This window comes from Leptodactylus fuscus, chromosome 9 (genome assembly GCF_031893055.1).
Source record: "Leptodactylus fuscus isolate aLepFus1 chromosome 9, aLepFus1.hap2, whole genome shotgun sequence".
Lineage (NCBI taxonomy): Eukaryota > Metazoa > Chordata > Amphibia > Anura > Leptodactylidae > Leptodactylus > Leptodactylus fuscus.
In genome coordinates, this window is record NC_134273.1 from 4,245,437 (window position 1) to 4,389,615 (window position 144,179).

Genomic DNA, 144,179 nt, shown 5'->3' on the forward strand with positions numbered 1-144,179 from the left:
TCATGGGGATCATGGGGGTCATGGGGATCATGGGGGTCATGGGAATCATGGTGGTCATGGGGATCATGGTGGTCATGGGGGTCATGGGGCTATAGGGGTTATGGTGGTCATGGGGATCATGGGGCTATAGGGGTTATAGTGTCACTATATAGTTTCAGTTCATGCATTAGGAGCAGTTATCTCCATCCACAAATAGGTGTAAAACTACAACTCCCAGCATCCCTTAATAGTCATTTGTAGATTTTATCCGACTGTCACAATACTTTAGGAGACAATCCAAACATTTTCCATATTTCTGGTCATTCCTGGTACTAGAGACAATGGTCTGAGTGTCTCCTATATGAGGAACCCTATCCATTGCAAAAACCGAGCTTGGTCCTATGTTGAGGTGTGGTAGGGGGTTCGAGCAGTTTTGATTCCTGCTCTGTGACCCTCCTTCTTCTTTCTTTTTTTTTTTTTTGGGGGGGGGCATATTGAGGTATAGAGGCAGCAACATGTAACTAGACATTAATCGCGAAGAATGACACCCAGAATCCAGACTGACCCACTGTTTCATCTACAAGGTCTATGGTCACAAGAAGTTCTGCTCCTATTCAAGTGAATGGTAGAGGAGTTGTATCACTGCTACAGTGTACAGAGACAGAAGATATATAGAGTGTACAGAGACAGAAGATATATAGAGTGTACAGAGACAGAAGATATATAGAGTGTACAGAGACAGAAGATATATACAGTGTACAGAGACAGAAGATATATACAGTGTACAGAGACAGAAGATATATACAGTGTACAGAGACAGAAGATATATAGAGTGTACAGAGACAGAAGATATATAGAGTGTACAGAGACAGAAGATATATAGAGTGTACAGAGACAGAAGATATATAGAGTGTACAGAGACAGAAGATATATAGAGTGTACAGAGACAGAAGATATATACAGTGTACAGAGACAGAAGATATATTCTGTGTACAGAGACAGAAGATATATACAGTGTACAGAGACAGAAGATATATTCAGTGTACAGAGACAGAAGATATATACAGTGAACAGAGACAGAAGATATATACAGTGTACAGAGATAGAAGATATATACAGTGTACAGAGACAGAAGTTATATACAGTGTACAGAGACAGAAGTTATATAGAGTGTACAGAGACAGAAGATATATACAGTGTACAGAGACAGAAGATATATACAGTGTACAGAGACAGAAGTTATATACAGTATACAGAGACAGAAGATATATACAGTGTACAGAGACAGAAGTTATATACAGTTTACAGAGACAGAAGATATATACAGTGTACAGAGACAGAAGTTAAATACAGTGTACAGAGACAGAAGTTATATACAGTATACAGAGACAGAAGATATATACAGTGTACAGAGACAGAAGATATATACAGTGTACAGAGACAGAAGATATATACAGTGTACAGAGACAGAAGATATATACAGTGTACAGAGACAGAAGTTATATACAGTTTACAGAGACAGAAGATATATACAGTGTACAGAGACAGAAGTTAAATACAGTGTACAGAGACAGAAGATATATACAGTGTACAGAGACAGAAGATATATACAGTGTGCAGAGACAGAAGTTATATACAGTGTACAGAGACAGAAGATATATACAGTGTACAGAGACAGAAGTTATATACAGTGTACAGAGACAGAAGTTATATACAGTGTACAGAGACAGAAGATATATACAGTGTGCAGAGACAGAAGTTATATACAGTGTACAGAGACAGAAGATATATACAGTGTACAGAGACAGCAGTTATATACAGTGTACAGAGACAGAAGATATATACAGTGTATGGAGCTGTGCAGTGTAGCAGAGGCACCAGGGAACTGAAACTCTTCTCTCATTCCATGGAATAGGAGCTAGATACTTCCGGCCGTATACCTGCTACAAACAGCTGATCTGCGCAGGATTCAGGTATTGGACCCGAGTGATCTGATACTTATCACATGTCCTGTTGATAGGTCATCAGTATCCACCACCTACTGGTCTCCTTGAATATACAACTGATAGAAATTTTTTTATTATATTCTAGGCCCCTCATGTTCTAGGCCCCTCATGTTCTAGGCCCCTTATGTTCTAGGCCATTATATTCTAGGCCCCTCATATTCTAGGACTCTCATGTTCTCAGCCCTTCATATTCTAGGCCATTATATTCTAGGCTTCTTGTGTTCTAGGCCCCTCATATTCTAGACCCCCTTATGTTCTAGGCCCCTTATATTCTAGGCTCCTTGTATTCTAGGCCCATTATAGTCTAGGTCCCTTATATTCTAGGCCCATCATTTTCTAGATCCCTTATGTACTAGCCCCCTCATATTCTAGGCCCCCTTATGTTCTAGGCTACCTTATATTCTAGGCCCCTCATATTCTAGGCCCCTTATGTTCTAGACTCATTGGGTTCTAGGTCCCTCATATTCTAGGCCCCTCATATTCCAGGCCCCTTATATTCTAGGCCCCTTATGTTCTAGACTCCTTGGGTTCTAGGTCCCTCATATTCTAGGCCCCTCATATTCTAGGCCCCTTATGTTCTAGACTCCTTGGGTTCTAGGCCCCTCATATTCTAGGCCCCCTCATATTCTAGGCCCCTCATATTCTAGGCCCCTCATATTGTAGGCCCCTCATATTCTAGGCCCCTTATGTTATAGACTCCTTGGGTTCTAGGCCCCTCATATTCTAGGCCCCTTATGTTCTAGACTCCTTGGGTTCTAGGCCCCTCATATTCTAGGCCCCTTATGTTCTAGACTCCTTGGGTTCTAGGTCCCTCATATTCTAGGCCCCTTATGTTATAGGCCCATTATTTTATTGCCTATTATTAACCTAATAGATTTGCAGTTGTTTTAATGGAATTAACTTGTCTCCCCGGGAGGGGGATGGAGTCAGTACCGCTGCTCATTTCGCTGCCGCTGCCATCACGACCGTCATCTCTCTCTCAACTCCTTCACTAAATATGTAATTGTATTTGCATTGTGCGATCTCATCAGCGCTGATACTAATGAACTTCAGCAGAGAACAAGGAGTGAGATGGAGACTGACAACAAGCCCAAGAGAAAATGTGCAAAGTGGTCGGACCCGGGGCTACAGTTAAGTATTGGGCACCAAAAGGGGCAATCCACCCAATGGTGATCTACTGCCTGAGTATTGAGGCCAGGAACATAATCTTATTGGTGGAGCAACCTTCAGCCCTCTAGTTGTTGTGGAACTACAACTCCCAGCATGCACCCTTGATCTAAAATTTCTTGTAACTCCCATAGAAGTGAATGGAGCATGCTGGGAGTTGTAGTTTCTCATCAGTTGGAGACTCCTGTACTGGTAGATCCTAGGGGACTGGTGGGCTCTACAGATCTTCCATCATGTGTATCATGATAGAGAAGTACCCTGAGTTTTCCCTCAGCAGAAACATATGGGTCCATTTATCTATCTACTTTGTCCACCACTGGCTCCTCCAGGGAATCTGGTAAATCTGATCCGCCCCCAGTGCACTTGCATCATTATTTGCATATCCAGCGAAGACTGGGTGGAAGACTAAGTGCGGTATTGGAACATTGGAGACATAATTAGCAATTAGTAATTTATGTAACACCCACAGAAAACCTCTAAGTTTCATGGATACTAAATATTGGGATAACTACTAGTGTCACAAAAATCCTTATGGGACACTGTAGATTTCTCTGGAATGAATCCATGAATGAATGGCAGTGATAACATACCATGCTGGCTAAAAGGCGCTGTATGGACATGCTGTGATGAGTATCAGCTAGAGCAGGGGATCAGCTAGAGCAGGGGATCAGCTAGAGCAGCGTATCAGCTAGAACAGGTGATCAGCTAGAGCAGGGGATCAGCTAGAGCAGGGGATCAGCTAGAGCAGGGGATCAGCTAGAGCAGGGGATCAGCTAGAGCAGGGGATCAGTTAGAGCAGGTGATCAGCTAGAGCAGGTGATCAACTAGAGCAGGGGATCAGCTAGAGCAGGTGATCAGCTAGAGCAGGGTATCAGCTAGAGCAGGGGATCAGCTAGAGCAGGTGATCAGCTAGAGCAGGTGTTCAGCTAGAGCAGGTGATCAGTTAGAGCAGGGGATCAGCTAGAACAGGTGATCAGCTAGAGCAGGGGATCAGCTAAAGCAGGGGCTCAGCTAGAGAAGGTGATCAGCTAGAGCAGGGGATCAGCTAGAACAGTGGATCAGCAAGAGCAGGGGATCAGGTAAAGCAGGGGCTCAGCTAGAGAAGGTGATCAGCTAGAGCAGGGGATCAGCTAGAGCAGGGGATCAGCTAGAGCAGGTGATCAGCTAGAGCAGGGGATCAGGTAAAGCAGGGGCTCAGCTAGAGAAGGTGATCAGCTAGAGCAGGGGATCAGCTAGAGCAGGGGATCAGCTAGAGCAGGGGATCAGCTAGAGCAGGGGATCAGCTAGAGCAGGTGATCAGCTAGAGCAGGGGATCAGGTAGAGCAAGGTATCAGCTAGAACAGGCAATCAGCTAGAGCAAGTGATCAGCAAGAGCAGGGGATCAGCTAGAACAGGGGGTCAGCTACAACAGGTGATCAGCTAGAGCAGGGGATCAGCTAGAGCAGGTGATCAGCTACAGCAGGGGATCAGCTAGAGCAAGGGATATAGCTAGAGCAGGGGATCAGCTAGAGCAAGGTATCAGCTAGAACAGGCGATCAGCTAGCGCAGGGGATCAGCTACAACAGGTGATCAGCTAGAGCAGGTGATTGTTCCCAGAATGGGTTGGAGGATTGGTCACATTATTCATGTGTGGAGCCAGATTACTTGTGGTTGGGACAAATATGTGGCTTTTGTCTCAGGTGTACTAAGACTCTTACAGCGCCCCATAAAATAATCTCATAAACTGGATTTGCCCCTTTTTAGGGCTAAGGCCCCTTTAAATCCCCTTGTATATAAGCACCATCCTAGAGATCCTCAGCACTTGTTTTCTTCCTGTTCTTCAAGCTCTTTCATGTTGGAGGCAAGAAGCTGCACCTGGAGAGTGGAGGGAAGGGGCGCGTCAGCCACGATGATCCTCACTTATACATATATTTACATGAGAGAGAAGGAGCCATCAGGAGCTGCCGCAGGGACGGGGAGGAAATGGAGAGAGTGGGAATCAGTATGCAGAGTGTGGCGGGGCCGGCTCGCAGTCACTCACAATAGCTGCTTTTATGCTCAAAATCCTCCTCATCTCTTGTCACAAGTGCAGTGCGTCATGGAAAACCTTCGCTATCAGCAGCCGCCATTCTAGACGATGCCGGCTCCGACATAAATGGAGAGATTATTGTCAGGACTTGTCATCGCTGCTCTTAAAAATGTGATGACAAGACGCATGTATGAGTGATCCGGCAGACGCAGCAGTGTCCCAGAGCGAACCGTACATATGGCGTTATTACTGAGCAGGAGTGTTACAGAGATGAGCAGACGACTTCACCAAATCCTCTGGTCCAGAGAGTAACACGAGGGACTGAACCCTCAAACTTAAAGCAATTCAACCCAGAAAAAAAACAAAAATGAGCAAGTAACCAAGAGCCCCCAAAGTGCTGCATGAAATGGGGTCAGGAGCACCAACAAAACTTCCATATAGTCCCAAGTTAATATCACCATATAATATCAGGATAATACCATCATATAGTACCAAGTTAATACCACCATATAGTACCAGAATTCTACTATCATATAATGCCAAGATAATACCACCATATAGTGCCAGAATACTACTATGATATAATGCCAAGATAATACCACCATATAGTGCCAGAATACTACTATCATATAGTGCCAGAATACTACTATCATATAGTGCCAGAATACTACTATCATATAGTGCCAAGATAATACCACCATATAGTGCCAGAATAATTCCATCCTATAGTGACAAGATAATACCATTATATAGTGCAAGAATAATAACCCCATATAGTGCCAGAATACTACTATCATAATAGTACAAGAGTAATAACATCATATAGTGCCAGAATACTATTATCATATAGTGCCTAAATAATACCATCATAGAGTGTCAGAATACTAACCCCATATAGTGCCAGAATACTACTATCATATAGTGCCAAGTATAATGCCAAGATAATACCACCATATCGTACCAAGATAATACCACCATATCGTACCAAGATAATACCACCATATAGTGCCAGAATACTACTATCATTATAGTACCAGAATAATACCATCATATACTGCCTAAATAATACCACCATATACTGCCTAAATAATACCACCATATACTGCCTAAATAATACCATCATATAATACCAGAATAATACCACCATATAATACCAGAATAATACCACCATATAATACAGAAAGGGCCACAGCAGACTCTACCTGCTCAGGAGGCTGAGGGCCTTCGGAGTCCAGGGGACACTTCTTAGGGCCTTCTTCAACTCTGTGGTTGCCTCAGCCATCTTTTTCGGTGTGGCCTGCTGGGGAAGCAGTATATCAACCAGGGACAGAAATAGACTTGACAGGCTGATCAGGAGGGCCAGCTCTGTCCTGGGGAGCCCCTTGGACCCAGTACAGGTGGTGGGTGACAGAAGGATACTGTCTGTGGTGACCTCCATGCGGGAGAACAAATCCCACCCCATGTATGGGACCCTGATGGGACTTGGCAGCACTGTAAGTGACCGTCTGCTTCACCCCAAGTGTGAGAAGGAGCTATCGCAGGTCCTTCCTTCCAACCGCGACCAGGCTGTATAATCTACATCAGACCAAGCTCTCCGCACAGAGAACTAATGATTATGAGGATGACCATGAGGTCTTCCTCTTTCTCTTCTGTTTTTCCTTAGCTGCCATGGACTCCTAGTATATCTTCTCTTCTCAGCTTATCTGTGTCTACGTCTGTAACATATTACTCTGTATTATCCTGTATCTGTATTACTATGCTGCTGTAACACGCTGAAATTTCCCCAAGGTGGGACTATTAAAGGATTATCTTATCTTATCTTATCTTATACCAGAATAATACCACCATATAATACCAGAATAATACCATCATATAATACTAGAATAATACCACCATATAGACCATTTTTTGTACGGTGTGCCAATTTAAATTAAATCATCAAAGTTGAGGTCTTCAGAGTGACGGGCAATAATTGTATTCATATTCATATAGCACAAACAGATGCGCTACCATCACACGTGTTTACTGATATTTCCCAGGATGCTCCTGTACTTTCCTATTACAAGCAATGAAAGTCCATCATGCACAGCCCCCATTTAGTGGTAAATGTACGGTACGTGTCCAGGAGCACCACGTGGCAGCACCTTAGGATGGATACACATTATATATCTGGAAGGGCTATAGCTGCATCCAGTCCTCGCCCACTGGGACTTTCACTTCAATATAAAGCGATGTTCACATGGTGCATTGTTATTGGAAAACTGCCTGTATGACACTGTCAGGGCTCCTAGGACTATATATCTATAATACATAGTGTATGACACTGTCAGGACTCCTAGGACTATATATATATCTATAATACATAGTGTATGACACTGTCAGGACTCCTAGGACTATATATATCTATAATACATAGTGTATGACACTGTCAGGGCTCCTAGGACTATATATATGTATAATACATAGTGTATGACACTGTCGGGGCTCCTAGGACTATAGATGTATGATCTGTATGTAGTGATCACCCCCTAGTGGTGACTGTATAATCTGTATGTAGTGAGCTCCCCCTAGTGGTGACTGTATAATCTGTATGTAGTGAGCTCCTCCTAGTGGTGACTGTATAATCTGTATGCAGTGAGCTCCCCCTAGTGGTGACTGTATAACCTGTATGTAGTGAGCTCCCCCTAGTGGTGACTGTATAATCTGTGTGTAGTGAGCTCCTCCTGGTGGTGACTGTATAATCTGTATGTAGTGAGCTCCTCCTAGTGGTGACTGTATAATCTGTATGTAGTGAGCTCCCCCTAGTGGTGACTGTATAATCTGTATGTAGTGAGCTCTCCCTAGTGGTGACTGTATAATCTGTATGCAGTGAGCTTCTCCTAGTGGTGACTGTATAATCTGTATGTAGTGAGCTCCCCCTAGTGGTGACTGTATAATCTGTATGTAGTGAGCTCCTCCTAGTGGTGACTGTATAATCTGTATGTAGTGAGCTCCCCCTAGTGGTGACTGTATAATCTGTATGTAATGAGCTCCTCCTAGTGGTGACTGTATAATCTGTATGTAGTGAGCTCTCCCTAGTGATGACTGTATAATCTGTATGTAGTGAGCTCCTCGTAGTGGTGACTGTATAATCTGTATGCAGTGAGCTCCCCCTAGTGGTGACTGTATAATCTGTATGTAGTGAGCTCCCCCTAGTGGTGACTGTATAATCTGTATGTAGTGAGCTCCCCCTAGTGGTGACTGTATAATCTGTATGTAGTGAGCTCCTCCTAGTGGTGACTGTATAATCTGTATGCAGTGAGCTCCCCCTAGTGTTGACTGTATAATCTGTATGTAGTGAGCTCCCCCTAGTGGTGACTGTATAATCTGTATGTAGTGAGCTCCTCCTAGTGGTGACTGTATAATCTGTATGCAGTGAGCTCCCCCTAGTGGTGACTGTATAATCTGTATGTAGTGAGCTCCTCCTAGTGGTGACTGTATAATCTGTATGTAGTGAGCTCCCCCTAGTGGTGACTGTATAATCTGTATGTAGTGAGCTCCTCCTAGTGGTGACTGTATAATCTGTATGTAGTGAGCTCCCTCTAGTGGTGACTGTATAATCTGTATGTAGTGAGCTCCCTCTAGTGGTGACTGTATAATCTGTATGTAGTGAGCTCCTCCTAGTGGTGACTGTATAATCTGTATGCAGTGAGCTCCCCCTAGTGGTGACTGTATAATCTGTATGTAGTGAGCTCTCCCTAGTGGTGACTGTATAATCTGTATGTAGTGAGCTCCTCCTAGTGGTGACTGTATAATCTGTATGTAGTGAGCTCCTTTTAGTGGTGACTGTATAATCTGTATGTAGTGAGCTCCCTCTAGTGGTGACTGTATAATCTGTATGTAGTGAGCTCCTCCTAGTGGTGACTGTATAATCTGTATGTAGTGAGCTCTCCCTAGTGGTGACTGTATAATCTGTATGTAGTGAGCTCCTCCTAGTGGTGACTGTATAATCTGTATGTAGTGAGCTCCCTCTAGTGGTGACTGTATAATCTGTATGTAGTGAGCTCCCCCTAGTGGTGACTGTATAATCTGTATGTAGTGAGCTCCCTCTAGTGGTGACTGTATAATCTGTATGTAGTGAGCTCCTCCTAGTGGTGACTGTATAATCTGTATGCAGTGAGCTCCCCCTAGTGGTGACTGTATAATCTGTATGTAGTGAGCTCCTCCTAGTGGTGACTGTATAATCTGTATGTAGTGAGCTCCCCCTAGTGGTGACTGTATAATCTGTATGTAGTGAGCTCCCCCTAGTGGTGACTGTATAATCTGTATGTAGTGAGCTCCTCCTAGTGGTGACTGTATAATCTGTATGTAGTGAGCTCCCTCTAGTGGTGACTGTATAATCTGTATGTAGTGAGCTCCTCCTAGTGGTGACTGTATAATCTGTATGTAGTGAGCTCCCCCTAGTGGTGACTGTATAATCTGTATGTAGTGAGCTCCTCCTAGTGGTGACTGTATAATCTGTATGTAGTGAGCTCCTTTTAGTGGTGACTGTATAATCTGTATGTAGTGAGCTCCTTTTAGTGGTGACTGTATAATCTGTATGTAGTGAGCTCCCTCTAGTGGTGACTGTATAATCTGTATGTAGTGAGCTCCCCCTAGTGGTGACTGTATAATCTGTATGTAGTGAGCTCCCCCTAGTGGTGACTGTATAATCTGTATGTAGTGAGCTCCTCCTAGTGGTGACTGTATAATCTGTATGTAGTGAGCTCCCTCTAGTGGTGACTGTATAATCTGTATGTAGTGAGCTCCTTTTAGTGGTGACTGTATAATCTGTATGTAGTGAGCTCCTTTTAGTGGTGACTGTATAATCTGTATGTAGTGAGCTCCCTCTAGTGGTGACTGTATAATCTGTATGTAGTGAGCTCCTTTTAGTGGTGACTGTATAATCTGTATGTAGTGAGCTCCTCCTAGTGGTGACTGTATAATCTGTATGTAGTGAGCTCCTCCTAGTGGTGACTGTATAATCTGTATGTAGTGAGCTCCCCCTAGTGGTGACTGTATAATCTGTATGTAATGAGCTCCTCCTAGTGGTGACTGTATAATCTGTATGCAGTGAGCTCCCTCTAGTGGTGACTGTATAATCTGTATGTAGTGAGCTCCTTTTAGTGGTGACTGTATAATCTGTATGTAGTGAGCTGCTCCTAGTGGTGACTGTATAATCTGTATGTAGTGAGCTCCCTCTAGTGGTGGCTGTATAATCTGTATGTAGTGAGCTCCCCCTAGTGGTGACTGTATAATCTGTATGTAGTGAGCTCCTCCTAGTGGTGACTGTATATTCTGTATGTAGTGAGCTCCCTCTAGTGGTGACTGTATAATCTGTATGTAGTGAGCTCCCTCTAGTGGTGACTGTATAATCTGTATGTAGTGAGCTCCCTCTAGTGGTGACTGTATAATCTGTATGTAGTGAGCTCCTTTTAGTGGTGACTGTATAATCTGTATGTAGTGAGCTCCCTCTAGTGGTAGCTGTGGGTAACACAAATGTATAATTTCACTTGATGTTATTAAGAGGCAGTGGGGGACTTTACTACCGGGCCCTTCTTGCCATGGGCTCCAGACCATTGAAATCAGCCATTATAAGGTCTTGTGAAGCTGAGACACAACTCTTTTTGGAGTAGTAAATGAAAACGTCATACACAAGTGGTCACCCAGCTTTCCCAGAGACAGATATAAGTAGGAGATGGCGGATCAGACGAGGACACCTCAAGGATTTATCGTTACTGGGATTTCATGGGTTAAATATCCGGGACTGGAGAACAGGTGGCTGCACGCGGAGTCAGTGTCTGTGTACACGCGGCCGGCCGCTGTGATTTATGCGGCTATTACAGCTTTGTTTCTGCTGGAATATTAATTGCATGTTAATTATTATTGTGTTACAGACGACGCAGTTTATGAGAAATAATTTCATTTAATATAATAATAAACGATTAGGAGGAGAATCTGCCATAGAGCGCCCCCAATATCCGGGGTGTACAGGGCAGGATATTCATGTCATTGTGTGTGTCATCCTCAGCATCACTCGGCTCTCTGCTCACTGAATGGAAGAGATGGAAAACTCATCCTGCTCATACAGCTGATGTTACAATGTATCAGCTCAGGCAATCCTCTATGAGTTACCTCTTAGGACAGCAATCACTCGGATTAGGGATCTTTCCCATACATAGAGGAATGTCCACCCATGTGGCTGTGTCTGGTACTGCAGCTTGTGCCACTGACTTGGTCCATTTGTATGTTCCTCTGTGATCACTGTGGGTGCACAGATTAGGGATTGTATTAAGAATGGTCCCTGCTCACCACTAGGTGGAGCTCATCATACATGGCTGCAGACAGATAGTATTGAGCTCAATGGAAGCTGTACAAATCTGATTGCAGTGGGCTCCCCCTATTGGCGGCTGCAGGTAACAGAATTTTATCCTTGCACTCATTAATGTAGTTAGTTTTACCTACACTGACACATTGTAACAACCCATCATTTGTGTGAAGACCACTTTATTAACAAAAACATCTCCATTCATTGACAGCAAGTAGAAATCCTTAAAGGGGCGGGAAAGTGACCTGTAAAGTAGCTTAGAAAGTTGCAGGACAATAAAACAGGAATTGTTCTCTTCATTAATCTCTGGATTTTGGCAGGATCTTCCTACAATCGAACCTCACGGGGCCCATCCGGCCCTCTGCTGAATTCTGTGCAGCTCCCTTAGACTTGAATGCTTGCAGAGGACATTTAGCACCCCCTACAGGTGATATGGTGACACCAGGTGCGGCGTTGCTGGGTGCAGATCCCATCACTATTGTCATTTATACAAGTAATAGCCAATTCCCAGAAGATTTCCTAAAATGTGCAAGAAACTGAAGCAGCGACGAGTGTGGGCAGGACGTGGATGACATGGCGGACACCGGTGAATGACAAGGATTGTGCGGAGGATACATTACACATCACAACTCAGTAATGTGGGGAGGGGGTCACACTGGAGGGGATAGCATGGCAGAGCTGATTTTGTGGCAGGAGAAGGTGGAGGTATGCTGCCATCTGTTGGTGAGATGGAGAATGACACGGCCTGCAGAGCTCCGACCAACCAAGGACAAACAAACTATTTATCTTGGTCGTGACAGTGAGATGTGAACCCAGAGCCTGCAGTCTATTAGATCCTGCACCGTGACCCCAAAACTAACCGCAAGCTCAAATCTTATGTCACCCCCCACACAGGGGCAACCCAAAAATGTCCCCTGGATTTACAGCGTGTTCAGCAGTCAGAAGACTAGACATCTAAAGGTCTGCATTATCTTCTACAACTGCAAGTTATCTATACAGACCCCAGTCCAAACTGTATGTCCATGTGTACCCCAGACCAAACTCTACGTCCGTGCAGACCCCAGTCCAAACTGCATGTCCATACAGACCCCAGACCGAACACCACATGCATACAGACCACAGACCAAATTCCACGTCCATACAGACACCAGACCAAACTGTACGTCCGTGCAGACTCCAGACCAAACTCCATGCATGTCCATACAGACTCTAGACCAAACACCACATCCATACAGACCCCAGACCAAACTCCTCATCCATACAGACCCCAGACCAAACTGTACACTATATATCCCAGCACGGCCTAGAATGTGTATCCTGACCCCGGGGCTGGGCCACATGATGCTCCATCCATCTCCAGCTTCTGCTGTGCTCCTTTCACAGAGGACACCCAGGTTCTATTGTGGCACCAATAAGGGATTGCACTACCAGTCCCTATTTGGGAGGGGTGCAGAGCTCATGGCACCAAAAAGTAGAAATATGAAGGGAATATGGAGCAGGCGGCCCAAGAGGCTGGACAGGGATCTTCAGGTAGTTATAGAAATGGAGTAACTCTGTATAGTTTTACATTGCCTATTATTAGTTATACTGTTTTCTACTCTATTCACCTCTAAAGCTTCGGAATTCTGTGATTTCCATTGCATTTGACATAGAGACACGGCATATCTCATACATGGTTAGTGCTCATCCCTGCGCAGACTGTAATATTCTTGTTCTTCCCGGTGCCTATGCCTGTAGACATCTCCCCACGCCTTGTCTCCTTGTGGCTCCTCCGGATTAGCAGTGACCTGTGACTGCTAATAGTTAATTTCTCTCGCTCTCGTTTGCAGATCTATTGAGCAGGTCTTTTGGATGTACAATATAATTACACGGCACACAGCGCGGCCAGCGCCAGCCATACATCAGGGACGGTGGCATTTGTCTCTCCACAGGTTGCAATTGATCTTGTGCCAAAGTGGCATAATGTGTCTCTTAGTCTGTTCACCGGCGGAATGCGAAATGTCACCGCGTAGACGTGGCCGAGACAAGGGCTCATCTCTAAAGCACAAGAGACCACTTCTCCTCTCAGGCAACATGCCCCTCTTACCATTATCACAGGGGTCAGGGCGCGCTGGGACTTGTAGTTCTACAATGGCCGATGGCATTCGCTTATTTGTTTCTGATCAGTCATTTCACAGCTTAGATCTCTTGGGTTGGTTTCATTCTGTATCTCAGCATCTTATTTCCTCCAGTCGCATCCGAAATTCATCTGGTAGACCTTAGCAGCTTAGCTCTTCTTTTGCCAGCAAAGCTATAGTGCACCTATAGGGAGTGCAGAGATAGTCATCACTACTGGGCCCTGGAGCCGCAGGGGCCCAATGGCCTATTTACAACATAACCAGTATTATAGATAGCACATGGCAAGTTGGGGCCCAATTACAGATTTTGCATTGGGGCCCAGCAGCTACAAGATCTTACAATCTATTGCTTGCAGGTAATAGCAGAACCGCAGAATTCTGAATTTAGCTTTGGAAAAACACCAAATAATTCAGAAACTGGTGCAGGAATCGTAAAGGGAAAGATGTCATGTAGCTGACATCTGAATAATGTTTAGGAAGAGGACGCCCCTTTATGTATACGCACACCTTCTAAGGCCGGGGTTGGACTCTTCAGTTGCAGCCCTTTTGCTTTGGCAGGATTGAATGGACACGAGGGCAGTACCAATGGGCTTTATACATCTCCTCCATCTTGGATCTGACCCCAGGATTGGCTGGAACATAATGCAAGTGCAACCTAAGGGCGACTTCATAATATGGGCCTGTGCATGCACTAACCCTCTGATTTCTGCCACCAATTTGCATGAGATTTGGGGCCAAAGCCCCACGTAGGGAAGTGCAGCTAAAAACAATGCAGAGACAAAACCAGCCAAGACACTTGAGTTTTGCATTTCCGCCCCATACGGAGCAATGCAGCAGTTTCCTCGATAAAAGTAACATGCAGAGTTATTTACTGCAATGAAGGGGGAGATGAAATAAAGTCTTTTTGCTGGGACTGAAGAATGCAGCTTTTGCTTTCCCCTGGATTTTGCACAGCCTTACTGGGTCTAATCCGCGTGCGGTCATCTGCTGTGGTGTCCGCGCCAAGAACTGACATATCCAGCCACATTATATCCATTTGATGCCGATTTCACGTGAACCGGAATATACGCTGAGATTCAAGAGTAGAAACCACAATATGAACCATTAACCATTTGGTTCTGTAATTTCGGGCCATTACACCTGTGGTGGGGCCGAGACGCCTACCTGTCTATTTTATTGCATTTATTATACAGATATTCCTTGGTATCCTTTCTCAGGAATTGGAGACCTGACAAGAGGATGCCAAATGATATATCTCATATAGTTAGAGCTGGCCATGTGTCAGTCTTCACTGCAGTTCTAGTATTCTATTTATCAATCAGGTTGTACAGAGCTATAGGTGCTGCTTGCAGTTATGGGCAGGTGCAGGATTGCACAGCATTCGGTGTACACTGAGGGTTATGTTTGCCGGATAACCTCTCCAGTATTTTTTGGATGTGCTCTTCGCTCCTCACTTGACTCAGTTTGGCCGCGGTTTCTGAGCTCCTCGGCGCCCCCTCCTTCACTTCAGGTACTTTGCACAGTCAATATCCTTATGGAGAATGATTTCCTCAGCAGTCACTGGGAGACAGCAGAACGTGTTTCATCTTGGCGCCATGTCCGAGGGCAGAGATAATCTATTCCTTCAGCTCCTTCCCGTATTACCATCAGCTTTGTAAAGGGGTCACGGGACCTCCTCACGTGCGGAATGACCCCACCACCTGCCGGAGCAGCCGCGCTGCAGCTGAGGACTTGATCATGTCATATTTATGTATAGCAGAGACAGAAAGAGGCGAGAAATAAACGAATTGGGATAAGGGATGGAAAGCGGAGCCCGTCCTCTACCTCCCATCACCATAGAAACACTGCAACCTGCCGAGATGCTGGCGCTGATAGATGTCACCGCGCACCTTCCTCCAAACGCGCCGGCCTCTCAGGCACTTCATCTTGGAGAACACTCAGCCCCCCACCCATGGGAGCCCCCTACTCCAAAGCTCGGCAGGAGATGTCTCCCCATTTCTATTCTGGGCACGGCCGTCCTGCTCATTCATACTGCTCCGGATTTCATTCATGGTGGAAAATCTGAAACACATCTCATTGCAATAATAAGTGATGGAAGCCATGTTGTGCACAGTACACGAGGACAGTGGTCCTGTAACGTGAGGTGTTGGAGCAGCATTTGGCCCCTCTAGCTGTAGGGTGGTGGCAACAGGAGAATGGCAAAATGTTGTACAACCTCTGTGTGCACCAAGCGGAAGGAACCATAGACTTTGCAGGTCAAAAGTCACAACCAGGTCCTAGTGCTGGAGGATAGAAGTCAGCAGTATAATAAATGCACTTGGTGCAGGGGGCGTAGAGTTTGTAGGAGCCGAAAGATTCACCTCTGATCATATCGGTTATGGCCCAATAATTTGAAGGTAAAATAACCGAATTAAATTCATTTCAAAGCGGCATCTAGTTACTGCCTGATAGGTGGCGTCTATCCGCTGTGACCCCCACTGAGCACAAGAACAGGGGTCCCGTATGTCACATCAGAACGAACGATGGATCACGTATGCACACGCTCCATTAGTGTCTATTGAACGGCTGGAAATAGCGCTGTGTTTGGCTTCTCTACAGTGTATGGTAATCACAGCAATGATATGATGGCTACAACAGGGGTATCATTGTTATGGCAGGGGTATCATGGATACAGCAGGGACATGCACTGAGGTTACAGCAGTGGTATAATGACTATAGCAGGCATATGGAAGCTACAGCAATGGTACAGGAGCTATAGTAGTGGTGCAGTGGTTACAGCAGGGGTATGGTGGCTACGGCAGTGGTTACAGCAGTGGTACAGGAGCTATAGCAGTGGTACAGGAGTTACAGCAGTGGTACAGAAGGTATAGCAGTGGTGCAGGAGGTATAGCAGTGGTGCAAGAGCTATAGCAGTGGTGCAGGAGGTATAGCAGTGGTGCAAGAGCTATAGCAGTGGTGCAGGAGCTATAGCAGTGGTTACAGCAGGGGTATGGTGGCTACGGCAGTGGTTACAGCAGTGGTACAGGAGCTATAGCAGTGGTGCAGTGGTTACAGCAGGGGTATGGTGGCTACGGCAGTGGTTACAGCAGTGGTACAGGAGCTATAGCAGCGGTGCAGGAGGTATAGCAGTGGTGCAGTGGTTACAGCAGGGGTATGGTGGCTACGGCAGGTGTTACAGCAGTGGTACAGAAGGTATAGCAGTGGTACAGAAGGTATAGCAGTGGTGCAGGAGGTATAGCAGTGGTGCAGTGTTTACAGCAGGGGTATGGTGGCTACGGCAGGTGTTACAGCAGTGGTACAGGAGCTATAGCAGTGGTACAGGAGTTACAGCAGTGGTACAGAAGGTATAGCAGTGGTGCAGGAGGTATAGCAGTGGTGCAGGAGCTATAGCAGTGGTTACAGCAGGGGTATGGTGGCTACGGCAGTTGTTACAGCAGTGGTACAGGAGCTATAGCAGTGGTGCAGTGGTTACAGCAGGGGTATGGTGGCTACGGCAGTGGTTACAGCAGTGGTACAGGAGCTGTAGCAGTGGTGCAGTGGTTACAACAGGGGTATGGTGGCTACGGCGGTGGTTACAGCAGGGGTGCAGGAGGTATAGCAGTGGTGCAAGAGTTACAGCAGTGGTACAGGAGGTATAGCAGTGGTACAGGAGGTATAGCAGGGGTACAGGAGGTATAGCAGGGGTACAGGAGGTATAGCAGTGGTGCAGTGGTTACAGCAGGGGTATGGTGGCTATGGCAGTGCTTAGGGGTCTGCTTTATCCTGACATGACAATTCTGTCTAAAACTATTACATTAGTCAAGGTTTTCGGGACCAGGCTTACAATGGTTCCTCTATCAATGCAAGTTCAGCACCAGTGACTACAGGTTATATGTGGAAGATGAGTGCAGTCTACAAGGATCTGTAGGGAGCAATTTGGGATCTTCTCTACTCCTTCCCGCTGTATAAACAGAAGTCACTTATTAAGAAGACAGATAAAGATTTTCTTTCCTGAGATCAGAGTCCTGTAAAGCTTTCATTTAGTCGCTGATATTTGCTTTTCCTGTCTCATATACGGAGCACAATTTGCCGTTGCAATAGAAGCCATAAAAGGCATTTACATGAGAACACAGGTAGCTCTAAGAGCGGCGTCGAGTCAATCTCAGGCTCAGTCGCTTTGATCTACCTGCGCTCGTGAAGGATCATTTCTCATATTCTGCCATTTGTGGCACTCCAAGACCACAGTTTGATACTGCAGAAAGCAATTCCGACTGTCAACGTCTACTGTGCAGAGCGAGAGCTGATATTACTGCCTGCTCCCAAGTAGTAAAAAATTACTTATGCCATGTAAGAAAATCTATTCACTCGGCATAATTTATTAAACTCGAGCAAGTTCTCAAAATCTGCAGAAACTTCAATGTGCTCCACAAATCATCTGAGAAGTCGTCTAGTCTGACAGCTGAGATTAGTTAATTGGTCGCACCTTCTGACGTTACCAGGGTTGCCCTAAAGATGCCTTCTATGTCAGATAAGTGGAGCTTTACCAGCTGAGACCAAGCCAATGCTGAACACATCCAGTCCAATTTCTGGAAAGTATCTGTCAAGTCTCAAGTTTGCAAATACTCTGTTTAAAGGGATCCTATCACTTAGATACAATTTTATTCTAACTACCACGTCGGAATAGCCTTAAGAAAGGCTATTCGTCTCCTACCTTTCGTCGTCTTCTCCGGGCAACTGTTCACCTACAATCCCGGTTCTTGTCGGTATGCAAATTAGCTCTCTCGCAGCACTGGGGACGGGCCCAGCGCTCAGATAGCACTGGGGGCGTCCCCAATGCTGCGAGAAAACTCCCTCCAGCGCCACCTCCATCATCTTCAGCCTCTTCTGCCGGCGGTGGCTTGTAACTTCTAGGCCTTGGGCAGAGGTGGCCATTTTCTCGTGGCCTGTGGGCACGCGCAGTCTGCTCTGCCCAAGGACTAGAAGTTACAAGCCACCACCCGAAGAAGAGACTGAAGATGACGCTGCTGAACAAGATGGAGGTGGCGCTGGAGTGAGTTCTCTTGCAGCATTGGGGAAGCCCCCAGTGCTGTCTGAGTGCTGGGGTCCGCCCCCAGTGCTGCGAGAGAGCTAATTTGCATACCGACAAGAACCAGGATTGTAGGTGAACGGCGGTCCGGAGAAGACGACGAAAGGTAGGAGACGAATAGCCTTTCTTAAGGCTATTCCGACGTGGTAGCTAGAAAAAATTGTGTCGGAGTGATAAGATCCGTTTAAAAATATTATTGTAGTCCAAAATTTCAAAAACATTTCTTGCATTCAACTTAAGTTCACCCGCAGCAGGTGTCAATGGTGGCTTGTTCCATCTCTCCAGTGACCTCCACCATGAGCTTCACAGCCGCAGAAGTCCATCATGTGAAGAACATGCCTGAGAAATGATGAGGACCAATGCCATATATCTGAGACAACAATGGCGGCTTGTTCCATCTCTCCAGTGTCCTCCGCCATAGGCTGCCCAAGCTTTAATCATTTTCTCTTCAAATACATTGAATTACGAGGTGTCTTTGGGGAACTCCGGAGGATTTTGCGGTTTCTTGTCTCAATCATACAATAATTTACAGCTCTTATCGGAAAACCTGCAGGAAATCCTATCTCACCACCCAGCTATTTTTAGCAAGAATCTTCGAATGCCGAATCAATAAAATTGTTGTGTTGTGGAGTTGTGGATTACCCTCTCTGCAGCGAGAACACAGAATGGGGCCGGTGCGGAGCGCACAATGATATGCATAAACAAGCTACACTCCATTTGTCCTCATTAAACATCCTCTTTGATGTATAATCGTCTGTTTTTATCAGGCTTGATTGTCAGGGAGCGGAATTCCACTTGTCCCCCGAGAGGACCAAGGAAAGGCTGAGTTACATCAGATTCTCAGGAGAAGGATGGAGCAATGTATGAATAATAAAAGCCGAAATACAGGAAGCCTCTGACTAATGAGGACAGCTGCACAACTGTTTTATAAGTTTGGAGAAGAAAGATGGAAACATTGATGTCTACTATGTATCTTCATAAACTCTATGGCCCGGTGAGTGGCCTACAAGCACGTGGTCAAGCTGCCTTCATCTACTTCTAGAAAACCTCCTATGTTGTGTACGGGTCTCCAGTCTTCTCAATTTTGCAGCGTTGATTCTCTTTGTTCATCTTGTTGTCGGTCTTGCTAATCCTTTTCACTCGTGTCTTTACTAACATTCCTTATTCGGTCTTACATGTGGTCACTCAGCGTTCAAGTGTAAGGTTCAGATGATCTGGTCGGGTTGGCCTGTCCTCCATGAAGGTACGCTGCACATGAGCACTTGATGACTCCATGGTTTTCTGCACATGAACACTTCACCGTTGTAGCCTTGGTCGTGTGACACACATGGAGGATGAAGCAGTCACATGCACAAGTATGTCACATCATTGCTGCAGGACACATCACCAGCCCGTGTGAGATCTACTGCAGAGCACTGCTGGAGCAGCAAAGGAATAAACGTGTCATTGTGTTCTTTGTAAGAATTTCCTGCTCCTAGAATTTTCCTGTAAGTCCTTTACGAGTCCATTCTGATATCTGACAAACCTCTCCCTACATCGATGTCATTATGGCGCCGTGATCACTGCGTAAAGTGATTAATGCCATGATCAAAACAACCTCAATCCTGGTCATTGAGACTTCTAAGAGGGAAAGGACTCTAGGCCCCCATGCCATAGGATTGTGGGATGTCAATGGTTGCTGTGACTGCCATCTTTCTAACAATCGCACCCAGGCCCGCCATCTTAGTAGACCCTGCTAGCAACTGGATCTAATAGGATGACAATTTTCCATGACTGTCTCTGAAAATTTGGTACAGTTTGGTTTGTGACATCCCCTCTGTAAGATCTGAAGTCCTCTAGGGATACATTGGGGGTGAGGGGTTAGAGGCCCACGTATCGAGTGCCTGCTGGGACACATGGGCTGCAGGCTACATAGTCAGTAATGGCCCATACTGATGTGGTTCCAGGACACTTTGCCTAATTCTGTGACTCCTACGTCCTTGAGATATCCGCATAATATTATCCTTTGATACGGAGTTCAGACGATTTCTCCATAAACATTCTCAAGCGTCGACATCCTCACTATATGAAAACTTATCTCAAGTTAATCTTCAAGTATTTCCAAATAGGACGCTTGTCTTCCCGTGTCCTGGAGGGTTTTCCACACTCCCTTGCTAACCATAAGGAGAGTCAGGACTTGTTAGCTCTGCTGCCAGTGCAGACAAACATTAGGTGACTTAGGTGTGAACATAAGACATTAATAAAAGCTGCTCAAGATAGAGGAGCAGATGTCAGATGTTGCATGGCACGGTGGGGAATGGTGTGTACCCAGTGACTAGATCAGAGACGACAATGTCAACTGAGGGCACAGCACACGTGAGAAACTTGTGAATATAAAATGTATATTGTTGAAGGAAGGAGCCGAGGAATTACTGCAAAGTATCAGAACTCACTCAGAACTCAAGACGCATCGGGAGGAAGTGTCAGAGATTGTCAAAGGATCAAACACAGTCATTGTCTGATAAACACTTTACTACATGAACGTTACAACCTGCAGATTACAGATAATGAACGGAAAACGAGAAGGAAAACTTTATTAGAGACCGGAAGTCATTACAGGGAAAATACAACAAGATCAGAGGAAACAACCTCAATATGTGACTACAGCCCAGTATACCTCACATCACATAACACCCCAAGAATCCGGGAGCTAGGGGCCACACGGTGGCTCAGTGGTTAGCACTGCAGCCTTGCAGCTCTGGAGTCCTGGTGTTCAAATCCCGCCAAGGGCAAAAAACCATCTGCAAAGAATTTGTATGTTCTCCCCGTGTTTGCATGGATTTCCATCCTATATTTCAAAAAAAGAAATACTGATAGGGAAAAATGTACATTGTGAGCTCTATGTGGGGCTCACAATCTACATTAAAAAAAAAAAAAAAAAAGAATCCGGGAGCTGAGATATAGGAGCTGTCTAGAGGGCCCTCACCCCACAAAATGCAGAGGTAATACTGAGACTAACTATACTCTCCAGCTATATCCTGTATTATACCCAAGAGCTGCGCTCACTATTCTGCTGGTGCAGTCACTGTGTACATACATTACATTACTTATCCTGTATTATACTCCAGAGCTGCGCTCACTATTCTGCTGGTACAGTCACTGTGTACATACATTACATTACTTATCCTGTATTATACTCCAGAGCTGCGCTCACTATTCTGCTGGTACAGTCACTGTGTACATGCATTACATTACTTATCCTGTATTATACTCCAGAGCTGCACTCACTATTCTGCTGGTACAGTCACGGTGTACATACATTACTTATCCTGTATTATACTCCAGAGCTGCGCTCACTATTCTGCTGGTGCAGTCACTGTGTACATACATTACATTACTTATCCTGTATTATACTCCAGAGCTGCGCTCACTATTCTGCTGGTGCAGTCACTGTGTACATACATTACATTACTTATCCTATATTATACTCCAGAGCTGCACTCACTATTCTGCTGGTACAGTCACGGTGTACATACATTACTTATCCTGTATTATACTCCAGAGCTGCGCTCACTATTCTGCTGGTGCAGTCACTGTGTACATACATTACATTACTTATCCTGTATTATACTCCAGAGCTGCGCTCACTATTCTGCTGGTGCAGTCACTGTGTACATACATTACATTACTTATCCTGTATTATACTCCAGAGCTGCACTCACTATTCTGCTGGTGCAGTCACTGTGTACATACATTACATTACTTATCCTGTATTATACTCCAGAGCTGCGCTCACTATTCTGCTGGTACAGTCACTGTGTACATACATTACATTACTTATCCTGTATTATACTCCAGAGCTGCACTCACTATTCTGCTGGTACAGTCACGGTGTACATACATTACTTATCCTGTATTATACTCCAGAGCTGCGCTCACTATTCTGCTGGTACAGTCACTGTGTACATACATTACATTACTTATCCTGTTTTATACTCCAGAGCTGCGCTCACTATTCTGCTGGTACAGTCACTGTGTACATACATTACATTACTTATCCTGTATTATACTCCAGAGCTGCGCTCACTATTCTGCTGGTACAGTCACGGTGTACATACATTACTTATCCTGTATTATACTCCAGAGCTGCGCTCACTATTCTGCTGGTGCAGTCACTGTGTACATACATTACATTACTTATCCTGTATTATACTCCAGAGCTGCGCTCACTATTCTGCTGGTGCAGTCACTGTGTACATACATTACATTACTTATCCTGTATTATACTCCAGAGCTGCGCTCACTATTCTACTCGTGCAGTCACTGTGTACATACATTACATTACTTATCCTGTATTATACTCCAGAGCTGCGCTCACTATTCTGCTGGTGCTGTCACTGTGTACATACATTACATTACTTATCCTGTATTATACTCCAGACCTGCGCTCACTATTCTGCTGGAACAGTCACTGTGTACATACATTACATTACTTATCCTGTATTATACTCCAGAGCTGCGCTCACTATTCTGCTGGTGCAGTCACTGTGTACATACATTACATTACTTATCCTGTATTATACTCCAGAGCTGCACTCACTATTCTGCTGGTACAGTCACTGTGTACATACATTACATTACTTATCCTGTATTATACTCCAGAGTTGCGCTCACTATTCTGCTGGTACAGTCACTGTGTACATACATTACATTACTTATCCTATATTATACTCCAGAGCTGCGCTCACTATTCTGCTGGTACAGTCACTGTGTACATACATTACATTACTTATCCTGTATTATACTCCAGAGCTGCGCTCACTATTCTGCTGGTACAGTCACTGTGTACATACATTACTTATCCTGTATTATACTCCAGAGCTGCGCTCACTATTCTGCTGGTACAGTCACTGTGTACATACATTACATTACTTATCTTGTATTATACTCCAGAGCTGCGCTCACTATTCTGCTGGTACAGTCACTGTGTACATACATTACTTATCTTGTATTATACTCCAGAGCTGCGCTCACTATTCTGCTGGTGCAGTCACTGTGTACATACATTACATTACTTATCCTGTATTATACTCCAGAGCTGCGCTCACTATTCTGCTGGTGCAGTCACTGTGTACATACATTACATTACTTATCCTGTATTATACTCCAGAGCTGCGCTCACTATTCTGCTGGTACAGTCACTGTGTACATACATTACATTACTTATCCTGTATTATACTCCAGAGCTGCGCTCACTATTCTGCTGGTACAGTCACTGTGTACATACATTACATTACTTATCCTGTATTATACTCCAGAGTTGCGCTCACTATTCTGCTGGTACAGTCACTGTGTACATACATTACATTACTTATCCTGTATTATACTCCAGAGCTGCGCTCACTATTCTGCTGGTGCAGTCACTGTGTACATACATTACATTACTTATCCTATATTATACTCCAGAGCTGCGCTCACTATTCTGCTGGTACAGTCACTGTGTACATACATTACATTACTTATCCTGTATTATACTCCAGAGCTGCGCTCACTATTCTGCTGGTACAGTCACTGTGTACATACATTACATTACTTATCCTGTATTATACTCCAGAGCTGCGCTCACTATTCTGCTGGTGCAGTCACTGTGTACATACATTACTTATCCTGTATTATACTCCAGAGCTGCGCTCACTATTCTGCTGGTACAGTCACTGTGTACATACATTACATTACTTATCTTGTATTATACTCCAGAGCTGCGCTCACTATTCTGCTGGTGCAGTCACTGTGTACATACATTACATTACTTATCCTGTATTATACTCCAGAGCTGCGCTCACTATTCTGCTGGTAGAGTCACTGTGTACATACATTACATTTCTTATCCTGTATTATACTCCAGAGCTGCGCTCACTATTCTGCTGGTACAGTCACTGTGTACATACATTACATTACTTATCCTGTATTATACTCCAGAGCTGCGCTCACTATTCTGCTGGTGCAGTCACTGTGTACATACATTACTTATCCTGTATTATACTCCAGAGCTGCGCTCACTATTCTGCTGGTACAGTCACTGTGTACATACATTACATTACTTATCTTGTATTATACTCCAGAGCTGCGCTCACTATTCTGCTGGTGCAGTCACTGTGTACATACATTACATTACTTATCCTGTATTATACTCCAGAGCTGCGCTCACTATTCTGCTGGTACAGTCACTGTGTACATACATTACATTACTTATCCTGCATTATACTCCAGAGCTGCGCTCACTATTCTGCTGGTACAGCCACTGTGTACATACATTACATTACTTATCCTGTATTATACTCCAGAGCTGCGCTCACTATTCTGCTGGTACAGTCACTGTGTACATACATTACATTTCTTATCCTGTATTATACTCCAGAGCTGCGCTCACTATTCTGCTGGTACAGTCACTGTGTACATACATTACATTACTTATCCTGTATTATACTCCAGAGCTGCGCTCACTATTCTGCTGGTACAGTCACTGTGTACATACATTACATTACTTATCCTGTATTATACTCCAGAGCTGCGCTCACTATTCTGCTGGTACAGTCACTGTGTACATACATTACATTACTTATCCTGTATTATACTCCAGAGCTGCGCTCACTATTCTGCTGGTGCAGTCACTGTGTACATACATTACATTACTTATCCTGTATTATACACCAGAGCTGCGCTCACTATTCTGCTGGTACAGTCACTGTGTACATACATTACATTACTTATCCTGTATTATACTCCAGAGCTGCTCTCACTATTCTGCTGGTACAGTCACTGTGTACATACATTACTTATCCTGTATTATACTCCAGAGCTGCGCTCACTATTCTGCTGGTGCAGTCACTGTGTACATACATTACATTACTTATCCTGTATTATACTCCAGAGCTGCGCTCACTATTCTGCTGGTACAGTCACTGTGTACATACATTACTTATCCTGTATTATACTCCAGAGCTGCGCTCACTATTCTGCTGGTACAATCACTGTGTACATACATTACATTACTTATCCTGTATTATACCCCAGAGCTGCGCTCACTATTCTGCTGGTGCAGTCACTGTGTACATACATTACATTACTTATCCTGTATTATACTCCAGAGCTGCGCTCACTATTCTGCTGGTACAGTCACTGTGTACATACATTACATTACTTATCCTGTATTATACTCCAGAGCTGCGCTCACTATTCTGCTGGTACAGTCACTGTGTACATACATTACATTACTTATCCTGTATTATACTCCAGAGCTGCGCTCACTATTCTGCTGGTACAGTCACTGTGTACATACATTACATTACTTATCCTGTATTATACTCCAGAGCTGCGCTCACTATTCTGCTGGTACAGTCACTGTGTACATACATTACATTACTTATCCTGTATTATACTCCAGAGCTGCGCTCACTATTCTGCTGGTACAGTCACTGTGTACATACATTACATTACTTATCCTGTATTATACTCCAGAGCTGTGCTCACTATTCTGCTGGTGCAGTCACTGTGTAAATACATTATATTACTTATCCTGTATTATACTCCAGAGCTGCGCTCACTATTCTGCTGGTACAGTCACTGTGTACATACATTACTTATCCTGTATTATACTCCAGAGCTGCGCTCACTATTCTGCTGGTACAGTCACTGTGTACATACATTACATTACTTATCCTGTATTATACTCCAGAGCTGCGCTCACTATTCTGCTGGTGCAGTCACTGTGTACATACATTACTTATCCTGTATTATACTCCAGAGCTGCGCTCACTATTCTGCTGGTACAGTCACTGTGTACATACATTACATTACTTATCCTGTATTATACTCCAGAGCTGCGCTCACTATTCTGCTGGTGCAGTCACTGTGTACATACATTACATTACTTATCCTGTATTATACTCCAGAGCTGCGCTCACTATTCTGCTGGTACAGTCACTGTGTACATACATTACATTACTTATCCTGTATTATACTCCAGAGCTGCGCTCACTATTCTGCTGGTACAGTCACTGTGTACATACATTACTTATCCTGTATTATACTCCAGAGCTGCGCTCACTATTCTGCTGGTACAGTCACTGTGTACATACATTACATTACTTATCCTGTATTATACTCCAGAGCTGCGCTCACTATTCTGCTGGTGCAGTCACTGTGTACATACATTACATTACTTATCCTGTATTATACTCCAGAGCTGCGCTCACTATTCTGCTGGTACAGTCACTGTGTACATACATTACTTATCCTGTATTATACTCCAGAGCTGCGCTCACTATTCTGCTGGTACAATCACTGTGTACATACATTACATTACTTATCCTGTATTATACCCCAGAGCTGCGCTCACTATTCTGCTGGTGCAGTCACTGTGTACATACATTACATTACTTATCCTGTATTATACTCCAGAGCTGCGCTCACTATTCTGCTGGTACAGTCACTGTGTACATACATTACATTACTTATCCTGTATTATACTCCAGAGCTGCGCTCACTATTCTGCTGGTACAGTCACTGTGTACATACATTACATTACTTATCCTGTATTATACTCCAGAGCTGCACTCACTATTCTGCTGGTACAGTCACTGTGTACATACATTACATTACTTATCCTGTATTAGGGTGCATTCACACTACGTAACGCCGGGCGTGTATGAGAGCCGTACACGCCGGCGTTACAGCAGACTGCCGAACACTTCCCATTCACTTCAATGGGAGCGCTCGTAAACGCCGCTGTTACGAGCGCTCCCATTGAAGTGAATGGGAGGTGTTCGGCAGTCTGCCGTAATGCCGGCGTGTACGGCTCTCATACACGCCCGGCGTTACGTAGTCTGAATGCACCCTTATACTCCAGAGCTGCGCTCACTATTCTGCTGGTACAGTCACTGTGTACATACATTACATTACTTATCCTGTATTATACTCCAGAGCTGCGCTCACTATTCTGCTGGTACAGTCACTGTGTACATACATTACATTACTTATCCTGTATTATACTCCAGAGCTGCGCTCACTATTCTGCTGGTACAGTCACTGTGTACATACATTACATTACTTATCCTGTATTATACTCTAGAGCTGCGCTCACTATTCTGCTGGTACAGTCACTGTGTACATACATTACTTATCCTGTATTATACTCCAGAGCTGCGCTCACTATTCTGCTGGTGCAGTCACTGTGTACATACATTACATTACTTATCCTGTATTATACTCCAGAGCTGCGCTCACTATTCTGCTGGTACAGTCACTGTGTACATACATTACTTATCCTGTATTATACTCCAGAGCTGCGCTCACTATTCTGCTGGTAGAGTCACTGTGTACATACATTACATTTCTTATCCTGTATTATACTCCAGAGCTGCGCTCACTATTCTGCTGGTACAGTCACTGTGTACATACATTACATTACTTATCCTGTATTATACTCCAGAGCTGCGCTCACTATTCTGCTGGTGCAGTCACTGTGTACATACATTACTTATCCTGTATTATACTCCAGAGCTGCGCTCACTATTCTGCTGGTACAGTCACTGTGTACATACATTACATTACTTATCTTGTATTATACTCCAGAGCTGCGCTCACTATTCTGCTGGTGCAGTCACTGTGTACATACATTACATTACTTATCCTGTATTATACTCCAGAGCTGCGCTCACTATTCTGCTGGTACATTCACTGTGTACATACATTACATTACTTATCCTGCATTATACTCCAGAGCTGCGCTCACTATTCTGCTGGTACAGCCACTGTGTACATACATTACATTACTTATCCTGTATTATACTCCAGAGCTGCGCTCACTATTCTGCTGGTACAGTCACTGTGTACATACATTACATTTCTTATCCTGTATTATACTCCAGAGCTGCGCTCACTATTCTGCTGGTACAGTCACTGTGTACATACATTACATTACTTATCCTGTATTATACTCCAGAGCTGCGCTCACTATTCTGCTGGTACAGTCACTGTGTACATACATTACATTACTTATCCTGTATTATACTCCAGAGCTGCGCTCACTATTCTGCTGGTACAGTCACTGTGTACATACATTACATTACTTATCCTGTATTATACTCCAGAGCTGCGCTCACTATTCTGCTGGTGCAGTCACTGTGTACATACATTACATTACTTATCCTGTATTATACTCCAGAGCTGCGCTCACTATTCTGCTGGTACAGTCACTGTGTACATACATTACATTACTTATCCTGTATTATACTCCAGAGCTGCTCTCACTATTCTGCTGGTACAGTCACTGTGTACATACATTACTTATCCTGTATTATACTCCAGAGCTGCGCTCACTATTCTGCTGGTGCAGTCACTGTGTACATACATTACATTACTTATCCTGTATTATACTCCAGAGCTGCGCTCACTATTCTGCTGGTACAGTCACTGTGTACATACATTACTTATCCTGTATTATACTCCAGAGCTGCGCTCACTATTCTGCTGGTACAATCACTGTGTACATACATTACATTACTTATCCTGTATTATACCCCAGAGCTGCGCTCACTATTCTGCTGGTGCAGTCACTGTGTACATACATTACATTACTTATCCTGTATTATACTCCAGAGCTGCGCTCACTATTCTGCTGGTACAGTCACTGTGTACATACATTACATTACTTATCCTGTAATATACTCCAGAGCTGCGCTCACTATTCTGCTGGTACAGTCACTGTGTACATACATTACATTACTTATCCTGTATTATACTCCAGAGCTGCGCTCACTATTCTGCTGGTACAGTCACTGTGTACATACATTACATTACTTATCCTGTATTATACTCCAGAGCTGCGCTCACTATTCTGCTGGTACAGTCACTGTGTACATACATTACATTACTTATCCTGTATTATACTCCAGAGCTGCGCTCACTATTCTGCTGGTACAGTCACTGTGTACATACATCACATTACTTATCCTGTATTATACTCCAGAGCTGCGCTCACTATTCTGCTGGTGCAGTCACTGTGTACATACATTACATTACTTATCCTGTATTATACTCCAGAGCTGCGCTCACTATTCTGCTGGTACAGTCACTGTGTACATACATTACATTACTTATCCTGTATTATACTCCAGAGCTGTGCTCACTATTCTGCTGGTGCAGTCACTGTGTAAATACATTATATTACTTATCCTGTATTATACTCCAGAGCTGCGCTCACTATTCTGCTGGTACAGTCACTGTGTACATACATTACTTATCCTGTATTATACTCCAGAGCTGCGCTCACTATTCTGCTGGTACAGTCACTGTGTACATACATTACATTACTTATCCTGTATTATACTCCAGAGCTGCGCTCACTATTCTGCTGGTGCAGTCACTGTGTACATACATTACTTATCCTGTATTATACTCCAGAGCTGCGCTCACTATTCTGCTGGTACAGTCACTGTGTACATACATTACATTACTTATCCTGTATTATACTCCAGAGCTGCGCTCACTATTCTGCTGGTGCAGTCACTGTGTACATACATTACATTACTTATCCTGTATTATACTCCAGAGCTGCGCTCACTATTCTGCTGGTACAGTCACTGTGTACATACATTACATTACTTATCCTGTATTATACTCCAGAGCTGCGCTCACTATTCTGCTGGTACAGTCACTGTGTACATACATTACTTATCCTGTATTATACTCCAGAGCTGCGCTCACTATTCTGCTGGTACAGTCACTGTGTACATACATTACATTACTTATCCTGTATTATACTCCAGAGCTGCGCTCACTATTCTGCTGGTGCAGTCACTGTGTACATACATTACATTACTTATCCTGTATTATACTCCAGAGCTGCGCTCACTATTCTGCTGGTACAGTCACTGTGTACATACATTACTTATCCTGTATTATACTCCAGAGCTGCGCTCACTATTCTGCTGGTACAATCACTGTGTACATACATTACATTACTTATCCTGTATTATACCCCAGAGCTGCGCTCACTATTCTGCTGGTGCAGTCACTGTGTACATACATTACATTACTTATCCTGTATTATACTCCAGAGCTGCGCTCACTATTCTGCTGGTACAGTCACTGTGTACATACATTACATTACTTATCCTGTATTATACTCCAGAGCTGCGCTCACTATTCTGCTGGTACAGTCACTGTGTACATACATTACATTACTTATCCTGTATTATACTCCAGAGCTGCGCTCACTATTCTGCTGGTACAGTCACTGTGTACATACATTACATTACTTATCCTGTATTATACTCTAGAGCTGCGCTCACTATTCTGCTGGTACAGTCACTGTGTACATACATTACTTATCCTGTATTATACTCCAGAGCTGCGCTCACTATTCTGCTGGTGCAGTCACTGTGTACATACATTACATTACTTATCCTGTATTATACTCCAGAGCTGCGCTCACTATTCTGCTGGTACAGTCACTGTGTACATACATTACTTATCCTGTATTATACTCCAGAGCTGCGCTCACTATTCTGCTGGTACAATCACTGTGTACATACATTACATTACTTATCCTGTATTATACCCCAGAGCTGCGCTCACTATTCTGCTGGTGCAGTCACTGTGTACATACATTACATTACTTATCCTGTATTATACTCCAGAGCTGCGCTCACTATTCTGCTGGTACAGTCACTGTGTACATACATTACATTACTTATCCTGTATTATACTCCAGAGCTGCGCTCACTATTCTGCTGGTGCAGTCACTGTGTACATACATTACATTACTTATCCTGTATTATACTCCAGAGCTGCGCTCACTATTCTGCTGGTACAGTCACTGTGTACATACATTACATTACTTATCCTGTATTATACTCCAGAGCTGCGCTCACTATTCTGCTGGTACAGTCACTGTGTACATACATTACTTATCCTGTATTATACTCCAGAGCTGCGCTCACTATTCTGCTGGTACAGTCACTGTGTACATACATTACATTACTTATCCTGTATTATACTCCAGAGCTGCGCTCACTATTCTGCTGGTGCAGTCACTGTGTACATACATTACATTACTTATCCTGTATTATACTCCAGAGCTGCGCTCACTATTCTGCTGGTACAGTCACTGTTTACATACATTACTTATCCTGTATTATACTCCAGAGCTGCGCTCACTATTCTGCTGGTACAATCACTGTGTACATACATTACATTACTTATCCTGTATTATACCCCAGAGCTGCGCTCACTATTCTGCTGGTGCAGTCACTGTGTACATACATTACATTACTTATCCTGTATTATACTCCAGAGCTGCGCTCACTATTCTGCTGGTACAGTCACTGTGTACATACATTACATTACTTATCCTGTATTATACTCCAGAGCTGCGCTCACTATTCTGCTGGTACAGTCACTGTGTACATACATTACATTACTTATCCTGTATTATACTCCAGAGCTGCACTCACTATTCTGCTGGTACAGTCACTGTGTACATACATTACATTACTTATCCTGTATTATACTCCAGAGCTGCGCTCACTATTCTGCTGGTACAGTCACTGTGTACATACATTACATTACTTATCCTGTATTATACTCCAGAGCTGCGCTCACTATTCTGCTGGTACAGTCACTGTGTACATACATTACATTACTTATCCTGTATTATACTCCAGAGCTGCGCTCACTATTCTGCTGGTGCAGTCACTGTGTACATACATTACATTACTTATCCTGTATTATACTCCAGAGCTGCGCTCACTATTCTGCTGGTACAGTCACTGTGTACATACATTACTTATCCTGTATTATACTCCAGAGCTGCGCTCACTATTCTGCTGGTGCAGTCACTGTGTACATACATTACATTACTTATCCTGTATTATACTCCAGAGCTGCGCTCACTATTCTGCTGGTACAGTCACTGTGTACATACATTACTTATCCTGTATTATACTCCAGAGCTGCGCTCACTATTCTGCTGGTACAATCACTGTGTACATACATTACATTACTTATCCTGTATTATACCCCAGAGCTGCGCTCACTATTCTGCTGGTGCAGTCACTGTGTACATACATTACATTACTTATCCTGTATTATACTCCAGAGCTGCGCTCACTATTCTGCTGGTACAGTCACTGTGTACATACATTACATTACTTATCCTGTATTATACTCCAGAGCTGCGCTCACTATTCTGCTGGTACAGTCACTGTGTACATACATTACATTACTTATCCTGTATTATACTCCAGAGCTGCGCTCACTATTCTGCTGGTGCAGTCACTGTGTACATACATTACATTACTTATCCTGTATTATACCCCAGAGCTGCGCTCACTATTCTGCTGGTACAGTCACTGTGTACATACATTACATTACTTATCCTGTATTATACTCCAGAGCTGCGCTCACTATTCTGCTGGTGCAGTCACTGTGTATATACATTACATTACTTATCCTGTATTATACTCCAGAGCTGCGCTCACTATTCTGCTGGTGCAGTCACTGTGTACATACATTACATTACTTATCCTGTATTATACCCCAGAGCTGCGCTCACTATTCTGCTGGTACAGTCACTGTGTACATACATTACATTACTTATCCTGTATTATACTCCAGAGCTGCGCTCACTATTCTGCTGGTACAGTCACTGTGTACATACATTACATTACTTATCCTGTATTATACTCCAGAGCTGCGCTCACTATTCTGCTGGTACAGTCACTGTGTACATACATTACATTACTTATCCTGTATTATACCCCAGAGCTGCGCTCACTATTCTGCTGGTACAGTCACTGTGTACATACATTACATTACTTATCCTGTATTATACTCCAGAGCTGCGCTCACTATTCTGCTGGTACAGTCACTGTGTACATACATTACATTACTTATCCTGTATTATACTCCAGAGCTGCGCTCACTATTCTGCTGGTACAGTCACTGTGTACATACATTACATTACTTATCCTGTATTATACTCCAGAGCTGCGCTCACTATTCTGCTGGTACAGTCACTGTGTACATACATTACATTACTTATCCTGTATTATACCCCAGAGCTGCGCTCACTATTCTGCTGGTACAGTCACTGTGTACATACATTACATTACTTATCCTGTATTATACTCCAGAGCTGCGCTCACTATTCTGCTGGTACAGTCACTGTGTACATACATTACATTACTTATCCTGTATTATACTCCAGAGCTGCGCTCACTATTCTGCTGGCTGATTACAGTATTAGGACAGTACTGATGGCTCCTCCTGTACTGGTGGTGTCTGTGTCTCGGGGGGTTGGAGCTGCTTCTCTCCGTTTCCTCCGGATCACTGATCCGTATCAGGACTTTGCCCCTCTCCTGCCTCCACATTACAGGCCGCGGCCTGGCTCCTCCCGCACATCCCCGGTCTTTCCTGAGCGCCGCTGGCCGCCCGCCCCGCTCCCTTCCCCGTAGAGCCGCCGCTCCTCCTCCATGCCGCCGCCGCCCTTACGCTTCGCAGCCAATGTCTCCTGGCTATTCCAGGACATCCCCGACTTCCCCGGCAGGATCGGAGCCGCGGCCCGGGCCGGCTTCCGTGCGGTGGAGGTGGCCTGGCCTTATGCCTCGGACCTCGGGGAGATGAAGGCCGCTCTGAGGGAGAATAACACGGAGCTGGTGCTGCTGAACTCTCCTCCAGGTGACCAGCATGGCGTGTGCTGAGGATACAGGACTGGGCGCCATTGTGATCCAGCAAACAGAGATCTTAATATTGGCGAGGGATTGAAACGCAGGAATGTGGCGCCATTCATCTCACGTAGGGATAAACGCAAAATGGCCGCAGGGAAAAAAGTGATAAGTGACTATTATACGGTATATTCCCTGTAGGGTCATGTGACACCGCGCCGGCGCCCGGGCGTTCTGTGCTTAGAATTATTCATCAATTAATGTAAAAGGAAAATAAATATTAATATTTCTGTACAGGAAACGCGTCAGCCGGGGAACTCGGAGTCAGCGCCGTCCCCGGGAGACAAGATGGATTCCGCTCAGGTCTAGAGCAGGCAGTTACATGGGCTCGTGAACTGGGCTGTACAAGGTAAGAAGGATTGTTATATTATAATGTATTATACTCCAGAGCTGCAATCACTGTGCTGCTAATCTCAGAAGACAGCGGGAAAAAGAGAGCGCAGCTCTGGAGTATAATACAGGATAAGTAATGTATGTACACAGTGACTGCACCAGCAGAATAGTGAGCGCAGCTCTGGAGTATAATACAGGATAAGTAATGTAATGTATGTACACAGTGACTGCACCAGCAGAATAGTGAGCGCAGCTCTGGAGTATAATACAGGATAAGTAATGTAATGTATGTACACAGTGACTGCACCAGCAGAATAGTGAGCGCAGCTCTGGAGTATAATACAGGATAAGTAATGTAATGTATGTACACAGTGACTGCACCAGCAGAATAGTGAGCGCAGCTCTGGAGTATAATACAGGATAAGTAATGTATGTACACAGTGACTGTACCAGCAGAATAGTGAGCGCAGCTCTGGAGTATAATACAGGATAAGTAATGTATGTACACAGTGACTGTACCAGCAGAATAGTGAGCACAGCTCTGGAGTATAATACAGGATAAGTAATGTAATGTATGTACACAGTGACTGTACCAGCAGATTAGTGAGCGCAGCTCTGGAGTATAATACAGGATAAGTAATGTAATGTATGTACACAGTGACTGCACCAGCAGAATAGTGAGCGCAGCTCTGTAGTATAATACAGGATAAGTAATGTAATGTATGTACACAGTGACTGTACCAGCAGAATAGTGAGCGCAGCTCTGGAGTATAATACAGGATAAGTAATGTAATGTATGTACACAGTGACTGCACCAGCAGAATAGTGAGCGCAGCTCTGGGGTATAGTACAGGATAAGTAATGTAATGTATGTACACAGTGACTGCACCAGCAGAATAGTGAGCGCAGCTCTGGAGTATAATACAGGATAAGTAATGTATGTACACAGTGACTGCACCAGCAGAATAGTGAGCACAGCTCTGGAGTATAATACAGGATAAGTAATGTAATGTATGTACACAGTGACTGTACCAGCAGATTAGTGAGCGCAGCTCTGGAGTATAATACAGGATAAGTAATGTAATGTATGTACACAGTGACTGTACCAGCAGAATAGTGAGCGCAGCTCTGGAGTATAATACAGGATAAGTAATGTATGTACACAGTGACTGCACCAGCAGAATAGTGAGCACAGCTCTGGAGTATAATACAGGATAAGTAATGTAATGTATGTACACAGTGACTGTACCAGCAGATTAGTGAGCGCAGCTCTGGAGTATAATACAGGATAAGTAATGTAATGTATGTACACAGTGACTGCACCAGCAGAATAGTGAGCACAGCTCTGGAGTATAATACAGGATAAGTAATGTAATGTATGTACACAGTGACTGCACCAGCAGAATAGTGAGCGCAGCTCTGGAGTATAATACAGGATAAGTCATGTAATGTATGTACACAGTGACTGTACCAGCAGAATAGTGAGCGCAGCTCTGGAGTATAATACAGAATAAGTAATGTAATGTATGTACACAGTGACTGTACCAGCAGAATAGTGAGCGCAGCTCTGGAGTATAATACAGAATAAGTAATGTAATGTATGTACACAGTGACTGCACCAGCAGAATAGTGAGCGCAGCTCTGCAGTATAATACAGGCTAAGTAATGTAATGTATGTACACAGTGACTGCACCAGCAGAATAGTGAGCACAGCTCTGGAGTATAATACAGGATAAGTAATGTAATGTATGTACACAGTGACTGTACCAGCAGAATAGTGAGCGCAGCTCTGGAGTATAATAAGATATTTCATGTAATTCCATGCACTGATATTGTGTTGCTCCCATACTTGATATGTTACGCTCGCTCTGGGGTTCATCTCTTACAGGATACACATCATGGCGGGTCGGGTACCATCTGGCATTGAAAGGGCATCCATTGAAAAAAAAATGGAGGAGACGTTCGTAGAAAACCTGAGATATGCGTCTGATATATTAAATGAAGTGAGTGTGCGTTTTCCTCACTTGCATGTCTTAGGAGATTATTGCACTGCGGAGTGTGTGCACAAGTAAGGAGCTCCCCTCCTCCGCCCCGCCATACTTGTTGCGGTATATTATACATTTCACGTATGTTATATCTCACGTCCCAATCCTAAGGATGTAACCTTCATGTCTCGCTCTCAGGCCGGGATCGTTGGCCTTATTGAACCTATAAACTGCCGCATTTCGGAGCCTCGTTACTTTCTGAACACCCCGCTGCAGGGTAAGTGCGACGCCACAGGGGCAGGGTGTTCTGGTGCACAGGCCTTCAGGTTGGTTGTCTTCTTCTTCTTCTAGGAGCCTCCATTTTACAGAAAGTGGGGAGAGACAATGTGAAGATGCAGATGGTAAGTACAGGGAGCGACGCGCTCTTCATCTTCATCCTCTTCTTCCTTCCATCATGAAGGATTCCCAGGCTCTGAGTTACAATATGTAAAGCAGAATGTAGGGAAATTCCATGACCGCCTGTTATGTTATCAATAGATTGGATACTTTGTAGTCAGTGACTGATCAGCCTCCAGTGTAGGGATGAATTAACCCTTCGCCTCCTATATTGCAGGATCTTTATCATTGGCAGATAATGGACGGAAATCTAACAGAGAATATTAAGACGTATTTTCCATTGATTGGTAAGAAACGGGTTCTTGTTTTAAGGGGGATTTGGAGACCGACCTTGGGGTGAGCGCTCCACTGTCTGCGCTCCTGCCAGGTGTATCGCGGTAACTCGCAGGCAGCAGTGTGACGGTATTCGTCCTCATAACTGTATGTCTGGACTTAAGTCGCCATTTACTGCCGTACTATGACCGCCACCCTCATGTAAACCGGGATGACGCTTCTCTGTGCACAGGTCACGTTCAGGTGGCACAGGTCCCTCATCGCAACGAGCCGGACAGTCCTGGAGAACTAAACTACCAGTATCTCTTTGACCTCCTTCAAGGACTTGGATACCAGGGATACATCGGTTGCGAATATAAACCGCGGGGTGAGTGTCACAAAACCGCCGCTCCGGGCTCTACAGGTGCCGCATCCCTAAAGGGGTTATGTCACAAAAATTCATAGGACAGAGCAGGGGTAGGGAACCTTTGGCTCTCCAGCTGTTGCAAAACTACAACTCCCAGCATGCATACTGGCTCTGCTGTTCTGGGAACTCCCATGGAAGTGAATGGAGCATGCTGGGAGTTGTAGTTTCACAGCAGCTGGAGAGCCGAAGGTTCCCTACCCCTGGGATAGAGGATAACTATCTGATTGTGGGGGCCTGACTGCCGAGACTCCCACCGATCTGGAGAATTGGGGGTCCTCTCCCCTGCTCCTGACTCAGCCTGGCCTCTACCAGTGTGGGTGTCACTAATGGCGGTCGGTGCTCCCATGTTCAGCCTGAAGGGTGTAAGGTCCTCGCCGTGACATATCCCTTTTACACGGCCAGCTGTCTCGTATACTATCCTAGTACTTGGATGAGGGACTGAGCTGCAGCCTGAGTGTATGATAGACTGAAGTCACTGATTTCTGCTGCAGTGTAAAGTATGGAGGAGGGGCAAGATGAGCGCTAGGGTATAGAAAGTTATGGCTGCACCTCCCATATTGGCAGCGTCTTATCTTTTCTCCAGGAGACACGGTGTCTGGTCTCAGGTGGATGGAGACTTACAGAAGGAGATGTGAAGAAGACCAAGACACAGCCAAGTAAAGATGGAGAATATGTCAGGAAACCAGCCGTAGTGTTATCTATTCTTGGGAAAGCTGATTCCTGTGTGGCCTGTATAACTAATGATGCAGCCAGTCTGATGTCTGGGAAAGCTGGGTGCTGGTCTGTAGGAGCCGAGGTGTATAGAGAAGGTTCTTTATTCATAGAATTCTGATACATTTACATGTCATTTACATAAAATCTTACATTTCTGTAATTATCACAATCGGCGACTTCCATTTTAGGCTTAAAAATAAAGAAATCTGTCAGATTGTTAACGCGACTCAGTCTCTTCCCTCTCGCAGCGGCGGCGGCAGCGATCAGCGGAGGTTTATAGCAGTAGATTCCCCTCCCCCACCTCCAGCACAGCAGGAGAATGAAGCCGAGCTCCTGGGGTCCATGTCATGGGTGTGGCTCCTCCCCTCACCTTCATATAGGGAGACCTAGTCCGTTATAGTAACGCGTGGCGGCGCTGTCAGAGTAGTCCGCTCCATAGATTGAAGCACGCGGTGTTAATCACTGACTCCAGGTGGTGGTAGGTGGACACCAGCTGCGGCGGCGGACTCTCGCTGTTCTGCGGCTGCTCTGGAAACGGCTCTCGGAACACGACCTTTAAACTCTGAGAACGAAGAACAATAAGACAGAAAAATGTGAGACAGACCAGAGCGTAACGTTATGGCAGCAGATATGGCCACGCCCCCTGCGCCAAAAAGTGAGCAGTGTTACAAAATCTACAAATATTACTATTTATATGGTGTTTTGTCTGTGTTTGTACCTAAATAAGGGTATGTTCACACGGAGGAAAAGGTTGCGGAAACATTTTCTGCCGTGTGAGCATCCCGTGCCGCTCACCGATGCAGCACTGGCATTCTGTCATGGCATCTCGCTCCTGTGTAGGCCCGAATGAATGGGCCTACACTGGAGCGTGTCTCGAGCCGTGAACGCCGCGGCTGATTCAGCCATGGCAGCTTGTGAATCTATATATGAGGGTGAACCAGACTGGGAACCTCCCTGCTTTACACTGCAGGCTGTACCCAGCACCAGCTGTACATGACAAGGTTATAGAAAGGGTGAGAGTACTGGTTTAAGCAGCTCTTGATTTGCGGGGCCCAGCGCCATGTGGTAGTAGTTGCCTGTTTCTTAGCACATCTGATTTTTGGGAAAGCTGGGTGACCAGTAATACAGCCAGGTAGTTTGGAGAGAGAACGGCACACAGCTGTCCAAGTCTTCTGTGTGGTGGTCGGTCAAGAGGTGTCGGGGGCTGTGGGGAATGCCGTGTGGTTAAGCAGATGTGGAGTCTGGGAAAGCTGGGTGACTAGCATTGGGACACTTTTTACAGCTCCTGTGCGGTCTGTTAGATTTTTCATGGGTCCAGAGTCAGGGGGATAAATTGATATATCGGGGGCCAAGCACGCTGGAGGTGGGGGGGCCAAGCGCGCTGGAGGTGGGGGGTCAAGCACGCTGGAGGTGGGGGCCAATGAGGGCCAAGCACGCTGGAGGTGGGGGGGCCAAGCACGCTGGAGGTGGGAGGGCCAAGCACGCTGGAGGTGGGGGCCAAGCACGCTGGAGGTGGGGGGGCCAAGCGCGCTGGAGGTGGGGGATCAAGCACGCTGGAGGTGGGAGGGCCAAGCACGCTGGAGGTGGGGGCCAATGAGGGCCAAGCACGCTGGAGGTGGGGGCCAATGAGGGCCAAGCAAGCTGGAGGTGGGGGCCAATGACGGCCAAGCAAGCTGGAGGTGGGGGTCAAGCACGGTACGTTTTATCCAGTATAGATAATCCGCTATTGAGCTGAACCATCTCAAGCACCAATCACTGCCCAGATATTCTGTTACAATGTGTCAGTGCAGATAGGATGTATCAGAGGATAGTCTAGACTGGATACAATTGTAACAAAGCCGCAGCAAGCAGAGATACGGCAGTGAATACTACTTACAATTGGTCAATAAGTGAGAGCCCCCAGACAAACATAAGGGGTCAGCAACCTGCGGCACTCCATATGTTTGCACACTATAACTCCCAGCATGCCTACTTTCTCTGCTTCCCTTAGACGTGAGTAGGGCATGCTGGGAGTTGTAGTGTCGCTGAAGGTTGCTGAGCCCTGGTGATACAGGTCCGGTTTCCCCCTTCCTTCCCAATATGGTCTCCAGTATAGATCCTATAGGTGACACCACTGTATAATGAACTTCCAGCCACTTTCTAGGATTACTCATGTCTGATGTCTCTGCTTGCTGTGAATCATGAGAGACCTCTGAGCTCATCGTCTGCACAGCTGAGGGTCTGTTACAGTTGCACCCAGTCCATGATACACTCACCGTTTTACCAGAATGGGAATCTAAGAAAACCAGCACAAAGCAATCGGTGAACTTCTGGTTCAGGACGACCTGCAAGAGAATATTAAATATCGGCGTCAGCGCAGTGTACGGTATATAGTATATAGCACATTGTCTCGCTACCTGCTTCCTGCACCACCAGGGGGCGACCTGTAAGAAGCTACTATACACAGATCGCCCCTAGCGGAGGAAACAGGTGGCAGGGATTTGTGCGGGTACATGGGCGCTCACCAGGTATTGGGTGCCGCTGTCCGTGCTGTAGAAATGGCGGCAGCTCTGGGGGAAGCGGCTTAGGAGAACCTTGATAAGACTCTGATACCACTGGACGTTCATGGAGAGGAGGAAATCCTGCGGAAAACGGGAGGAGTCATCACAGTGACACCGATACAGCTCTGCTGTGCCGTATAGTAGAAGGGTCAGTTATACACAGTGACACTGATACAGCTCTGCTGTGCCGCATAGTAGAAGGGTCAGTCATACACAGTGACACCGATACAGCTCTGCTGTGCCGTATAGTAGAAGGGTCAGTCATACACAGTGACACCGATACAGCTCTGCTGTGCCGCATAGTAGAAGGGTCAGTCATACACAGTGACACCGATACAGCTCTGCTGTGCCGCATAGTAGAAGGGTCAGTTATACACAGTGACACCGATACAGCTCTGCTGTGCCGCATAGTAGAAGGGTCAGTTATACACAGTGACACCGATACAGCTCTGCTGTGCCGCATAGTAGAAGGGTCAGTCATACACAGTGACACTGATACAGCTCTGCTGTGCCGCATAGTAGAAGGGTCAGTTATACACAGTGACACTGATACAGCTCTGCTGTGCCGCATAGTAGAAGGGTCAGTTATACACAGTGACACCGATACAGCTCTGCTGTGCCGTATAGTAGAAGGGTCAGTTATACACAGTGACACCGATACAGCTCTGCTGTGCCGCATAGTAGAAGGGTCAGTTATACACAGTGACACCGATACAGCTCTGCTGTGCCGCATAGTAGAAGGGTCAGTTATACACAGTGACACTGATACAGCTCTGCTGTGCCGCATAGTAGAAGGGTCAGTCATACACAGTGACACTGATACAGCTCTGCTGTGCCGCATAGTAGAAGGGTCAGTTATACACAGTGACACTGATACAGCTCTGCTGTGCCGCATAGTAGAAGGGTCAGTTATACACAGTGACACCGATACAGCTCTGCTGTGCCGTATAGTAGAAGGGTCAGTTATACACAGTGACACCGATACAGCTCTGCTGTGCCGCATAGTAGAAGGGTCAGTTATACACAGTGACACCGATACAGCTCTGCTGTGCCGCATAGTAGAAGGGTCAGTCATACACAGTGACACCGATACAGCTCTGCTGTGCCGCATAGTAGAAGGGTCAGTTATACACAGTGACACTGATACAGCTCTGCTGTGCCGCATAGTAGAAGGGTCAGTCATACACAGTGACACTGATACAGCTCTGCTGTGCCGCATAGTAGAAGGGTCAGTTATACACAGTGACACCGATACAGCTCTGCTGTGCCGTATAGTAGAAGGGTCAGTTATACACAGTGACACCGATACAGCTCTGCTGTGCCGCATAGTAGAAGGGTCAGTCATACACAGTGACACTGATACAGCTCTGCTGTGCCGCATAGTAGAAGGGTCAGTCATACACAGTGACACTGATACAGCTCTGCTGTGCCGCATAGTAGAAGGGTCAGTTATACACAGTGACACTGATACAGCTCTGCTGTGCCGTATAGTAGAAGGGTCAGTCATACACAGTGACACTGATACAGCTCTGCTGTGCCGCATAGTCCTGCTATATTGTCCATACACCTTGAGACATGAGGTAAAAGCAGAACTGTCAGTGCAGTTTTGGATGTGAGTATAGGATATGTTGTAATGGCAGAATTATGCACGCAGCTCTGGAGTATACGGTATAATGTAATAGAAGAACTGTCCCTAAGGCTCTGGATGTGACTAGAGGATAACATGGGCTCTGGATGTGACTAGAGGATAACATGGGCTCTGGATGTGACTAGAGGATAACACGAGCTCTGGATGTGACTAGAGGATAACACGGGCTCTGGATGTGACTAGAGGATAACATGGGCTCTGGATGTGACTAGAGGATAACATGGGCTCTGTATGTGACTAGAGGATAACATGAGCTCTGTATGTGACTAGAGGATAACACGGGCTCTGGATGTGACTAGAGGATAACATGGGCTCTGTATGTGACTAGAGGATAACATGAGCTCTGTATGTGACTAGAGGATATCATGAGCTCTGGGTGTGACTAGAGGATAACGTGAGCTCTGGATGTGACTAGAGGATAACATGAGCTCTGGATGTGACTAGAGGATAACATGAGCTCTGGATGTGACTAGAGGATAACATGAGCTCTGGATGTGACTAGAGGATAACATGAGCTCTGGATGTGACTAGAGGATAACATGGGCTCTGTATGTGACTAGAGGATAACATGGGCTCTGTATGTGACTAGAGGATAACATGAGCTCTGGATGTGACTAGAGGATAACGTGAGCTCTGGATGTGACTAGAGGATAACATGAGCTCTGGATGTGACTAGAGGATAACATGAGCTCTGGATGTGACTAGAGGATAACATGAGCTCTGGATGTGACTAGAGGATAACATGGGCTCTGTATGTGACTAGAGGATAACATGAGCTCTGGATGTGAGTGGAGTAGAAATCCTGATATAACCATCTTACCAGCTGGGGGTCGATCTCGGCCACGCTCTTCCCATGGACGGCATCCAGCAGTTCCTTCAATTCACTGGAGCTGAGTTTGCCGAGCCGCAGCTTGTCGGAGGAGAGCGGCTCCAGCAGGTACAAGCGCTTCCATAGGTTGTCCCTGCGGCAGTGGCACTTGGCGAGTTGCACCATTTCTACCAGCTGCCTCTTGGCGGCGCTCACCTCCGTACCCAGCAGCGGGAACAAGTGTGGATTATAGAGATTTCCAGAGCTGGCCCTCCTCCTGGGGTCTCCCTCCCGGCCCTCCTCCTGGCTCTCATTTTCCAGTCTCTGGCACTTTGCGAGTTCAGGGGCCCCGTCTGGGTCCTGGGCATCTCTCTGGAGCCTCGGAGGCTTCTTGAAGCGTCGCATGTCAGCAGTGAGACGTGGGAACAATTCGCGCTGACTCGTCATGATGACGTAAAACCTCAGCCTGAGGAGGAGAAGGGGTTAATGAGGATCATTCAGAAAGTCAAGAACTTACCACAATATCAATTCTTATTCCCATTAATTCTAACAATTCACACGGCGGAGATCCCCTGAGGCTGCACTACTGAGACAAGTCAGATGCAGTGCTACCATAGGGACCTCCTATATGTGATATATGATTGGCTCTATGGATACCCTTCCTCCATTGAGCTGAAATGGCTGACAACAGAGAGCAGTAGATTACATTAACATGCCCACCCCCCCGTTTAAAGTGAACACTGCGACCGTTTCACACAAAACCAAGCACAGCGCCATACACTGTGTAGTGGCTCTGCTTAGTATTGCATCTCAGCCACATTCACTTGAATGGGACTGAGCTACAAACAAGCCATGTGGTACCTCAGGACGTGTCTCTGCTGCTCGGTTTGCTCCTCGAATGGTGCAGCACTGTGGCAGACCAGTAGTGAGACATCAAAGTCATCGTGGTGTTGGGTGCCCTCCGAGTCCTTGTACAATCCGGAGCTGCCAGGTAGAGGAGGTGTCAGTAGTGAGTACATAATACAGAGGTGTCCCCACCCAGGAACCTGCATACATCAATACCAGGACCGCTGCCAAACCTCCTCAGCCCTCCTTACCTGTTCCAGATGGACACCAGGCCGTACTCGTTCTGCTCAGTGGCGCTGCTGCTGCTGCTCTTCTTGCCGTTGCTGCCGTGGACAGACGGGCGGACCATCCTTAGAGGCTTCATGTGGTAGGTGCTGGCGTGGTCCGCGATGTAGTTGTAGAGCTGGTGGGCGGCGATGATCTCCGTGGGCACAGACAGCAGGCCCTGGTACACGTGGTTGCGGCCATACTTGGGGATGTCGGGGTGCTGAGAGATGAAGAGTTGCAGGAAACTTGCCAGATCGTAGCCCTGACGCAAGGACATGCTGGAGCCCAGGAGATACTGGTGGACGACTCGCAGGTGGAAGTCGTAGCTGAAGGAGTGGACGTGCATCAGGTCCCGCACCTTGTCACACTCCTCTGTGAAGAGCATGGAGAGCTGCGGAGACAGAGGACACCTCGTGATAAGGAGCGGCCATGGACCCTGTGCTCTGAAAGTGACCCAATATTCATGGCCCTCGAGAGAAGCAGCACTGCCAGCACAACTACAACTCCCAGCATGCATACTTACTCGGCTAGCCTTGGAACGCCTATAGAAGTGAATGAAGCCTGATGGGAGTTGTAGTTTCCCACCAGTGCTGACCTGCTGAGGATTGCTGACCCCGACTTACATTGCATTATTTACCTTGTGCTGATCTTACGTTACATCCCTTGTAATACTCCATTCACATCCAAAGCTGCCGTCATCTAATGTGTCCACGCTGCCCCCTGTAATGTTTACAGACCACGCCTTGCTATAGTGTAAGCGACACAGTATTAGCACGAGAGGTCTCCCATAATATACATTAATATCATGTGCCTGTCCGGGACGCAGCTCTGGATGTAACTGGAGTAGAAGATACAATGTAACTCAGATACATACAAGATAGATAGAGCCTTTAATCCCAGCAGGGTCACATAAAATCATCAGGAGGGCTCAGCCCATTACCCATGTCTTATGTGTAGAGTCTTCCGTGAGGCACGAGGTCTCAGATGCCTCGCCTGCCTTCTTATGAATATTGGTTCACCTTGAAGACAATGTATAAATGACCAAATCCCACCCGATTCCCTGATCTGTGCAGCCGTATTGCACCATCACCAATCTACCACAGCGCCCCCTCCTGGTTGTGCGTGGTGCCAGGCCTGAGAACACACACCCTCGCTGGGTCTCCGGCGCCACCGTCTGTGCCGCTTCCCTCCTTCAAGCCGCCAAGATGGCAAATCCACCATCAGTCAAAACAACCAAAATCTGCCCGACACCAGCACCGAAACTATACCCACAGCCCAGCACCGAGGAGGTGGCACCCATCCAGATGAGCTCCAAGGAGGTGGCACCCATCCAGATGAGCTCCGAGGAGGTGGGCAGTGCTACATCAAGGGTTAATGTGACACAAGACAGGACCAGAGACTGGCAGAGAGATGAAAGCGTGACAGACGGAAGACGTGGCACATACACAGCGCAGCGGGGACGTACCGCAGACTCAGAGACACTTTCAGCGTTAGTCCTGCACTGGGATCGGATGGAGAGCGCGCCCTGACAAGAGAGGACGGGAGACATGTACACGAGACAAACACGCTGCAACTACACCAGGACAACACAAGGACGACCACAACACCGGGCGCTTCAAGGAATCGGCCACCTTCTCCATCATTATATGCAAATTCCTCAATTACTTTGTGTTTTATTCCTGCTTGCTGCCCGAAAATGGAAAACACTCCTAATGCTAATCCTATCATAGCTGAGGGTTTGTTACCATGTATCCAGTCTACTCCATTCTCAGCAGCACAAACTTCTCTCCTGTCCTAAAAAGTTGTTACAATAGAACAGTGCGGGTAAAAGGTATCAGTCTGGAGTCCTGGTTGTTTATTTCACATTATCCAGATACAATTGTAGCAAAGAGTCAGCTGTGATGGCGAAAAAGTGCAAAGTCTCCAATCATTGACAGAAAGCGCAAGGCTGCAAGATAACGAGGCTGAAATATTCATTATATAATAACAAAGCAAAAAACTACACTCAGCAAATGAAGATGAGAACTCTGCCCCCACCGTCCCCCTCCAGACCCCTAAACCAAACCCTATCAGTACCTGTATAAGCAGAATAGTGAGCGCAGCTCTGGAGTATAATACAGGATAAGTAATGTAATGTATGTACACAGTGACTGTACCAGCAGAATAGTGAGCGCAGCTCTGGAGTATAATACAGGATAAGTAATGTAATGTAATGTATGTACACAGTGACTGTACCAGCAGAATAGTGAGCGCAGCTCTGGAGTATAATACAGGATAAGTAATGTAATGTATGTACACAGTGACTGCACCAGCAGAATAGTGAGCGCAGCTCTGGAGTATAATACAGGATAAGTAATGTAATGTATGTACACAGTGACTGTACCAGCAGAATAGTGAGCGCAGCTCTGGAGTATAATACAGGATAAGTAATGTAATGTATGTACACAGTGACTGTACCAGCAGAATAGTGAGCGCAGCTCTGGAGTATAATACAGGATAAGTAATGTAATGTATGTACACAGTCACTGTACCAGCAGAATAGTGAGCGCAGCTCTGGTGTATAATACAGGATAAGTAATGTAATGTATGTACACAGTGACTGTACCAGCAGAATAGTGAGCGCAGCTCTGGAGTATAATACAGGATAAGTAATGTAATGTATGTACACAGTGACTGTACCAGCAGAATAGTGAGCGCAGCTCTGGAGTATAATACAGGATAAGTAATGTAATGTATGTACACAGTGACTGCACCAGCAGAATAGTGAGCGCAGCTCTGGAGTATAATACAGGATAAGTAATGTAATGTATGTACACAGTGACTGCACCAGCAGAATAGTGAGCGCAGCTCTGGAGTATAATACAGGATAAGTAATGTAATGTATGTACACAGTGACTGCACCAGCAGAATAGTGAGCGCAGCTCTGGGGTATAATACAGGATAAGTAATGTAATGTATGTACACAGTGACTGCACCAGCAGAATAGTGAGCGCAGCTCTGGAGTATAATACAGGATCGGTAATGTATGTACTCAGTGATGTAACATAAATCTGATGATCAGTTCCGGACACTGCGAGTAATTTTCGCACTTACTGTCATGTCCTGCACTTCTCATTGTTATATCACATCCCTGGTGTAGATTTCTTTCCATTCAGCAATAATGAACAAGCCCAATTACCCGTGATCACAACATCTGTGTAGATGGAGGAGAAGCCCCTGAGATCACCGATTCCTCTCTACACACCTACAGTATATAAATCTGCGCCACTTTACTCATTACCAGCAAGATAAATATTCTCAATAGAGAGGAACGTTTCGCCGCCTCCTCATGAGAACTGCAGCTTCATTTTATGGGATTTTACCTGTCTATCCCTTTCTTGTTACCTGTTTTTTTCCTATATGATGATGTCATGGCATTGGGTTATGTCACATGATCAAGTCACAGCAGATGAAACGTCATCACAGTAAAAAGTGACTCGAGAGGGGAGGGGTCACATAACACGATGGACACCGGTCAGTGCAGCAACCAATCACAGATGATATGTGATGTGACATCACTGAGAATACAGCGTATGTATATACTAGAGAGCGGTGACATCACTGAGAATACAGCCTATCCATATACTAGAGAGCGGTGACATCACTGAGAATACAGCCTATCCGTATACTAGAGAGCGGTGACATCACTGAGAATACAGCCTATCCGTATACTAGAGAGCGGTGACATCACTGAGAATACAGCCTATCCGTATACTAGAGAGCGGTGACATCACTGAGAATACAGCCTATCCGTATACTAGAGAGCGGTGACATCACTGAGAATACAGCCTATCCGTATACTAGAGAGCGGTGACATCACTGAGAATACAGCCTATCCGTATACTAGAGAGCGGTGACATCACTGAGAATACAGCCTATCCGTATACTAGAGAGCGGTGACATCACTGAGAATACAGCCTATCCGTATACTAGAGAGCGGTGACATCACTGAGAATACAGCCTATCCGTATACTAGAGAGCGGTGACATCACTGAGAATACAGCCTATCCGTATACTAGAGAGCGGTGACATCACTGAGAATACAGCCTATCCGTATACTAGAGAGCGGTGACATCACTGAGAATACAGCCTATCCGTATACTAGAGAGCGGTGACATCACTGAGAATACAGCCTATCCGTATACTAGAGAGCGGTGACATCACTGAGAATACAGCCTATCCGTATACTAGAGAGCGGTGACATCACTGAGAATACAGCCTATCCGTATACTAGAGAGCGGTGACATCACTGAGAATACAGCCTATCCGTATACTAGAGAGCGGTGACATCACTGAGAATACAGCCTATCCGTATACTAGAGAGCGGTGACATCACTGAGAATACAGCCTATCTATATACTAGAGAGCGGTGACATCACTGAGAATACAGCCTATCCGTATACTAGAGAGCGGTGACATCACTGAGAATACAGCGTATCCGTATACTAGAGAGCGGTGACATCACTGAGAATACAGCTTATCCATATACTAGAGAGCTGTGACATCACTGAGAATACAGCCTATCCATATACTAGAGAGCGGTGACATCACTGAGAATACAGCCTATCCGTATACTAGAGAGCAGTGACATCACTGAGAATACAGCCTATCCATATACTAGAGAGCGGTGACATCACTGAGAATACAGCCTATCCGTATACTAGAGAGCGGTGACATCACTGAGAATACAGCCTATCTAAATACTAGAGAGCGGTGACATCCAATAGAGCATGGCCTATAAATGCCCATTACCAATATATACTGTAGACTTTAGTCCAGTACCTGGGAGTTGACGGACTGGCCCATTGGTATACGGGAACATTCCAGAGCGTATTGCTTCACACAGAAGTAACATCCCTGTGGGTCAGATACAAATCGTTAGAATACGGAGATCAGCACCACTACTCCCAGCATTCCCAGTGACTTCACAACCTGGAAGGAGAGTTCCATCAGCACGATCCCTCCAGGCAGCGCCCTCTGCAGGTGGTAAGTGATGACTGTAGAACTTGTACTTTGCTGTATAGAAATACAATACAGATACAATTATGTAGGTATCATTCTTGTTAATCCCGTCACCTCAGCGTCTCTTCACTGGGGGGCGCTGTTGAGGTAGCTAGCTCTTGTGCTCAGTCTTTTACACACTTTTCATCATCAGAACTAGATGATTCGCAGACACTCGGCACACCTGCCCACTACATGGCGAGTCTGTCAGCATCTATAGGCCGAGCATGCACACCACCGGCAGCAGGATGAGTGCACTGACCATGACCGAGGTGCAATATTCTGCATCAGGCATTGCTACATGGGAGACCCTGGAGTCCCTCTGTCTGTCCTCCTTTCCCTGCAGTTTCTACCCTGGTACTTACCTTAGGGCTGCCCTCGTTTTTGGGTTTAGCAGTTCTGTTCTCCGGAGCCAGGGAGGCCACAGCTCTAATCCGCGCCGTGCTGCAAACACAGGCAAGAGAGTACAGGGTGAAAATAGGGACCGGAAAGAATTGAGGAAGATTTTTTTGGGATGGGAAGCTCCAAAGTGATGGAGACCACCCAAACCTGACTATACTGGTGACCAGGGGAACCATAAAAGAAGCATTACACGTCCCATTGCATTCAATGGATGTCCATGTAAAGCAGGAACCACAGAGGCCCATCTGAAGCGCTCTCCGCTCTGGGTGTCCTTCCATTACCACCAGGGCCATAGCAATAGGGGGTGCGGTGGTAACAGTCATTACCGGGCCCTGGAGGCTAAAGTGGCCCTAAGTCTCTGCAGTATAAGACGACGCCAGCATTAAACAGAGCACATGGTAAATGGGGGCCTATTATGTTGTATTGGGACCAAGAAGCTTCAAGGTCTCTGCAGACACTGAACAAGGGGGGAATTGCAGCTCTGAAGCCTGCAGAATTGTGAACGCAGTGTAGCTTCTCATTGGTCACAAGGGAGTCACATGACAGGTACTCACCTGCGAGCGGGGGAGGCGGGGCGTAGCTGCACCAGTATAAATCCAGTGCTCTGCAGGTACTGAATGTATTGCTGCATGAATGCGGTGCACAGCTCCTGCAGCCAGGGCTCGTCTTTGGCTTTGGTGGGGGGCATGTCTGCCGAATCACAACTGTGACTACGATCTCTGCCGGATGTGCCGGAGTCGTTGGATCGATGTCGCTTCTAGGAGGGAAACAAAGCAGGTTTACCAAAGAACAATCCTATGTAGTATGTAGGCAGCCTGATGGGGGTCGGAGACGAATCTCCAAGGGGCAGATGAGGGTTGTAGTACTTCACAGTTCCAGGATTCACAACCTACCTTTCCTTCACTCCTGCCCTGGTCATTCTGGACTTGTGCTTGAAATGACGGATCAAAAAGCAGAGGAGTGGCGCAGTAATGGACCAGGCGGGCAGACTGCTTCAGGGTGTCCAGGTCTGCAGCCTGTGGGAGAAATGCGACGGCTAAGGGGGCGTTCACACTACCGTCTGTGTCCGACAGGTAGTGTCTGCTCCTAGTGTCTGTTCAAAATCTGGCACGGACATTAGGAGCGGACACTAGCTGTGCCGTGACACTTGTCATTCACTTAAATGGCGATCGGGTGCGTTCATTTGCACTTCGTGCCCTTCCTTCACTGTCCGCTTGTAAAGATGTCCGACTTTTCAAGCGGACAGAAAAACCCGACATGTCGGGTTTGTATATTATTACTACATTGCTGGCCCAGTAGGGGGCGTCACTCACACTGATCGGCATGTTGGACTGCGCTGACCTCTGCTGCCAAGTCACAAACAGATTTTCGATCTTCACTTGTTTCTCTACCTCTGCAAAACAAGACAAAGAAGATTATTTCCTTTACTGACCGGGGCAATAGTCACAGGACGCCCCAGGGGTCAGCAGGTCTTGTAGGGATTATACATACAACGCTTTGCTTACGGCATCTTCTGCATCTTTTATTCTCTTTGTGTTTCATTTTCTCACTATTTTCACCATCTCCTTGCTGTCAGTGAATGGAGCATCCTCTTACATTCACAGACTGAATACTGATCATAGCTGAGGGTTTGTTACAATCTCATTCTGTACTTCACACTGACACATTGTAACAAACCCTCAGCTGTGAAGTTTTTGGTGTCTTGTAAATGAGAATAATTCTATTCACTGACTGCAAACGGAGATCTGGAAGAATAGATTACAATTTCTACAAGACATTGATCAAGCTTTATTGCTCTTACATGAATTATGACACTGGTCTACATAGAGGCAGCAATGAGCTCACTGGGTGGTCACAGTACATGACAAAAAGTCGCCATAAAGCCCTAGTCTTGTACCGCCATGTTCCTTTCTCACCTCGTCTTTCAGTATTTTTAATTTCCAGGAACTGAGCCCCGTGCCGGGAGACGGTGTCTACCTCCAGGGACAGGTGCATGGGCTTTACTGGTATGACGTCCCTGAGAACTTCATCAAAAGGCACAATGTCCGGGGGATAGTGCAAGGACGGGAGGCTGCGGGCCGAGGATCCCAGCCGCGTCTGCTCCTTGTACGGAGGTGGTGTGGGGCTTTTGATAAGAGCATCAACTTCTAGGGTGGAATTTAGGAATGGGTTGGGATCCTAGGGAGAAAGCGAAAGATAAAGTCTGCATGAAACGTGACCTTAAGACACAGTCCTTTAAAGGGGTTATCCACGTTCTAATACTGAAAGTCCGCCATCATGCCAGCGACTCATGGACCTGTACATGCAGAGTACGATGGGAGAAACTCTTGAAGTTCACAGCTTTATAATGGGCCATTTTCTAGATCCCTGCTTACTGCTCACATTCCCGTGTACCATCCAGGTCTCGTACTGTGCCCTGCAGCAGGCCTAGCTCAGCATAAAGCAAGCAATACACTCCTATAGTCACTGACAGGGAGCAGAGGCCTATACTGGTATCCGTACACAGGACTTACCTGCTTACTCTCCTCATGCCAAGGGGTTTCCGAAAAACAGTAGTGATGGAAGAGCCCCAGCTTCTGGCTCAGAAGGCAATGCACCACGTGGGCCCGGGCATTCTGCCACTGGATCAGGCGTACCAGGGAGCGGCTCAGTGACGCCCCCAGGTCTGGAGACCAGTTATAGGTGTAAAGGGTCAGCTGACCAAGAAGAAAAATGGAGACATGAATCCAAGGGAAGGGAATCAGAAAGGCAGGTAGAGGAGACAAGTGCGGCAGCGTTACCTTCTTGTCTTGGATGTCAATGATCAGGAATCTTTGTCGAGGAACCAGTTCTCGTGGTGAGGCAGACAGGTCCAGGGGCCGCTCAGCCGACTCCAGCTCCATGGCCTCGAAACGCTGAAACCCTTTCTGAGCTGCAAGTGCAAAAATAATCCATAAGGAAAGGGAGAAGAGATTTTATGTTCTGAGAATATGGACCCTACAAGCGGCTTCTCAGACGGCGGCCATCAATGGGGAAAACTGCGACAACTCTGCAAGTTACCGACAACAGCCCCAGAGTGGACAATGGAACAGAACTTCTCCTGTGACAAGCGACCATAGCAGGGCTCCTGAATAAGAAAGCTCCCAAAGGATCGGCAGACCACAAGTCAATCCCACCATCCTTATCAATATCCATAGAGATGTGAGCTGCAGTACTCAGGACAGGGACAATGACATGGAAGGCGACTTTACGCACACTATCCGAATCTGATGTAAGTGGAAATGTGCGCCGACATCAGGACTGGGTGTTGGATAAAACAAACATCCTGAAATATTGCAATTTATCCACACAATATGTTTTCTGCAATTCACTCATCAGCTTTGCTGTGTAGACTGAGAAAGGATAAGCAGAGCCATCTGAGGACAGAGTCAACACCGGTACGAAATTATCATAGGAGGGCGGGTCAGCAGAGTCTTCTCATTACTCAGATGGCAGAGTAACCTTACTACTGTTAGTAGAGGACAGGGTCAGTAAAGTCACATTATTATCATTACAGGGTCAGAAGAGTCATCTCAATATTAGTAGAGGACGGGTCAGCAGAGTCATCTCCTTATAACAGGGTTGAGTCAGTAGAGCCATCTCACTGTCGTTAGTCCCTGGTCTCTGGGGGAGGGGGTCTCTATTCCAGCACTTTCTGGCCACTGTACAAATGTATGAGATTTCTCTGTAAGTAGCCCCTTGAAGACTGAGACAAGTTTTGACCTAAGAAACATTTTTTTTTATTTTCCTTCTTTGAATAACTTTTTACATTTTTATTTGGCTGCAGAAGGTTTTGTTTTTGCAGGAAGCTGTGGTCCCCTGTGTAGGTGCCTTGTTTTACTACATACACATCAGCATGGGATTTACCGTCTTTATTTTGATAGAAATCTGGTGGCACATTAACCTTCTAGCACCAGCAGTCACAAACATGTCCTAATAACAGGGCTCATAGTGAGACGGCCCCGCGGCCTCCTCTACTGCTACTCCTGGATTACACAAGTGACTGAGCCATTGCCAAATGCAGTAAAATTCCAATGTCATGTACCCAAGATGGAGAAGAGTCTGCAAGAGCAAGAAAGTCACCTGGAAACAGAAAGGTAAGACAAGGACTCTCGTGCCCCTATCTGTGCCTCATAACACAACCACACCCAATGCTGGACCACAAGGGGAGAAACAATGTACAAGGTCTCATTTTGCAGCCCTCATCATCATTTCTATCCTCATCATCCTCATCCGTATACACTGGGAGTAAAGAGAAAGTCATCACCTGTATTCTACATCATCAGTCCATACCATGTTATACTACAGGTCAGACATAAAAGACTAATGTCCATAAACAACAGAATAGTGAGCGCAGCTCTGGAGTATAATACAGGATAAGTAATGTAATGTATGTACACAGTGACTGTACCAGCAGAATAGTGAGCGCAGCTCTGGAGTATAATACAGGATAAGTAATGTAATGTATGTACACAGTGACTGCACCAGCAGAATAGTGAGCGCAGCTCTGGAGTATAATACAGGATAAGTAATGTAATGTATGTACACAGTGACTGCACCAGCAGAATAGTGAGCGCAGCTCTGGAGTATAATACAGGATAAGTAATGTAATGTATGTACACAGTGACTGCACCAGCAGAATAGTGAGCGCAGCTCTGGAGTATAATACAGGATAAGTAATGTAATGTATGTACACAGTGACTGTACCAGCAGAATAGTGAGCGCAGCTCTAGAGTATAATACAGGATAAGTAATGTAATGTATGTACACAGTGACTGCACCAGCAGAATAGTGAGCGCAGCTCTGGAGTATAATACAGGATAAGTAATGTAATGTATGTACACAGTGACTGCACGAGCAGAATAGTGAGCGCAGCTCTGGAGTACAATACAGGATAAGTAATGTAATGTATGTACACAGTGACTGTACCAGCAGAATAGTGAGCGCAGCTCTGGAGTATAATACAGGATAAGTAATGTAATGTATGTACACAGTGACTGTACCAGCAGAATAGTGAGCGCAGCTCTGGAGTATAATACAGGATAAGTAATGTAATGTATGTACACAGTGACTGTACCAGCAGAATAGTGAGCGCAGCTCTGGAGTATAATACAGGATAAGTAATGTAATGTATGTACACAGTGACATTGTGACTATCTATATCCTATAGTACAGTGTAAACATTCCATCTGAGGATCCATAACGTACAGGGAATAATATGTTACACTTGCAGAGATCTATATTATTAATGGACTCTGGGCTATAACCAGGAATCTCACCTTGCTCGGTGTTGTATCTCCACTGGCGAAAGTTACGCCCCAGAAGGATCAGCTCCCGAGCTGCTGCAGGTCGAGATGGGCAATGCTGGTTGATAGAGAAAGGCACAAATGCTGGTCCTTCTGGGCCACTGCTCAAAAATAAAAGGGGAACAACAATAACCAAATTTAGCAATTGCCAAATGAACTTCATTTGTTGATAATAAATCTGATCGCAAAAAAAAAACAAAAAAAAAACACCGGGCCTGGTCCTCAGTCCTTATACACACAGCACTTCTCACCTGCTTTTCTCGAACACCCTGACGCTGGTGTCGCTGGCCAAGGACGTGATGATGCTGAAAAGTTCGGTCAGGACCGATGAAAGGAGGAACCGAGAGACAGTCTGAGCGGAGCAGAGCTGGACGGAGGGGCACCCTGCAGGGGGACAGGTGCAGAGGATGACCCTCAATAGTAAGATCTAGCAGCCACACAATGCAGAGTCCGGGCTGAGCTCTGTGAGACATAATGGAGGTAGATAGAGAGTGTGCAGCACATACCCAGCTGATTCATGAAGTTCATCCACTGCAGGCAGGTGTGGCTGTATAGCGGGTGTAAGGTGCCCACCTCGCCCTCATCCAGCTGTGCCTGGCGCTTCCTATATGGGGTAATAAAGAGGAGTCTGACTCTGAACAGACAGGTTTGTGGAGTCCTGCGGGTAAGAGACATTACCTCTGAGCATGCTCCAGGCTGATCCCGGGCCGGTCTGGATAACTTGGAACCTTTAGACTTTCTGTCTTGTGTCGTCGCCTCGTTCGTGGTTCTTCTGTCCGTTCACAGACTATGTCATCAGTGGTTTTCGGGGGGCCCAGCTCCGCACTGTCAGCTTTACTCTACAGGTCACATGTGGAAACATTTTATTAGGCGTTTAAAATATAAACTGAAACAAAGTTGCAAAATATTCTGTTTCACTCAGCTCCTTTTACTTTCTCTATTGTCTGTAGGACCCCAAGAAGAAGAATTGGAATAACACACGGCTGATAGATCAGACCTCACAGGGTTTGTTTGCATTCTGTAACCACGGACAGACATGGCGGCGAGAAATTTTTAGGCAATATTTCATCTTCCATTGCTTCATTTTAGATGCAGGAGCAATAAACCACTGTGTGCGTGACAAATGGCTGCATCCTTACCAGCATGTCCCAGAAGCTCCTGCGGCCGGCTTTGCTGGGAGGGGTACTCGGGTCTGTGCTGGGGGGTGACACGGATGGTGGAATGTTTACAGGGGAAGGACGGGACTTGCTGGAGGACTCCGTTAGTCCCTTCATATCGGGAAGAGACTGTGAGGGTCCCTTTCCTGGAAGCAGAAGAAACAATAGACATTATACAAGTCATACAGTTAGTGCGATGGTAGAAGATCCGTGGTCAATCTAGGACAGCACTAGGGGGAGCTCATGAGCTACTGAACAAGGTGATGTTAGTATAGGGGATTGTCAGGACTGCAAAAATGATGACCTATCCTCAGGATAAGGTGGGGGGTGGGCGGACACCCAACACCCCTGCCCATCAGTTTCTGAAGACGCCTCTAATTTCCGATGAGTGTTCCGGCCTCTTCACTACCCAGTGCCATACAAAATCATATAGTTCTAGGAGCCTTCAGCCATCAGACCATTACCATTGTTCGTCACTTCTAGGTCTCCCGGGCTCACGGGGTCCACACACAGAGGCATCTGCAGGATATGAAACTCGATGATGACGTCACAGAGCGCGTGCCGCAATGAATTGGACAGACGCTCAGATAATTGGGATGAGCTGATGTTTCCCTTCTCCCAGACATCAAATCGCACCAAAGTCAGAGGTGCTGAAAAAAATAAAAAAATAAAAGAGGCGTCAATCGGCAAACCAACAACAACTGGTGTCCATTGACAATAGCAGCGCCCCCTACCTGAGCCACCAGCGCCGGGATCTGGGGTATATCTGTGGACTTTAGTCAAAGACTCAAAGGTGCTGACACTGAGCAGATGAGAGGTGGTGGAGGGGCAAACCAGAGGAGGTCCCGAGCGCTCGCCATACGCCTGCGTCACCAGAGCGCCGTGCTGGTCCACAAATGACAGCGCAATGCAGGCGATACCTGGACGCAAAATATATGTGATCAGAGAACAGCAGTGCAAAGTGTCTGGAGCAAAAGTGCAGGGAGGACGGAGAAACGTATCATACACTCTATAGGGCAAGTATATCAGACAATCACAAGGCGGGGGAGGGGACGGATACATCAGATGGTCACAGGTAACAGTATACATAATGCATTTTACCTTTCCCTCCGGTGCCCTGTCCGCCAGGCTTATTATACAGGAACAGGTCCAGCTCCGGGAGGGAGTGGTGGTAATAATGCTGCAAAACACAGAAGTCAGTATTCACCCCGAGGGCAGAGACGAGGGGATCAGACAGCGGAAACATCCGGAGCCTCAGCTAGAAGGAGAAGCTGCTGACTGTGCACTGACGCAAGTCCTAACAGAGTGACCCACTGCACTTCTATCTATCCAATAGCTCGCTCATATTTTGGGGGTGCCCCCCCCCCCATCATTACAGTAGACAAATACAAATCCTGTGCGTTTGGTATAATAGACCAACAGACCCCTCCCCATGATAGGCCGCCCTCTTACAGGACACAGTGGTTATGGGGACCCCTGACCTGGAAGTGATGCTCTCCGTTACTATCTGTGTATTTTGGGGTGTGGAGGAAGATGAGGAGGTTCTGTCGCAGGTAGTAGGCCATGGCTTGCAGACAGGGCAGCGAGGCCTGGGGGATGGTGAATTGCAGGACTTCTGTCGGGGGGGTTCCTCTTGGCTGGATAAACTGGTGAAAGAAATGACCGAGAATGATCAGCGGAGACCCCGACAAACACCAGAGCTGCAGACCTGACACATCAGGGTCCTCACCTCCACGTCTGCCGGCGTCAGCTTACAATTCCTCTGCAGCATGACTGTGATGATATCCAATGTGGCCTCATCCAGACGCTTGCGCAGAACCTTCACTAGATCATCTGTGATCTCAGAGCCTATAGACATGACACGTATAGGGGATCAGATCTATACTGCTAATGGCCAGTCTTATCAGAAAAATGATTGACCTTTCTAAGCTGTTAAGTCCTGACATACAATAAGACAGACGTAACACAAACCTTGTTTCCATTTCTCTAAATGCAGCCTGCAGTGTAAAGAATGGGGGTCATCAGAAACAGAAACAAGCTTTATAAAGTGACTTATCACCTGCTTCTCCGACGCCATGGACCAGCAGTAGGATGTGCTTATCCATCTGACCCACAGGTCTGGCAGAGTCTGAACCCCGAGATGAAGACAAGTCCAGGGATAAGCGGCTGCCCTGGAAAATCAGACAAGTGTGAGGAAGTAAAAGACAAGCCGATGTGACCTCCAGGCTCGGCTTCACGTGTCGTCAGCTCACCGCCATTTCCTCTGTGAAAATTGGTTCTTGACTACGGGACAGCGCCAAGGAACGAGACATCATGGACTGGGATAAGTCCATGTCCCACAGCCGGCTATTGCCAGACGTCTCAGAGAGCCTGAGGGGAAGGAGGAGACAGGTTCACTGGATATCTGAGCTATTAACGTATAAAGGAGTGTATAGCTCCCAAAATAAAATAAGCGGTGGTACAGTATAAAACCGGATGAGTTGGTTGAAGAGGCTGCAGCATTGGGGTGAGTGCTACAACCTCATCCCCAAATACCAAGCACACTGCAGTACATGTCATAGAGGCTGTGCTTGGTATCGGAGCTCAGCTCCATTCACTTAAATGGGACCAAGCTGGTACTGTAGCATATGACCAAGGAACATAATGGCATCGGCACAGACGCCACAGCATTTGTGAGTGCCATGGGTTCTTCAGACGGGGTCTGTGGTGTCAGAGCCCAGCCAATCACATATTGCTCATTAATCCTAAGGACAGCTCATTGACATACAAGTCCTCCCACCCAAGGGGTACAGGATCTGACTCCATAAGGGGTAATGAAGTCGGACTATTAGGATCTCATTATAAGGACACCCTCCGCCATACACACCGGAGGTAGAAGACGGATTTGGTGGCGCGTTCTTGATACACGAACATGTTCTTCCGGTTGACGACAGAGAAGGCATTGAGCACGGAGCGCAGGGACTGGATGGCTGCAGAGACATGAGATATAAGACTGCCTGTCACAGGGCTGCACAGACCTTGAGACATAGGGGGCACTGACCTCTGGAGACCCCCATGTTAGGTCCCATCTTCAGCCGAGGGTGGATGTGAATCACTGTGCTCCACACCATGTCACAGGCAAAGTGTCCAGGGATGAATTGCATGGTGGCGGCAAGGTAGTCGCGGGGCTGGTAGCTCTCCTCTCCAGGGAAGTCTGCGAGGACATGACACACATCAGTGACATGTAACAGAAGACTCACTGCCCCCCCCCCCCCATACTGGAGAATGTAATAAATTCATTTACTGACAGCAAGCAGAGATCTTGTAGTGGTGAGAACATCAGACAAATAATTTCTGGGCTCTTTGAGTTACCAACAGACAACAGAAAGCGACTAATCCCCTCTGATCTCATGAATGGAGAATTCAGGGGACCGGAGAGGCCTTTGGGGGGGGTTGTCTCTCAGATACAAAACACAACTGACCATATTCTGTATATAGTGAATGTACAGATCACCTTCATTAGTGAGCATCCTGGGCCGGTACGTGGCATAGGGACTCTCGCTCTTCCAGATATCCTCCTCGCTCTCGGCCACCAGCAGAGTGTTGCACAAATGTGTGTCGTGCAGGTCCTGCAGCAGGAGGCGCTGTGGGGGCAACAGACACAGGATTTAAAGGGGCATTCTAGGGAAAGACATTCATAGAATAAGAATTTGCATCATGGGGTTGTATCACTGGCTGTGGGACGACTACTGGAGTCTACGCATTGATCTGCAGAAATATCAGCCTTACCCCTGTATTCCTGCTAAGTGGAGGGTCCCATCATTGTGAGCCCCTGTATATACACACATCCCCCGCTCAGGACCCCCATTCTATAGACATATCCTACTGCCTTGCATTACATACATGTGACGGTCACCATGCAATACTGGCACATACAGAGCCGGGTCATGGCTTATTCTTGCAACGTCAACTATTTGGGGCAGTCAGCTGATTAACCCTTCAAACACTCTTTAAGTGGACTTATTTTCACATCTAAATCTGCAACCTTCTGCCTCAAATGTCCGCTTGCTATCACGGAATAGAAACGGCAAGCTCGAAGAACACGAAACCCATCCTGATCTATTGCCTTTCCCCAGCAGAGGGTTTGCTACAAGTGCATCAAATGTTAGCAATCTTCTGTCATCTAAACCCATCAGCAGCACAGATGTTACAATGTATCAGGGAAAGCACACCAGTGCATTCGCTCACAGAGAGTAACCTGGACACTATTGCAGCAAACCCTCACTTTATGGTTCTGTACAGAGTTTCAGCCGGTGAATGTTTCCAGTCACTGACAGCAAACAGAGGGCACAGCAAGGAATAAATACATGAAGTCTATTGGAAAATTGCAATGTTTTATTCTGCAAAGATGAATAATTTATATAAAAGTGGACTATTCCTCTAAGTGGGCAGATAATGGAGCAGGCAATGCACGTCACACTGAAGCATCTTGAGGAAATCCATCGTCTCCTCATTGCTGTCTAGGGTACAGTTCAGACAAGGCCTTTACATTGGAGAATTATGACATGTAATAAGCGCTGTGGCCCCCCACAAGCACCAGCCTGGTGATACACAAGTAGATTTTGTCCCTGTATGCTTGGAGACGTCTTGTAGGAGTCGCAGGGTTTCTGCCGTTCCTTTATTTCCTCTTCTCATACATTATTAAACGAGGATGGTAAATCGGTTTCTGCTCTGATTTCCGCACCACTGATCCGCCGCTGCCTGTTTATGAGATCTTATCTGATAGATTGGCCGGCCGCCGCTATCTTGTTTTACGCTCATTGCCGTTTAATGCCCGGAACAAAAGTTTAAGTGTCGCAATTTGGAGGAACCATTTATATTTTAATACCTTGGTGAAAAACAAACACTCAATACACGGAGGGCCGGGAAGACGACAGCTCGGAAATAACAGGAGGGCCGAGAGAACAAAGTAAGAGCCCAACAATGAGGAGTCACTGTTAACCCTCAGTGTGCTGCACTGAATGACTAATGGGCCAAGAAGGTCCTGAGAAGCATCGCAGGGTGGGTACATATATCTGTACGTCACAGACAACACCCCTGAGGAGCACTAAGCAGGGGAGTGGCCTGTCAGCAGGGGAGTGGCCTGTCAGCAGGGGAGTGGTTATTAATAAAGACAACATTTAGCGTGTGTGTGTGTGTGGTTTATTAGCAGGAGTGTGGTTATTACCAAGGGCATAAATTATTATATGGGGTGTAGCTTATTATATGGATTATATGGAGTGTTGTTATTACTAAGGGCATGGATTATTATATGGGGTGTAGCTTATTATATGGAGTGTGGTTATTACTAAGGGCATGGATTATTATATGGGGTGTAGCTTATTATATACACAATTTTACCTTACAGAAGTAGTCCACCAATTTGTACCATGAATGGAGGTACATCAATGAAGGGGATCCACCCCAAGTAGGACCACCTTCTAAGAGGAAAGCTATTCTGACAGACTTGGCCTGTCTATGCTTTACATGGCCAGTGTGTGGCTGCACAGAACACATATATACTGATATAGCTTGCCTCAGCAATACCAGCTATGTGTATAAAATTAAGGGCCTAGAAATTTGGGCCTACCTGGTTGACTACTCGGCAGATCTCGCCCACCTTCCTGACCACCAGCTGATGCAGCCGCTGACTCTCTCCCAGCTCCTCCACTTCTTGAGCAGCCACCGCACTGTCAGCAGAAGAAACATAAGACAGGGAACAGGATCAGAAAGAGAACCACCAATCAGATAAAGATGACCACACTGCAGGACGTGGCTGGGTACCTGGCATGGGTGCAGACCTCCACCCGGTCCTGGTGAATCTTCACAATCAGCCAAAACTTTGGCATGACCGGGCAACGGTAGTCCTGGTCACTGATGAGGGCGTCTTCACATTCAGAGTCGCTGCTGCCTGCATCATATCCTGTAGATACAGTTTAGGAATCTCAGATGAAAGTGCTCATCTAGTAAAGCGAGCCAGTCATGAGGAGTAGGATTATTTCTGGTTATTACAGGACTTCTATTCTGCAGTTTTTCCCTCTATAGTCTCTGTCTGTAGTTTGCAGTTCTCCCTGAGCTCGTGGCTGCAGACTAGCTGCCAGAGACTGCACACATGACATAGAGGAGAATCTGCTCTATAACTACCCTTCACTCACTCAGAAACCGCCCTGTACCATGCTGGATATTACCGTATATATTAGAGAAGTACTGACATGTATTGATGTGAATAAAGTACTTTGGTTGTTATGGGAAGCTCCTATTTAGCTCCAGCATCAGACTAAGACAGTCTTTCTTCTCTCCTTTTATACGTCTTGTTCCTTCCTTCCCTATCCAAACACTTCTGTAGATGTGTAATAGGCGTTATGAGATGATATTGAAATCAGAGGGAGGGGAGCAGAAAAAAAAAGTCAGATAAAAGCAGAAAGCGGCTCTGTGATAAAAGATATATTACAGCCTACACTATTCAATAGACTATACAGATCCTGTTATCACCGTATAAAGATCTGCAGTTTTCCAATTTTTGTTCTATTCACTGTTTTCAGGCTGCTTGCTGTCAGTGAACAGAGCCATCAGGCTAAACAGACTGAGCGATAATCTGTAACCAAAATCGAGCTCACCTAAATGATCAGAATCCATACTGCCATGGCTGGAAACCAGACTCTGGACACGACTGGGACGCTGCCGAGACCCTCCTGTAAGGACAGTAAAGAAAAGCATGAATGTGCAGCCCCCCCTACAGAACAACACTTACATCTGCATAGTATTCTAACTGGTAGAGCAGCAGCTTGTGCTCCAGAGCTGCACTTCCTATTGGAACTAACTACTAGTAGTTGTATTTGAAGCTGGACAGAAATGCCACATAATGGCCTCGTGTATGTCCTGCTTGCTGTCAGACAATAGAAAACTTCTTATTTATATCAAGAGGCTGGTAAAGAATATAAACCTTATACCTATCACATCTGAAGCTTTGTTACAATTGTATCCAGTCCATGAAACCCTCGATACGCGAGACAGTGACTACTGAAGCCAGTGATTGGCACAGTAATGACCTGCATGGGACCCAATGGCAGAACAGAGGACTGGGGGTGCACAACTATTACTTCTTTTATACTATCCCATTAAAGTGTATAGAGATGCCACTGATATTCCATTACTGCGTTATATTGGTCAAATAGGAGGCGGCACTCAGCTCTCCCAGACCCTGAATGACATAAGACCCTACACAGTCACAGGATGACATGGCAATAGAGGCTACAAATGTATTACCTGTGCTATTGACAGTGCTGGACTGCACAGACTCAGGGAGACTGACCACAGATGAAGTTTTGGGGGGTGAATGGGGTTTGTCCACCAGGGAACCTTCATTTGCATTTTTAGCCCCGTGGTCCATGGCAGACGTTCCCGAGAAGACAGAAGACACTTCACTATCGGATGCTTCCAGCACTGCCGGAGCCCAGTCACCAGGATCCTCCTCTGCCTGATGGGGAAAGACAAAAACACACAAAAAACCTAAACAGTTGGCTAAGAAGGTATACACACACACATACATGAGACTGCACTATCTACAGGACTAAGAGGGGTAAAAGTCCTGAGGACTGGGTGTAACTACGGCCTGTGCACTGCAAAATTCAACACTGATTCACCCTCATACCTTGTCTAGAATCCGGGCATTCTTCTGCACCCCTTTATGATCATTACTTTCCTCCAGAGCCTCAGGGGCTGCACGGACATCGGGCTCCTGCCATGGGGCCGCTCCTTGCACGTGGAGATGTGGTGAGCGGTCAGATTCTACTCTGTGGGCATGAAGTCGGCTCAGTGAGATGTAATAGTAATCCTCCTCTTCTTCATTCATCTGGTAGCCGGGCAGAGAGAGACGGCGGAACTCCTATAGAAACAAAGAAAGATGGGGACCCACTATAAAGAAAGTGGACGGCGCCGACACCCAGTTTTCCTAAAGTTCTGAATCTGCAGTGACAGTAAATAATGTACAATGTAATAACAAGGGACTTGTGATGGGGCCCAGTTTGGTGACAACTGGTTAGGTCTGGGAAAAGCTGGGTGACATCCAGTGTGTCAGGGTTTGCAGAAGCGGCTGGAAAGCAGGAATGTCTTTACAGTGTATCGGACTCTGGCACATTCGAGATTACCAGAATTATATAGTATTTACTAGAACAAGGGTCAGGAACCTTCTAAACCCCAGCTACTGTGAAACTACAAGTCCCAGCAGGACTCATTCACTTCTATGGATGCTCCTGGAACAGCAGGACAAGTATGGATGCTGGGAGTTGTAGTTTAACAACAGAAGCTACAAAGCAAAAGTGATTATGTTGTGAAATCCTTCTCATTATTGCAGAGTTCTTGCTGTGTGCGGCCCTTTAATATTGAGCGCAGTCATGGTGAAATGTGATACGGCCGGTGTGACCACTGGTGGTCCGCCATCTGACTGGTTACTTTACAGCCCTCCGCTGTGTCTGCATACAGTGCCGGCTATGACTGCGCAGCGCCCTGTATATACACAGGGAGGGTAATGGTCCATACAGCGGGATATAAAGAGGAAAATGAAGATGCAACAAAATCTCTTACAACAATGACTTTTTTTTTGAGATTGGGGACGATGCACTTAATTTATAAAAAAAAGAAAAGAAAATCCACCATTTTACAGCCCTGAATCCCTCTCCCGGGATCATTAAAGGCTCCATTCTGTGGGACAAGCTCGCTCGGCTGACATTAGCAGAGAACAAGCCATAAAAGGATAATTGTTTCTAAAAATACCGCCCCACGCTCCGAGACGGGGCGCGCAGAAATGCAAGCTCAGTCATTCCACATACAGCCCATCCTGCAAGGGTTACAGAGACAGCCCAGGATCCGGGCCAAAAACACCAGCGCTCTGGGTGTAGATTTGGGATGGGACTTTATTTACTGCAAACTGGAGAGATGAACATCTGCAAATTGTGACAGATGAGAAGTTGAATTCTTACTGGGAACCATCAAGGTGTCTCACTGGTTCCCAGTAGTGATAGACTAATGCTTCTGCCATTGCACATTAGGATAAATAAAATAGTGCTGCAGGCCACGTGTGGCACCTCGGGTCATAGTATGTGCACCCCTGATCTATAAAGAACTTTAAAATGTCTTGCATTAAAAAGGAAGTCCCTCCCCTGGGCGTAGCCATCCCTCCCCTGGGCGTAGCCATCCCTCCCCTGGGCGTAGCCATCCCTCCCCTGGGCGTAGCCATCCCTCCCCTGGGCGTAGCCATCCCTCCCCTGGGCGTAGCCATCCCTCCCCTGGGCGTAGCCATCCCTCCCCTGGGCGTAGCCATCCCTCCCCTGGGCGTAGCCATCCCTCCCCTGGGCGTAGCCATCCCACCCCCGGGCGTAGCCATCCCACCCCCGGGCGTATCCATCCCACCCCCGGGCGTATCCATCCCACCCCCGGGCGTATCCATCCCACCCCCGGGTGTATCCATCCCTCCCCTGGGCGTATCCATCCCTCCCCTGGGCGTATCCATCCCACCCCCGGGTGTATCCATCCCTCCCCTGGGCGTATCCATCCCTCCCCTGGGCGTATCCATCCCACCCCCGGGTGTATCCATCCCTCCCCTGGGCGTATCCATCCCACCCCTGGGCGTATCCTTCCTACCCCTGGGCGTATCCATCCCACCCCTGGGCGTATCCTTCCTTGGGCAGCAGAGACAAGAACCAATCCACGCAAAGTATATTCACCCTTGTGTGGGCAGAGCAATAATTTCAGTTTATTGCATGTTTCAGTCTGGGGCTAATACCCGGTAACTGGCTTCCACATTCATTGGGCCCCATGCACATTTGGAGAACAAAAAACTATATGCAGTAAATTTTGGTTCTACTGTTCAAATAGCAGATTTGTGAATGTCATACTATAGACACTTAATTCGCCGGGATACGCCCAGAGGACACTTAGGGGGAAATAACCTGCACATGCCACAAGAGGGAGTTTCTTAAAGTTGTATAAACCCATGTGCAGTGAGCTCCCCCTAGTGGTGATGGCAGCCAGAATTTTATATTTGCCTATTATACAAGGAATTAGGGTCTGAGCAGAATTTCACACCTCTTTGAACTTCTGCAGAGAGTTCTCTGGACCGAACACGAACTGCAGCTGCACCAGCTCCCTGTGACAATATGGCCGTCCGTCCGACTCACAAACATGGGTGAGCACCTTCCTTAGGATGGAGCGGGTGATGACATGTGAGTGACGCAGCGCTGACACCAGCTCATCCTCGAGCAGCCAGCGGATCTGAACATGAAAACACAAAATGGTCAGCGACAAATGGAGAGGAGACACTTGGGTGCAAGGACAGACACGGAGGCAAGACTCACCTCGCTCATGGTAAACTCAATGGCCTGCCGATGTTCTGTGGGGAGCCTGGAGAGATCCGAAAACCTGAAGGGAAGAAGAACAGGGAGAGAGAAGGTGAATGTAACAGAACTGCAGCTACAAACGGGTCACCCTGTACAATGGGGTCCGGGAAAATCAGTGCAATATATACAAATGGGATAGAGCGCTTCAGTATACAGCTACAGCCTTATGGGGTTAGACATAGAAGAACACTGCATGTCTGCACCATTCTGCAGCACTTCCTATAGGAGGCCTCGTACTCCCCCCTCCGCTCCCCTGCTTATATGGAAGAATCCTATTAAAGCTTTACAATAACCTGAGCAGAATTTTGGAGCTTCTGTCAGTGTTTGTGACGTTAAGATATATTAGAATATACGTTATAATCAAGTTTTGTCTGCTTTGTGTGAAATCCTGCTAGTGATATCTCCAGAAGTAATACAGGTAGCCATGATCCTGGTGTCATAGGAAAGCCAAGGGCCTCTTCCTTCACAGGACACCAGAACCACTTCTCTAAGTAGGAGAATGCCCAAGCAGTGATATCGCCCTGAAAATACAGGTAGAACTGGGATTCTGGTGACCTATGAAAGCTGAAAATATCATGTTTCATAAGACTACAGAAGTGGGAAGTGAGAGCAGCTGCAGCTTCATATCAATGTGCCAATCCTGTCTGTCTTTTCTAGCATTGATATCTTTAAAAATAATACAGGTAGAACGGTGATCCTGGTGACATAGAAAAGCAACTGCAGCTTCATAGCAATAGGAAAATCCTGACTGCGATCTTGGTGTCGTATGAATGCTGAGAATCTCATCTGTCATATGAAAGCTGAAGTGTTCTAAATATAATACCACCCAAGCTATACCTGTCTGAAGTTACCTCCCTCCCCCCATCCAGCCTCAGTTTCCCTGTATTATACAAGAGCCTGCCCCTCCGCACTCCAGTGTACAGATTCCTGATCGCAACAGGGAAACAAGGAAAAGAATAAAGCCCAGAAATTCACAAAAAAGGGACGTGAAAAGAATTTCACAACTTTTATTAAAGTGATTCTATCATTAAAATCACATTTTTTTCTTGATTACACGTAGGAATAGTCTTAAGAAAGGCTATTCTTCTCCTACCTTTAGATGTGTTCTCCGCGACGCTGTTTGGTAGAAATCCCGGTTTTCATCTGTATGCAAATGAGTTCTCTTGCAGCTTTGGGGGCGGGCCCCAGCGCTCAAACAGCACTGGAGGCATCACCAAGGCTGCGAGAGAAATCTCCAGCACCGCCTCCATCTTCTTCAGGAATGGCCTCTCTGCACATCTTCTTCAGGAGCTGGGTTAAAATTTCTATGCATGCGCAGTCGGCTCTGCCGTCTGGACTCGGGCAGAGCTGACGACTACACATGTGTGCGGCCATTTTTTTGTGGCCGCTTTCCCCAGCTGCCTGTGTAAGTGGCCAAAATGGCCGTTTACACCAGGTGGGCATGCGCAGTCAGCTCTGCCCAAACCCAGCTCCGGAAGAAGACGCAGGGAAAGGCCGTTCCAGAAGAAGATGGAGGCGGCGCTGGAGATTTCTCTTGCAGCATTAGGGACGCCCCCAGTGCTGTTTGGGCGCTGGTGACCGCCCCCATTTCTGCAAGAGAACTCATTTGCATACAGACGAAAACCAGGACTTCTACTAAACGGCGGCGCGGAGAAGACATCTAAAGATAGGAGAAGAATAGCCTTTCTTAAGGCTATTCCGACGTGTTAGTCAGAAAAAAATGTGATTTTAATGATAGAATCCCTTTAATGACACTAAGGTTGCTAGAAAATCACAGTTTTTGTAAAGTTTGGTTACTATGTACAAAGTCGTCGTGCTTTTATACCCCTACTGTCTAAGCCCTTCTAGGAGACCATCTTTGATCCTGAATACAAGAGGTTAACCAGCAGAAGTCAGCGGCTTCTCTGCTGGGAGAGATACGGCAAGATTTCCACATTTAATTGAAACCAATCGACATCTGGAGATAAATAAAGGATTTCTTTAAATCCTTCCTCCTCTGTTCCTCCTCAAGGAAGGAAAGCGACAACTGCCGAGAGGAATTTATGCCTGGCGTCAGCCGCTGTCACATTTACACCCCCTGGCGATTACACGCCACATAAAGTCTTATACATATCACACGCGCTGGGTCAGAACTTTGCCTGCAGGTTGTGAGGCTTCGAGTAATTTGCCTATTAAACTATGTACGAGGCCTGAACGCCCCACCTCACCCCGTGGCGCACAGCGAAGACACTGTATAGTGACCCCGAGATAGAAACAGATTTAGATTTAAAGAAAAATACGACAGCGCTGAAGTGAAGAAATCCAGGAGATAAAAATATACAGTGATATAGAACAGATAAATCTAACGTCTCCAGTGCAGAGAATCCTACAGACAGTATAGGAAGTAAGAGGGGCGAAGAGTTATTACTGGCAAGATCATCAAGTGACAGAATCTAGTGTTAGTAATCAACGAGCAAGATACTCCAGAGCTGAACTCAGGTTCGGAAAAAGAAAGATTGTATTTAGATTGGCCAAAGTTCTACAACACAGGGTGGGGACTGATTTATCAATATGTGATACCTGTACACCGCAAGCTCTGCACACATCAAATGGCTATGTAAGAGATTTCAGCTCTGGAGTATAATACAGGATGGACAGTACAGGATAAGTAATGTATGTACACAGTGACTGCACCGGCAGAATAGTGAGCGCAGCTCTGGGGTATAATACAGGATAAGTAATGTAATGTATGTACACAGTGACTGCACCGGCAGAATAGTGAGCGCAGCTCTGGAGTATAATACAGGATAAGTAATGTAATGTATGTACACAGTGACTGCACCGGCAGAATAGTGAGCGCAGCTCTGGAGTATAATACAGGATAAGTAATGTAATGTATGTACACAGTGACTGCACCGGCAGAATAGTGAGCGCAGCTCTGGAGTATAATACAGGATAAGTAATGTTATGTATGTACACAGTGACTGTACCAGCAGAATAGTGAGCGCAGCTCTGGAGTATAATACAGGATAAGTAATGTAATGTATGTACACAGTGACTGTACCAGCAGAATAGTGAGCGCAGCTCTGGAGTATAATACAGGATAAGTAATGTAATGTATGTACACAGTGACTGTACCAGCAGAATAGTGAGCGCAGCTCTGGAGAATAATACAGGATAAGTAATGTAATGTATGTACACAGTGACTGCACCGGCAGAATAGTGAGCGCAGCTCTGGAGTATAATACAGGATAAGTAATGTAATGTATGTACACAGTGACTGTACCAGCAGAATAGTGAGCGCAGCTCTGGAGTATAATACAGGATAAGTAATGTAATGTATGTACACAGTGATTGTACCAGCAGAATAGTGAGCGCAGCTCTGGAGTATAATACAGGATAAGTAATGTAATGTATGTACACAGTGACTGTACCAGCAGAATAGTGAGCGCAGCTCTGAAGTATAATAGAGGCGGTAACTCAGGATCAAAACTAGATAGGTGAATATGTATATACGGTTTAATAGAAGTATAAGGCACGGTGCAAACTAGGTAAATGATGAATAATACAGTAAAATTCCTTTATGTTTTCATTTTCTCCAGAATCCAAACATTGTTTCCATCAAAGAATTGTCTTATAATCTCAAATTCTACAATACTCCAGACAAAGGATTCATTGCCAATGTGATAACCGTAGGACTACTCTGGGACATAGGCGGATTATCACTCTGTCACCGTCTCCCTGGTGTCGCTCTATCCTCAGTCACATCTCTATGTCCATCCCATAATTTGGAATCTTTTGACTTTAATTGATATAAAGGAATTTTACTGTAGTGCAGTAAAGCAGAGAGAAGCGTCAGTGACAGAGGGCCGATGCTAGTATTTCACCTCTGCTCCACACTGGACGGGAATCTCTCTAGCGTCGGTGGTATCTCCTCATCGGAGCGGTAGGAGGATGGCTGTGCGGGGGAACGAGGGAAGGACACACTGCTCTCGGAGGTGTACCTGGGGTGAAGGAGAGGATATGGAGCAAACTAAAAATCACAGCACAATGGAAGGGAATGCAGGGATAAAGCAGTAGTGAGCGGGGAAGACAGGCATGACAACAATGCAGGGGGAGGAGTGCTGGGAACACAAGCATAGGGAACACAAGCATAGGGAACACAAACATAGGGAACACAAACATAGGGAACACAAGCATAGGGAACACAAACATAGGGAACACAAACATAGGGAACACAAACATAGGGAACACAAACATAGGGAACACAAACATAGGGAACACAAACATAGGGAACACAAGCATAGGGAATACAAACATAGGGAATCTCTGTATGAGCTGGGTGAGAACCAACATGGCTGCCACTACAGTCTACAAAGTGTTCACTTACAATGTAGTAATTATTGCTGGGTTTGCTACTCGGCGTCCTAGGAAAGTTGGGTGACCATAGGTGTGAGATTTGTAATAACATTTGCATTGGTTCTTACCCAGCCTGACCCATCTGAGCAAAATTTATAACAAAAAAAAAATTATATATATATCTCTACAAATATTTGCTGGTGATCTGTACCTCTCTGTGGGGCGGCGCTGTGGACATATTGATGGCGGCAATATAGGATGTGTCATGAAATGTAAGACGTGACCACAAGTGCTAGTCTAGTAATGATGCCGGAGGATCAGGACTTACACGGGATTACAGGGTTTTCTGTTATTCAGTAATGTCGTGTAATGGATTTATAGAAAACTGCATTTACAAGGACATTGACCTCAGGAGGGAATGAGAAGTAACCCGGCCCCATCTGAAGTCTGATTTAAGAGGATGGTTTGGGGTCTGATTATGGAGCCTTATCTGTTGTCTTAGGTTCCTGATTTAGGAGTCTGGGCTGGAGTCTAATTTAGGATCCTTTTCTAGGCTTTGTATTAGGGGTCTGTCCTATGAATATTGTCTTGAATTTGTCTTGGTCTAGTTCGGGGTCCTTGACCAGTGTTTTTCCTAGAAGTCTAGTGCCGGGTCTGATTTAGGGATTAGCCCTGATGTCATCTGAATTCATTTAATGGGAACTAAACTTATTGGGTATTCTTCTGTGGTCTGCATTAACTTGGGGTCTGGTTTAGGGGTCATGCCTTGGGGTTGGTGTTATTTTAATTTAGGGGTCAGAATTAGTTTAGGAGCCTGGACTGGGGCGTGAATTCATTTAGGGCCCTGGACTGGGGTCTGACGTTGGCTTTGAAGTGATTTTGAGCTTTGTGTCCGAGTTTGTTTCAGCAGTTCAATAATTTTTAATATTTGTCTTTTACTCAGATTTTCTTCTCTATTGGAACAAATCCATTGTGGGGGGATCACTGTGATAGAAAATTGCACCCCAGGGTCTCCCCAATTCTAAAAATAATGGGGAACCTTTCACAAACAGTCAAAGGAAAAGCTGTGTGTGTATAGTCCAGGCCGTACACTGCTCAATGTGGACTCTTCAGACCCGGCCTGCTATACGGACTATGCCGCGGACAGTTCATATTGCTTCCTACCGGGTATGTTGGGAATCTTCGCTCAACCCCTCAATTTCCAGGGGTAAAGTAAGGACATAAATATCAAGCATAACGCTCAGATCTGCCAGCGAGATGCTCTGCAGGTTTTCACTGTTCTCAAGGCAGCCGATCACTTCACCTGAAAGGAAGCAGGGACTGAAAGTCAGAGGCCAAAGTTTCTACAGTCTCTTCCTGCAGACAGAAAGCCATGTTATCCATAGGAACAAAACAAAAAGATTCCGTCCTCTCACTTAAAGGGACAGCAAACCTAGAGTGTGACTTGCATGTGTGCCATTGCATAGCCATTGCAGGGTCCCTCTCGTATTTGCTGACTTACCGAGGCAGGTGGGCAGTGTGAGGACCGGCATGGAGCCGTGCTGGTTCTTGTGTGTGACCGAGCAGATGAGGTGCACAAACAGAGGCGGCATCTCGAGCTCGGACATCTCCTGACCATTCAGCGAGTCTCCTCCCAGAACACTGAAGGAATCATCATCCTGATTTACAGTCTCAGACTCCGACATGGACTCTGCATTATCTGAGTGCTCCCGATACTCCACCTCCAGGTCAGGGTCACTCTCGGTAGCGATGCCCCCTGCTGACGTGTTTCCTGTTGGATGAATGGAGAGATTACAGTTCAACAGAGCCTGCAAATATTAAGAGGCTTTCCCATCTGATAAAGTGATAGTATATTGCAGCAAAGGAAAAGTTGTAGTCCGACCTCTGGGACCGTCTTGACCATGTCAGATTTGCAGTGCTGATGCAGTGCTGGTGCATTGCGGCAAACCCCTCCCTGTTTTTCCCCATATTGTGGCGCCTTGTCCACCTGGTTGTACAAAGGAACTGTAGCAGATGCATTTAAAGGGGCTTTGTCACTACAGACACTTACACCTATCAGGGGTCCAACACCATAACCATCACATGTTTTGAGCGGCAGCAGCACTCCCTGAGCACCACTTCCACTTTACAGACCATATGACATCACATTCAATAGTCACATAGTGAATGGGTCTCATAAATTAGATGATCAGTGAGGGACCCGGGCGTCGGGCCCCAACCAATTTACAATTGAAGACCTATCCTAAGGATAGCCTGGAAAACGCCACTAAGTGAATTGGTCTGTATTGCAGTCCTCTCTACAGCCAGGTGGCCTAAAGCACTGCCTGATCTGCATGGGTCAAGGGCCTTCCTATTTTTCATCCTCACCTTCCTCTGTGGCCTGTTCTGCTTCTGACACCTCCATATCCTCGCTGGGCTTCCTGTCTCCTGTGTCCTGAGCCGTGTCCTCCTGTTAAGAGGTGGGAAGACATCATTACTAAACCATGAAAACCACTCCAGCGATTCTACACCAATCTCCTATCAATCAATTCTATCTATCTATAATCCTGCATTAGGACATTGCAATTTAAGTCGAAGATTAAAGAATACCGGTGACGATATCATCAAAGATCCTTAAGCAAGTAGATATACAGTAGCATAGGAGACCGGGAAGGGGGAAATGGCAACTCAATGGGGTGTGCTGCAAAAGACAATAATAAAAATGAATAATTCTGATGAATAATCATTTACCTCTCTCCTCTGGGAAGACGGATAGTAGAAGAAGTAATGAGGGTTTGATGGCACCGTCTTGAAATGAAGACTTCCAATAGCAAGAAACTTATCCTATGAAGTAGGAGATACAAAACTGGGTGTAAGAAGAATTCATGGTTATTTTGGATACAGACACTAGAGATTCCTCTGTTGGAGGAAATAAATGGTTAAACCATCATGAGATAAGCGACATCCGCAACGGCCACTTATCTCTTCTACTGAACTGGCCTATACTGTCACCCAAGCTGAATAAGTGACAGATCGCCATCAGACCTACAGCGATGTGTATGCGCCAGTGATAAGGGGGGTGAGGCTACCTGTATGATTCTGTGCAGGTCTGTGGACACCTCACAAGGCTGCCCTGTGTCCAGGTGAGAAAGCTGGAATTCTGGACGGGGGTGACTGCTCGGCTCTGGGGTCGGCACCTCAATGACTTCTTGTTCAGCACACTCTTCTACATCCACACTGAGGAATTAAAACAAAGATTATTAGAAGACACAGTGAAATAGTGTCCTGGTGGCCAGTGAGCTCCCCCTAGTGGTGACTGTATATTCTGTATGTAGTGAGCTCCCTCTAGTGGTGACTGTATAATCTGTATGTAGTGAGCTTCCCTAGTGGTGACTGTATAATCTGTATGTAGTGAGCTCCCCCTAGTGGTGACTGTATAATCTGTATGTAGTGAGCTCCTCCTAGTGGTGACTGTATAATCTGTATGTAGTGAGCTCCCTCTAGTGGTGACTGTATAATCTGTATGTAGTGAGCTTCCCTAGTGGTGACTGTATAATCTGTATGTAGTGAGCTCCCCCTAGTGGTGACTGTATATTCTGTATGTAGTGAGCTCCCTCTAGTGGTGACTGTATAATCTGTATGTAGTGAGCTTCCCTAGTGGTGACTGTATAATCTGTATGTAGTGAGCTCCCCCTAGTGGTGGCTGTATAATCTGTATGTAGTGAGCTCCCCCTAGTGGTGACTGTATAATCTGTATGTAGTGAGCTCCTCCTAGTGGTGACTGTATAATCTGTATGTAGTGAGCTTCCCTAGTGATGACTGTATAATCTGTATGTAGTGAGCTCCCTCTAGTGGTGGCTGTATAATCTGTATGTAGTGAGCTCTCCCTAGTGGTGACTGTATAATCTGTATGTAGTGAGCTCCCCCTAGTGGTGACTGTATATTCTGTATGTAGTGAGCTCCCTCTAGTGGTGACTGTATAATCTGTATGTAGTGAGCTTCCCTAGTGGTGACTGTATAATCTGTATGTAGTGAGCTCCCCCTAGTGGTGACTGTATATTCTGTATGTAGTGAGCTCCCCCTAGTGGTGACTGTATAATCTGTATGTAGTGAGCTTCCCTAGTGGTGACTGTATAATCTGTATGTAGTGAGCTCCCCCTAGTGGTGACTGTATAATCTGTATGTAGTGAGCTCCCCCTAGTGGTGACTGTATAATCTGTATGTAGTGAGCTCCCCCTAGTGGTGACTGTATAATCTGTATGTAGTGAGCTTCCCTAGTGGTGACTGTATAATCTGTATGTAGTGAGCTCCCCCTAGTGGTGACTGTATAATCTGTATGTAGTGAGCTCCCCCTAGTGGTGACTGTATGATCTGTATGTAATGAGCTCCCCCTAGTGGTGACTGTATAATCTGTATGTAATGAGCTCCCTCTAGTGGTGACTGTATAATCTGTATGTAGTGAGCTCCCCCTAGTGGTGACTGTATAATCTGTATGTAGTGAGCTCCCCCTAGTGGTGACTGTATAATCTGTATACTGTATATTCTGTATGTAGTGAGCTCCCCCTAGTGATGACTGTATAATCTGTATGTAGTGAGCTCCTCCTAGTGGTGACTGTATAATCTGTATGTAGTGAGCTCCCCCTAGTGATGACTGTATAATCTGTATGTAGTGAGCTCCTCCTAGTGGTGACTGTATAATCTGTATGTAGTGAGCTCCTCCTAGTGGTGACTGTATAATCTGTATGTAGTGAGCTCCCCCTAGTGGTGACTGTATATTCTGTATGTAGTGAGCTCCCTCTAGTGGTGACTGTATAATCTGTATGTAGTGAGCTCCCCCTAGTGATGACTGTATAATCTGTATGTAGTGAGCTCCCCCTAGTGGTGACTGTATAATCTGTATGTAGTGAGCTCCCCCTAGTGGGGACTGTATAATCTGTATGTAGTGAGCTCCCCCTAGTGGTGACTGTATAATCTGTATGTAGTGAGCTCCTCCTAGTGGTGACTGTATAATCTGTATGTAGTGAGCTCCCCCTAGTGGTGACTGTATATTCTGTATGTAGTGAGCTCCCTCTAGTGGTGACTGTATAATCTGTATGTAGTGAGCTCCCCCTAGTGATGACTGTATAATCTGTATGTAGTGAGCTCCCCCTAGTGGTGACTGTATAATCTGTATGTAGTGAGCTCCCCCTAGTGGGGACTGTATAATCTGTATGTAGTGAGCTCCCCCTAGTGGTGACTGTATAATCTGTATGTAGTGAGCTCCTCCTAGTGGTGACTGTATAATCTGTATGTAGTGATCTCCTCCTAGTGGTGACTGTATATTATATATGTAGTGAGCTCCTACTAGTGGTGACTGTATAATCTGTATGCAGTGAGCTCCCCCTAGTGGTGACTGTATAATCTGTATGTAGTGATCTCCCCCTACTGGTAGATGTATAATTAAGTAGGACAAGGCTTCAGGGAACTTATTACCTGGACTCAGACTGCAGCACGGCACTGTCACGCACACTCGGCTCATCCTCCTGCTCCAGGCTGCCAATGCGGAAGCTGGCTTTACGTACCCGCACGTTTTGGGGTGAGGCACCATCTGTTTGTGCTTCTCTGAAGTTGCGCAGGTGTCCACACAGAGTCATTAGGAAATTGGTGATATCAATCTCCCGCAGCTGCTCCTCACAATAATCCATGGCGGTCAGGAGGTCCTGGTGGGACACCCATAGAGACTGCTGCAGTGCCTTGAACATGCCTAGTGGGGAACCAAGAAACAGGAGGATAAAGGTGAAGGACAGTCACTGACTACAAACAGCCATCCAGCTCCGCCATACAGTCCCCGCTCTGACCTTTCACATAGCACTGGTGGTAATGCTCCTGCAGCAGGTTGCAATACTTCACAAGTTCCTTTTGCCTGTGGTGGATGAATGAATTTGTGGATGGTCGCTCCAAGGACTGAGACCTGAGGACACGGGAGGAGGAGGTGCAGAAGCTCACCTTTAGGATGGGTGACAATGGTATTATAGCAGCAGACATGGTGAATATGAACCAGTAATCCAAGCGCATGGTGGTCGGGGTGGGACAGTCTACAATTTGAGGGACAATCATATGTGGTGTCTATTTTATTGTAAAGCTGTACAGTGAATGAATTAAAAGGGGTTACTGTTATCTTGTAGGCTGACGCCATATAACTACCTGTGATTGGGAGGGGTCTGACCACTAGAACCCCACTAACCCTAAGAATAAAGGGGCTAGAGAGCTGTACCCCTTCAATGTTGCCCTCTGCACAGCGCTGCTGGCCAGGGAGATAAATGAGGGCCGCATGTAAGTGATTGGGGGGGCCGCAGGGTCTCCGGGCACCAATGTGCATTCAAATATAGGAGACACAGCACTGCATTCACCCTCTGGCTGTTGGGGGGGGGGGTCACAGAGTACAGACTCCATAATGAGAACATATCTAGCAATATCACTTTGCAAAATGGGAATAACATGTCAAGATAAATGTCATAGCTGCGTGCACTGTACGAAGAGCTTCAGCATGGAGGATCAGGACGTGTGAACAGACATGGCAGCTGTGTATGTAGATGACTGCACAGAGCTCGAAACTCAATCCTACATACATGTAACATGCTGTTGGCTGTGTCTGTACTGAGGACACATGGTGCTATAGCTGTATGCACATCTGTACACTGCACGGAAACCATCAGCAATAAGAACACGCAACGTCACGCACAGAGAAGAGCAGCTTATGATTCGCTTAGTATGTAGAATGCAACGACCCACGACAACAAAGACAGGCGGTTCATGATACAGGCTGCACATATCATATTACTACATGAAGGTATATAGGGGACCTCGAGTGGTCGTGTGAATAGTGGAGTGGTGTGCATGCTCGGCCACCAATATAGTAATACTACTGGAGATCACTATATTGGTGGCTGAGCATGCACATCACTGATCTATTCACTTCTATAGGAGTGGTGACTGAGCGTGCACATCACCCCACCAATATAGTGATCTCCTGTAGTCTCATAGAAGTGAATGCAGCAGTGGTCTAACATTATACATGACGTGCAAATGCTTGATATTCCATAGAAAATTAGAGGGAAATTCTAATTGATGATGATCCCAGAGGTTGGACCAATCATAAATTGATGGCAGGTCTTAGTGGCCATTTGGGGACCCCTTCAGTCCTCCTATAATGAAACCCTCTGAGACATCCTAATACACTTTGTGCTTCGATATCTATCGCTGTCAATATGTAGAATATGTCAATATGTATTCTGCTCACCTAAGGCTGGCTTCACATCAACACCGGAGTCTCTTCTGGTAAATCGGTCACAGAAACCGCTGAAAATCAGCGGAGATAAAATTCCTGCACGAGGACTTTTCTCTCCACCGCTTTCAGGTAGAAATTATAGTCCATGGAGTCCGCCGGTGTCCATGTGTAACTGGTGTCCCAGCGGACGATGGAGAGCACAACATTAGTGTGAACCTGGCGTAATACTGCTCAGCAAGTCTTTCTGCAGGCAGTTTGTTACTATGTATCAGCGCAGGTTAACCTGGAGTCTCTTCACCAGATACAAATGTAACAAACCCTCAGCTGTGAGTAGTATCAGGCCAGTCAGGAGTTCATATGGGTAAAACTGTGCCACTTTTGCAGAGGTGATATTACACTTTGTCAACGTTTTTGATACAGACCTGGATTAGCAACTCTGAATCTCATGAGCAAGCTGTGGAAGAAGCTGCAGCAATGTAAACACGAAATACTTCATACGTGGAACATGTCAGCACATGCAGCACAAGCTCAGGTTAGGCCCAGCGTCCCCAGACAACCCCAGACTCCACACCCAGCACCCCAGACCATCCCCACAGAGGCAAAGCCGGGAACAGATACTACCTGGTGTTCAATTCTTGAAAGATTTCCCACGATATAGACTCCTGTTTAAACTCACTGAAGAAGAGAGGAGGGGGTTAAGAGCCGCCTGGCGACAGAACAGTGGCCACCGCCGCAGAATACGGAATAAATGCACAATCCTTACTATGAAACACTAAAAATCAAAGTCGCCCCTCTGAATAGTTTTATTCCTAAAGGGCACAGAAGGAGGTTTCCTCAGGGTCCCTTTGTCACCTAAAGTATTTCTAGAAAGATCATCCTCATAGCAGCCATATTACCAGGTCACACATCCCTGTACACGGGCACAGAGCAGTAGTGGCCACCCATGGCTACCTTCTTCCAGGGTTGAGTCTCATACTGTAGCTCAGATCTATTGAAATAAATGAAGCTGAGCTGCAATGCCAGACACAAGCTGTGGAGCGGTGTGGTTCTGTGTTTGGTAGAAAGCAGCCATGTTTTCTAATCCCAGACGACCTCCGTTCTGCGGTCCGACCCACAGCTACCGATGGGACATAGAAATCAATAGGAAGAAACTGGTGCAAAAATATAACAGACATGATACACACTGAAGTCAGTCCTGTAAACCGCACGTATTGTACCACATTGTGTGAGGCGGAACCCCAGAACATTACAATGCACCATATGGCCGTATAGTCACATAGAAGAAATAAAACACAAACATGAAAGGAAAATGAATCAAGGTTATATGTAATGTGGCTTATACTGAAATAATCCTACTGCTGCCCCAGCCACAAGAATTACTATGGAGTGTATAAGTTGTGTAACTCACCTAAAGAACATGTCACAGGACATCCTCTGCGGCCGCGAGCTGACTAACTGCTCTCGCAGCGCCTCTAGTGGACAATTATACACATAGACAGGGCAGCGCAGTCGGCGGCAGGAGGTCATGTCTTGCAAGGACGACTGACGACTGAAGGAGATGTGAAGTTCTTTCTTGTGATCAGTCTCTTGTCCATTACCTGAGGCCACAAAGGATGAAAGACAAAGCACAATATCTGTATTATCTGTCACCGAAGGCACAAACAACACATCTAAGCCCTACTGGGAATCTATGTACTCCAGAGCTGCACTCACAACCCTGCTGGTACAGTCACTGTGTACATACATTACAATACTTATCCTGTATTATACTCCAGAGCTGCGCTCACTATTCTGCTGGTGCAGTCACTGTGTACATACATTACTTATCCTGTATTATACTCCAGAGCTGCGCTCACTATTCTGCTGGTACAGTCACTGTGTACATACATTACATTACTTATCCTGTATTATACTCCAGAGCTGCGCTCACTATTCTGCTGGTACAGTCACTGTGTACATACATTACAATACTTATCCTGTATTATACTCCAGAGCTGCGCTCACTATTCTGCTGGTACAGTCACTGTGTACATACATTACATTACTTATCCTGTATTATACTCCAGAGCTGCGCTCACTATTCTGCTGGTACAGTCACTGTGTACATACATTACAATACTTATCCTGTATTATACTCCAGAGCTGCGCTCACTATTCTGCTGGTGCAGTCACTGTGTACATACATTACATTACTTATCCTGTATTATACCCCAGAGCTGCGCTCACTATTCTGCTGTGTACATACATTATACACTGCATCCCCCTTACCCCCTGCAGGTGTGATGCTCAGTGTGGGAATACCAGCATTACTCTGGAGACTTTCTCCCTGAGAATTTCCCTCTGGGGTCAGGTTGGCATCCGGAAGTGTCAACTTCTGTACGTCTGTGGAATAAATGAAGTTCATTAACTAACGCTTTGCCTTCAAGAGCAGCGACCATTAGGACACCTGTAGTGACGTCATGCTCTGCATTATGTACCTGTAAAAGTTGCCGGCAGGAAGGTGAGGAGCAGGTGCTGGGCATTCACTAGTCGAGCGTAGCAGCGCCACTGCGGCGGCCCCTCCGAGTGCGGCAACGCTTGGCCATCCTCAGTCTCCTCTGTGGGACATGGGCTCTAACAAGAGAAACATCAGTACAGGGACAGCCCTGATATGTAGGGAGCAGAGTAGGGATCAGAGGGTGTGGAGGGACTCAACAACAAAACATGGGGGCAGAGGGGGTGGCATAGGGACAGCCGTGGCAAATCAGGCGCAGGGATGCAACAACGGCACATGGGGGCAAGAAGGACAACTACGGTACAGGGAACTGCAGTGGTAAGGGGGCAACAGGGGCAGGGGGTGGATAGTGGTAAATAGGGCAGCGGGGGTCACAGTGAGAGATGGTTGCGCGGTTACTGAGTCTGAATAAGCTTAAGGATCTGACCACAGCTTATTCCTACTGAGCCAGCTTAACCATTTCACCGGAAACCAGAATTGTGACTGCAGCTCTGGCTGTGAGCGGAGTAATAATGGATATCAATATCAACACGTGAAACTATATATTTTCTAAATGAGCCGTGTCATGTAAATGTACGGTGAGAAATGTTGTAAAACCGTCAGCGCTTTCCTTCTAACACGGTACGAGCCATCCCATCTGCTACCTGTGCCCAGGTAAATCTCCTCAGCATCACAAGGACGGTTTCCAATCCAGCCATGCAAATAGTGATATGGAAATACTGCAGCAATGTAAGACAATCTGCAGCCGGGCGGCCGGGTGATACATGAGGAGGGGGACATTTGCAAATCTGAAAATAAATATATTTGCATAATACAAAAATGTGAAGAGGGAGAAGGGGCAGCGGAGGGGGGATAACACAACCAGGCAGGTACGACTGTGAGAATGAGATGGAAACAGTCAGCAATACCTGCAATAGGCTGGCTGAACTTGAAGCGTCATGCTGACCACTGTTATGTGACGTAGAGGAATCGGTCACGTCCAGGGGGAGGGTGCTGCTCGTCGACTCCTCTGTAACACATCAATGACAGATGTTACAAAATAATAAATGAAACAACTTTAATTAAGTTACATTCCATGTAGCTGTCCAGGCTCCTCCCCTTCCTTGAGGCTCCTCCCCCTATGTACACAGTTTCTTGTTACTAGAGTACTTTTTTCTCTCTCTTATCATTCTGTCCTTTTTCAGTCTTTGCTGCATGCCCAGGCAGCTGCGCTGTGACACCATGCTTTACACTGCAGTAGTAGCCAATTCGTACAGAAGTGAGGCCACAAGCAAGGGAAAGGAAGCTCAACTACCCGGAGATTTGCAACGACAACACGCCCCTGTCTGATTCCTGCCATGGTGTCAGAGAGACCAAGTACAATATCCATTCCCTAGTTCACCAGCCCGCTCTATGCTTAAACTGAACCAGATAGAAATCAGAAGGTTTGGCTGTCGTCCTGAGACTCCCTCAGTAGTGCAGCCTTAGGCTTTGAGTCTGGATGACTTACAAGGGACTGAGGGAAGATCACTTACCTTGTGGGTAGGTGAAGGGGGCGGGGTGGCCGTCACGATCACGTTGGAGAACTTGCTCCATAAAAGTCAGGTGGTCTTGATCATCCAGCGGGATCTCCTGGTCATTGAGGTCCCCCTGAAGGCAGGCATGGAATAGGCTGAGCAGTATGTCGTTCGGCACTGAGGCCTCTATGGATGAACCTTCTGCCTCAGCTGTGGAACATTTATAGTCACGTCACATTTCTGATACAGAGCTTCAGAGGTACAGGGCAAAAATTCTGCAACCTGCATTCACCATAAAGGGGGGCCCTGGAGCTTACTGAGGATGAAGAATGCAAAAAACTCAATAATGACCCTGTATGCAGAGGGCTCCCTCTAATGGTGGCTGCAGGAAACCTCAATTGTATTAATTCTCTATCTATGCAGAGGATTTGGAACTTTGTATTAGGTACAGTAATAAAAATGCATTATAAAAGTAGCAATAGGAATTTATTAAAACTAGAGCAAAGCTTCCATCAGCTTCCCTGTTTTCATGGCACCATTGACTAGTGTTGATAAAATAGCCTGAAGCTATCAGCATCAGGGTCTTCAGGTCATCAAGAGGAGGCGCTAGGGAGCAGATAAACGTATGCAAGACAGTCCAGGGCATCTGATAATCCGTCACCCTGGAGCTTTGAGGATTCTGGATCATCAGACTCTACTGTATTTTCTTACCTCGGCTCAGTGATAAGAAGAACATTTCAATCTGTTGACATTTGGGCAGCAGTTTCATCAGGTCAAAGTGAAATGGGACCTCTTTAATGCACAGCCCGCTGCTCTCCGGGGGGTCTGCAAACACAGGGGCCACACAAGGTCAGCACAGAATATTAGTAACCCTGCAGAATTATACATAATCTGTGAGGTGCGACCCTGTGAGCGTGCAGAAAGGGTCAGACTTTACATCCTCTCACCTGTCCGCTCAGTTTTTGTCAGGATAGGGGAGCCGCCATCTTTGTTCTGGCAGAGCTGAATGATGTACTCGAATGTCAGCATGATGTTTATACAGCCCTGATCTCTGGGAAACAGCTGTAAGAAAGGAAGAAGAGTCACTGAACTCACAGGAAGCCACGGCATGACGAAGCGCGAAGATAAAAGCTGCACAAACATCCCCCAATAACAAGAAGCCGTTGTGTCATCTGCTCAAAATGTTTGATATTTGCAGTCCTATCTGTTTGAGAAAGCAGGGTGAAGACAATATGGCTGCTCTTACACAATGGTCGTCACTGAGCCTTTCCAGAATCTCCTATTTACTGAACATGACAACCAGAAAATGAGTTGCAGCAAACTCTAACCTAACACTTAACACGACAAAAGATATTGGTGGAGATACGTTAAATGAACAAAACTTGAAAAGTCACAAATCGCTGATTTGCAGCCATTTAGCACTGCATGTGAGTAAAATAGTCACAAGTGATATTTTTGCACCATCAGAGCCATTTTTCAAAATGTAGGCGGGGCTTCCACCAACGCCATAGTCATCGTACACCACAAGTCTGGCATAAAGGACATTACAATCTATGGAAGGCCAAGTCTGCTGAGGGGAAACAGCCCCATCAAGAAGTAAGTGAACCCTCCACTGAGGCAAAGGACATCACTATTGGTGTAAAATACACTCGTCTTAATGAAGTTCCCCAGTCAGGTTTCAGTTTCCTGCAGCAAGGTGCGCTTAGTGCCTAAAGTGTCACGTTAAAGGGATTGTCTGGGATCATTAAACCATGCATCAACTAAATGCAGTGCTAGAAAGTAAAAAAAAAAAAAGAAAATTGCTTCCCTGCACCCTGCCGTCCCGGGGCCGCCCGTCACCTTCATACAGAGCAGCAAAGGAGACGGCTGGACCGGCACAGGGACAGAAGGGAGGATGCAGGGAAGAACTAATGTATTTTTATTTCCTAGCCCTCCCCTGATGCCTACATTGTATTTTATGGTCCTAGACAACCCCTTTAAGGTTTGCTGCACCCAAGTCATAAAACACAGCACTGAAGATAACTTCTTCCACATGACGAGGCCTGACATGACTGACACACACTCACCGCCTGAGGGATCTCCGAGTACATGAGACCCTGAAGGTGTTTCCAGCTCTCCGAGGTCCCTGTGACGTATCCGCTCTGAGGCTCCACCCAGCACTCGGACACCAGGTGCAGCTCCGTGTCCTGCTCTATGGCCTCCACCTCCGTGTCATTGTCCTCATCCGTAGAGAAGCTGCACAAGTACAAAACAGGAAAATCGGTTTATTTTTATAAAAACCAATAAGGTATATTTCTTTGTTGCTGCATGTAATTCAAAACTTTTCCCTTAGAAGGTTTTTCAGGTCTTATACATATGATAACTTAGGTGATTGGTGGGGGTCCAACATGCAGAACCCCCCTGATCAGCTGTTGGTGACATCGCATTCATCAGTCACATGGTTCAGCTCATTCCGACCCAAATGACTGGGGCTGAGCTGCAATGCAAGTATGGTGTTGCGACTGGTACTGAGCGAAGACCCCACAGCGGTCATCCAAACACTGCGACCTCTTCAACTTACTGATTTGCGGGGACCCTGGTGTTGGGACCCCACAGATAAGAAAGGATAACACACCTGTCCTTGGTGGACGTCACATGCGGTGGAAAGAGAATGTACTGGATGACGCAGCTGTGCTTCTCTATACTGCCTTCACCTATATCATCGCCCTGCAAGAAAGATATACAGTGATTGTACACAGAAAACAGGGTCACGTTCACATTCTGGGATTCTCTGCAGTCAGTGTAGCAATGCAGGCGCCCAGATGGGCTCACAGAAGATTTTCTTTACTGATCCATTGTAGCAAACTCTCAGCATGGCGTAGTTCTGTAAAGAACTCTTTCCATGTGGATATATATTGGATGAGGCTGCAGCTCTGGACCTATTACTGCAATAGGAGCAGAGCAGTTTCTGGCCCTGTTCACAGTATCCAGATCAGTTGATTGGTGCATAGCCCGAGTGTCAGATTTCCACAGATGTGATACTGATAGCCTAGCCATTACATAGGACATCAGTATTCAGAAAAATGCTGCAGGATACTCTCCCACCTGATCAGATGCTGGGTGTGGAGCGACACAACTGCACATGTAGTGGTATGGCTGCCAAGTCAAGCATACAAGACCCAGCAGGTATGGTGTTTGCAGGTCCTTATAACTAGAATATTGCACAATACTCACAAGGCATCGTATTATTACATCAGCAAAATCACTATCCTGCATGCCGCAGCTTTGGAGGGATCCTAACTGACTGTCTATAGGGCAGTGAGGACTCACCTGGATAGGGACCTCTAACACCATGTTAATGATGCCTTCTCCACTGGATGCAAAGTGGAAGCCTTCAGAGAGTCGGATCCTGGAAAGTGAGAAGCAGAACCAAATGTTACCACAAAGAAGCCGCATCTGTAGTATCCGGATCTAGTCTATCGGAGGATATCCCTCCCAGATACAGAACAAAAAATTCTATCAAATTGCAAGAACCTTCCTGGACAGCAGTGTACTAGTGCAGCTGCCATGATATACTAGCACTGCCCCACATGTAGGTTACATGGATAGAGAGATGCTGGACTTCATTACTTGGTGCATTATTTTTCCCATTTTGCTTATGTTATGGTCAGGGGAACGTGAAGTGTGACCGCACTAATTTTTGCAATATAAAAGACATATCCACTAAAAACAGATGTATCTCCCGTCCTGGTGACCATGAAAGATTCAGCCACATCAAAAAATAACTCTCTACTGACTGGAGCAGTGTTCAGACTGCACCAACAACCTCTTAATGGGTTTTTTCTTCATAATTCTCTATAGAGGTTTCCTTAAAGGGAAGAGGTGTCACATGACGTATTGAACGTCATGTGTCACCTCATCACATGGGCTACTCTCAGTTACTTTGTATAAGCCATATTATATAATGTTATTATTTCATCATGCCACCTGAGATCTCCTAGTACAGCCCTATCAGGACCTTCCTCAGACTTTTCCCAGTATACCACTGCCATGATCCCCGTCCTAGTTCCTGCACTCGATGTCACCATTACTAGTGTGAGCTTTTCCAGTATCTCTCTACATACATTCTATAGCAGGAGGCAGCAGATTGTATAGGGTGCTGCCATGTCAACAGTATAAGTGACAGAAGAAACCTACTCGGTCAGAGTGGACAGGATCTGTGCCAGGGCAGTCGTGGGTACAGAGGTCGCCAGACCCGACTGCACAGACCAGATCCAACGCTGATGATAGAAGTAGCGGGACAAGGAGGCCAAGGTGGAGGAGGCCGAGCGATTGGTTATAAGAGGTGCGGGAACGGATGGGTGCTGTGCCAGACTCTCCAAGTTCAGGATAAATGGGGTCCTGTAATCCAGAGGGAGCTTGTCATACCTGAGAGGATGAAAGGAACACAGTAAGGAACGGACAGTCAACTGGAGTCAAGAACTGCCTGGAAATAAAGGGTCAGTCCCTTTCTCATGAAGTGTAACCTTGTGTACGGCAGAGATCTGTACTATACACCATATTCTATTTACCACAGATTCTAAGATCTCTGCTTGCTGACAATGACAGGCTGCACAGACCTAACTTTGCTCAGAGTTGAGAGTTATAACAATCTATCAGAACAGGAGAGAGGTTTTCTTCTAGTAATGTATTTATTGCCCAGACTAGATACCACTGATACAAACACTACGTGTAAACATGGAGTGGATTTGGGAAGGGTCTCGGGCACACCCCACACATTACTACACTCACTTGATGAGCAGCTTCTCCAGGGGTTTGTGCAGCAGGACCAGGCAGTAGCGGTCACAGAAGGCCGGAGGTGAGACCTGCGGAGGAGGAGACTTGGAGGGGGAGCTGATCCCAAACATCTTTCTCTTCACTCGAGGTGTGGTCTCTTTACTTTGTACCCTATAGGGGAAACGCAGCTGAAGGATCCGGTCTCTCAGCTCCACCACGATCTGTAAGGCAATAGGTCAGGTCATTTAGTTGGAAGGAATTTGACAATCTTCTATAGTAACAGCAAAGCATGAGCCTGTCTGCTACACTGGATATTAAGGGGGGAAATACACAAATATCACAACTAATACAGGTCTGATGTGTGAGGGTCTGACGGCTGGGCCACACACCAATCCACAGCGCTGGGGACAGGAGGCGTCTACCCCTTGAAGTTAAAGAATTTGAGAGCTCTCACTTCAGAGGACGAGTGTTCTCCAATACTAAGCATGGAAAAGTCAACACAATATAACATTAGCGTCTCGACCATGGACTGGAAGAAAGGCAAACAACTCCTCCTGTAAGTGTTTGCACTTCACAACGACCATCTTTGGTAACAGTCACTCCCCGTAGTCAGTACTGGACTCCAGAGCAGCGCTCATTATTCTTCTTGTTGCTACTGGAAACAGAAAGTTAGTGAATCGACAGTCCCTGCAACGCAGCGGGGCAACCAGTTTTTCCTACATCAAATCACTGTACAGAATTTGGTGCCAAGATGACAGGTCCCAGAATGCAAATCACCACGGGCAGCCGGCTCGCACAGACACCGAACAAGCCAATGATGGCGGCAGATTACAGCTCTGACGCTGCAGAACAGTAAGAGGATATAGATTAGAGAGGTCCATACTACAAGTTCAGGCAAATAGTCTAAAATAGTGAAAATTGATTACGGACTTGTCCCTGAGGAATTGGCATTGCCATTGCCTTTCCATCAGTCCTCCTGGTGCTGGTTTACTTGCATACAGAACGTGACGACTGCAAAAAATCAGTGGCTGGAGCGGCCACGTGCCCTATTACTGGCATTATGACCATGTGACGTAATATAGCACCCCATCACTGCAGCGGTCACATCTTGTATGCAAGTAAACAGACAAATACAGAGAGCACCAGAGGAGAGTCGGCGCAGGATTCCTTGGGACAGATTAGTGATCATTTTTTTGGTATTTTAAGTCACTTGCACTTCATGTGGAAATCTCAGACTGCAGGTGACATGTGCAACTAAGCGCCATGACGTGTATGGGACAACTATAGTGAACTTGCTATGATAATACGTCTTTACCCTGCACACACCATAAATCCACACTGCTGGACGCAACAAGGCGCAAAGTCATTAAAAACGTTTCTGCTTTTTTATCTTTTCTCATTCACCTTGATCCTGCAGTTTGCAGACGTTCCCAGGGGGAATCCCAGCCGGAGGACCATGCAGGGCGCTTTCCAGATAATACGAACCACGCAGAAAGAGGATGGCGTCTGACTGGGATCGCTGGAGAAGAGAATGGAAGAACAAATATTAAAGGGCTCGGCCAGATTCAGATAAATATTGAGAGACAAATGTTATTGATCGTATAATAGGTTGTACAATTTTCCAATACAAATTCTAGATCTCTGCTTCTTGTCATTCATTCTGAAAGTGTAACCATGGTCATGTGATATACAGCTTATGGCCACGTGCATGGCTCATGTACTCATCCCATGACAGTGGACCATAAATCACATGACTATTGACTGATTTTCATCCACCGGGTGTGAGAGGAATAAAAGACAGCAAGCAAAGATCTAGAAAACTGTGAGGAATTGATGCAGAAAGTATATAGGAAAATTGTAGAACTTTTTATTATGCAAACAGTGACATTTGTCTCTCAATATTGGTCTGAAAGTGGCCGAGCGCTTTAAAGGGATTCGACCACTAAAACGCAGTTTTTTCTGCTTTAGAAAGTCTATTTGTCTCTTACCTTTAGACGTGGTCTCCGCCGCGCCGTTTCTTAGAAATACCGGTGTTTACCGGTATGCAAATGAGTTCTCCACAGCAATGAGGGCAGGCCCCAGCGTTCAAATGGCGATGGGGGCGTCCCCACTGCTGCCTGAGACCCTCCCTCCAGCGACGCCTTCTTCTTCACCTGCATCCCCCCCTTCTCTGTCGTCTTCCTTCTTCGTCAGCTCTGATGCCTGCGCAGTCTTGCCTTGCGGCCTCGAAAATATGGCCGCTGGCCGGCATGCGCAGTCGGCTCTACCAGTGTCTCGCTGGCAGAGCCGACTGCGCAGGCGTCAGAGCTGATGAAGAAGGAAGACGACAGAGAAGGGGAGGATGCAGGTGAAGAAGGCGGCGTCACTGGAGGGAGGGTCTCGGGCAGCAGTGGGGACGCCCCCATTGCTGTTTGAGCGCTGGGGCCTTCCCTCATTGTTGCGGAAAACTCATTAGAATACCGGTAAAAACCGGTATTTCTAGGAAACGGTGCGGCAGAGACCACGTCTAAAGGTTACAGACGAATAGCCTTTCTAAAGGCTATTCCAACGTCTGAAGCAGAAAAAACAGCGTTTTAGTGGTAGAATCCCTTTAAGGTTAGAGCCTGAAGTGGTTTGTCCATTAATGCAATTGCCCCTTTGTTATATGAACCTGTGGTCACAGGGGAATTTTATCACTCCATTCATTTCTATGGGACTACTGGAGATAGCCTGACCCCCACCACTAGGATGTGGGTAAAGGATCTGATGCATTTGTAGGCAAATGTCTTCAAAGGGGGTATACCGGGTTATTATTTGATGAGCTATCCTTAGGTTAGGTCATCAACTGGGGATCGCCAGAAGTCCGGCACCTGAGATCCCTACCCATCAACTGTTTGAAGAGACCACAAAGTTCAGGAGAGCGGCCATAGAAAACCAAGCACAGAACTCTATATGTGTGTGTAGTAACTGTGCTTGGTGTTGCCCCTCAGCCCCATTCAGTTACATAGGATTGAGCTGCAGACAAGTTTGAAAATCAAGTCACATAACCTGCAAAACTGAAATGGTGATCAGGAAGCGATACGATCGCCACAGGGGTCAATTCTAAAGCCGGGAAAAACCTTTAACTATGTTGAAAATTTCAGGAAATCTGTCATTTATTTTAGGTTTCAATTTCTCACAATCCTCTGGAAAGACATCACAACAAATGGCTTTCTCCTGATTGTTACAATGTAGCAGTTGGTGTAGAGAAAACGTATCAGACTGGACTCCATTCAGCTCGCAGAGAATTGTCTGGACAGGGCAACACATTACCAAATCACATTACCTCGACATTAACTTGACGTAAGAATAACTCTCCACCAGTACAAAGCTGCTCCAGTCTCGCAGGAGGGAGGTGAGTTCGGTGTGAGAGATGCGGCAAAGCACCGTGCTATAGCGGCCATTGTTCCCCGGAGTATGGAGATGCTTCGGGACCGGCCTGGAAAAGAGAAAAAGAAGAAATTGTAGAATACGATATATTGTTTCTGCATTCAGATAGGTGAGCTGTTCAGGACTCTAGGAAAGATGGGTGAGAACTTGAGATGGGGCCCTAATGACTTGTGCATCAATCACCCAGCTTTACCAGAAAAATACTGTTCAAAATGGAAAAAAATAAAATTACTCACATGTCATGCTCCAGTAGTAAGACAATGCGGTGCACATGTAACCAGCGCTGCCAGACGTTGGCGTCCATGGAGAGGATCGGTTTCCAGTACGCTGCAAACTGTGAATGACTGGAGTCGGAGTCGCTGTGCTGCAGGGACAAGACCTGCAAAGGAGATGGAAGGAGAGTGTCTGCAGATAACGCTCACGGGAAACAGAAAGGACAATGGACCTTCTCCAGACTTACTGGGGTCGTAGAGCCTGGCGGGATGTAGAAGAGGGGAACGCCGTTCTTAGTGCTCTCCGGGATTTTAAAATGTTCTGGAACACTGTCAAAGGATTTCAGGTGAACCAACATCTGATCTGTCTGACTGATACTGCAAGACAAGAGGAAGGATGAAACTCAGGATCAGTCATGTAATGTATGTACCAGCAGAATAGTGAGCACAGCTCTGGAGTATAATACAGGATAAGTAATGTAATGTATGTACACAGTGACTGCACCAGCAGAATAGTGAGCGCAGCTCTGGAGTATAATACAGGATAAGTAATGTAATGTATGTACACAGTGACTGTACCAGCAGAATAGTGAGCGCAGCTCTGGAGTATAATACAGGATAAGTAATGTAATGTATGTACACAGTGACTGTACCAGCAGAATAGTGAGCGCAGCTCTGGAGTATAATACAGGATAAGTAATGTAATGTATGTACACAGTGACTGTACCGGCAGAATAGTGAGCGCAGCTCTGGAGTATAATACAGGATAAGTAATGTAATGTATGTACACAGTGACTGTACCAGCAGAATAGTGAGCGCAGCTCTGGAGTATAATACAGAAACGTAATATATGTGCACAGTCACAAATAACTAATTACTAAATTAACTAAACAGAATTAAATTTTCTTCCAAAATGTCAAACAATGATATTGGTGACATCAGTTCGCACCCTCCTGCCATAGGTGAAATGACTACATTACCTCTGCAGGGTGTTCCAGAAGCGGCGTATGACACTCGTCCTATACATGCTTGTTATGGGCTTTTTCAATGTGCAGCTGATGTCATGCAGGATATCGTAACTTCCTTCCATCACCACTTCTACCCTTGTGCTGCGCTTGGTGAGGTCCAGAGGCCATGGGGCTGCAGCCAGGTATTCGACCCGCATGTTATGTTTCCACAGCAGGACCAGTTTTACCTCCAGCAATCCTGTCGTTGAGGAAACACAGGATCAGTAAATGGACTTCAGGCCCCTCAGACGCGTGTATCTCTGATGTGTGGACATGTATAGCCAAGACTAACTGTACATTAAAGCCCAATACATACCAGTAAGGAGACGCCCCAGATTAATTTCTATTCTATTCGATTGCCATTAGTTATATCTATTGGTGGGAAAGCTGGGTGATAATCAATACGGAGGCCATTAAAAAAAGCACATGTCCTCTCTTCTGACATACTGCAGCCATTGTAGTAAATACTTGCATTGTCCATCTCTGGAGAATCTTTTGCTGTAAATCTGTAGAGTTTCTCTTCTGTTATTAACCCCAGGAAAGTGTAAGTAAGTTGACAACTGAGTATTATCAATGGGGTGTGTCCCTAAATACTCCGACCTGTGCTGATAGATTATGCAGGAGGAATATTAACACCCAGTTCTCAATAATGTATTTCCATGAATAATAGCAGAAGAAATACACAATAAATTCTAAGTAAAGATGTTCCTAAATTATTATTTAATGTGAAGCACAAAGATTTATGACAACAGAGATGTCAAGAAGGCGGACAGATCCCTTTTAAAGATTTAATGGAAGGTTGTTGTGGCTGGGTAAGTACTTCAATGGGAGCTGAGCTGCAGTAACCAGGTACAGCCACTACACAGTGTATGGCGCTGTCTGCTTCCACCTCCACATACTATGCTACCAGGTAGTATGTAGCACTTAACCTGACCAGCTGGGGGCGCCATGTGTCAGATTTTCACCAATCTGATACTGATGACCTGCCCTAAGGATAGTCATAAATACCTAAATTCTCGAAACCCGTTTTAAGTGAGAGTGAAGATGCATGTGCTTATCCAAAGGGAACAAACCAAATCTCTGGATTTATAGTGGATCCAGCAAGCAGAGCCCCACAAATCTATAACAAGGCTAAAATATGACGCACCTATCCCCCAGATCGAAAGAAAGGACTAGCAACCCCCATGTGACTGTCACCAATTTGTCCTAGCCCAAGGGTAGACTGCAAATATATCAGAGCAAAACCTTGAATCAGGGATCATCATCGTGAGCAAACACAAAGAACTTGTAATGCTATTTGGGGAAAGCCACACAACAGCAGCCTTGTGCCCACACTGACCATGGAGTCTGCAAAATTCACCTTTTGTAATGCGGATCTCGCGCACGCTGTAGCCCTCCCTGAGCCGCACAGACACCACACTGATAATGTCGGCGTGCAGTTCTTTCTCTGCGTGCTTCCTCCTGCGCATGGCCAGGGCCGGGTTACTGCTGGCCGACACCAGGTGCTCATTGAAAAGTTTGTGCTGAGAGCCTAAAAACATAAAAGTGCATCAAAATCAACGACAAGGCTGAAAAAGGAGGACGAGATAAGGATGAGGGGGCGAGCGGCTCTCACCGCAGTAATATTCCGGATTCAGGGCCTCTCCTGTGCGCAGGAAGGAATACAGCAAGAACCCCTTGTGATAAACGTTCATGTCCGTCTGTCCGGACTCGACTTCAGGGCAAAAAGAGAGATAAGATCCCAAAGTGGCCATGGCAATAAACTTCATCAGCTCAACATTAGGAACAAAGCCAAAGCTGCAGTCATAGGAGTATACGCCACCGACCTGTAACGAGAGGCGACAGGGGCATGTACAGTTACTAAGGGGTGGTCTGCTTTAGAGAAATCTTCTTACATTCCCCATTTTGTACACTCTGTACTTGTGTGAGTTTTGAACTGCTGCAAAGATCAGCTCTTGCTTGGTGGCCGTCCTGAATCAGTGCATTCCACAGTCACCCATCAATTCTAATGGGCCCAGTAGGGCCCCGTGCACATGACTGTGTTTTCAATCCTTTTGACCCTCACTATTACCGATCTATAATAACAGACAGCATACGGACATGTTCATTTCTATGAATAAGACCATATTTTTCTTTTACCGGTCTGTTTTTGCAGCTCGGTCTCATCGATTCTATTGCTAGAGTTCACATAAGACACGACATGCACAAGGATGTTATTCATGAGTTGTCCCACACACAACGACCGTCCCACAAAGTGACCCTGGTCACGCATTGTGCCTGCATCATAACTAAGGATAGGAAATGTAGTTACGTTGTGACCCGCACGTTACTGCCAGCAGGTTCTGGTTTCTGAAGCCTACTGTGGCCTAGTAATTTATGTGACCACATCCAGGGTTCACTAGTTACAATGCAGACAGCACAAAATTGTCATCTTTAGCTGTGTAACGGATTGTGTAGCTGAGCCTAAGGGACAAAATGACTGAAAAATAACGTTGTTCCTGGCAAATAAATAATCCCTACAGCGTTTACCTGGACGAAGGAGCAGGCGATGGTCCCACTGCGCAGCTGATTTAGTAACGTCTCACACACAGCAACGTCTGGGACACTAGTGACTCCGTCCGTGATCACGATTATTCCTGTATAAGCAAAGTGGAATAATATCCATGTGTCCCAGTGTAATCTACCATGACAGGGTATTCTGAGGGGAATATTTATTTACCTGCACTGGAGTTCGCTGGTAGGAGTTGTAAAGCGAGAATCCCCTGTCGTATCATACTGACCAATCCAATGTCAGCTGTGACCATCGAAACGCCCATCTTCCTGCCTGGCTGCTGGTTTCCATAATGAGGTATACAATCCTAATAAGAGAAATCGAGAACATGGATGCTTAAAGGGGAAGTTTACTTTTAAAAAAAAGGATAAATAGAAATGACCTAGACACAACAGAAGCACTAGATCCAAATTTGGCTTTAATCCAAAAAACAAAGGAGCCCAGTGTTGATCCCAAGGGCACCCCGTGTTCATCCCAAGGGCAACCCGAGTTGATCCCAAGGGCAACCCGAGTTGATCCCAAGGGCACCCAGTGTTGATCCCAAGGTCACCCAGTGTTGATCTGTGGTGTATTTGAGTAGTACCTAACACAAAAAATAGTCCAAATAGAACACTGAAGTCGGTCTTAATCGGTGCAAGTCTCTCTCACCCACCTGAGAGAACGGACGGTATTGCTGCTGGAGCGTCTCTGCAATCTTATTCTCGAAGGCGCTGAGCTGCAGATAAACATGTTCAAGAAATGCCGGCAGCTTCTGCTCGTGCAGGCGACAACCCTGAACAAGCACCTGACAAGTCAAAAGAAAGTGGCAAGTTATCTGTACTGCAGTAAAAGTGGAAGCCACGACCAGGGCCTCTGTGATGGAATGGGGGCCATTACTACCTGATGAGTCTGCAGTCCAATGATAGAAGAATAGGCCTGAATAGTGACAAAGATTTCCGGTTGGAAAACTAGACTGGACCCCGGGATACGAAATGGCCTGAGGAGTCCGAGCAGACAGCGAGACAGAGAATGGAAGATTTCATCGAAAATTATCTCCTCGGTGGAGTCATCCTGGACACAGAAAGTGAAGGTTAATGGCAAAAAGAAAGGTACAAGTGCTGGGAAATGACGGTATCTGATAATCCAGCAATTGTGTCCAGCACAGAAGAGCAGGATGATACGCAGATAAGATAAGACTGACTACTCTTATACATGAACTCCATAAACTCTTCTGTGTATGTCCAATAATCTAGAATATCTGATAATCCAGATGATTTCCCATTATTTACCACTATCACAGTAGAAGGACTGAGGTCGAGCTCTATGACAAAGCGATACTGCCGAGCCAGGAAGGTGACCCATGTCGATGGCACTAAGAGGAAGGGGCCGGGGCGGACAGGCTCATCAGGCTGCCAGCCATGGGGTATGACGCTCACCACTTCTAGTTCACTGTCGTGTAAACCCTGAAAGACAAAGAGAAGGAGAAAGTAACAAACAATAAAGACCAATGAAAGTGTCTATTGTGTGTCCATTCTTAAAGGGGAACTCCCGTTCATATGCCTAGCAAGGCGTACAGTAACACATGCTGTATACTTACTGTCCATTGGCAGGAGTAGCGGCGTTCAGCTGTGGACTGGCTGACAAACTGCTGTCAAAGACTGAGGACCCGAATGGAGGCTCCCCGAAAGAGCAAAGAGGAAAGTATAGAGCTTTGCTATGGACTAAAATATGTCCTACAACCCCCCGTTAGTATTTCTGCCTCCTGTCAGTGTCATTTGCTGAGGTAGCAGTGAAGGTCCTGGAGTCAGAACGATCTGTGCTGCTGCTCTTTCCATAGTATAGAGCATTGTCTGCACTGATACAGAGAAACAAATCCTCAGCTGTCTGAGCAGGACTAGGGTGCAGAGGCTAAACAAGTTTGGAATATAACGAAGAATGTTCTCTTTTTGCTTTTAGTGAGGACCAGTCACCCAACCGATCCCTCATGAGATAATAAAGCTGTCCTGTCCTGTCTACAATATATGAGGCTGACCTCTGTAATTACACCTGGAAATATATAAATAAGTTGACAACTCAATGTTACCATCCCCCTTGACAAGAGGACATGTCCTAATACAGTCTGTGAGTCAGTGTCTGGGGAAATGTCCAACAGATAAGAGGAATTGTTACACCCAAACTCCAATTCATTCAGACATTCCAGGAGTAACAACAGAGGAACTTCAACTATGTTATCTGCTTATGTATTAGGAGTATAATTACCTAATTTATGAAAGTTGGATAAGAACCAACTCTGTAATGACTACACCTCTACCAGATATATTTAGGAAAGATAACAGAAGAGATAGAATTAAAGGGGATGTCCAGGGTGTCCTTTTGTAAAGACTACCCTTAGAATAGCCAAAAAATATCTGACCACTGGCGAGGCCGACAACCAGCCCTGGACTTCAATGTGAGCCGCGCTGCTGGCACCTGACAACTATACAGGTCAGTGTTGTGTAGAGTATGAATGGTGGATGGCCATACAGCTGATCCATCATGGGCTGTGTCAGGGCCCCCCACGGATCCTAAGGAAGGCCACAGAAAACATCCTGGACAACCCCTTAACAAATGTTGGGTTTAAAGTGTTTGAAGCTAGGGCCTAAAACCTAAACCAGAAATAGAGAGAAGGTGTGATAAAACCCTACAGGAGTATTCACACAGCGCAGTCTACCATTATATGGACCGAGCACTTACCAACTCAGATTCAGGGACCGGAGAAATGGACTGGTGAAGGTTACTGAGGAACCAGGCCAGGCGGACATTGCGAGAGATGCGGTAATCCTTCTTCATCAGCAGAAAGACCTGCCCGGCCTCCTCCACCTGAAGTCACAAGACAATATCAAGTGAGAAAAACGCACAAAAAACAGTCTTAAAGCCGCTCACGCTGATCCCGGGGACGTCCGCTTATAGAAACACTCTGTACAAAGACTAATGTGAATGATATCACTATATAATATTCTTCTCCATAGACTGCTCATCAGTTCCCGCACACAGTCATGTTCCATCATCAGACACAAGTGGCAGATTTTTCCACATTATAAAACCCATCCATTAATGAGACTATTTGTCTGGAGCTTCTTTACTCCAATTTCCTCTTTTAGTGAAGACAAATTGGACTTAATGGAAAGTTCAGCCACAAAGTATTTTCAAGTCATGAGAAGTGATGTCATCGGGGGAGGCCGCGTATACGGACCACTACCAGATTCCTGCTACACACTGTAAGGCTTGGTTCACATCTGCTTTTGTATTCTGTCCGGGGAGAATCCGCATGGAGACCCCCAGAACGGAATACAAACACAATTGCAAGCGCTGTGCTGTAACAGCACATGGACCTCAGACTATAATGGGGTCCAAGTGCTTGCCGCGCATGAATCATGTCCGGATGATTAGTTATTACTAGTCCGTGGTCTACAGTGCTCATCCCGGTCATGGTTATAAGCAGATAATACTCCCACTATACAACTCCTGTACTTTGGACCCAGAAAAACAAGCACGTGAATCATTAAGCATGAAAGTATTAATGGTTTTTGGAGCGGACGGTGACAGAAGCTTTGTCTGCTACCTAAGAGTGATTTAAAGGGAACCTGTCAGGAGGTTTTCCCACTATAAACGGGCCCCATAAGGCTGATTTTACACGACCGTATTGAACTTACCGTCAGATCAGCAACATAGACTCCACAGACGTCCGTGTCCTGCCGCACTCGCCTATAGAGTTCTATGGGTGAGTCCGTGCAGTGCCGGAATTCACGGCCATTACGGACATGTCCTATAAATTGCGGACCACGGTTGCGGCCCGGCCACACCACGGATAAAATATCCGGTGGTGTAAGAGGCCGCACTGAATATAATGTGTCCGCAAATGGTCCGCCATTGAAAACCCTCAATTGCGGACCATTTGAGGACTTACATTACGGCCGTGTAAGACCAGCCTAATGTGTAGGATCAGGTATTCCCTTTCTATTGGTGCTGCTCCGCATTATTCTATTGCAATAGGATAAATGTCTGAAAGCGTAAAATTATGTAAATTACCCAAATTAGTCACGGGGCGGTGCGCAGTTTCATCCTAGTTACATTGTCCCCTTGTCTATTGCGTCCAGGAGGTGCGGTTAGACAGGACACCTTGTGACTGGGATGAAGCTGCTCCCCCTCCACATGGGCTTGTGGTATAATGAGCCCAGGAGTTGCATTTTTGCTGCACTTACAAAGCCAATGACTTGGGGTGTACAGGCCGCTGCATCCTCCATATACTCTGACCCATCATAAGGGATATGGCTTCACCTCCATTAAACTGTAGAAGACCTGAGATATATTATTTATATAAGAAGGGATGGGAGTCTCAGTTGTATTAATGGATTTTTTATGGGGCTTATTCACACTGCAGTATTTTTAGTATACATTAGGGTATACAGCAATTCACACCAGTCCTGCAGCATGCATTATATCAGTCCAGATTTGGGAGGACACAGACTCAGGGGTCTCACTAATCCACAGCCATATGGACAACGGACCACGCTAACTAATCCGCCATTTCTTGCTGACGTTTAGACAATTTTTCATAGGTCTGTGTAAATCCAGCCTTTCAATTGTGAAGATATTCAGGTTCCAAGTAGCACAGAAGGCCAATATGGCGACAACCCAAATCTACAGGACTTTTCCCTTTGCACTTTTCATGTGGAGAGGGGAACGGAACGGCCTGAACGCAGATGTGAACCAGGCCTGGGCTTGAATACCAAGCACAGCCGCTATACAAAACATGGCACCGTGCTGGTAAAGAAGCTGCACCCCTCACCCACACAATGCCGCTCCTTTAAAGAGGAGTCCTGTGTGTCAATATTGAATTGATGGGCAATCCTAAAGATTAATAAACCTGGAAACGTCCTTTAAATTTGCTCAAATCTATGCCAGTTATGAGCTGATGTCCAGGGGCGTAACTTGAGGGGGTGCAATCACACCTGGTCCCATGAGTCTTAGGGGGCCCATAAGTCCTGGCATGACTTAAATGGTTCACAGAGGTCTCATATACCACTGGATCCCTAAGGCTGGGGTTCCTAAGTCACCCACACAACACAACACAACGGGTGATTAAACTTGCAGTTTACAGGATGTAAATTTATTGAAATGAATGGAAATTTTAACAGATTTGTAACAGTTCTGATAGTGTCTGATACTAAAACCTTGTCATGGACAATAACATCAGACAATACTGACGGTCACCAATGGTAGTGTGAACAGCCCCTAACCAACATACAGAGACCAGCATTAGACAGCCAGGCTCTTGTGGACGCCCCTTTAATGTAGTACGTGGCTGAAGAATGTGCAGTCCTCTAATATTATGTAGGTGCAGAGACTTTCCCCTTTACTATCAGAACTAACGCTCATAATCTCCTGCAAGATCCAGCCCTGGAATCAGCTCCATAAACAAGAAATCAAGATTCTCGCAGGACATCTATGAATAAAACATTCAGTAATGAAGACCTTCACCTCCACCAAGCCGAGCTCTTACTATTGTTTATTAGCCGCCCCTCCAAATACTCCAGCACAGCTGGAATTTTTTCTCTAGCCCCACCATATGAGGTATCGTTATACCCCATTACTGCCCCCTCTAATCTCCCACCCACCCTACATACACCCCGACTCAACCCCCCACCCCCACCCCACATACCCACCACAGTATTTGCAATGCCAAATGGCTATTCAGATGTGCCAACAAGGCTTTTTTGATCTGATACCTACAAGGGGATCTGTGACATATACATACAAAAAGTTATGTGAGGTGTATACATGGGGGGGGGGGGGTCTGTGAGGTGTATCTATACATACAGGGGGGCCTGTGACAGGTACATACAGAAGGTTTTCTGAGGTGTTTACATGGGGGGGGTCTGTGAGGTGTATATATACATATGAGAGGTCTGTGAGGTGTATATATATATGGAAGGGTCTGTGAGGTGTATATATACATATAGAGGAGTCTGTGAGGTGTATCTATACATACAGGGGGGCCTGTGACAGGTACATACAGAAGGTTTTCTGAGGTGTTTACATGGGGGGGGTCTGTGAGGTGTATATATACATATGAGAGGTCTGTGAGGTGTATATATATATATATGGAAGGGTCTGTGAGGTGTATATATACATATAGAGGAGTCTGTGAGGTGTATATACACATATGGAGAGTTCTGTGAGGTGTATATATACATATAGAGGGGTCTGTGAGGTGTATATATATATGGAAGGGTCCGTGAGGTGTATATATACATATAGAGGGGTCTGTGAGGTGTATATATACATATGAGAGGTCTGTGAGGTGTATATATACATATAGAGGAGTCTGTGAGGTGTATATATACATATGAGAGGTCTGTGAGGTGTATATATATATATATGGAAGGGTCTTTGAGGTGTATATATACATATGAGAGGTCTGTGAGGTGTATATATACATATAGAGGGGTCTGTGAGGTGTATATATACATATAGAGGGGTCTGTGAGGTGTATATATACATATGGAGGGGTCTGTGAGGTGTATATATACATATGGAGGGGTCTGTGAGGTGTATATATACATATGGAGGGGTCTGTGAGGTGTATATATACATATGGAGGGGTCTGTGAGGTGTATATATACATATGAGGGGTCTGTGAGGTGTATATATACATATGAGGGGTCTGTGAGGTGTATATATACATATAGAGGGGTCTGTGAGGTGTATATATACATATGGAGGGGTCTGTGAGGTGTATATATACATATGGAGGGGTCTGTGAGGTGTATATATACATATGGAGGGGTCTGTGAGGTGTATATATACATATGGAGGGGTCTGTGAGGTGTATATATACATATGGAGGGGTCTGTGAGGTGTATATATACATATGGAGGGGTCTGTGAGGTGTATATATACATATGGAGGGGTCTGTGAGGTGTATATATACATATGAGGGGTCTGTGAGGTGTATATATACATATGGAGGGGTCTGTGAGGTGTATATATACATATGGAGGGGTCTGTGAGGTGTATATATACATATGAGGGGTCTGTGAGGTGTATATATACATATGAGGGGTCTGTGAGGTGTATATATACATATAGAGGGGTCTGTGAGGTGTATATATACATATGGAGGGGTCTGTGAGGTGTATATATACATATGGAGGGGTCTGTGAGGTGTATATATACATATGGAGGGGTCTGTGAGGTGTATATATACATATGAGAGGTCTGTGAGGTGTATATATATATATGGAAGGGTCTGTGAGGTGTATATATACATATAGAGGAGTCTGTGAGGTGTATATACACATATGGAGAGTTCTGTGAGGTGTATATATACATATAGAGGGGTCTGTGAGGTGTATATATATATGGAAGGGTCCGTGAGGTGTATATATACATATAGAGGGGTCTGTGAGGTGTATATATACATATGAGAGGTCTGTGAGGTGTATATATACATATAGAGGAGTCTGTGAGGTGTATATATACATATGAGAGGTCTGTGAGGTGTATATATATATATGGAAGGGTCTTTGAGGTGTATATATACATATGAGAGGTCTGTGAGGTGTATATATACATATAGAGGGGTCTGTGAGGTGTATATATACATATGGAGGGGTCTGTGAGGTGTATATATACATATGGAGGGGTCTGTGAGGTGTATATATACATATGGAGGGGTCTGTGAGGTGTATATATACATATGAGGGGTCTGTGAGGTGTATATATACATATGGAGGGGTCTGTGAGGTGTATATATACATATGAGGGGTCTGTGAGGTGTATATATACATATGAGGGGTCTGTGAGGTGTATATATACATATAGAGGGGTCTGTGAGGTGTATATATACATATGGAGGGGTCTGTGAGGTGTATATATACATATGGAGGGGTCTGTGAGGTGTATATATACATATGGAGGGGTCTGTGAGGTGTATATATACATATGGAGGGGTCTGTGAGGTGTATATATACATATAGAGGGGTCTGTGAGGTGTATATATACATATGGAGGGGTCTGTGAGGTGTATATATACATATGGAGGGGTCTGTGAGGTGTATATATACATATGGAGGGGTCTGTGAGGTGTATATATACATATGGGGTGTCAGTACGGTATATGTATACATGTCTATATATATAATAAGGACTAGTTTTGGGGATACCTCGGCGTCTCCTTTCTCCGCCATGTCCCCGGCTCCCCCCGACCCCCTCCTGGTGTCTCCGCTCGGGGGGGCTGCTCCTCGTTATTGACTCTCTTTAGCTCCGCCCATTACACCCGGAAATCATCCTTTGAACCCGGAGGTGATTTCTGCTGCCTCGGAAGTGGTTCATCTCCATGGTGACCGAGCGCGGAGAGAGCCGAGGAGATGCAGGTCGGGAGGGTCCTATATACTGTAGTGTACTGTCTATATACTGCCCTGCTCTTGTATCATGTCATGGTATATAATGTGTATATACTGCCATACTCTCATTGTATACTGCCCCGCCCCTGTGTCCTGTCTGGTGGGGCTCATTCACTAGTCCTGGTGTACGATCACCTATATAATCACAGATTACATGTATATACTGGCCCTATGGTATACAATGTGTATATACTGCCATACTCTCATTGTATACTGCCCCGCCCCTGTGTCCTGTCTGGTGGGGCTCATTCATTAGTCCTGGTGTACGATCACCTATATAATCACAGATTACATGTATATACTGGCCCTATGGGATATAATGTCTATATACTGCCATACGTATACTCTCATTATATACTGCCCCGCCCCTGTGTCCTGTCTGGTGGGGCTCATTCACTAGTCCTGGTGTACGATCACCTATATAATCACAGATTACATGTATATACTGGCCCTATGGGATATAATGTCTATATACTGCCATACGTATACTCTCATTATATACTGCCCCGCCCCTGTGTCCTGTCTGGTGGGGCTCATTCACTAGTCCTGGTGTACGATCACCTATATAATCACAGATTACATGTATATACTGGCCCTATGGGATATAATGTGTATATACTGCCATACGTATACTCTCATTATATACTGCCCCGCCCCTGTGTCCTGTCTGGTGGGGCTCATTCATTAGTCCTGGTGTACGATCACCTATATAATCACAGATTACATGTATATACTGGCCCTATGGTATACAATGTGTATATACTGCCATACTCTCATTGTATACTGCCCCGCCCCTGTGTCCTGTCTGGTGGGGCTCATTCATTAGTCCTGGTGTACGATCACCTATATAATCACAGATTACATGTATATACTGGCCCTATGGTATACAATGTGTATATACTGCCATACTCTCATTATATACTGCCCCGCCCCTGTGTCCTGTCTGGTGGGGCTCATTCACTAGTCCTGGTGTACGATCACCTATATAATCACAGATTACATGTATATACTGGCCCTATGGGATATAATGTGTATATACTGCCATACGTATACTCTCATTATATACTGCCCCGCCCCTGTGTCCTGTCTGGTGGGGCTCATTCACTAGTCCTGGTGTACGATCACCTATATAATCACAGATTACATGTATATACTGGCCCTATGGGATATAATGTGTATATACTGCCATACGTATACTCTCATTATATACTGCCCCGCCCCTGTGTCCTGTCTGGTGGGGCTCATTCATTAGTCCTGGTGTACGATCACCTATATAATCACAGATTACATGTATATACTGGCCCTATGGTATACAATGTGTATATACTGCCATACTCTCATTGTATACTGCCCCGCCCCTGTGTCCTGTCTGGTGGGGCTCATTCATTAGTCCTGGTGTACGATCACCTATATAATCACAGATTACATGTATATACTGGCCCTATGGTATACAATGTGTATATACTGCCATACTCTCATTATATACTGCCCCGCCCCTGTGTCCTGTCTGGTGGGGCTCATTCACTAGTCCTGGTGTACGATCACCTATATAATCACAGATTACTTGTATATACTGGCCCTATGGGATATAATGTGTATATACTGCCATACGTATACTCTCATTATATACTGCCCCGCCCCTGTGTCCTGTCTGGTGGGGCTCATTCATTAGTCCTGGTGTACGATCACCTATATAATCACAGATTACTTGTATATACTGGCCCTATGGTATATAATGTGTATATACTGCCATACGTATACTCTCATTATATACTGCCCCGCCCCTGTGTCCTGTCTGGTGGGGCTCATTCACTAGTCCTGGTGTACGATCACCTATATAATCACAGATTACATGTATATACTGGCCCTATGGGATATAATGTGTATATACTGCCATACGTATACTCTCATTATATACTGCCCCGCCCCTGTGTCCTGTCTGGTGGGGCTCATTCATTAGTCCTGGTGTACGATCACCTATATAATCACAGATTACATGTATATACTGGCCCTATGGTATACAATGTGTATATACTGCCATACTCTCATTGTATACTGCCCCGCCCCTGTGTCCTGTCTGGTGGGGCTCATTCATTAGTCCTGGTGTACGACCACCTATATAATCACAGATTACATGTATATACTGGCCCTATGGGATATAATGTGTATATACTGCCATACGTATACTCTCATTATATACTGCCCCGCCCCTGTGTCCTGTCTGGTGGGGCTCATTCATTAGTCTGGTGTACGACCACCTATATAATCACAGATTACATGTATAAGCCCTATATATACTGGCCCTATGGTATACAAAGTGTATATACTGCCATACTCTCATTATATACTGCCCCACCCCTGTGTCCTGTCTGGTGGGGCTCATTCATTAGTCTGGTGTACGACCACCTATATAATCACAGATTACATGTATATACTGGCCCTATGGTATACAATGTGTATATACTGCCATACTCTCATTATATACTGCCCCTCCCCTGTGTCCTGTCTGGTGGGGCTCATTCATTAGTCCTGGTGTACGATCACCTATATAATCACAGATTACATGTATATACTGGCCCTATGGTATACAATGTGTATATACTGCCATACGTATACTCTCATTATATACTGCCCCTCCCCTGTGTCCTGTCTGGTGGGGCTCATTCATTAGTCTGGTGTACGACCACCTATATAATCACAGATTACATGTATATACTGGCCCTATGGTATATAATGTGTATATACCGCCATATGTATACACTCATATACTGCCCCGCCCCTGTGTCCTGTCTGGTGGGGCTCATTCACTAGTCCTGGTGTACGACCACCTATATAATCACAGATTACATGTATATACTGGCCCTATGGTATATAATGTGTATATACTGCCATACACTCATTATATACTGCCCCGCCCCTGTGTCCTGTCTGGTGGGGCTCATTCACTAGTCCTGGTGTACGACCACCTCTATTAACCCTTTTGAGTACCGTCCAGTTGTTCTTAGCTGAGATGTTAAGGATCTCTCACATGTAAGGAGATGTCCTAGTTGTTGGCGTTCGGACACAGACCCACCAGCAATATGTGGTAAAAGTACCGGGTAGCCTCAACATGCCCCCGCCATACTTGTATCTCTTCTTGTTGGGGTTGTCAGACTCCTCATACGTTATCTTATTTCTGCTCCTTATGTTATGCGGTTCACAGAGATTCTCACTTCTTCTCATATTTCATTCCTTATTCTTCAATAGCGTGAGGAGAAGCAGCTGGAATCCAGTTTGGAGACACTGATCGCTCAGGTCTCTGATTTGAAGAACTCTTTGGGTGGATTCATCTATAAACTGGAGAACGAATATGACCGACTGACCTGGTAAGAAGAGGCCGACACACTGTACCAGCTCTGCTGCTGTCAGCACATAGGGGATTCTTTCATGGGCTGTCAGTGCTGCAGGCAGGATTTATTACAGACAATATACAGAAAAGCCACAAGATATTACCGTACATGTGAGTGTAGTGGAAGGATCCATACAGATGCCAGGGCTCACCTCAGATTCTGAAATGTGTGACTTTCACCCTTTGCAGTCTGCACATAGTCTGTATGTAATACTTGCAGAGTTTGGCAGATTCCTTCCTTATACGTAGGAGGGAGAGGTTGGTAGAAAACCACATTCGGTTTAATAGCTTTGATCTCAGTGGCCATGACCACGACAAGGCCGGACACAGACAACTGAGAGCCCGCCGCTGCGTAACAATAGTATGTGAGCACCAGCGTACCCGTCACCTGCGGAATAAGAATGTCTGATAAATCTGGGGCCACACGGTGGCTCAGTGGTTAGCACTGCAGCCTTGCAGCGCTGGAGTCCTGGTGTTCAAATCTTGCCAAGGGCAAAAAACCATCTGCAAGGAGTTTGTATGTTCTCCCCGTGTTTCCCATGATAGGGAAAAATGTACATTGTGAGCTCTATGTGGGGCTCACAATCTACATTTAAAAAAAAAAAAAAAAAAAAGAATGTCTGATAAATCTTCAGATAACTTCTCATGCGTTGGTCTAGGACAGTGAAGGATTTAGTGATAGAATCCCTCAAGATCTAATGGTATTAATGAGAACATCCCTGGTGGTCTTGCATATTAACATTACTAATAACGTCCCTGGGTATCTCGGTGAGTATGGCATTAGTGATAACATCCCTGGTGGTCTAGGACAGTAATGGTATTGATAAGTGCACCCTTGCTGGTCTAGGGTAGTAATGACATCAGTAATAACCTCCTTCATCGTCTTGCATAGTCATAACATTAATGATATAAGGTAGTGTGGGGGGAAATCGGGTTCACAATAGTGGGATAGGGTCCCAATCCATTTATTATACGTTAAAAAGATCCCACTGGGACTATCAGCTATGCTTCAAGGTACGTTTAATCAAGGGTGCAGTATACACTGTCAGGGGTAGGAATAAACGTTTTTGGCCCTACTTGGCCTTCGTCAGACTCTACAAAATATTAACAAAAAGCGAAGAAACAAAAACAGAACAAAAGTGAGTAATACACCATAACACGTACATGTACAATCATGACCTACAAGAATAATATACAGTGATAGACAACATTCGTCACATGGTTGATAATCTGTATACAATAAATTGCATCAATACAATACAAGGGTGATCTTCTCCTGGTCAGTCCATACTGGCTCGAGCTAATACATGCAATAAGATCACACAGTTACTATGTTATTCAATATCTCATTGTGGAGATCCTTGGTCTCGATCCGTGATGAAAGAGAAGACTAAGATTCTGTGATAACAATGCCAACATCCATTATATGATGAAAGTATGAGTCCACGTTGTGACATACTATCAGTATGTATCCACCCATAGATAGTGATTACCAAGCTAGAAGATAACGTATACCGTAGTTAGACATACCAATTCGAGGTGTTTATAAGGTATATACCCACGGTATATAGGATAGACAAGCCTATATGGGATAGCAATGGATTAATGACTATTGTCAGTAAATCAAATTCAAATGACAATAGTCATTAATCCATTGCTATCCCATATAGGCTTGTCTATCCTATATACCGTGGGTATATACCTTATGAACACCTCGAATTGGTATGTCTAACTACGGTATACGTTATCTTCTAGCTTGGTAATCACTATCTATGGGTGGATACATACTGATAGTATGTCACAACGTGGACTCATACTTTCATCATATAATGGATGTTGGCATTGTTATCACAGAATCTTAGTCTTCTCTTTCATCACGGATCGAGACCAAGGATCTCCACAATGAGATATTGAATAACATAGTAACTGTGTGATCTTATTGCATGTATTAGCTCGAGCCAGTATGGACTGACCAGGAGAAGATCACCCTTGTATTGTATTGATGCAATTTATTGTATACAGATTATCAACCATGTGACGAATGTTGTATATAACTGTATATTATTCTTGTAGGTCATGATTGTACATGTGTTATGGTGTATTACTCACTTTTATTCTGTTTATGTTTCTTCACTTTTTGTTAATATTTTGTAGAGTCTGATGAAGGCCAAGTAGGGCCGAAAACGTTTATTCCTCCACCTGACAGTGTATACTGCACCCTTGATTAAACGTACCTAGAAGCATACCTTATAGGCCCAGTGGGATCTTTTTAGCGCATAACATTAATGATAATATCCCTGGTGGTCTAGGGTAGTGATGGCATTGATATTTTCTCTGGGTCTAGAATACTGTAGCGAGGGAGTTGGGCTGACTGGATGGTGATCTGTGTATGTAAGAGACAGCTATTGATAATGTGAGTGAGGGTAGTCGGAGACTTGTGACCTCCCATTCCCTCTGCGTCTCCTTGGAGGTGACCTGGGCCATAGGGTATGCCGATGCCCCGGATATTTCTGTAGTTCCTAATGGATGGATCACACCCACAGCTGTCTATCATAGCACCATGGGTGATGGCGGCAGTGCTGTCTGACTCCCGTCCTATAGGAGCCGGATGGAGGCAGAGCCCTGTGTGGATAAGGCTTTAGGACGCTGATTAATCTTTGATGGGTCTTTTGGGCTTATTTCCTGTGCGGATCTCGCAGATGTTACTCCCCCGGTCTCCGGCTTTCTAGTACTCACTTATGTCTGCAATTAACCTTTATAAATAATAGAGGAGGCTTTGGGTGCAGGGTGTCTGGCCGGGGCTCCGTGTTGGTGTAATAAAGCTCTTTGTGTGGTTTTGTGCACTTATAACCCGAGTGACATGTCATTACGTTTGGGTGATGCGTTTCGCTATTCGGGCACAGCTACGATCAGTGACTGTAGTGTCTTGTCTGTACGCCATGCTGGATACTGCTGCTCTACTCCAGTATCTACAGCCTAATGTCTCCCATCCCTGCTTTACACTGCTGCCCTGCTTCTTTAGGGCTTTGACATGGTAATCTAGCCCAGGGAAGGGGGGCAGGAGTCTGTTAGAATCTCTAGACTTGCTTATTTTAACTGTGATATCCATTGTTTGTGCCTTGATATAGTTGTTCTCGTCATGAGATAACTGGTAGATTGGTGAGGGAACAGATCCTGTATCTTTCACCTATCACGAGAGCGGGGGTCCTAAGTCAGCAGCTTTCATGAGTGACGGGGGCACTCCGCATCCTAGAGATGGATTGGGATTCCAGTGGTCGGACCCCCTGCAGCCTATCCAGTATCCCTCCAGTAGAGGAGAACCTCTAACCTGGATCCCATCATCCTTGTAGACATCTTATGTTCCTCCTTCATTATGTCTCTGCCCTCTCTGTATTTTCATCCTTCTTATTTCTGGTCGACTTTCCATGGCATGGTCCTCGGCTCACTCTGCGTCTCCTTCCATTCCTCTCCACCTCCTTAGTAACCCTTTCCCTGCCATATCTTCTCCCATCCTTGGAGCCCACCTCACAGATCTCTCTTCCTAGGCCCTCAGTGCTGGACAGCTTTGCCTTGCTCTCAGGCCAGCTCAACACTCTAAATAAAGTTCTTAAAAATGAGAAGACCCCACTGCTAAAAAACCAGGTTATCATCCCCCTGCTGCTGTCACCCGACCGAGATGATGAGGTCATGGTAAGTTTCACAGTCTATGACTATGTACAAGATGCCCCTGTTGTATCGAGGCCTGCTGCTTAACCAGGTCCATGTATGCAGCGTCTGACCGAGGGCAGGGTCCCTGTATTCAGCCATGAAGTGGTCCCTGATCACCTGAGAACCAAACCCGACCCTGAAGTGGAGGAGCAGGAAAAGCAGCTGAGCGCAGAAGCCTCTCGCATCACTCCAGAAGCAGCTCAGGTAATGATGACCTCCATTACTGCCGCCTCCATTACCCTCACTGCTCTCATGGCCTCATGTAGTCACATGGATTCTCTGTAACAGAAACAAGTCCAGACTATGAATAAGCTGTGCAACAACCTGCTGGAGAAAATCATCAAGGAGGAGCGGGAGTCCGATGTGGGAAGTGAGTGTGCGAGAGTCACTGATAGCATGTAATGTATGTACACAGTGACCAGCAGAATAGTGAGCGCAGCTCTGGAGTATAATACAGGATAAGTACCGTATTTTCCGGACTATAAGCCGCACGTAAAAACCTACGATTTCCTCAGAAATCGTAAGTGCGGCTTATAGTCCGGTGCGGCTTATATATGGATGGAAGCGGCGGCAAAGACTGCGTGCCGCTTCCATACATACATAAAAGGCACCGTAAGGGTGCATTCACACTACCGAACGCCGGCGTGTATCACAGCCGTACACGCCGGCGCTACAGCAGGGCTGCCGGACACTTCCTATTCATTTCTATGGGAGCCGGCATGCGAGCGCTCCCTATAGAAATGAATGGAAAAAAGCAGTCCATTCATTTCTATGGGGAGCGCTCGCATGTCGGCTCCCATAGAAATGAATAGGAAGTGTCCGGCAGCCCTGCTGTCACGCCGGCCTGAAACAGAACGTGAAACTTACCCAGCGGTGCAGGACGGGCGGGCGGGCATTCAGGCCTCCTCTGCCTCCGATGTTCCGTCCTTCTCCTCCGGCGCTCGCTGATAATGGCCGGGGCGCATGCACAATATCATAATGCTTCTATTGCGCATGTGCCCTGGCCATTATCAGCTTGCGAGCGCCGGAGGAGGACGGAACATCGGAGGAAGAGGAGGCCTGAATGCCCGCCCACCCTGCACCGCTCGGTAAGTTTCACATTCTGTTTCAGGCTTTTATTTTAAAACGGGGGGGGGGGGGGGGGGAGTTTAACCTAACGTTTACGGTTGGGCTCTATCAGCATGATTTTGCTGATAGAGCCCCTCCTCGCCTGCCGAGCGCTTCCAATAGAAGCGGCTGGCACGCGGGGGGTTAAGCGGCCGCTGGCAAAGTCTGCCTGCCGCCGCTTTCAATAAGATATAATGCGCACCGGACTGCGGCTTATAGTCCGGTGCGCCTTATATATGAACCGAGACGGACTATAAGGCGCTCATGGGCAATGCGGCTTATAGTCCAGTGCGCCTTATAGTCCGTAAAATACGGTAATGTAATGTATGTACACAGTGACTGCACCAGCAGAATAGTGAGCGCAGCTCTGGAGTATAATACAGGATAAGTAATGTAATGTATGTACACAGTGACTGCACCAGCAGAATAGTGAGCGCAGCTCTGGAGTATAATACAGGATAAGTAATGTAATGTATGTACAGTGACCGTACCAGCAGAATAGTGAGCGCAGCTCTGGAGTATAATACAGCATAAGTAATGTAATGTATGTACACAGTGACTGCACCAGCAGAATAGTGAGCGCAGCTCTGGAGTATAATACAGGATAAGTAATGTAATGTATGTACACAGTGACTGTACCAGCAGAATAGTGAGCGCAGCTCTGGAGTATAATACAGGATAAGTAATGTAATGTATGTACACAGTGACTGTACCAGCAGAATAGTGAGCGCAGCTCTGGAGTATAATACAGCATAAGTAATGTAATGTATGTACACAGTGACTGTACCAGCAGAATAGTGAGCGCAGCTCTGGAGTATAATACAGGATAAGTAATGTAATGTATGTACACAGTGACTGTACCAGCAGAATAGTGAGCGCAGCTCTGGAGTATAATACAGGATAAGTAATGTAATGTATGTACACAGTGACTGCACCAGCAGAATAGTGAGTGCAGCTCTGGAGTATAATACAGGATAAGTAATGTAATGTATGTACACAGTGACTGCACCAGCAGAATAGTGAGCGCAGCTCTGGAGTATAATACAGGATAAGTAATGTAATGTATGTACACAGTGACTGTACCAGCAGAATAGTGAGCGCAGCTCTGGAGTATAATACAGGATAAGTAATGTAATGTATGTACACAGTGACTGCACCAGCAGAATAGTGAGCGCAGCTCTGGAGTATAATACAGGATAAGTAATGTAATGTATGTACACAGTGACTGCACCAGCAGAATAGTGAGCGCAGGTCTGGAGTATAATACAGGATAAGTAATGTAATGTATGTACACAGTGACTGTACCAGCAGAATAGTGAGCGCAGCTCTGGAGTATAATACAGGATAAGTAATGTAATGTATGTACACAGTGACTGTACCAGCAGAATAGTGAGCGCAGCTCTGGAGTATAATACAGGATAAGTAATGTAATGTATGTACACAGTGACTGCACCAGCAGAATAGTGAGCGCAGCTCTGGAGTATAATACAGGATAAGTAATGTAATGTATGTACACAGTGACTGTACCAGCAGAATAGTGAGCGCAGCTCTGGAGTATAATACAGGATAAGTAATGTAATGTATGTACACAGTGACTACACCAGCAGAATAGTGAGCGCAGCTCTGGGGTATAATACAGGATAAGTAATGTAATGTATGTACACAGTGACTGCACCAGCAGAATAGTGAGTGCAGCTCTGGAGTATAATACAGGATAAGTAATGTATGTACACAGTGACTGCACCAGCAGAATAGTGAGCGCAGCTCTGGAGTATAATACAGGATAAATAATGTAATGTATGTACACAGTGACTGTACCAGCAGAATAGTGAGCGCAGCTCTGGGGTATAATACAGGATAAGTAATGTAATGTATGTACACAGTGACTGTACCAGCAGAATAGTGAGCGCAGCTCTGGAGTATAATACAGGATAAGTAATGTATGTACACAGTGACTGTACCAGCAGAATAGTGAGCGCAGCTCTGGAGTATAATATAGGATAAGTAATGTAATGTATGTACACAGAGACTGTACCAGCAGAATAGTGAGCGCAGCTCTGGAGTATAATACAGGATAAGTAATGTAATGTATGTACACAGTGACTGTACCAGCAGAATAGTGAGCGCAGCTCTGGGGTATAATACAGGATAAGTAATGTAATGTATGTACACAGTGACTGCACCAGCAGAATAGTGAGCGCAGCTCTGGAGTATAATACAGGATAAGTAATGTAATGTATGTACACAGAGACTGTACCAGCAGAATAGTGAGCGCAGTTCTGGGGTATAATACAGGATAAGTAATGTAATGTATGTACACAGAGACTGTACCAGCAGAATAGTGAGCGCAGCTCTGGGGTATAATACAGGATAAGTAATGTAATGTATGTACACAGTGACTGTACCAGCAGAATAGTGAGCGCAGCTCTGGAGTATAATACAGGATAAGTAATGTAATGTATGTACACAGAGACTGTACCAGCAGAATAGTGAGCGCAGCTCTGGGGTATAATACAGAATAAGTAATGTAATGTATGTACACAGTGACTGCACCAGCAGAATAGTGAGCGCAGCTCTGGAGTATAATATAGGATAAGTCATGTAATGTATGTACACAGTGACTGTACCAGCAGAATAGTGAGCGCAGCTCTGGAGTATAATATAGGATAAGTCATGTAATGTATGTACACAGTGACTGCACACTTTCTTCTGGTATCTCTTCTTGGGTTACAGGACAGTGAATCTTCCCCTGAGGACTTTAGACTTTGCGTCTTTGTCACATGTTTGTTTGTACGAATTAAACATTTACTATCTCTTCATGTTATATATACAGTGTAATGTAGAATGTCATTGTTGTATATACAGTATAATATAAATCCCCGTGTTGTATACACAGTATTATATAGACTATCCATGTAGTATATGTGTTATATCATAGACAGGAATCTGACTTTTGTAATGAATGTTATTTTAATGTAATTTTAGACTTAAGGCAAAATAAACCGACATATAATCCTGCTGATACAAACGCTCTGGTAGTCGCTGTAGCCTTTGGAAAAGGCCTGTCAAATCGTCGTCCTCCGGGCCCCGGGGGCCCCATGGGTCCAGGACAGTCTGCAGCAGGTGGGATGCTACCAGGAGCCGCAGGCATGCAGCAAGTTCCTATGACTCTCCCACCTAACCAGCAGCAGCACTTACCTGGGGGGGTCCCAATGGCACAGGCTGGCCAGCCAGGTAAGAAGGATGCCACAGATGAAGAGATCTGCAGCTCCTTGTGTCTGTATGTCTGTACTGACTGTGTGTTCCTTATGATCTTGCAGGTAAGATGCCCAGCAGCATCAAAACCACTATCAAATCTGCATCCATGCACCCCTATCAGCGATGAATTCCACCTGCTTGCAAAATCGGGGGTTCAGCTGGTGCCTGTAAATGAGACCTGAAACTTTATCCTGAAATCTCAAGGACTTTTTTTTTTTTTATTTGTACAGATATTTTGATGGAAATAAATCACTCTGAAACTCGTATTAGGAATCGTTCTTATAAAACCAGGAAGACGTGGAGTAACTACAGAACTGGAGGAGATGGCCGCAGTCTAATACAAATCCGCAATTCCAGGCATGTCCTCGTGGTCACAAGCCGTCAGGACATGCTGGGGGTTGTAGTTTGGCCACCATTTGGAGCTTTGCTCTTCCCCCTCTGCGCACATTGTGTCTGAGCCTGTGGTCAGCAATATTGGCTGCAAAGATTTCTTGACTAAATTCTTAATGAGTCCCACTTTCCAAGGATAAAGTGGTATGCGTGGTCCATATTGCTCCAATGTGTAACCATACGGTATATGATTTCTAGGTGGTGACCCGTAATATAGGTAAGAACAGTTGTATCCCCCGGTATAGAGGCTAACAGGTCTGACCGCACTGCACCATGGAATAAAACGTAACCTTTCCTATAGCAATGTAAAATCCAATAAGTCTGTGTATAATCTCCTCCTAAAATACATTCAGTTACAATCTAAATTCCATAAATAGTTTAAATTGACAAACCTGCACAATCACATGGCCCGATCTCAAAGCTAAGGCATGCAAAGGGAGTCATAATTGCTGCAGAATTTGCGTGCATTACCTTTGAGATCTGGCCATGTGATTGTGCAGGTTTGTCAATTTAAACTATTTATGGAATTTAGATTGTAACTGAATGTATTTTAGGAGGAGATTATACACAGACTTATTGGATTTTACAAGGTTAAAAGGATTCTATCATTAAAATGCCATTTTTTCTGGGTACCACGTCAGAAGAGCCTTAAGAAAGGCTATTCTTCTCCTACCTTTAGATGTCTGCTCCGGGCCTAGGGCAAAGCCGACTGTGCATGCCCGCTGGCCACAAGAACATGGCCGCTTACACAGTATTGTAAGCAGCCATTTTCTTGTAGCCGGTGGGCATGTGCAGTCAGCTGTCCGAGGCCGAGAAGTTTGAAGCGTGCGCAGGAAGAAGACACGAAGAGAGGATGTTCCTGAAGAAGATGGAGGCGGCGCTGGAGAGCTCTCTCGCAGCATTGGGGACGCCCACAGTGCGACAAGAGGGGGGGAAGGCTTTCCAAAGCGCTGGCACAGTTCCATAAAATTAAAAATTTGTGTAGGGCTTACTTTGTGCACGTATTTATTAGTGGGGTGACTATATACCTGTATCTCGTGTATATGATATGTGCGAGCCTCGGGACCCTTCTTTGCTTAGATTACATGCTGCAATGTATATCAGTAAGACTTCTTATGGATTAATTGTTAACCATGGCGCACCTTGCCGCAGCTATAGTCTGATAATGACAAGGTGATTGTTTCCTGGCTTTTCCTTCCAGCGCTGCCTCACTGTCGCCCCCCCTCAGGCCTTTGTGTACAGCAAAAATTTCAGATTCGGGGTACCCCTGAAGTTAAAGAGAAAAAAAAAAAAAAAAAAAAACTCGTCGCACCCCTATTAAATAATTTTTACCAAAAGACAAAACACTTCCTGAGGCTGCAGATAATCGTGCGTCATCTTCCCAATCAGAGGGCTGCGGCCCCCTGGAAGGTTTCCATGGCAGCCCTGTTGGGAATCACTGGTGTACAGGGCTGCAGCTAACTTTACGGAGGTCAGCGACTGACAACGTGTGACCGGCGATTCAATAGGTAGGGATTTAGGGAACACATATTTTGTAATTTCACATCCTCCCTTACCCCAGTTTCAGAAACCCCTTTACCTTCTATCAATGAATTGCATTTCAATACTGGGGAATAAAATGTTAGTGTGAAATAGAAGAAGGAAGCAACGTATGAAGATGGCGATATACCGCCGAGCCCTGCCAGCATCATGAATAAGTAAGCAATGTCTAAGAGACAGCAAAGTAGTCAGGACATAAAACACTTATCTCAACCTGAAAGAATAGATACACTGGAGGGTGCGGTCGTCATCTTAAAGGGGAAGGTTTATTTTTAGACACTTTTTAAAGAACAAAAGATTGTGAATGACAATCTGTTTTCCCTTAGCCCAAACAGCAGCACAACTGGGGTAATCCTGCCCCTATGAGCTGTTAGGACAGGTGGAATATTTAATTACCTAACAGCAATCAACCCCTATAAGAGGTCAGAGGACCAACTCCCCTTTGTGTTAGTAACAAGTAAGGGTTTTAGACATATATTTAACAGGAGTAATATGACATATTACAAATACAGATAGTACAATAATACAGCATAGGGAGGGAGCCTTGTGCTGCTGTTTGGGCTAAGGGAAAACAGATTGTCATTCACAATCTTTCGTTCCCCCTACGCCCAACAGCAGCACAACTGGGGATTTAGCAAGTATCGCTTTACCCTAGGGCGGGTGATCTTGGCAAGCTGATGCCAATACCGAATGTCCAAATGCTGTGGACTCCCTTGTTCGCCATTCAAGTCTATAATGTTTGGCGAAAGTTAGCTGAGAACTCCAAGAAGCCGCTGCACATATCTGTTCCAAGGAAAGAAAACGTCTCTCGGCCCACGATGTTGCTACTGCTTGGGTAGCATGGGCACGGATAAGGTCTGGCACTGGGAGATCCTGAGCACGTAAGGAGCAGATAATGGCTTCTCTAATCCATCTTGATAGAGTTGGTTTGGATGCTTTGGTACCTTTAGTGTGGCCAAACACGTTGATCAGCAGATTCTCCGATTTCCGGAAGGACACGGTGCGCTCTAGATAAATCTGTAAAGCTCTCATCAAGTCCAACTTGTGCATCCTCTCCTCCCACTCAGAGGTGGGAGAGGGAAAAAAGGCTGGTAAGACGATTGCCTGGTTAATATTCTGAGGCGTGGGTACCTTTGGCAAGAATCCTGGGACGAACCTCAGTTGCACTCTGTCTGGAAAGAAGGTTATGAATGGCTCCGAGGCCGCTAAGGCTTGTAGCTCGCCGACCCTCTTGGCGGAGGTTATTGCCAACAGGAAAGTTATCTTGTATGCTAGGTACCTCAAATCCACCTCAGATAGGGGCTCAAAGGGGGGCACACAAAGCCCATGTAAAACTGCGGCTAGGTCCCAGCTAGGGACAGGCGGCTGCACCTGAGGACGAAGTCTAGTAGCCCCTCTTAGAAATTGCTTAATCAGAGGATCTAGTGCTAGCCGGGTCTCCAGGAGCGCGGACAGAGCTGAGACTTGGACTTTCAAGGTAGAAGGTGCTAGCCCTTTCCCCAGGCCATCTTGTAGGAACTCCAAGACTGCATTCCTATTAGGGTCGCACTGGTTACTTGAACACCAGTTCTGGAAAATTCGGGCGACCCTCCGATAGCTCTGGTTAGTTGACTCCGCTCTTGAGTGCGCCAAAGTTCTTAGCACTCCCTGGGATAATCCTCTTTCGCCAGCTAAAGGCTGGCTGACCTCCAGGCAGTGAGGTTGAATCTGTTCAGGCCTTGATAGGGTCGACTGTTCCGGATTACCAGAGTTTACACTGGTGGAAGCCTCCAGGTGTTCCTCCGTCTCATGAGAGTGAAGACGGTGAACCATGCCCCTTCTGACCAGAATGGCGTGCTCCTTGCCAAGCTCTGGTCCTGCCTGAGTTTCGTCAATACCTTCCGAATCCTCTGTAGAGGAGGGTAAACGCCTTTCCGTTTGAACCTCCCTGGTATTGACAGGGCATACAGCGCCAGAGGATTGTCTTCCCGAACTAGGGAGCAGCGCTCCTCTATTGCGGCGCTGTTTGAGGTGGCCATCAGATCCACCTCGGGGAGACCTCATCCTTTGGTAAGATAGTGGAAAGCACCCTGGTCTGGGGATGACCTGGCTGAGGTCATCCGTACTCTGGTGAGGCAGTCCCACAGACTGTGTAAGTAACCTGGAATCTGAACCGCTGGCCGCTGGGAGATTCCTAGATCCGAATAGATGGGGCTCCTGGCGTCTGGTAAAGTGGAGAAGGCTCTGATCCTCCATCCGTGACGACTGTAATAGGCTGTGATCAGGTTGTCCATCCTGGTCCTCCGCTCCCGAAAACGTGGAGTCCACGTCTGAAGCTTCACTTGAGCTCTGGTAATCTCTCGCCAGCTGGGTAAGCGCATTCTCTTCAGGTAACGCCAGGTGCTTTGTACCAGGGTCTCCCCCAGATGAGCTCCCCCGGACAGGGAGGCATCTGTGGTCAACAGGGTCTAGGTAAACCTGACCGAGGACCTGCCATCGCGAAGATGGGTCTGCCGGGCCAGTAATGGCCGGGCACTGATGGTCTACTGGATAGGCTTTTTTAGTCCCTAGGGACAGCGATTCCAGACTCACAGCTTCTTGACATAGAGAAGGTGCCTCCAGGTAAGAGAGTCCCTGGTGAATCCCTGGAACTGGATTCGATTTGATGGAATCGTAAATAATCCTAACGGGTCTTTGGCTACCGTCTGAATGTGCCTGAGGTAGCCCTCCTTGATCCTGGCTCTGAGAAGCCTTCTGCCCAATTAAAGGGCTCCCTAGCCTTACTAGGGGGCTGGGGGAAGACCCGTGGATACTACTCCCCTGGAAGTAGGGGGGCTGAAGTTCTGCCGTCTGGGAGGGTGGAAACTTGAGGACAAGGTTTTCCATCTAGGTATTCGTCCCCTTGATCCAAGGTCCTGGACCGAGCTATGGGAGATCCTGCGAGTATACCTGGCCTGAAGATCTCTTAAAGAAACCGCATCCCGTGGAGGAAGTGGTCTAGGTGGAAGACGATGAACCTGAGTCCTTCGCCCAAGATCCTGGGTACCAAGAAACCCAGAGGGACATCCTTCTGGTCGGGCACTCACAGATGAAGTTGTTTGGGGCCCTAAAAAGGGCAAGATGTTCTCTCGGTCGGTGGAGCCTTGATGTACTGGGCGACCCCGGGACCTTTGCGTCGGGGCCCTAGATGGAGGACGGGCCCGATTTCTCCCAAGATGGCAGACCACTGACGGGTCAGGGATCCTTCTTTCGGTCGCGGGAAGTACCGCGTCCTCTACCTCTGCCCTGGGGAGCGGAGCGTCCACGCCCCCTGAAGCCTCTGGTGGAGGAACCTCGGCCCCGAAAGGCGGTTCTTCTCCTTTCTGGCGGCTGCGGCAGATTTTTGGTTTTAGTGTCCGCCAGATCCTCCATGATCTTGTCCAGGGCTTTGCCAAAAAGCCTACCTGGCTCAAAGGGCAGTGTACAAAGCCCTAGTCTGGAGGCGTTGTCCACCCTCCACGGTTTAATCCACAACGGTCGCTTGGCGAGTTTCAGTTGCGTCCTGGAGGATTCAGCCAAGTGGTCCACCAATAACTTAATATCGGACATAGCCGATAGGAGTTCGTCCCGGTGGACCCCCGTGTCTACATCCCTAGCAAGGGATGATAATTCGGCCTGTAGGCCAGAGACCACCTCATTTGCCGATATGGCCTCGGAGGCCTGAGACGAGGCGACAGACTATGCCGCCTCAAGGACCCCTCTACGCGGCGGTCTAACGGGTCCTGCAGGTTTGACCCGTCTTCGGCCGGAAGGACAGTACGGCGGGATAATTTGGCCACCGCCACATCAACTTTGGGTGGTGGTCCCCAGGCACCCTGCTGGGACTCCGACATCGGGAAGAGCGCCCTGAACCTAGCGGAAGGTGTAAATGCTCTCTCAGGACGCCTCCACTCTCCTTCCATTACCTGGACCAGGTCAGAATTAGCCTTAAAGAACTTCACCCTCCTGCTTGGCCCTTCCCCTGCCTCCCGATCACTTGATCTGAGGACTCTGAAAAGTCTGCCCATCTTCTCGAGGGGAAATACTTCCTTCTCCACCTCCACAGGGTCCTCAGAGGACTCAACCTCCCCAATGTGAAGCCTCTTCAGAGGAGGGAGGGAGGGCTCAGATGCCTCTAGCCGGGGCCTTTTGGCGAGGTGGGAAATGGTCTCATCCATTTTTTTCATGGAATGGGACACAAAGTCCTTTACCCAGGAGACCATTTCTCTAATAGGGGTAGCCTCAGAGGGAGGAGCTCCGGGCGCAAGACAAATGTCTCCTCTTGGCTGTAGTCTTCCTCCGAGGGAGAGTCGAGGAGGATGAGGAGGACATACTGTAAGAGGAAGAGAGGGGACACATGCACACACAAAAATAACATAAGGATTCGGACCACACAACCTGCTTCCCCAGCCCCTCTCCCCTCCACCAACCTTGATAATGAGAATCCGCAATTCCAAATAGCAATCACGATCCTGAGGCAGTAGCTCTCAGAAGTGCTTGTAACCGGAGCGACAAGCATCTTTACCTGGTGGCGGGGGGTTTAAATAGGCGGGCTGGGGAGGAAAAAGGGGGCGGGAAACCACGCCCCCCCCCCTCCCTGTTCAGGTCCGATTTTCCTGGTGTGACTTGTAATCCAGTCCCCCTACCCCCTCCTCCTACACAGGGAGGGGGGTAATACAAACAGGAGAACAGGTTCTTACCTGCTTCCGCTCTCCTGTATCGCGACCGTGGCCCATAGAATGGACCGCGTGAACTGCGCATGCGTGGTCTTACCCAGCAGTGGTCCCCGGCTCGGGCGGAACCCGGGAGCCGACTCGACTGGTTCCCAGGACCCGCCTAGGAACGTGAGTTCCTACCCCACCGGCTCCTGCAGGAGACATGACAGGCTGCCCGCTGAAGGACACGCAGCTTCAGCGAGGAAGGGCCGGCTGGGAGCAGCAAAAGAGGACCGCTTCAGGCATCGCAACAAGGTAAAATTTAGGGGGGACAGGGGACCCCTGTAAGAGGCCAGAACACCTCTCCCCTGTCCACCTGTCCTGTCCCACAGGACAGAAAAAAACACAAAGGGGAGTTGGTCCTCTGACCTCTTATAGGGGTTGATTGTTGTTAGGTAATTAAATATTCCACCTGTCCTAACAGCGCATAGGGGCAGGATTACCCCAGTTGTGCTGCTGTTGGGCGTAGGGGGAACTCCTATACAATTTATCTACATAAAAAGTGCAGTCATTGTGTACATATATTATAGTATAGTTAGCCTGTCCTCATAACTATTGTCATGATGTGCACATCACAGGAGACCACTGGTCAGTATGACTAATAATAACTAATGAAAGTGTAACGCAAAGACAGAGCCCCCCCCCCCCCCCCCATAGACAATATTGTATGGAGAATCAACATTTGTGAATACAGTGAATAACTTATCCTGTATTATACTCCAGAGCTGTGCTCACTATTCTGCTGGTACAGTCACTGTGTACATACATTACATTACTTATCCTGTATTATACTCCAGAGCTGCGCTCACTATTCTGCTGGTACAGTCACTGTGTACATACATTACTTATCCTGTATTATACTCCAGAGCTGCGCTCACTATTCTGCTGGTGCAGTCACTGTGTACATACATTACATTACTTATCCTGTATTATACTCCAGAGCTGCGCTCACTATTCTGCTGGTACAGTCACTGTGTACATACATTACTTATCCTGTATTATACTCCAGAGCTGCGCTCACTATTCTGCTGGTACAGTCACTGTATACATACATTACATTACTTATCCTGTATTATACTCCAGAGCTGTGCTCACTATTCTGCTGGTGCAGTCACTGTGTACATACATTACATTACTTATCCTGTATTATACTCCAGAGCTGCGCTCACTATACTGCTGGTACAGTCACTGTGTACATACATTACATTACTTATCCTGTATTATACTCCAGAGCTGCGCTCACTATTCTGCTGGTACAGTCACTGTGTACATACATTACATTACTTATCCTGTATTATACTCCAGAGCTGCGCTCACTATTCTGCTGGTACAGTCACTGTGTACATACATTACATTACTTCTCCTGTATTATACTCCAGAGCTGCGCTCACTATTCTGCTGGTACAGTCACTGTGTACATACATTACATTACTTATCCTGTATTATACTCCAGAGCTGCGCTCACTATTCTGCTGGTGCAGTCACTGTGTACATACATTACATTACTTATCCTGTATTATACTCCAGAGCTGCGCTCACTATTCTGCTGGTACAGTCACTGTGTACATACATTACATTACTTATCCTGTATTATACTCCAGAGCTGCGCTCACTATTCTGCTGGTGCAGTCACTGTGTACATACATTACATTACTTATCCTGTATTATACTCCAGAGCTGCGCTCACTATTCTGCTGGTACAGTCACTGTGTACATACATTACATTACTTATCCTGTATTATACTCCAGAGCTGCGCTCACTATTCTGCTGGTACAGTCACTGTGTACATACATTACATTACTTATCCTGTATTATACTCCAGAGCTGCGCTCACTATTCTGCTGGTACAGTCACTGTGTACATACATTACATTACTTATCCTGTATTATACTCCAGAGCTGCGCTCACTATTCTGCTGGTGCAGTCACTGTGTACATACATTACATTACTTATCCTGTATTATACTCCAGAGCTGCGCTCACTATTCTGCTGGTACAGTCACTGTGTACATACATTACATTACTTATCCTGTATTATACACCAGAGCTGCGCTCACTATTCTGCTGGTACAGTCACTGTGTACATACATTACATGACTTATCCTGTATTATACTCCAGAGCTGCGCTCACTATTCTGCTGGTACAGTCACTGTGTACATACATTACATTACTTATCCTGTATTATACTCCAGAGCTGCGCTCACTATTCTGCTGGTGCAGTCACTGTGTACATACATTACATTACTTATCCTGTATTATACTCCAGAGCTGCGCTCACTATTCTGCTGGTGCAGTCACTGTGTACATACATTACATTACTTATCCTGTATTATACCCCAGAGCTGCGCTCACTATTCTGCTGGTGCAGTCACTGTGTACATACATTACATTACTTATCCTGTATTATACCCCAGAGCTGTGCTCAGTATTCTGCTGGTACAGTCACTGTGTACATACATTACATTACTTATCCTGTATTATACTCCAGAGCTGCACTCACTATTCTGCTGGTGCAGTCACTGTGTACATACATTACATTACTTATCCTGTATTATACTCCAGAGCTGCACTCACTATTCTGCTGGTACAGTCACTGTGTACATACATTACATTACTTATCCTGTATTATACCCCAGAGCTGCGCTCACTATTCTGCTGGTACAGTCACTGTGTACATACATTACATTACTTATCCTGTATTATACTCCAGAGCTGCGCTCACTATTCTGCTGGTACAGTCACTGTGTACATACATTACATTACTTATCCTGTATTATACTCCAGAGCTGCACTCACTATTCTGCTGGTGCAGTCACTGTGTACATACATTACATTACTTATCCTGTATTATACTCCAGAGCTGCACTCACTATTCTGCTGGTACAGTCACTGTGTACATACATTACATTACTTATCCTGTATTATACCCCAGAGCTGCGCTCACTATTCTGCTGGTACAGTCACTGTGTACATACATTACATTACTTATCCTGTATTATACTCCAGAGCTGCGCTCACTATTCTGCTGGTACAGTCACTGTGTACATACATTACATTACTTATCCTGTATTATACTCCAGAGCTGCACTCACTATTCTGCTGGTGCAGTCACTGTGTACATACATTACATTACTTATCCTGTATTATATCCCAGAGCTGTGCTCACTATTCTGCTGGTGCAGTCACTGTGTACATACATTACATTACTTATCCTGTATTATACCCCAGAGCTGTGCTCAGTATTCTGCTGGTGCAGTCACTGTGTACATACATTACATTACTTATCCTGTATTATACTCCAGAGCTGCACTCACTATTCTGCTGGTGCAGTCACTGTGTACATACATTACATTACTGATCCTGTATTATACTCCAGAGCTGCGCTCACTATTCTGCTGGTACAGTCACTGTGTACATACATTACATTACTTATCCTGTATTATACTTCAGAGCTGCGCTCACTATTCTGCTGGTACAGTCACTGTGTACATACATTACATTACTTATCCTGTATTATACTCCAGAGCTGCGCTCACTATTCTGCTGGTGCAGTCACTGTGTACATACATTACATTACTTATCCTGTATTATACTCCAGAGCTGCACTCACTATTCTGCTGGTGCAGTCACTGTGTACATACATTACATTACTTATCCTGTATTATACTTCAGAGCTGCGCTCACTATTCTGCTGGTACAGTCACTGTGTACATACATTACATTACTTATCCTGTATTATACTCCAGAGCTGCGCTCACTATTCTGCTGGTACAGTCACTGTGTACATACATTACAGCTGCCCTCCTCATCCCTCTCATTCATCTGGTTATTGAATATATCTTTGTATTCATTATAATATATTACTGACACTTTGTTGCGTTAGGACATGTCGCTTCTTTTTCCTGCTAGCTGAAAAAAGTCGCTAGCAGGAAAAACAAGCAAGCGACTCCCATTGAAATGAATGGGAGCCTTTTTGGCAGGTGGTTTTGGAGGCGGGTTCCGCGTCAAAATCCGCCTGCAAAAAACTGTGTGAACATACCCTAAAGTGGCTCGCATAACCTGTCCATACATGACTTGTTTACACTTCACATATAAACACCTACAGATATGGTTGAGGCTCCCCAGGGTGTTCCTCCAGTCAGGCAAGATAATCAGGTTTTTACTCTCATACAATTTGTCAGTTTATTTTAATATGCACATATTTATCTGATGCCTGAGAGTTCCCTTATCTGATAAAGTTTGGCCACAAGAACTCTGTAACAACAGGAATGGCTGTACTACAGCCTGTCACTGAGCTATACAAGGCTTCTGACAGGAAGATACAGGGGATGGAGCACTCAGGACTAGCAGCTCTGCAATGCAGGACCAGTTTTATGTACAAGGAGCCATTTTTGTTTATGTTCCACACATTCTCAGAAACCTGACTTCCTTCCATTATAACTTAGCTACCTCACAGTCAGGGATCTTCCGGACATTCTCCTGAACCTTCAGAACATCAGATGTGGAATGTCATTGCTTATTTTTACATTCCTACCCAAATGTAATATATACTCTGCTGCTGATTATGTACAAGAATATAACTACTATAATACTGCTCCTATGTACAAGAATATAACTACTATAATACTGCTCCTATGTACAAGAATATAACTACTATAATACTACTCCTATGTACAAGAATATAACTACTATAATACTGCTCCTATGTACAAGAATATAACTACTATAATACTACTCCTATGTACAAGAATATAACTACTATAATACTACCTCCTATATACAAGAATATAACTACTATAATACTACCTCCTATGTACAAGAATATAACTACTATAATACTACCTCCTATGTACAAGAATATAACTACTATAATACTACCTCCTATGTACAAGAATATAACTACTATAATACTACCTCCTATGTACAAGAATATAACTACTATAATACTGCTCCTATGTACAAGAATATAACTACTATAATACTACTCCTATGTACAAGAATATAACTACTATAATACTACCTCCTATGTACAAGAATATAACTACTATAATACTGCTACTATGTACAAGAATATAACTACTATAATACTACTCCTATGTACAAGAATATAACTACTATAATACTACTCCTATGTACAAGAATATAACTACTATAATACTACCTCCTATGTACAAGAATATAACTACTATAATACTACCTCCTATGTACAAGAATAGAACTACTATAATACTACCTCCTATGTACAAGAATATAACTACTATAATACTGCTCCTATGTACAAGAATATAACTACTATAATACTACCTCCTATATACAAGAATATAACTACTATAATACTACCTCCTATGTACAAGAATATAACTACTATAATACTACCTCCTATGTACAAGAATATAACTACTATAATACTACTCCTATGTACAAGAATATAACTACTATAATACTACTCCTATGTACAAGAATATAACTACTATAATACTACCTCCTATGTACAAGAATATAACTACTATAATACTACTCCTATGTACAAGAATATAACTACTATAATACTACTCCTATATACAAGAATATAACTACTATAATACTGCTCCTATATACAAGAATATAACTACTATAATACTGCCTCCTATATACAAGAATATAACTACTATAATACTGCTCCTATATACAAGAATATAACTACTATAATACTGCCTCCTATATACAAGAATATAACTACTATAATACTGCTCCTATGTACAAGAATATAACTACTATAATACTACTCCTATGTACAAGAATATAACTACTATAATACTGCTCCTATGTACAAGAATCTAACTACTATAATACTCCTCCTATGTACAAGAATATAACTACTATAATACTGCTCCTATGTACAAGAATATAACTACTATAATACTACTATGTACAAGAATATAACTACTATAATACTACCTCCTATGTACAAGAATATAACTACTATAATACTACCTCCTATGTACAAGAATATAACTACTATAATACTACTCCTATATACAAGAATATAACTACTATAATACTACCTCCTATGTACAAGAATATAACTACTATAATATTACTCCTATGTACAAGAATATAACTACTATAATACTACCTCCTATGTACAAGAATATAACTACTATAATACTACTCCTATGTACAAGAATATAACTACTATAATACTACTCCTATATACAAGAATATAACTACTATAATACTGCTCCTATGTACAAGAATATAACTACTATAATACTACTACTATGTACAAGAATATAACTACTATAATACTACCTCCTATGTACAAGAATATAACTACTATAATACTACCTCCTATGTACAAGAACATAACTACTATAATGCTACTCCTATGCACAAGAATATAACTACTATAATATTTCTCCTATGTACAAGAATATAACTACTATAATACTACTCCTATGTACAAGAATATAACTACTATAATACTACCTCCTATGTACAAGAATATAATTACTATAATACTACTCCTATGCACAAGAATATAACTACTATAATACTTCTCCTATGTACAAGAATATAACTACTATAATACTACTCCTATGTACAAGAATATAACTACTATAATACTGCTCCTATGTACAAGAATATAACTACTATAATACTTCTCCTATGTACAAGAATATAACTACTATAATACTACTCCTATATACAAGAATATAACTACTATAATACTGCTCCTATGTACAAGAATATAACTACTATAATACTGCTCCTATGTACAAGAATATAACTACTATGTACAAGAATATAACTACTATAATACAACCTCCTATGTACAAGAATATAACTACTATAATACTACTCCTATGTACAAGAATATAACTACTATAATACTGCTCCTATGTACAAGAATATAACTACTATAATACTGCTCCTATGTACAAGAATATAACTACTATAATACTGCTCCTATGTACAAGAATATAACTACTATAATACTTCTCCTATGTACAAGAATATAACTACTATAATACTGCTCCTATGTATAAGAATATAACTACTATAATACTGCTCCTATATACAAGAATATAACTACTATAATACTACTCCTATGTACAAGAATATAACTACTATAATACTACTCCTATATACAAGAATATAACTACTATAATACTACCTCCTATGTACAAGAATATAACTACTATAATACTACATCTATGTACAAGGATATAACTACTATAATACTACTCCTATGTACAAGAATATAACTACTATAATACTACATATATGTACAAGAATATAACTACTATAATACTGCTCCTATATACAAGAATATAACTACTATAATACTACTCCTATGTACAAGAATATAACTACTATAATACTACTCCTATGTACAAGAATATAACTACTATAATACTACTCCTATATACAAGAATATAACTACTATAATACTACCTCCTATGTACAAGAATATAACTACTATAATACTACATCTATGTGCAAGAATATAACTACTATAATACTGCTCCTATGTACAAGAATATAACTACTATAATACTACATCTATGTACAAGAATATAACTACTATAATACTACTCCTATGTACAAGAATATAACTACTATAATACTGCTCCTATGTACAAGAATATAACTACTATAATACTGCTCCTATATACAAGAATATAACTACTATAATACTACTCCTATGTACAAGAATATAACTACTATAATACTACTCCTATATACAAGAATATAACAACTATAATACTACCTCCTATGTACAAGAATATAACTACTATAATACTACATCTATGTACAAGGATATAACTACTATAATACTACTCCTATGTACAAGAATATAACTACTATAATACTACATCTATGTACAAGAATATAACTACTATAATACTGCTCCTATGTACAAGAATATAACTACTATAATACTACATCTATGTACAAGAATATAACTACTATAATACTACTCCTATGTATAAGAATATAACTACTATAATACTACTCCTATGTACAAGAATATAACTACTATAATACTACATCTATGTACAAGAATATAACTACTATAATACTACTCCTATGTATAAGAATATAACTACTATAATACTACTCCTATGTACAAGAATATAACTACTATAATACTACATCTATGTACAAGGATATAACTACTATAATACTACTCCTATGTACAAGAATATAACTACTATAATACTACATCTATGTACAAGAATATAACTACTATAATACTGCTCCTATGTACAAGAATATAACTACTATAATACTACATCTATGTACAAGAATATAACTACTATAATACTACTCCTATGTACAAGAATATAACTACTATAATACTACTCCTAGGTATAAGAATATAACTACTATAATACTACCTCCTATGTACAGGAATATAACTACTATAATACTACTCCTATATACAAGAATATAACTACTATAATACTACTCCTATGTACAAGAATATAACTACTATAATACAACCTCCTATGTACAAGAATATAACTACTATAATACTACTCTTATGTACAAGAAAATAACTACTATAATACTGCTACTATGTACAAGAATATAACTACTATAATACTACTCTTATGTACAAGAATATAACTACTATAATACTACTCCTATGTACAAGAATATAACTACTATAATACTACTCCTATGTACAAGAATATAACTACTATAATACTACTCCTATGTACAAGAATATAACTACTATAATACTGTTCCTATGTACAAGAATATAACTACTATAATACTGTTCCTATGTACAAGAATATAACTACTATAATACTACTCCTATATACAAGAATATAACTACTATAATACTGCTCCTATGTACAAGAATATAACTACTATAATACTGCTCCTATGTACAAGGATATAACTACTATAATACTGCTCCTATGTACAAGAATATAACTACTATAATACTGCTCCTATATACAAGAATATAACTACTATAATACTACTCCTATATACAAGAATATAGCTACTATAATACTACTCGTATGTACAAGAATATAACTACTATAATACTACTCCTATATACAAGAATATAGCTACTATAATACTACTCGTATGTACAAGAATATAACTACTATAATACTACTCCTATGTACAAGAATATAACTACTATAATACTGCTCCTATGTACAAGAATATAACTACTATAATACTACTCCTATGTACAAGAATATAACTACTATAATACTACTCCTATGTACAAGAATATAACTACTATAATACTACTCCTATATACAAGAATATAGCTACTATAATACTACTCGTATGTACAAGAATATAACTACTATAATACTACTCCTATGTACAAGAATATAACTACTATAATACTACTCCTATGTACAAGAATATAACTACTATAATACTGTTCCTATGTACAAGAATATAACTACTATAATACTGTTCCTATGTACAAGAATATAACTACTATAATACTACTCCTATGTACAAGAATATAACTACTATAATACTACTCCTATGTACAAGAATATAACTACTATAATACTACTCCTATGTACAACAATATAACTACTATAATACTGCTCCTATGTACAAGAATATAACTACTATAATACTACTCCTATGTACAAGAATATAACTACTATAATACTACTCCTATATACAAGAATATAACTACTATAATACTGCTCCAATGTACAAGTATATAACTACTATAATACTGCCATACATATATGTGCTATACCGGTGCACATCTTCCACAGATATAAAAGTTAATTTCCACTAATTTGCCCTGATGACATTTGTGGGTGAAGAATAAGGTTTGTGTTCTCATTCATATTCTCAGAAATAAAGGCCCATATATCTGCCGGGCTATGTAAGCTTTTCTGCACACCTGTATGTGGTGTCCTGTGATCTCTATAGATGTATTGGTGTTTCTATGAGAAGTATTTTTGGAGGATGACATCACATTGAGGGTTTCTGTCCTCCCTGGTCAGGCGCCTCGGTCGCTCGGATCAATACATGGGAGTCATGCGCTTCTTTGTACTGTCAGTTCTCTGCCTCGGAGTATTGTAGTGACCTGGAGGTTATCTCAGCGCAGTCAGGATTAGATCACTGGCCCCAGTCACTGATAACCGAGGAGCCATGGGATGGGTCGCCATCATCTCCCCTAGCAGGCACATTACCCAACAGCTCCTCATACATCTTAAGTATCTTTGAATGTAAAAGATATTTCTAAGCGGAATCTTATCTGAGATCAGCAGTAAAACCTGAAAGCAGATTTATTGTCCTGCCGGAAGATTTCTTCTCTGGATGTTGACTCCGACTATAGAAGGAAAGTTACTAGAAATTGAAGGTGTTTCCTGAACGTCATGACTGCAGATTTTTTTCGTGGGCTTGGGCGATTGACCAAGTTCTTGTGAACTATCGATTAACTAGGAATTAATGACTTCACTAGACATGAGGTGATGGGTGCAAAGGTAACGGCCTCGCTGTGGGGATGGTGACATCTGTAATGCATCAGCAAAAACAGGGATTCACTGAACCATTACAGGTGGAAGGAAGGTCAAGCGTCAACCCAAGACTCAAGAAATGGTGGCCATGTGCTTGGTTTTTCACAATGTCTTATCGTGTTGGGTCTGCAGCTTCTCTACATCACATATGTATTCGTCTCCGTGTCTTCTGACGATTCCTTTTTCCAGGGATTTGGGTCATTTGTCCAAAACCAAATAAATCTTTCAAGTAGTCACTTGTTCTGCAGACACTTCTGGACATGAGACCTATGAGTAAGAGCGACCCCGGGTCTCCAGAACTCCTTGTGTTTTTTGAGTGCTTATATTCTCACATCCTTCCGTTGTAAGTGATGTAAGTCTTTCGTTCTGGACATCACTGCTGGTTTAAGCTCTGACTTAATTCTTAAGAAAAGTCTTCCAGTTTCTAGATTGCACAAATCCATGATTACACCACCAGGAGGGCGCATTGATGGGTTTCACAATTGATTTAAGCTGAAGACAAGCAACATCTGAAGAGGAGCTGGCGGCCTCCAGGACCATACATATAAGATGTCACTACAAGATTTATTGTAATGTCTATGGCTTGGTTGTAGGTTGGACCTGCAGATCTTGGGTTCTTTCCCAGTACCACTTTTTATAAGGCGTTTCAACCATCAATAGACCTTGAGATGTTTTGGAGCTCCTTGCTCCTCTCTCTTGTGAATCAATAGATGACAATGTTTTTGTCTCTTGCAATCATCCCTGATCAGAGCTGAGGACCGTCAGACTTTCTTTCCCTTTCTCTATGGTTCAGTGCAGCGACCCATCATGTGGCGATAAGTCCTGTGATGGCTTATCTAGAATGTATTGTCAGCGGGTGCTTGGTGGGTCTTTCCTGTAACCGCTACTTCTTGTATAGGGTGCATGGATCCACAGAGAGTGTACGAGTCCGCACCTTCTACTCTCTGAGCCAAACCAAAGGAGCGCGGTGCTCGGCCCTGACATCAGAAGCAACAAGGTCCCAAACGTCTGCGACAGTCTATAAAGCTCATCCGATTGTCTGGACTAGACACAATGTACATGGGATGTGCTGATGGTGGATCATGCGAGAGGGCTTGGACAGAGAAATATTACCGGTTACGGGTTTTAGATTTTGGTAAGGACAGGTCTATTTCAGGGTTGCATACTGATTGCCGGATTTGGAGTTAGGAAGGATTTTTTGCCCTGACAAGGGTCAATTGGCACCAGACTAATGGGGGTTATTGCCTTCAACGCTATAGGGTTATAGGTTAGACTTGATGGATGGATGTCTTCTTCCCGCCTCCAGTCATTGTGTAGCATCTGTAATAACCCCCTGCCTGGCATGATGCCCCCGCTCTTGCACACATGCCAGCAGCAGGATGCATGGTATGTGACCAGGCCGCCGCTCTGTAGGCCGACCCTGCTGGATCCCTCTCCAGGGCAGACAGACCACTTACTGTTCTGTAGGTCCAGGGCTCTGACATTACATCTATATAATGGAGCTTAGTGTTACACTTCACTGTCCTCAGAACAATGGCTCTGACTGTAGAGTCCTCAGATGTCCCCTCCCTGCACTGGCATGCCGAAACATTCCTAGCTGGGTCCATACAGTGTGCAGTACCGGCCCACACAGCAGACACCGTCCTCCCTCCCCCCCCATCACAGACAGGCACATACCTTTACCCCCACCCCCCACTCCTTACACACCTTAACCCTTATCTTGGCCGTTTGCCCCATTCCCTAGGCTACCAGGAATGTGCTGCTCTAGACCTTTCACACACTTGGAGGGTGCAGGCAGCAACCCACTTGTAGTGACAGCGGGGAGGGGGCAGAGCGGCATTCGTGTCATGTCGTAAGGGGTTTGTCGCTGGTTGAGGAATGTGTCCCTGTACTGAGGACTAAGCCGCAAGAAATGAAAACTTCCTCTGCCCTGTACTGACACACTGCACAGAATACACCGCAGGAGCGGAGAGGATTTCCAGGAGCATATAGCATCATGTCTTCTATGTTCAGCATCCTTCAGGGGCCCAGCACAAGGTCATGTCCCCACTAGGTAGACTCATATATTAGGGACACTGATCACCTGTCTCTCTGATCAGTCCATGCTTGGATGTCAGGTGATGGGATCCTGTATCCCAGGGGTAGGGAACGTACGGCTCTCCAGCTGTTGCAAAACTACAACTCCCAGCATGCATACTTACTCTGCTGTTCTTGGAACTCCAATGGAAGTGAATGGAGCATGCTGGGAGTTGTAGTTTCACAGCAGCTGGAGAGCCGAAGGTTCCCTACCCCTGCTGTATCCTGTGTGCGGGCCCCGGGGTGCAGACCTAGGTTGTAGCGCCTGTGACTCAGGTTTGTCCTGACATTACTATGACATTTATTGACTTGTAATTGCTGACGTCTTACCTTACCTGCTTTGTGTGTCAGGTTAATTTCACATCTATATCGGGAGAGTCTAGAAAAAACCCCAGATAATAAATTCCTGCAAAAGACTGACTTTATTTTTTCTTGGAAATGTCTGTTAAATAGTAGCAGACACCCAAGGGACCAGCGTCTTATAGTCAGCGGGGTCCCAAGGGATCTGTTATATTCTGTCATTGGACAGACTAGAAGAAGAGATAGAATACCGCAGGTGTGAACAGAGCCTTGGATTTGGTGTTTTTTTTACTCCTTACATTTTCTTTACTTTCTTTGCAAATACTTTAGAAAAGCCTATGGGGAGAATGCCAGAAATACTCCGACCCTAGAACTCACTGCATTGAGCCACAAATCAGATTGCTTTCTGTACAGTGTCATACAATTCACTATAGACACTAATGTGATGGGGGTGAAACCAGCCAGAAGGTGCCTAAAAGCAAAATAGCCCATGGACTAATAACCTGCAGAGCGTGTGCTCATACACAGCAGTCAGTCTGAACAAGCAGAGCTGCAGTGTAAAGCATGGGAAGTAACAGAGCAGGGGCCTGAACCTCTCATGATACCTGCGTTTCAGACCAGATTTGTCTCCCATAGACAGTGCAGCTAAGATGGAGTCACTGGTCAGCTAAAGGAATATAACTACTAGTGTCAGCAATCTACAACCCTCCAGCTGTTAGACTACAACTCCCAGCATGCATACTGGTTCTGCTGTGATTGGAGCATGCTGGGAGTTGTTGTTACTGACCGCTGTATGTGGGTCGCTTCGTCGGTCCGTGCTCGGTGGTCTCTCTGGCCAGTGCAACTAAATGTAGGATATAGGTGGTTGTCAGGGTATACTGGAAACAGTCAGTGTAGATGGAGGGGAGCCTGTCAGCAATGCTCTGAGGACCAATTATACATGAGTGCTGCAATCACTACTGCCATGTGTCAATGGGAATTTAGAAATCCCTCTCGGTGACTGGACACATCTGATGGAAAACACAGAAGAGACAAACGTCTTCCATCATTACATCATGGTGGAAAGTAAACTCCGGTCTAATGGAAGACGTCCTCAGGTGCAGCCGAAACCGCGCCAATATGCAGATCACTAAGTGATGGGTGAGGGTCACACAGGGCGCAAAGTCACCGCCTTAATACTAAGCAGCCATATAGATCAGTAAGGAGCCCAACGCTGAAGAGGACATGTCAAATTACAGGGCAGACTGTATAATACATGGAGTTACACGGTCCACCAGAGGGGTATATACGGGGCCATTCACTTTAGGATGTCCATAGGAGAGAGGTTGTAGTCCTGGGGCAAGATCCCTGTAACCTACAAGCTGAGGATAGACTCCCATATGTAGGAAACACCAGCCCGCTGTCTAATGGGTCTGGGGGCTCCTGACTCTCCCCCAACCTATGATGTCCAGAGAAAGAAGGATGGGGCATGTGGATGTTTAACCCCCAATCTATTTGTTATCCATGGAGTAAATCTCTGGAAAAAGGGATAAAAGAGAGAGCGGAGGGGTAATACAGGGGGGCGAGGAGTAAATGAGACAAATAATGGGGGACGGGTCAGCATGGCTTACTCCCCTCTCCCCACAGAAAACACGTTGATGTTTCACTGAGCCAGAGGAATAGTCAGAATCCAGAGTAGCAGTCAGTGTCCAGAGGAATAGTTGTCAGTGTCCAGAGGAATAGTTGTCAGGGTGCAGAGGAATAGATGTCAGGGTGCAGAGGAATAGTTGTCAGGGTGCAGAGGAATAGATGTCAGGGTGCAGAGGAATAGATGTCAGGGTGCAGAGGAATAGATGTCAGGGTGCAGAGGAATAGTTGTCAGGGTGCAGAGGAATAGATGTCAGGGTGCAGAGGAATAGTTGTCAGGGTGCAGAGGAATAGATGTCAGGGTGCAGAGGAATAGATGTCAGGGTGCAGAGGAATAGTTGTCAGGGTGCAGAGGAATAGTTGTCAGGGTGCAGAGGAATAGATGTCAGGGTGCAGAGGAATAGATGTCAGGGTGCAGAGGAATAGATGTCAGGGTGCAGAGGAATAGATGTCAGGGTGCAGAGGAATAGATGTCAGGGTGCAGAGGAATAGATGTCAGGGTGCAGAGGAATAGTTGTCAGGGTGCAGAGGAATAGTTGTCAGGGTGCAGAGGAATAGATGTCAGGGTGCAGAGGAATAGATGTCAGGGTGCAGAGGAATAGATGTCAGGGTGCAGAGGAATAGTTGTCAGGGTGCAGAGGAATAGATGTCAGGGTGCAGAGGAATAGTTGTCAGGGTGCAGAGGAATAGATGTCAGGGTGCAGAGGAATAGTTGTCAGGGTGCAGAGGAATAGATGTCAGGGTGCAGAGGAATAGTTGTCAGGGTGCAGAGGAATAGTTGTCAGGGTGCAGAGGAATAGTTGTCAGGGTGCAGAGGAATAGTTGTCAGGGTGCAGAGGAATAGATGTCAGGGTGCAGAGGAATAGTTGTCAGGGTGCAGAGGAATAGTTGTCAGGGTGCAGAGGAATAGTTGTCAGGGTGCAGAGGAATAGATGTCAGGGTGCAGAGGAATAGTTGTCAGGGTGCAGAGGAATAGTTGTCAGGGTGCAGAGGAATAGATGTCAGGGTACAGAGTAGCAGCAGTCAGCAGACACTATTGAAGGTATGTGGGCCCTGGGTTAAAAGTTTTTCGTTTTTTTTGTAATGTGTCTACTTGGGGATCACGCACAGAAGTGTACTACAGCCCTGTATCCCCCACTGGTTGTACTTTGTGCTCCCCCAGACGCCATATTATTGCAGTATAAGGAAGCATTGCTTGCAGGGGTTTTGTCTCCATGGCCCAGTGCCTACAGCTCTATAGTACAAGGCCACAGGGACTGTGTGTGTACGACTCCCTACTTCTGCTTCTTCCTATCCCAGCTACAGAAGGGTTAATCGTCTCTCCATGCAGTTAGTGTATTAATGATGGCTCCTCCAGTTAGCGCTCCAGAGGGCTCCTTATTAATACGTCTGTCCGCTCTCCGGAGAGCAGCGATTTCTAGAAAGCGCATCTCGTTCAGTATTTTCACACATCAGCGTTTCCCCCAGAGCACTTCACACGCTGCCTATTTACTGCTAAGGAGCGTCCGGGGAGCTGCGGTGATGGTTACCGATATGTTATATCCAGGAGGCCTCGCACACTGTTATGCATGTTGTGTGTCATTACAGATATACACAGGGAAATACTGTCACAAAGATGTATAGACGTATGTAACAGGTCTTATTGGGGGCCACACACCGGACCTCAGCAGCTACACAGGGCCCCACACGTTCACCTTCCTACCAATACTACAGCAAACCCATCATACAGAACTGCAGATACATCAGTACAGGGAACACTGCTGGGACTACCCGGACCCCCTGCCTAATAGTATCACTGTACAGATATATCCTGCACATGGCCGCCATAACACACAACCGGCGCCTCTACATCAGTATTAGGAGAAGTTTACATACGAGGTCAAATCTGGAGCGGACAGGTGAAGGAGACGTTACAGGTTTTATGTCCGCATATTCACACGGGACTGAGGATTTTTAAGCCTTTTCAGGGTGACTGGAGGAATTTGCAGCAAAATCTACATTAGGCCTCATTCACACAGAAATAAGGCCACGAGACGGCCATTTATAAAACAGGTCGGGGCAGATTCACACTTTTTTATGTACAATAAGTCACAAACCGTTAGTTTGTAACTTTTATGGCCACTGCAAGCTAAAATAACGTTGCGTTTTTACATCGTCCTCAGCACCTGTGAGCTATAGGCAGGGGCGGGGCATGGGCGGAGCCAACACCCCTGCCAAATTCTCTAACATTTATGCCACCAAATCAGACATCTGCCCCAGGGTTGAGCCGGATGTCACAAGACCAGCCTAGATGGAAAACGGAGGCAAAATGTGAGACGCAGAATCCCATCTGTTTTTCGCAACCGTTTCTTACCACAATGGTGTGAACACATCTTTAGTGAGATCCGCAGCAAATGCCGTTTTTGCCGTCTAGTTCTCATAGTTGTCAGATTTGGAACTTCTTAGCTGCAGGTGAGTTGAAAACTCTTATGAAACGCGGAATAAATGTATGTGCGGTCTGGGAAGAGATGCCACCCTCATCACCTGTTGCTCTAGGAGATACATTGTATCCTGATACATTGGACATGTTGTTACTGTTGCTAATAGTATACAGGTGGAGCGACCTAAACCTGCAGGACTTGCTGGAATTTCTAGTTCCCCAGGTGGGCCCCCTTCAGGGTGTGGGCTCCAGGAGTCGGGGTAGTCGCTTTCCTACAGCTGCAGGAGGGTGTGGTGGGATTACTGGTTTGTAGGAAGGGTGTGTACTGCTGGGCCTGTTGTGCGGGCCGGGCCTCACCACTGTCTCCAGTTCAGAGCCCTCCCTTATTAGCAGCGGCAGCAGCAGCAGGCAGGAGCTCTGATGTTTGCAGAGTGAAGTTGAGTCACTCAGGGGTGTGGTTACCCAGATCTCCTCTCTTTCTCCTTCCTTCCTCCTTTCCCTCTTTCACGCTCTCTCTGTCAGCTTGGGAGTGTCAGGAATCCACTTCACAACATCAGGTAAGAAACTTCTTTCGTGGCAGGTAAAGTTGGCACTTAAGGGGGCTGGTGATGTGTCTACCTGTCTTGCAGAGGTTGGCAAGGTCTTGAGGTGTCTCGCTGCCCTCGGTCCCATGTGGCGTGTCGAGGGGTGACAGGCCCGTGATGTGACTGCCTGAGGTCTCCGGGCTGGGCAAGAGAGCGTTAAGCAGCCAGTGTATGTATGTGCCAGTCTCTGAATGTGCCAGGCACAGCATGGAGGGAAGGTCACAGACTCTCTTCCCACCCACTTGCAGAGCCTGTCTGAAGTCTGTCACATCTGGAATGTCTTGTGAGAGGGGAAGGCTGGGTGTGCTAGTCCATGGCGAAATCAGGTGGTAGCAGAGCCCATGGCTGGACGTCCTGCTGAGAAAGTTCTGACAAGTATTCTGCTCCTGACGTCCTACAGATGTAGCAGAGCTCAGCGTGTCATTCATCCCTGGACGTTGTGATAACTCTGTTGGTTTACCTGCAGTCCCGTGTAATACTGCAGATAAGACGTATCAGGCACCTGAGGAGGTCACAGTCAGCAGAGAGACATTGTACGTGTGTACGGAGGGTCCGAGTAGCCTCAGGAGTTAGTAATTATGTGGGGGCCCCAGGAAGGGGAGGCCGAGCCCAGGACTTGTGGGCAAGGTGGAATGTCCTCGGCCGAGACCACCCCCGTGTGCCAGGGACCACTTAACAACCTGCAAAGTCCTAGAGCGAGGAACTCTGGACTCTCGAGAGGGGGAGGGGAGGCTGGGGGGGGGGGGGTGACTGAGCTGACTTAAGTGCTTTGTTAAAGAGTGACTCTTAGGCCGCTGCACCTTTGGGTCAGACGTAAGTAGGTGAGGGGTGAGGGCAGGTGACACCCATCCCTGCGTATGACTCTGCAGGGCAGTTACGTCTTCCTATTGTTTCCTGAGCTCCTGTTGCCGGCAGTGGTTGTCACTCTGACTAGGATGAAGTGTCTCATGTGACTGTCGAGTGGTTTCCTATGACATGCGTGCCGTCTCATGCTCCGTGATGTCAGTGAGGAACACGCCTGCGTTCCTATTAATGGAGCCGTATTATGGGTCTCGTTAGGTCAGCGACTCTGCCATCTACTCCATTTCCTTCCTGCGCGTGTTTCCTCTTCATCGGTCAGTCGTCGACTACTATGACGTGCCGCTGCTGCTCCTGTCGCCGTCAAAGTCGTGAAGATATTTGCTTTTCCTTTTACCGCCTGAATTGGCTGATAACAGAGAGCTACAGGCTGCAAACAGCTACACAACAGGTGTCATGTAGAGCGCCCCTTTAAATTGTCACACCTAAACTGTAACCACCCACCTGGGTTATATAGTGTAAGCCGTGGTAGCGTGCCCCAGCCTCTGCCCGAATTCTGCACCCTGGGTGAGGATGTCAACAAGGGTGTGAATGTGTTTGTGATGGTGTCACGTTGGTGCTCCACAGGCCCTGAGGTCAAATTGTCATTTGTAGTGTCCAGCTAGAGGATGGCGCAGGGGCCACAACCCAGAGACCAGAGCCGCCATTGCAAATGTTTATTGTCCTGGAATAGTAACATGGCTTGTGTTGTGGAACTAAAAGTCCCAGCGTGCTAAGTGGAGGTTTCTACGGCCGCACTGAGACTTGTAGTTTCATAAGAGAGGGCGCACGGTTACTAGAAATGCAACGGTTGTAGTTGTCCTTGTTGGGGCCCAAAGGGCTAGGAAGGGTCCATGAGGATTAGAGTGCCCTCTACACCCTGACAGGTGACCAACGCCTCCCCCCCCCCCCCCCATAGGGTTGTGTTTTGCCTGTCCCTTGTTTTTTTGGCCATCTGTCTCTGTTCCACAAAGAGAATGGCAGAATTGAGTGGGGATACTTGTCTAATCCCCGGCCCGGCGTCCGCCCGATCCCGTATTACGTAAAGGTGGAGGTTCTGATAGCAATGGCTTATTACAGACCGTCATCCAGGATTTACATGACCTGGGAACCCACAAGATGACGGGGACCTGCACGGGAGCACCTTGTTGTCCGGACCATCACATTCCAGATGACCCTACGACGCAGCAGGGATATGCAGTTCCTTAGGGTTGTATTCACACACTGCAGATTTGTTTCCGAAATCTTTCTGCTTGTCCCATTCACCTGATTCAGTTTTGCAGAAATCTCTGGACCTGCTGCAGAAACAAAGTATTCAACAGAACAAATCTGCAGCTTGTGAATATCGGCTTACAGGGGTTTATATGTAACGTAACATTGTGATCAGCGGTGCCTGTCCTGTCTTATCTCTTCTACAAGGACACCTAAGGATCTACTGCTGATCAGCGGCGCCTGTCCTGTCTTATCTCTTCTACAAGGACACCTAAGGATCTGCTGCTGATCAGCGGCGCCTGTCCTGTCTTATCTCTTCTACAAGGACACCTAAGGATCTGCTGCTGATCAGCGGAGCCTGTCCTGTCTTATCTTCTACAAGGACACCTAAGGATCTGCTGCTGATCAGCGGCGCCTGTCCTGTCTTATCTTCTACAAGGACACCTAAGGATCTACTGCTGATCAGCGGCGCCTGTCCTGTCTTATCTTCTACAAGGACACCTAAGGATCTGCTGCTGCCGTTCTTATAAACTACAACTCCCAGCAGACATGGCCTGACAGCCTGGTCACTCCTCCCCTCCTCCATCCATGACGTCATGTCCCCCGCTGACTTGTTCCTGTCCCCGATCGCTGTGACCCTTGCACTAGTGACAACGCCATGTAGGTTGTGTCCATAAGATGTCATCAGCTGTCTCTTAGTTAGAGATGTAGCAGAGCTGAGTGTGTTACAGTTGCGCTGCCATAGGTTTGCCCTATTTGTGTGACCATTTCCCAGCTGGTTGTCCATCATGGACATTGCGCTCCAGGCCTGTGTGTAACCTGCCATGTTGTGTATTGTGTGTCAGCCTTCAGCTCTTTCAATCATCGATATAAATTGACGTCCCGGGGCTGAGATTTGGGCTCGGGGCGGGTTTTTATTTGTGGGTAATGTAGATGGCGGTGGATTAGATGGTGGCGGGCCATGGCGGCTAATCCTTCAGCTATGCTTAGTGACTAGCTCAGCTCTGCTTGTGGGGGCCATTGTACGAAATGGGTCTGGGGGCCACACTGAGGTCACCTGCGAGGACTACTCCCAAATACTGAGCCCAGTCCTGTAATACGGCCATGTCCTTAGCCCCGGGATCACGTGCAGTGTAACATGACACACTCCTGCACATCTACGGCTCGGCTTCGCGTTTCTGCGGCAGATCTTCTATTAAGCCCAGGTTGGATGTGCCGTCCCCTTACCGCGACTCTGGCGGTTTCGCTCCATCGGCTGGCGGTCTGCGCTGCTGTTTTATGACTTTACAGCAGCCGTTTCCTACAAGATAAAATGGTAAGAAAATTCTAGATAAAAATAATCTGCAGATAACGTTTGTCTGCTGACGGCGGCTGCTCCTGCGCCAGTATCGATTATTGCATTAGTCCATCACAGATTAGCGCAGCCACCATCGCCTCGGCCTCCCCTGCAGCGGCTGCGTAACGGAACCACACGTGTAAAAATACGTCATATGTGAGACGTGTTCGGTGATGTCTGGGGGGGGGGGGGGTGCGTGTTTTTACATTTTATACGGCCATTTGTTTTTTTGCCGTTTTTGAAGTCCTGGAAAGAAACCAACAAAAAATAAATTATCTGCGCCTGTCACCAAACACCGTAGGGCTGAGGCTACACGGGGCGGAAACGCAGATCTTTTTTCTTTTTTTTATGCTGCAGATTTAGCTGCATTTTTTTTCTTTAAATCCAAAACCAAGAATAGTTACAAAAGCAATGGGAAATGTCTCATGCGTCTTGTACCTCTCGTACGCCTTGTGCGCTTTGTATGTCTTGTACCTCTCGTACGCCTTGTGCGCTTTGTATGTCTTGTATGCCTTGTACATCTCGTGCGACTTGTGCGCTTTGTACGTCTTGTGCGCCTTGTACTTCTCGTACATCTTCTACGTCTTGTGCGCCTTGTACATCTTGTGCGTTTCCACTCTTAGATTTGGTTCAAAAAGACGCTGCAAAATCTGCAGCAAAAGAAAAGCCGCATTTCCACAATGTGTGGCCTTAGCCTAAAACCCCAATAACCGTAGCACTGTTGTAAACATTACAGTATTTCACTGTAGACTTAAGTGACATCTGATGGAAAAACAGCGAGAATGCCTTGTGTGTGAACACAGCCTAAGACAAGTTACCCAAATTTCCAGATTACTGAATGACAAACCTGGCGAATTCTGCAAAATGCCTGTATCCTCTGTTTGGGCTCGGGAGCAGACATTGTGAAGGGTTATATGTAGATATGTATGTAACACATGTGTATCCTCTCCTGCTGGGGGCGGAGCCTCATCTAACTGCCACGCCGCAGGCTGGTTGCCAGGTAGCAGTGTGGCGGCGTACTGTAGTGCGGCCTGTGAGGTGCGGTCTGGGGATCCTGTACATTATAGATGTATTATTGTCCGCTCCTCTGGGGCAGGACTTGGGGTTGGCCTCTGCCATGTGATTGGTGGGTTCTGCCCCTTGGTGGCCGTTCCTGGTACTACAGCTTACAGTACTTAAGTACAGTCCTATGAAAAAGTTTGGGCACCCCTATTAATCTTAATCATTTTAGTTCTAAATATTTTGGTGTTTGCAACAGCCATTTCAGTTTGATATATCTAATAACTGATGGACACAGTAATATTTCAGGATTGAAATGAGGTTTATTGTACTAACAGAAAATGCGCAATATGCATTAAACCAAAATTTGACCGGTGCAAAAATATGGGCACCTCAACAGAAAAGTGACATTAATATTTAGTAGATCCTCCTTTTGCAGAGATAACAGCCTCTAGTCGCTTCCTGTAGCTTTTAATCAGTTCCTGGATCCTGGATGAAGGGATTTTGGACCATTTCTTTCTACAAAACAATACAAGTTCAGTTCAGTTTGATGGTCGCCAAGCATGGACAGCCCGCTCTCAAATGATCTGAAAACAAAGATTGTTCAACATAGTTGTTCAGGGGAAGGATACAAAACGTTGTCTCAGAGATTTAACCTGTCAGTTTCCACTGTGAGGAACATAGTAAGGAAATGGAAGACCACAGGGACAGTTCTTGTTAAGCCCAGAAGTGGCAGGCCAAGAAAAATATCAGAAAGGCAGAGAAGAAGAATGGAGAGAACAGTCAAGGACAATCCACAGACCACCTCCAAAGAGCTGCAGCATCATCTTGCTGCAGATGGTGTCACTGTGCATCGGCCAACAATACAGCGCACTTTGCACAAGGAGAAGCTGTATGGGAGAGTGATGAGAAAGAAGCCGTTTCTGCACGTACGCCACAAATAGAGTTGCCTGAGGTATGAAAAAGCACATTTGGACAAGCCAGCTTCATTTTGGAAACAAAAATTGAGTTGTTTGGTTATAAAAAAAAAAGGCGTTATGCATGGCGTCCAAAAAGAAACAGCATTCCAAGAAAAACACATGCTACCCACTGTAAAATTTGGTGGAGGTTCCATCATGCTTTGGGGCTGTGTGGCCAATGCCGGCATCGGGAATCTTGTTACAGTTGAGAGTCGCATGGATTCCACTCAGTATCAGCAGATTCTTGAGAATAATGTTCAAGAATCAGTGACGAAGTTGAAGTT

The 144,179-nt window shown here is 45.5% G+C and overlaps 4 protein-coding genes across 6 annotated transcripts in view; 3 read left to right on the forward strand and 1 right to left on the reverse strand.

Annotated features, from left to right (window-relative positions):
- The first annotated feature begins 34,056 nt into the window (after positions 1-34,056).
- HYI (hydroxypyruvate isomerase (putative)) lies at positions 34,057-38,783 on the forward strand. Its single transcript, XM_075286533.1, has 8 exons — positions 34,057-34,408; positions 34,693-34,804; positions 36,677-36,791; positions 36,972-37,050; positions 37,125-37,174; positions 37,387-37,456; positions 37,675-37,809; positions 38,432-38,783. The coding sequence occupies exons 1-8, from the start codon at positions 34,204-34,206 to the stop codon at positions 38,506-38,508; spliced, it is 843 nt and encodes a 280-aa protein (XP_075142634.1). The 5' UTR covers positions 34,057-34,203; the 3' UTR covers positions 38,509-38,783.
- On the reverse strand, positions 38,648-102,812 carry SZT2 (SZT2 subunit of KICSTOR complex). Of its 3 annotated transcripts, XM_075286530.1 has the most exons (72): positions 102,700-102,812; positions 97,226-97,351; positions 95,782-95,955; positions 95,393-95,563; positions 95,166-95,297; positions 94,682-94,820; positions 94,492-94,598; positions 93,578-93,788; positions 93,323-93,493; positions 91,936-92,161; positions 91,204-91,333; positions 90,980-91,122; positions 90,640-90,792; positions 88,740-88,854; positions 87,351-87,556; positions 86,757-86,987; positions 85,890-85,968; positions 85,195-85,286; positions 84,647-84,815; positions 83,528-83,642; positions 83,292-83,405; positions 82,599-82,790; positions 81,993-82,093; positions 81,068-81,203; positions 80,859-80,972; positions 79,999-80,188; positions 79,212-79,265; positions 77,161-77,273; positions 76,796-77,066; positions 74,413-74,560; positions 74,075-74,167; positions 73,712-73,793; positions 72,846-73,115; positions 72,509-72,647; positions 70,873-70,989; positions 66,965-67,028; positions 66,696-66,881; positions 64,264-64,497; positions 63,879-64,089; positions 63,230-63,304; positions 62,397-62,535; positions 62,203-62,302; positions 60,088-60,217; positions 59,635-59,787; positions 59,461-59,563; positions 58,847-58,964; positions 58,654-58,765; positions 58,324-58,442; positions 58,076-58,240; positions 57,696-57,774; positions 57,329-57,514; positions 57,059-57,244; positions 56,577-56,740; positions 56,116-56,276; positions 55,944-56,041; positions 55,689-55,821; positions 55,411-55,538; positions 52,894-53,024; positions 52,627-52,809; positions 52,030-52,291; positions 51,427-51,506; positions 51,007-51,129; positions 50,668-50,870; positions 50,077-50,155; positions 49,643-49,726; positions 49,493-49,567; positions 44,656-45,062; positions 44,420-44,542; positions 43,571-44,024; positions 41,067-41,183; positions 40,818-40,886; positions 38,648-39,124 (listed from the first exon to the last, which is right to left on the reverse strand). In XM_075286530.1, the coding sequence occupies exons 1-72, from the start codon at positions 102,721-102,723 to the stop codon at positions 38,981-38,983; spliced, it is 10,626 nt and encodes a 3,541-aa protein (XP_075142631.1). In that variant the 5' UTR covers positions 102,724-102,812; the 3' UTR covers positions 38,648-38,980. The 3 variants fall into 3 exon arrangements, with proteins under 3 accessions (XP_075142631.1, XP_075142632.1, XP_075142633.1); XM_075286531.1 differs by lacking the exon at positions 79,212-79,265; XM_075286532.1 differs by lacking the exon at positions 70,873-70,989.
- A 48-nt stretch (positions 102,813-102,860) lies between these two features.
- MED8 (mediator complex subunit 8) lies at positions 102,861-114,622 on the forward strand. Its single transcript, XM_075287465.1, has 7 exons — positions 102,861-102,909; positions 106,186-106,304; positions 109,873-110,017; positions 110,099-110,239; positions 110,324-110,405; positions 114,128-114,376; positions 114,463-114,622. Exons 1-7 carry the CDS (start codon positions 102,904-102,906, stop codon positions 114,525-114,527), a joined length of 807 nt encoding a protein of 268 aa, XP_075143566.1. The 5' UTR covers positions 102,861-102,903; the 3' UTR covers positions 114,528-114,622.
- A 23,767-nt stretch (positions 114,623-138,389) lies between these two features.
- Positions 138,390-144,179, forward strand: part of ELOVL1 (ELOVL fatty acid elongase 1) — a 19,297-nt gene continuing 13,507 nt past the window's right edge. The window contains exon 1 of the mRNA XM_075287121.1: positions 138,390-138,525. The gene's annotated coding sequence lies outside the window, so the exon portion shown is untranslated. The remainder of the gene's footprint in view (positions 138,526-144,179) is intronic.

Excerpts from the sequence above, each read along its gene's own strand:
- HYI (XM_075286533.1), top strand. The coding sequence starts at position 34,204 with ATGCCGCCGCCGCCCTTACGCTTCGCAGCCAATGTCTCCTGGCTATTC. Across the intron at positions 37,457-37,674 it reads GACGTATTTTCCATTGATTG|GTCACGTTCAGGTGGCACAG; the intron begins GTAAGAAACGGG and ends CTCTGTGCACAG. Across the intron at positions 37,810-38,431 it reads TTGCGAATATAAACCGCGGG|GAGACACGGTGTCTGGTCTC; the intron begins GTGAGTGTCACA and ends TCTTTTCTCCAG.
- SZT2 (XM_075286530.1), bottom strand. The coding sequence starts at position 102,723 with ATGGCGGAGAAAGGAGACGCCGAG. Across the intron at positions 58,965-59,460 it reads AAATCCGTCTTCTACCTCCG|GCTCTCTGAGACGTCTGGCA; the intron begins GTGTGTATGGCG and ends CCTTCCCCTCAG. Across the intron at positions 58,241-58,323 it reads TGACGCCGGCAGACGTGGAG|TTTATCCAGCCAAGAGGAAC; the intron begins GTGAGGACCCTG and ends TTCTTTCACCAG.
- MED8 (XM_075287465.1), top strand. Across the intron at positions 110,018-110,098 it reads ACCGAGATGATGAGGTCATG|CGTCTGACCGAGGGCAGGGT; the intron begins GTAAGTTTCACA and ends CCATGTATGCAG. Across the intron at positions 110,406-114,127 it reads GCGGGAGTCCGATGTGGGAA|ACTTAAGGCAAAATAAACCG; the intron begins GTGAGTGTGCGA and ends ATGTAATTTTAG.